Source organism: Galeopterus variegatus, unplaced genomic scaffold, assembly GCF_000696425.1.
Source record: "Galeopterus variegatus unplaced genomic scaffold, G_variegatus-3.0.2 Scaffold17, whole genome shotgun sequence".
Lineage (NCBI taxonomy): Eukaryota > Metazoa > Chordata > Mammalia > Dermoptera > Cynocephalidae > Galeopterus > Galeopterus variegatus.
In genome coordinates, this window is record NW_007726128.1 from 576,548 (window position 1) to 688,312 (window position 111,765).

At 35.5% G+C, this 111,765-nt stretch overlaps 2 protein-coding genes across 3 annotated transcripts; one reads left to right on the forward strand and one right to left on the reverse strand.

Moving 5' to 3' along the window:
- Positions 1-12,480: 12,480 nt before the first annotated feature.
- Positions 12,481-42,731, forward strand: SERINC1 (serine incorporator 1). Its single transcript, XM_008566905.1, has 10 exons — positions 12,481-12,650; positions 29,862-30,023; positions 32,170-32,339; positions 33,355-33,434; positions 33,677-33,814; positions 35,503-35,672; positions 35,782-35,872; positions 38,861-39,005; positions 39,114-39,344; positions 41,020-42,731. The coding sequence occupies exons 1-10, from the start codon at positions 12,612-12,614 to the stop codon at positions 41,153-41,155; spliced, it is 1,362 nt and encodes a 453-aa protein (XP_008565127.1). The 5' UTR covers positions 12,481-12,611; the 3' UTR covers positions 41,156-42,731.
- Positions 42,732-48,906: 6,175 nt separating this feature from the next.
- On the reverse strand, positions 48,907-78,060 carry HSF2 (heat shock transcription factor 2). 2 transcript variants are annotated; one of them, XM_008566916.1, is made up of 13 exons: positions 77,877-78,060; positions 68,936-69,044; positions 68,651-68,778; positions 67,715-67,839; positions 65,699-65,774; positions 62,940-63,001; positions 61,581-61,668; positions 59,834-59,982; positions 59,244-59,477; positions 58,512-58,617; positions 53,714-53,767; positions 50,652-50,736; positions 48,907-50,191 (listed from the first exon to the last, which is right to left on the reverse strand). In XM_008566916.1, the coding sequence occupies exons 1-13, from the start codon at positions 77,967-77,969 to the stop codon at positions 49,896-49,898; spliced, it is 1,605 nt and encodes a 534-aa protein (XP_008565138.1). In that variant the 5' UTR covers positions 77,970-78,060; the 3' UTR covers positions 48,907-49,895. The 2 variants fall into 2 exon arrangements, with proteins under 2 accessions (XP_008565138.1, XP_008565145.1); XM_008566923.1 differs by lacking the exon at positions 53,714-53,767.
- Positions 78,061-111,765: the final 33,705 nt, after the last annotated feature.

The window sequence follows — 111,765 nt, forward strand, 5'->3', positions numbered from 1 at the left end:
AAAAAAAAAAAAAAAAAAAAAAAAAAAAAAAAAAAAAAAAAAAAAAAAAAAAAAAAAAGAACTTATCATTTATAACTATTGTGCAATAAATATGCATTTAATTAGTTTTCTAATGTTTTATTTAATTAAACAATAAGATGTGCTCCTTTATATTTACTCTTGATAGTACACAGTCTAAATATTTAGTACTGTCTTCTCAAAACAAAGCCAAAAAAAATTATATGATGTTCTTTTACATGTGACTGACTTTGTTTTCAAAAGGTTTATTGATTAATTAAAACAACCAAGTCCAGTGCAGTTTTGCTCATGCACAACTGAGAAAAATACATGTCAGATTTATATTGCTCTGTGTCAGAGATATATTTCCCAAGGAGTTGAAAGTGAAACACCGTACACTTAACTTGACGTCTGATCTAGACTATATGAAAGTGATACTTACTTTTTAATTTTACTAAAAAGCTAACTTTTTCAGTTGTTTATTGCCAAAAGCATAAAAGAATGTTTCTCTTACACTGCAGAAAGAGAACTGTCAGCTAAGATACAATTTCAATAATTATTAATGATAAGGATGCAATAGACAGAAATAGCACCACTTGCTGACAGATCACAGGTGGAGTGTGGGCTACTGGAAGCAACAAAAATCACATTTTAACTTGCATACAGACAAACTTCCTAGGGGAACCTCTGAGAAATAAATAGACTCATTGTAATCTTATTCATACAGACCTATACTTCCTGAATTGAACTGCCATTTTTTTATAATTATATCTGTACAATCATTATCAAACTTTCCAAAAACCTTAAATTCTAAATGAATATATTCTTTTATGTTCAAGAATGAAATGCTACTGATTTATAATTAGTATACCAATATTTTAAGTGTTTTTTTTTTTTTAAATAAGGCATTTATTTATTTGTTCAACTAGCTTTATTAACTGCCTGGCAAAAGCCTAACATTTTTCTAGCCTGAGGATAAAAAAGTGCATAAGACACACTGTCACTGTCCTCAAGAAGCCTAGAATGATTTGGGAGATAGAAATGCAACAAGACTTCATGCAAAACTGCAAAGGTCACATAGAGAGTGGATAAGTGATGAAAATTAATGTTAGCTATTAGCCAAAGGAAAACTGTCAGGAAAATTTCTTAAAGGAGAAGCAACTAAGCTGAGTGTTAGTGGACAAATAGGTGTCAGTTACATAAAACCATTTTAGGGGTTGGGGAACAGTGTTAAGAATATTTCAAGTAGAAATACATATACAAGCAAAGACGGAAAGATAAGAAAATTCGTAACGTGTTGATTAAACTTCAAACAGTGTGGAGTGACTAAAGCATATGATGAATTGCAGGTCACCATACTGGACTTTCAGTTCCAAGATGAAAGCAGAAATTGACATTTCCCCCATTTTATTCCTGAAAATAATCCAAATAGAATGAGAAGAAAGAAAAGCAAAAGTATATAATCTCTTTTTCAGCAAAAGTAGGAGAGAGCTAAATCCTAGATAAATTGGAAAAAAGGCTGACAAAGATTATTGGAGATGAAATGAGTACATTTAGGAAAAAACAAAGAGAGAATGCTTTGGCTGTAAATCTCAGGAAGAAAAAGCAAAATCTACTTCTCAAGGGAAGAGGGCACGCCTTGAGGTGAAAACCTAAATTCCTTATTTGAAATTGTATAAAGGAATAGTAGGCAATGGTTATAATTCTTCTCTGAACCCAGTTTGGATATAAAAAGTAGAGGTAGGGTTAACTGAAGTATCATGAAAATAAGTCATATATAAAGGAAGGAAGCTACGATAATAGAAGAAAATAGAAAAGAAAAGAGAAGAAAAAGAAAAGAGAAATTTTGGTGGGGTGGTAGAGGATAAGGATGGTAACAATCTCCACCATCTAAGGAGAAATAAAATATGACAATCCCTCAACCCCCCCAAAAAAATCCTAGGTCAAAAGGAAATTGTCAGGTAGGGTGGAACATGGTCTTGGCCATTTCTCCACATGAATCACCTTTAATTAGCAAGTTCTGGGAAAAAGTTACCATTTAAAGATGAGAAATCAAAATATTATGAGCACAGAATCTATATAAAGATATTACAAGGAATAAGTGAGAAAAGAGATAAGAAAAACAAATGGGAGGTGATGACCATAGACTAGAAAAACAATTCAATAGAGCAGATAAAAATAGTTAACCATGATCTTAACAAATTAGCCTCTATGAAGCAACAGCAACAGTAAAGATATATATAAGAACTTAATGACAAGATGAGGAAATAATAGCAAGAGAGTAAATGTGAATTAGCAGGGGTCAAGCACTAACTTAAAGAAAATTGAGCAAAATAAAATGTAAATAAAGAGCTTAAAAGGATTAGAAAAAAGAGAATATGTATGAATGGTAATAGTCCATTTTTGTTGCTTACAACAAAATACTTGGAACTGGGTAATTTATAAAGAAGTAATATTTACTGCTTACAGTTTCTGAGGCTGGGAAGTCCAAAGTTCAGGGAACACTTCTGATGAAGGTCTTCTTTGGTGGTGGCTTTACAGCAATGCAGGAGTCTCACATAGCAGAAAAATGGTGGAGCAGAGAAACTAACCTCTTCATTCACTCTCTTTATACAGCCACCAGAACCACTCCCATTGTTCCAAGAATGGATCAATCCTATGAGGATGCAGTCCTCACAATCCAATCACCTCTCCAAGGCCCCACCTTTCAACTACCACAGAAGGATTTCCCACCCTCATAACACTGTTACAGTGGGGACCAACCCTCCAACACATTAAACTTTGGGGGGACACAATTCAATCCATAATATTCTGCCCCTGGCCTTTCAAAACTCATGTCTTTTTCACATGTAAATACATTCATTTTATCTCCAAAGTCTTAACTTGTTCCAACTTAAAAGTCCAAAGTTCGAAGTCCGATCTGTGAAGTCAAAACAAGTTATCTACCTCCAAGATACAATAGTGGGACAAGCATAGGGAACATATTCCCATCCAAAAGGGAGAAATAGGCCAAAAGAAAGGTGTAACAGGTCCTAATCAAGTTCAAAACCCAGCAGGGCAGGCATCAAATCTAAAAGCTGGCAAATCATGTACCTTGACTCCATGTTGATTGGATCCTCAAGTCCTCAGGCAGCTCTGCTTCTATGGCTTTCCTGGCCTGAGGCCAGGCTTCAGCTCTCACAAGCTGGCATGGTACACTGGTATCTCCACAATTCTGGTGTCTTCAGGGTGGTTCTGTTCCCATAGCTTCACTAAGCATGGCTTTAGTGAGGTTTTTCTGCTGTGATTCCAACCCCACATTTCCTCTTGGCATCAGTCTAGTGAAGACTCTATGCGGTGAATCCACCCCTATAACGGATCTCTTCCTGGGCCCCCAGGCTTTTGGATACATCCTTTAAAATTGACCCAGAGGCTTGGGAGCCTCTGGCATTCTGTGAGCCTGCAGACCTCATATCACGTGGATACCACCAAGGCTTCAGGCTTGTATTTCTCAAAGCTGCAGGTTCAGCCACACCTGGAGTCAGTTTAGCCACAGCTGGAGCAGACAAAGCAGCTGGGGTGTTGGTGTGGAGAGTAGTATTTGATGAGGCAGCCCTGGGCAGTGAGCCCGTGGAGGGAACCTCAGGCCTATTCCCCGAGACCATTCTGTCTCCCTAGGCTTCTGGACCTGTAATGGAAGGGTTAGCCCCAGAGGCTTCTGCAATGCCTTTGGGGACTTCATTCCCTTCTCTCGATAATCCATTTCTTCTGTACTAATCTTCTTAGCACCATTGCATTTTTCTCCTGAAAATCCTCTGTGCTTTCTACCACATGTCCAGGCTTCAAAGTTCCCAAATTCTTACATTCTGCTTCCCTTTTAATTATACATTCTGGTTTTATGTCATGCCTTTTCTGCCGTAACTCAGCATAGGCTTTTGCAAGTAGTCATATGGCTTCCTGAATGCTTTGCTGCCTAGAAATCTCTTCTGCCAAATACCCTGGTTCAGCATCTTTAAGTTCTACGTTCCATAAAACTTCTGGGCATGAGCGGAATACTGCCAAGTTCCTTGCCAGTTCCCAGCTTTGGGTGAGGGTGAGGTTTGCCCCAGTTTACAATAAGACCTTTCTCCTTTACGTCTGAGATCTTCTTAGAATGGCCTTTTCTATCCATATTTCTATCAGCATTCTACTCACCACCATTTAACCAGTCTTTAAGAAATTCCAAAATTTCCCTGGTTTCCTTGTCTTCTAAACTCCCATCAGCAGGTAGGCCTTTTCTAGTCTGCTCCTCCAAATTTATCTAGCCTCTCCTCAACAACCCAGTTCCAAAGCCCCTTCAACATTTTCAAGTATTGGTTATAAGCAGCATCCTACTTATCTGGTACCAATTTTCTGTATTAGAATTCTGTCGCTTATAACAAAATACCCAAAACTGGGTAATTTGGAAGAAAATGAAATTTATTGCTTACAGTTCCTGAGGCTGGGAAGTCCAAAGTACAGGGAACACATCTGGTGAGGGTCTTCTCTGGTAGTGGCTTTACAGCAATGTGGGGATATCACAGGGCAGAAAATGGCAGAGGAGAGAAAGAGACTCTCATATGCTCTCTTTTTAAAGCCCTCAGAACCATGCCCCTGACCACCATTATTAATCTATTCACTATAGCACAGTTCTACAATATAATCACCACTTCAAGGCCCCACCTTTCAATTACCATAATAGGATTTCCCACCCTCTTTACTGTCACAATAGGGACTACATTTTGGGCAGACATAAATCCACAGCAGACTGGTTACCCCAAACAGGGTCCGGTTACCCAAAATGCATATAAAAAGAGAGATCCACTTACTGTGTCCAATGATCCAGGATCAGGAAAGGGCAGGTGGACTCCTGACAGTACATGGTGATCCCCACAAAATGTGACTGCTTAGCCCAGCATGCTTCTGCAGACACTTGCTCCAGTCATTGGGATTCAGGGAGAAAACCCTGGCCAGAAGGGGTTGCCAGATGTTACCAGAGGAGAGGGTCCGGGGAGGTTTGATAGCCAGCCTCAACCCTGTCCTCTACCAGTTCTTGACTCTGCCACAGGAAAAAATTCAAGAGCAGAGTCAGAGCAGAAAGCAAAAACAGGTTTAATGCAAAGAATAAGGAATACACACTTCACAGGGAAAGTGCGGGCTGGCTCAAGAGTGAGAGCAGGATCACTTTGTCCTGTCTACCACCTTTTATATTTAGCTATCTATATATATTTATGCTATCTATGAATATTTAACTAAGAGGGTGGTTCCCAGTTATGAACTCTTATGTAACTACAGTCTTGCGCAAGCTCTATTTGTTCCTCTTGGAGCACACTCAGTGGTCAAATGCCAGCATACACACCAAGTATACTTAAAATATACTTGATGCTCTCTAGCACCTCCAGTGGAAGGTAATTCAAGGACAAACTCCTTTTTACTGAGCATGCTCAACCACTGAAATTGATCAAATTTGCCTCCTGTGGTCTTAGTCTTCCTGTGTTAGTGCTGAAAATAGGTGCAACATGCAACAGTAATTCAGGACCGAAAAGAGGGGCCTAGACCTAGGGTCATGGTTTGAAACTCAAAGGAGTGGCCTGAGACCCAGACTTAGGAAAACTGAGCACCTCTTATCTCAAGCCTATCATGGTATCCTGTTGCTTTGTGTTGCTTCACCTCCCATGGATTTGTCACCCCACTTCCCCTGGGTGACGGAGATGCAAAGGATTACTCAAAGCCCATCTCTTCTGAGCAGTGAGAGGCTCTGAAGTGGTTAGGTTCCCTTGGGAACACTCCAGCAAGAGGCATCCCTTCCTCAGGAAATTAACCCCGAATTGGGGTTCTCTTCCTGCATTTATTTTCCAGACCGGGAAGTTACAGTAAGAGAACATAGGTGATGTTATAGTTTAACAATATAGGCTGGTAACTTTCAGTGAAACAAGCCAGATGACATTCCATTAGACAATTAAGTGATCCACCAAAAAAGTTTTATTTTAGCAAACATTCCCTTCTTACAGCAATTTCTCAGTATCTTTACATCTCAGTAACTAGCCTGTCCTTGAGCCAGCAACCTTGCTGTGCCATAAATATTTATCTTACACCAGAGACTTTATAGCCTGAGGAAAATTTCCAGTCCTCCACAAGGTCAATATTTGAAACTGCAAGGCTTTGGAAAACCAGGCCCTGTGAAGTACATTTGCTTTAAGAATATTCCACAGTATCCCTTTCCTAGGCTGTTTTAAGTGAAGACATATAACACAATTCTGACAGTGAAGCTGAAGAAGAGTCTGATGGCTGGAGGGGAGAGAAGATTGCTTCTGGGAAAAGTGTTTTTCATTATGGAAAAGAAACTTTTGGGGAAAATAGTCCCTCTTCTTCCTCTCAAAATTATCATGCTTCAATTAACCATTACCATAAATGCCCTCCTCCTAGGATAGGTTTTATATACTTCCATCCTCATCTCCTCCTGAGATGGGTTATTTGGTAAGATTTTGACAAAATAAAGAAGTGACATTCTCTTCACAAAAATTCATGGGAGTTGTGCTTGGATACATTAATATGAACAAGAAAAGGATTTTTGTCTTGTATTTGTTTACGTAAAGGGCCATATCCTATTCTACCTTCAGTTTTATCCAAGAAAAAATAATGAAAACATTTTGCCTGAGAATTGGACATAGAGTTTAAGTGAAAATTTGAAGGGATTAAAGAATGAGGAGACCAAAGAGAAGAAGGTCCTTGATAATGTAGAAGTAGTAGCTAATATTTATTGAGTACTTACCGTGGGTCAGACCCTATTCTATGCACTTCGCTTGTTTTCATTTCATCTCCACAATATTATGAAACAGGTACTGTTATTCTTCCCATTTTAAAATTGAGAACTCTGAAGCACAGAATATGGAATTTGCTCAAGATTACAGAGCTAATTTGGAGTGGAGCTAGCATTTAAGCACTGGCAGCCTTCCTCCAGATTTAAGCATGTCTCTTAAATTCTTCCCTTTACTGGCACTTAATCCAAGGCTGTTTCTGAATAGAGAACCAATGGAAAAAGTTCATCTTCTGGACTTCACTTGTATGTGACCTATTTAAAGAGTAGTTCCCACATATTATTATGTTAACTGATTCTGATTATGCTCTTTCTCCCTTACTAAAGACTATCATTTGGACTGTTGAACTATGCGCAGTGTCCAGGCATGCCTGAATCAAAACATATGATAGAACTGAACCATGGAGAGCTCTTCCATAGCATGTAAACTGCCAGATGAGTATTGGTGGGAAGTGGAAATGTGCATAGCATTTATCTTAATGGTCCTGAGAATGCTCTTTCCATGGCAGAGAAACTAGGAGGAAAAGCTCTGCTCTTAGCCTTACAGCCCCTGAGAGGATTTCAACAAAATGGATAATTCCCACAAAGACTAAATTCTGCTACAAAATATAAGTAAATCAGGCCAACTGAGGCAGGAAATTCCCTCCAGCAGATATCAATGGAAGATGAGTTGTGGTTGGTTTATACATGAGCTTCAACTGACACTAAATCTTAAAAGAAGCTAGGACTGTTTCTAGAGAATGTGGTCAGATCCATCAGCAATAATGGTGAAACTAATGGAAATCAGCCCTAGCTACACCAGGACTCAAAATGACAGGTTGTGAAAAATAATAGAACAAATTACACAGCTGGAGCTACCAGGCAGCTAAGCCTAGGATTTTTACAGGTGATGCAGAATGGATTATGAGATACAAAGACCTTAATTCTAGGAAATACTAGGATGCTTTATGGAGAAATTAAAACCTTACTAGTTACTTATTGGATTGAGTAAAACCTGGAAGGGTGTCCACACTTCTGTTTTAATTGTTTTCAGAGTTAAAGCAAATCTTCAACAGGCTAAAAACTGTGAGGAAAGAGTACCCAAAGTTCTTGATCACTCAGCAGAAAGAGCTTTAGGTAAGAATTTGCAGAAGTGCTAAATGTAGTAATGGGTAATATTGGCAGTGGACTGAGGAATGGAGAACTGGGTGAGAATCAGCACCACTGTATGGAGTCACTTGAGATCAGCCTGCTTAAAATGTCAGGGCCTCTGGGGATCATCCTGTTGTTAGAATTAATTCTGGAAGGGAAAAAGCTAAGGACATAGAAACTCAAAATTAATAAAAAAGAGATCAGGATAAATTGGCTAAAACAGCATTATGTAATATTTGGATTACTTGAAAATAAATCAAATCTGGCAAATTTCATACATATAAAATAACACAATGATAGCCTAAATAATTATAAGAACACAACATTTATCCTTCTTGCAAATCTCTTAGATTTAATTTTTAACAAAATGTCAATTGAGATAAAATAGATTTAATACCTGAGGCCAATGAACAGGCTTAAAACCACTTTATCTGGAATATTGAAAAAAAAATGCAATTAAAACTATGTTGGCTTATTTGTTTAGCTTGTTTCATTTGGATAATTGCCTCAATATTCTCCCTCAGCATTTAGACCTGTGCTGTCCAAAATGGGGGTGGGGAGAACTTGCAATGTGCTGTTTTGAATTGAGATGTGCTGTTGAGTGTATAATACAAACTGGAATTCAAAGACAATCCAAAAAATAATGTAAAACATCTCATTAATAACTTTTATACTAACTTCATGTTGAAATGATAAAATTTTAGATATATTGGGTTAAATTAAATTTACTATTAATATTCATTTCACCTGTTTCTTTTTTCTCTTTTTAATGTGGCTACTAGAAAATTTCAAATTATAAATGTGGCTCACATTTAATCTATCAGAAAGTGCTGATTTAGACATTGCATTAATAGCATATTTACCATGAATTTTAAAATCTGATGAGTGCCAAAATAGAAATAGTTGGTTCCTTTCTGTAACATAATAAACAATATTTGGGGGATGCATATTTTATTTTAATAGAAATTCATCTGTATATAATTCCATTATATTTTATCAACTCCTACGTGAGGTCATGTGTTAAACAAATTTTAGTTAAATGTCCTAGAGATGCATAATGTTTTAGAAATGCCATTAGAATTTTTTTCAAGGACCTACGCCCTTCTCAATGATTATAAAAAAGTACAATAAACATTAGACACATATTTGAATTTTCTACCTATTTTATAATTTACATCGTGAATACATGTATATTTTGCCCAAAATAAATATATTTTTGTAGACATCTACTTCACTAGTTGTCATGAGAATTACTGGCTTAACCTTAGGCAAATGAAAAAAATCTGTTCAAAAAGAATGTTATTTGATTTTCTCAGTGCTTTTGATAATTTCAAAAGGTATTATGCACACAGAATTTTATTTCCCAACTTCTTTTGCTTATAACATTAATTTCACCTAAATATTATGTCAAGTTAATACTGATAAAATAAATTTGATAACATTTATTTTTCCAAAAAAAAGAGATCATTGTTCACCTACTATTTTAACATTAAGGTAATAACTGAGGAGAATTTTTGTATGTTTGACATTATATCTCAGTTTTTGAATTTTTTTTTTTTTCAAAAATATCAATCTGTCTTACTGATAGAAGCGTGTCTTTAAATCAGGATATGGTCTCTTCCAAGTCTAAGTTTATACTGACCCCTATGGGTTATTATGTCCTAATCTATTTCTGGCTTATTCTTATAGAACATCTGGTGAAATATTTAAACATGTTACATTTAGGATTTAATTATTTTAGAATGAAAGCCATAAAATACTTTTTACTTGTCCTTTCTCTCCTTGGATTATACAGTACAGCATGCATTATATTTATCCTTTGATAATTTATTTAAGGGGTTCAAGATGCTCTCACTACTGAGGACAAGGGAACTAAGCAGTATATTTTCTAATTTCCAGAAAAAAATTGACCTATTTTCTTCAAAACATGTTCCATTCTCACAATGTTTTATAGATATGGTCCATTAAGATATTTGTATAAAGGTAGGAAAAATTATGTGACCAGGGGTAAGTCTGATTTCAGTCAACCTTGGTGTAGGGACATTGAAACTGGGAACTTTTAATGTAATGTAGAAGATTCTAACCATTTCCTTATGAATTTGGATAAGAAATTACAGGACGGGGTGAAAGGTTATAAGCCTTTATTTTCCTTTGTGCTGAAGATATGGGTTTATTGTCATGCAGGTAAATTCTGAAACCAAAATTGTTATTTTTGGTAGATATTCTCCCAACACTTAAATGACTGATAGCCAACAAGTCAATATTTCAGAGTAACTTATTTTTTATTTTTTATTTTTTGTCTTTTTTCGTGTCCGGCAACAGATCGCAACCCTCAGTGTTGCGCCCGTACCGGACCAGGGTAACTTATTTTTTTACATAAACTTAAATTTGGTTCCTAAATCAACCTGAAGATTATATTGGTTAATAATGATTCTTATGGGGGTAGCTGGTTAGCTCAATTGGTTGGATGTGGCCTTGCAAAACCAAGGTAAAAGGTTCAGATCCCCATACTGGCCAGCTGCAAAAACAACCCAAAAAGACAATAATGATTTTTATGAATACATTATTGCAATCTTTATTATGACCAGGATAAGCCTGGTAACAACTCTACTTTACAGTCTTCTTAGACTAAAACGATCACACCTATGATCTATTTGGGAGCTTCAATCTTTTTTTATCTACGTGTGAGAATGAACCCAGGCTGTCTTCTGAGGAAAATCTTAAACCTGCCGATAGCACTCCAGAATTCACTCAGCCCATTTCTGTTCCTGTCTATTCTGAAGTGTATCTTGGTCTTACTCCTAAATTAACCTAAAAGACTATTAATTTTACATTCCATTTATTTGAATGTTAAAGTTTATATCTTGTCTTTAATTGGCAACATAGCACATCTGTGCTCAGATTCTTGTCAAAGAATATAACCTGGATCTCTCTGATGCTCTGATCAAAAGTTTAATTATGAAAAAGAATATTCTAGGAAGATTACCAGAAGGCTATGCAGTCCACCCGTCCCTCCATCATTATTTCTTAAACTATATTCCACAGAATATTAATTCTGATGTATATTAATACATATTTCATGGAAAAGAAAAGAGGTTTTTCAAGGTCAAATAAGTTTAGAAAACATTAGGAGAGGAGGTATTCTTAGATACTTCAAAGTGCTAAAGTGCAACGTCAATCACAAGAGAAGAATGTAATATGCAGAGCCACCCAAACTTTTTGGCACCTTTTTTGAGGTGACTCCCTACTAACTTCTCAAAAAAATTAATATCCTAATATTTCTGGAAATTGCCTACTAGAGATTTTCTAAAGTTGAATCAGGTCATACCATAACAGAACTAGTAGATAGCATTTTTTTTACTATGCTTTGGGTTGTGTTTGGGGTCAAATCTGAAAGAAGCTATCATTTTAATTTTCTTTAAGAGTTGGCAGGGAGAAAAACAAGACTGGCATCTAGGACTTTTGTAACTAATAAAATAGTCTCTATAATTTATATATTTTGTGTCCAATTAATGTTGTGTATGTACAACTTACATGAGCAAATTCTACTTCATATAGCAACCTATAGGTTAAATGAACATAAAATGTTTTATGTGCTTCGAGGCTGAGTGTTACATTCCAGAAAAATTAATAAAAACTTTTGTATTTGAGTGAATAATATTTCAGAAAAAAAACTCTCTATTGAACAAATGCAGGAAGAATTTATGAATATCTCAGGAACCTGTAGATTTTAAAAGAGTTTCCTATTAGTAGTTATGGCCACGGGTATTTCAAGTTTAAGTTATTTTTGTGTGCTAAACACTTTTCCCAGAATGTCTTCAAGAACCAATTACTATAAAAAAATAAGAACCAGAACTTTTATATGAAAACGTTCCCTGCAAATGTGCATTATCACCTAACAAGCAAGGGCTCCACATATCTCAACAGCTCGTGACATTCAATAAATTCAATATGTTTGCGTTTTTATAAGTAGTATGTCTTATCTAATTAAAAATCTTGGGATGTGCAAACCTTGTAACATCTTAACAGGACAAGAAATTCAAAAGTCAGTCAACAGCAAACAGATGTGATGCAGAGAAGTGAAAGCACCCAGATGATTATAAGTATCCCAATAAAACTTGTCCCAGGAAGGGAATTTCAAAATAAGCTACGAATGTAAATGGAAAGATAGATGCGAAAGTTGGGAAATGGAAAATAAATGGAGGTTGGACGGATAAACACCGAGAAAGAAGAAGCAAAGCCCCCAAAAGCAGCGAGAGGTTTCTCTGACGGAGGAGGGCAAAACATCAACCACCACCTCAGCTCTAGGCTCTACTAATGGCCAAATTCAACCAAATGGCAAGTAAACGTGGGTTCTCCTCACACCATTTTCTCAACTTGGCAAACTATGGTCAGCCGTGCCTTAGTCAAAAGCGTTCGGCCAGGAGTCTTGGGGAGATTTCCACCTGGAAAGCAGACGGTCTCACGGGGTGGGATTGCGCATGCGTAATCTCAGCGCAGCACCCTCCCAGTCACACCCTGCCCAGGCCTGGAAGGAAGTGACGCACAGATGAGGGGCGGGATGTATCCTGCGCCGGAAGTGTCTCTCAGATAGTAAATAATCCTGGAAAGGCAAGGAAGACGCTGTCTCCATTTTGTCTGTATCGGCGGATCTTGCGACTCTGTGGCAATGGGGAGCGTTCTGGGGCTGTGCTCTATGGCGAGCTGGGTAAGGTGGTTTTTTTGCGGCCTGCGGGGTGCTAGCGTGAGCGGCGGAAGAGAAGGCGACCCGAACGGGCTGGGTGAGGCCCGGCCGGAACGTGCCACCCCACCCAGCAGGGAGTGCCTTCTGTCCCCATCTTCTTCCCATTTCCTGTGGTCTGTCCGAGTCACTTTCGAGACCTTGGGTCTTGGGCAGAAGAGACCATGCTGGCGGTGAGATGCAGTGGAGATGGAAGAATGACCCAGATGGACGAGAAAGAGAGCTGATAGCCCCCCTCCCCCACCCTTCTTTTGTGAAAGCTGCCTCCCATTCTTTCAGGCCCCTTTTCGTGATTTTCTTTTGTCTGCCTAGGCCATCTCTTCAAAAGTCTTCAGCCCCTTCCTCAGTGGTGCCCTTCCCTCTCTTCTCGTCATCTCTTCCTCGGCGACCTTAGACTGCTGCACTGTCATCCTTAGAAACATGTCGTCGTCTTTGTTCTGTTGCGCAGACAGAAGTGCCCGTTATTTGGGATAGTCTGGCAGTAATATTGATGTAGTAATACCATTCTTGAGATAAATAGTCCTAGCTCTGCCACTAGGTTTTCGGCCTTAATGGTATCAGGGAATTATACTTCTCGAGTAATAATTTACGTACCTGGAAAAGCTGGTCAGTTCTGTGGTATGAAATATCATGTATCTCTTGACATAAAGCATTATGTGTAATGTGAAATTTGATGCTTAATTGAGTGTACGTTGCATTTTGATAATAGTCCGAGTTGTTCAAATGAAACCATTTTCATTATAGTGACAAGATTTCTTGATTCAGATGCCACAAATAAATTCCACTCTGCTTAATATAACCTCTCCCCCTCCAAAAAAGAGACAGAACATTGGCAGTACAGTTAATAAAGATATTTGTGATTTGGGGCGCAGCATTTGGGTTCAAATCAATATTTCTTTAATCTGTGATTTCCAAATTTCACTTCTTAAAATTGCTTGTCTGACTTCCCAAATAATTGTATTATATATACATTAACCAGCACTTTGATTATTTTAAATGCCTCACCTCTATTCGAAAAGGTTTTCATAAGGCTTGAACTATAAATGTTAAATTTTAATGAAATAATATGTGAAGGTTGTTACTCCAGTCAGGCCATTTTCTTGACTGTGTTGTATTTCTTCTTGTAGTTGGGCATGGAAATCTAGTGTATTTTATCTCAATAAGATATTAAAGTCTAGTTGAGTCTACTGACTTTTATACAAGAGAGGCATATTTAGTGTAATAAATAAAAAAGCATTAAAACTAAGAAATGATTATCATAAGATTTTTATTGTTTTTTTGAGATGTCCCGTGATTTAATTTTTAATGTCAGATTTTGTCCAGTTATCAAGTGGGCATGCTTTAGTTCTTTGTGTAAAAGGAGAGATATGTGTTTTCCATTTTATTCTCAAAAGGTCCAGTTCAGTGACAAGCAACCTTTTTTGTCTCAGGGACAATTATTAAAAAAAAAAAAAAAAAAAAAAAGTTTGAAAAAAATTTTTTGTGTGTGTTTTAAATCAGGAATAAAATAGCTTTAGCGAACACCATGAGAAAATTATTAATACTTTTTCAACTTAGATTGCTGCCTTTATTGACTAGAAGAATGTGATAAAATTGACATTGCGTTTTAGTTAGTCTCTGTTAATACCAGACTGGAAAAGTAGTAACAAGGAAGCTGTTTTTGGATCTTCCAGTAATTAGGTCTCTGGGGGATAGAGAAGTTAGGTGTCCATAGTTGCTCGTTACACTTTCTGGGTCATTATGGTGGGTCCAAGAATTTATTTTATAGTATGCAGTTTTAGTCATCTTTTTGCCTTTCCTTTCTTTGATTCTGTTTCTTTATTCTTGAATTGTTCAATTTTAGAGCAGGTCTATAGTAATTGAAGGGGAACTTGCCTTGTGTTATACAGATCCATCTCTTACATGTTCTTAATAGTTAATATGCTTATTTATTTACTTAGAGGTTTTGATGAAATTAAAATTTATTCAAATTTATCATTACATTAGGTAAACCAGAGTTAAAAACAAACCTCATTCTTTTTGCATGTGTCTATAGGTTTAATCAAATTTAGTAGAAGTTTTTTTTTATTATTTATAAAATAGTTGTAGAAAATTTCTGAAGTATGAAATACGTCTAAAAGAGAAAAATTACATGTAATCCCACTGTGCAAAGATTGGAGTTTTAAATTGTTGATTCCTTGGTTCATGGTAGTATCATCTTTAATTCATGCATGTTTTTTCTCTTTTTTTGATTGGTGTTTTCTTCAAATTCTTATAAACATCTCTGGACCTCTCACTTAATTCTGTAAGTACAATGTTACCAGCGACTAGTGACTTCTACCTACTTAGTTGCACTTCCCCATCCTAATATCAAATTGGAGTCAGTGAGTAGAATTGATTTTTTGAGTGACTGAACCTTGTATACAGTAACTATCATTTCTTTGCCCAAGATATTTAATGTAGCCGAGAAGAAAGAGCTAGTGATTACTGAGTGCCTGTTTTGTGCCAATCTCTGCTAGATTTTTAATTTTTAACGTTTTTTGTGGAAATGATTCATAGTTGCTATGAATAGTCAAGCAATGCAGAGTACAAAGAAAGTAAAAATGGTACCAAAAAATCCCACCAGCAATAACATTTCTTCTCTCTCATTTCATACATAAAAATGGGTGGATGAATAAACAAAAATACTTTCTTAGGAATGGTAACATGCTAAACACGTATTTTTAAGCAAAGTATTAAATAATTTATTTTAGATTTAATAAAAAGAAAAGTAAAGTAAAACTGAAGAATTGCTGAACTTTAAGTAAACCTTTATTCATCAGGAGAGTTTCCTAAAAAGATACCTCTAAGAGTCTAAGAAGAGGTGTTTCTTTAGGCCACCCCCCAACATTTTCACTGTCTGAAGATATTTTTTGTTGCCACAACTTGGGGTGAGGGGTGCCACTAGCATATACTGTTTAGAGTCTGGGGTGTTATTAAATATTCTACAGGACAGCCCAAAACAACAAAGAATTACTAGGCCCAAAATGTGCCTTGGTTGAGAAGTCCTGTTCTAAATTTAAAACAATGATTGTATAAAGATTAAAGTTAGAATAAATTTTTAAGGACATTTTTATTTTAGAATAAAAATTAATATTCATCTATTCTCATATATCCTGCCTTTTATTAATTGTATGATTTAAAAAATTTTTTCATTCAGACTGCACATATGGTTAGTCCCCCTTTATTTGCAGTTTCACTTTCTTTGGTTTCAATTACTTGCACTGAACCAAGTTCTGAAAAAATATTAAATGGAAAGTTGTAGAAATAAACAGTTCCTAAGTTTTAAATTGAGCATCATTCTGAGTAATATGATGAAATCTCATGTCACACTTCATCCCACCCAGGATGTAAATCATGCTCTTGTCCACCAGATCAACACTGTAGACTCTCACTGTCTCTTAGTCTCTGCATAGTCATCTGGTTATCAGATAGACTTGTCAAGGGATTGTCACGGGATTGTGCTCCAGTAACCTTACGTTCTAGTAACGTTTTTTTTTTTTAAATTTAAAAATGGCCCCAAAGCCCAAGAGTAATGATTCTGGCAATTCGGGTATGCCAAAGAAAAACCATAAAGTGCTTCCTTTAAGTGAAAAGGTGAAAGTTCTTGACTCTTTAATAAGGAAAGAAAAAAAATCATAGTGAGGTTTCTAAGGTCTGTGCTAAGAATGAATCTTGTATCTGTGAAATTGTGAAGAAAAAAGAAATTTGTTCTAGTTGCTGTTGCATGTCAAACTGCAAAAGTTATAGCCACAGTGCAGGGTAAGCGCTTAGTTAAGTGGAAAAGGTATCAAATTTGTGGTGAAAGACGTGAACAGAAATGTGTTCCAGTTGATGACAGTCGGCTCAGTACTGTCTGTGGTTTTAGGCATCTTGGAACATACCCCCGCCATCAGTGGGAGACTATTGCAGGTCCATGTGGCTTAAAGAAAACAGTATACCACTACCATTTCCACTCTTTGCAGTGTTTCTTTAGGTATTTATCTCCATATTTCTAAAGATGCATATAGCGTATTCTTGATTTTTTTTTTTGGGGGGGGGGGGTTTGTTTTAGACATTGTCTTTTAACTATAGAAGATGAAGAATTTAGCAACTGTCCCTTGATTTCAACTGGCCCTCATCCCCCACCCCCACCAAAATCACACACATACTTATTATTGTGACTATTTAAATAAGTTAGTATATGTAAAACTATAGTAAGCACTTAAATAAATATGTGAGCTCTTTATTATTTTTGTTACTATGTGAAGCTCTTCAGCCATAGTTTAGCCATGTAACAAATACACAGTAACTTTTCCTTTCACACTCACCTTTTTATGTTCACTGAAGTTATTGCTTGCTTTATTTTCTGTGCATTTAACTAATTTAACCTCATACTTTTACCCAGCTATAGACATCTCTTAGAAAGTTTAGATGTATGTGATGATTGATCTAACATTGGAGGTTATGTTTTCCAGAATCTTCTGACCTGCCCTAGTCTGTACTGGTAGTCACTGTTTTCATCCAGGGTCTCCGTTAATCCTCAGATAAAAGTACACATTACCTCTCTCTTGGACTGAAACCATTTTTTCCTTCATTGCTTGTCCTCTTTTTTTGTTTACGACCATGCTTTGGTGTAGTGCTCCTTGAGTAAAGAGCATGGAAAGTATACTTCAGTGGGCATAGAATGTTAGTTTGGAAGTCATTTTCCCTCAGAATTTCGAAGGCATTTTTCCTATGTAGTCTAACTTTTAGTGTTGTTTTTGGGGATTCTGAAGTCATTTTAGAAACCTTTTCTTTGTGACCTTTTCCTTCCCATTCCCACCAGTTAATTGAATTTCTTGAGTTCTTTGTTGTTTCACCTGTACTTTCTCTGTTCTCTTTCTGATTCAGTGTACCTATTTCCTTCAGAACTTTGTAATTTCCCCATTGTGTTCTGTCTTATATCGGCCTGGTATCCACCCACTCCCAACACACCTCTACATGTTTGCAGCTTACTTATTTCTTCTGCTTGAGTAGCTAAAGAGTTTTTATTTATCTTTGAAATTAAATAACCATATATGTCTGAGTCTAAATCTTTTGTCACTTTTTTTTCTTCTCAAAAATAGTGTATTCTTTTGATCTACATATTTATTTCTTCATCTAAGGAAGTTTTTCTTATATTAGATCTTTGAATGTCCTTTTCTTTGTTTTATTTAGAGGATTTTCTATTTTATGGACACCACAGTCACCTGCATGTTATATTGTCCTTGTTTTCCTTCCATATTATTTTTTCTATATTCATTTTTGTCATTTTTTAGTAAAGGTATAATTTATACACAGTAAAATATACTCTTTGTAGTATACAGTTCTGTGAGTTTAGACAAATGCATATAGACATGTAATCACTATGGAACAGTTATCACCCTAAAAAATTCCACTGTCCCTTCCTCGACAACACCTGTTGTCTGTCTTTAGAATTTTGCATTTCTAGACTGTCACATACATGGAATCTTATAGCTCATAGCCTTTTGATTTGCACTTCTTTTGCTTGGCATAATTCATTAGAGGTTTATTCATGTTACCGGAAGTTTTAGTAATTTGTTCATTTTTATTGTTGAGTAGCATTCCATTGTTTGGCTGTACCATTGCTTGTCTATCCATTCACCACTTGAGGGACAATTCCAGGTTTTGATAATTACAGGTAAAGTAGCTATAAGCATTTCCATAAGAGTTTTTTGTGTAACTGTATAAGTTCTTGTTTTGCTTGAATAAATATCTAGGAATGGAATTGCTGGATCATATGGATGTGTATGTTTGACTTATGAGAAACTACTTAGTTGATTTCCACAATCACTGTACCAGTTTTCATTCCTGCAAAGTAAGAGAGTTACTAGTTGCTCTGTATTTTTCTCAGTAGTTGATATTGTCACTTTATAATTGGGTTGTTTGTTTTCTTATTACTGAGTTTGCTCTGGCAACTCTGTTAAAAATTCCTTAACCATATTTCAGTGAGTCTATTTTTGAACTCTTTTCTGTTCGATATTTTTATGTGTCCACTCTTTTGCCTATACTACCGACTTGATTACTGTGACTTTAAAGTTAGTCTTGAAATCAGGTAGTGTGAGTCTTTATTTTTATTTTTTTATATTTTTAACATTACTCATTGTAAATGTATTTTGTGGCCCTTTACCAATTTCTCCCCCTCTCCCTTTCCTGTCTCTGGTGCCCTCAGTTCCTTTCTCTCCTTTGAATGTTCAAGGAATTATTGTGATTATTATATCTTTCCTTCTTTTTTGTTTATTTTTTATTTCTTTCAGCTCCCTCATAAGTTGAGAACATGCAGTTTTTCTCTTTCTGTACCTCGCTTATTTCACTTTTCTCTAAGTTCATCCATACTTTTCTCTAAGTTATTCATATTGCTACAAATTGCAAATTTCATTCCTTTTCATGGCAGAGCTATTCCTGTATATTTACCACATTTTCCTTATCCAGTCCTCCTGTCAATAAACATTTAAGATGGTTCCAACTCTTAACTATTGTAAATAGAGCTGTGATAAAAATGGGAGTGAAAGTATTCCTTCTCTGTGATGATTTCCATTCCTTTGTTTCAACGGGATTGCTGGATGATATGGCAGTTCTATCTGTAGTTTTTTTCATACTGTTTTCCTTAATGGCTGCACTAATTTACAGTCCCGCTAACAGTGTAGGAGGGTTCCCCTTTCGCCATATCCTTTCCAGTATTTGTTCTCTATTTTTTTGATACTGGCCAGTTTAACTGTCGTGAGATGATATCTCAGTGTGATTTTGATTTGCATTTCCCTGATGCTTAGTGATGTTAAGCTCATGTGTCTGTTGGCCCTTTATATATCTTCCTTTGAGAAATGTTTATTCAACTCCTTTGCTCATTTTTTTAATTGGGTTACTTGTTTTTTTACTGTTAAGTTGTTCGAGTTCCTTGTGTATTCTGGATATTAATTCCTTCCTGAATGCATAATTTGTGAATATTTTCTCCTATTCTGTATGTTGTCTTTTCACTCTTATAACTGTTTGTTTTGTTGTGCAAAGGTTTTTATTTTGATATAATCTTATTTGTTTATTTTTCCTTTTGTAGCCTGTGCTTTTGGGATCTTGTTCATGAGTCTGTGCCCATTCTTACTTCATTAAGTATTTACACTGTGTTTTCTTTTATGAGTTTTGTAGTTTCTGGTCTTATGTATATGTCTTTAATCCATTTTCAGTTGATTTTGTGATATGGCGAGAGGTACAGGTCTAGTTTCATTCTTCTACATATGGATGTCCAGTTTTCCCAGTACCACTTCTTGAAGAGGCAGTCTTTTCTTCAATGTATGTTCTTGATGCCTTTGTTGAAGATTGGTTGGCTGTAAGTATGTAGGTTGATTTCTGGGTTCTTTATTCTGTTCCATTGGTCCAAGTGTCTGTTTTTATGCCAGTACCATACTGTTTTATTTACTTATAGCTTAGTAGTATACTTTGAAGTCAGGGAGTATAATGTCTCCAGCTTTTTTTTTTTTGCTCAGGATTCTTTTGGCTAAGAATGTCATTGGTATTTTGATGGGGATTGTATTGAATCTGTAAATCATTTTTGGTAATATGGACATTTTCACAATATTAATTCTTCCCAATCTAAGAGCATAGAATGTTTTTCTATCTTTCTGTGTCCAATTTAATTTCTTTCAACAGTGATTTGTAGTTCTCATTATAGAGATCTTTCACCTCCTACATTAAATTGATTCCTACCTATTTTATTTGGTGAGTATTTTAAATGGGATCTCTTTTTTGATTTCTTTTTCTACTAGTTATTGGAATATAAAGAAGCTATGGATTTTTGCTTGTTGATTTTGTACCCTGCAACTTTACTGAAATTGTTTATCAGCTCCGAGAGTTTTTTGGTAGAGTCTTTAGGTTTTTCTGTATAGGATCATGTCCTCTGTAGATAGGGACAGCTTGACTTCATCTTTTTGAATTTGGATGCCATTTATTTCTCTCTCTTGCTTGATTGCTCTGGCTAGTACTTCCAACACCACGTTAAGTAGCAGTGGTGAGAGTGAGCATCCTTGTTTTTTTCCTGTTCTTAAGGGAAAAGCTTTCCTTATTCAGTATAATATTGGCAGTGGGTTTCTCATATGTGACTTTCATCATGTTGAGATACTTTCTTTGTCCTAATTTACCAAAATTCTTTATCATGAGGGGGTGTTGAATTTTGTCAAATACTTTTTCATTGTCTATTAAGATAATCATAGGGTTTTTGTCCTTGATTTTGTTGATGTGATGTATCATATTTATTGACTTGTGTGTGTTGAACCATCCTTGCATCCCTGGGATAAATCCCACTTGATCAAGGGTGTGATTTTCTTGATGTGTCGCTATATTCTGATTGCTCCTATTTTGTTGAGGATTTTTGTGTCAGTGTTCATTAGAGATATTGACTGTTAGTTTTCTTTTTTTGTTGTATGTTTATCTACTTTTGGTATTAGGATGATGCCGACCCATAGAATGAGTTTGGGAGAATGGCCTTTTTCAATTTTTTAGAATAGTTTGAGGAGAATTAGTATTAATTCTTCTTCACAGGTGCAGTAGAATTTAGCAGTAAACTCATCTGCTCCTGGGCTTATCTTTGTTGAGAGACTGATTACAGCTTCAATTTTTTGCTTGTTGTTGGACTCTTCATGTTTTCTATTTTTTCTTGGTTCAGTCTTGGTAGTTTTTATGTGTCCAAAAATTAATCCATTTCCTCCAGGTTTTCAAATTTGTTGGTGTATAGTTGTTTATAATAGTCTCTAATGATTCTCTCCAGGTTTTCAAATTTGTTGGTGTATAGTTGTTTATAATAGTCTCTAATGATTCTTTGGATTTATCAGGTATTGGTTGTAACATCTCTTTTTTCATTTCTGTTTGTTCTTATTTGGTTCTTCTGTCTTCTTTTTTTTTTGTCCTTTTTGTGACTGGTAAGGGCATTGCAACCCTTGGCTTGGTGTCGCCCGCACCGCACTCAGCCAGTGAGCACACCAGCCATCCCTATATAGGATCTGAACCCGCGGCGGGAGCGCCACTGCTGCTGCGCTCCCAGCGCCGCACTCTCCTGAGTGCGCCACGGGGTCGGCCCTTCTCTCTTCTTTTTTTTTTTTTCCCTTTTTGTCTTTTTTCGTGACCGGCAACGGATCGCAACCCTCAGTGTCGCGCCCGTACCGGACCGCGACCGGCAACGGGATCACAACCCTCGGTGTTGCGCCCGCACCTCGCTCAGCCAGTGAGCGGACGGTCTGTATGTGGGATCCGAACCCTCGGCGGGAGCCGGCGCACTGTAGCAGTGCGCCACCGGGCTGGCCCCCTTCTCTCTTCTTTTTTAAGTTAGCCTAGCTAATGGTTTGTCTATTTTGTTTATCTTCTCAAAAATTGAACTTTTTGTTTCATTGATCTTTTGTATCATTTGGGAAAGGGGTTCTGTTTCATTTCTGCTCTGATCTTAATTATTTCTTTCGATTTACTAAATTGGGGTTTGGATTATTCTTGTTTTCTAGTTTTTTGAGGTATAGTGTTAGGTTGATTATTTGATGTCTTTATGTTCTTTTGATGTGTTTACTGCAGTCAGCTTCCCTTTTAATAATGCTTTTTCAGTATCTCACAGGTTTTGGTATGATGTGTCTTTATTTTGATTGGCTTCAAGAAATTTTTTTGATTACTTGTTGAATTTCTTCTTGGACCCATAGGTCGTTCAGGAGCATGTTGTTTAGTTTCCATGTACTTGTATAGTTTCCAGAGTTTCACTTGTTATTGGTTTCTAGTTTTAATCCATTGTGGTCTAAATAAATACTCAAAATGATTTCGTTTTTTAAAAAAGTTTGTTGAGACTTGACTAGTGACCTAACGTGGTGAAGAATGTTCCACGTGCTGATGAATATACAGAATGTATATTCTGTAGTAGTTGGATGAAAGATTCTGTAGGTATCTTCCAGGTCTCTTAGGACTAAAGTGTAGTTTATTTTTTTATTTTTTATTTTTTTATTTTTTTATTTTTATTTTTGTCTTTTTCCGTGTCCAGCAACGGATCGCAACCCTCGGTGTTGCCCCCGTGCCTCGCTCAGCCAGTGAGTGGGAACCGGTCTGTATGTGGGATCTGAACCCTCGGGCGGGAGCACCGCCGCGCTTCCCAAGCAGCGCACTTATCCAGTGCGCCACTGGGCCGGCCCCTAAAGTGTAGTTTAAATCTTGTGTTTCTGTATTGATTTGTTGCCTAGATGACCTGTCCAGTGCTGAGAGAGTGGTGTTCAGGTCCCCAACTATTATTGCATTTGGGTCTATCTCTTTCTTTAGGTATAATGGTGTTTGCTTTATATATCTGTGTGATGTGGTGTTGGGTGTTTCTACATTTATGATTGTTATGTCATCATTCTGGATAGAGCACTTTGTTATTATATGGTGGCCTTCTTTATCTCTTTTTATGGTTTTTAAAGTCTATTTCATCTGATATAAGAATAGCTAGTCCTGCTTGTTTTTGGTTTCCATTTATGTGGCTTATCTTTTTCCATCCCTTCACTACTAGTCTGTGTTTGTCTTTATAGGTGAGATGAGTCTCTTGAAGACAGTATATAGTTGGGTCTGCCTTTTAATCCATTCAGTCAGTTTGTGTCTTTTGAGTGGGGAGTTTAATCCATTTAAATTTAGGGTTGTTATTTAAAGGTATTGTTTTCTGGCATTTTATTGATTTTTGTTTGGATGTTTTAAACATCTTTTGTTACTTTCTTTCCCTTTTATTGTCTTTGTTAGTAGTTAGTTTTTGAGGTGGTAAGATTTAGTTTCTTTTTCTTGTTTGCATTTTTGTTCTTTCAGTGGGTTTTGTTCTTGTGTATTCATGGTAATGATGATCATTTTCAGATTCTAGATGCATGACTCTTGAGGATTTCTTGCAGGTTGTTTGTGTGGTGGTGAACTCATGCAGCTTTTGTTTGTCTGGAAAATATGCTATTTCTCCCTCATTTCTGAAGGATAGCCTTGCTGGGTGTAATATTCTTTGCTAGCAGTTTTTTCTTTAAGTATTTTGACCATATCATCCTTTGTCTTCCAGCCTGTAGAGTTTCTGTTGCAAAATCTGCTGTTAGTCTGATAGGGGCTCCCTTATAAGTGACTTCATACTTTTCTCTTGCTGCTTTTAGGATTCTCTCTTTGTCTTTGAGTTTTATCAGTTAGACTAAAATGTGTCTCAGAGAGGATCTTCTTGGATTGAATCTGTTTGGGGATCATTGAGCCGCCTGGATCCTGAAGAACTGTGTCTCTCCCTATACCTGGGAAGTTTTCCATTATCATTTCATCAAATAGGTCTTCCATGGCTTTTCCTTTCTTCTCCCCTTTTGGAACACCCCTGATTCAAATGTTTGTGTGCTTAAGGTTGTCTGCTAGCTCTCTTAAATTTTCTTCATTTAAAAAAATTTTTTTTCTACATTTGCTTGTCAAAATCATTTGAGTTGTTTCAAAAAGACTGTCTTCGAGATTAGAATCTCTTCTGCTTGTTCTAGTCTATTGCTTAAGCTCTCAGTTGTATTTTTTATTTTGTTCAATGAATCTTTTAGTTTCATGAGTTCTGCTACATTCTTTTTAAAGGTATTAATCTCTTTGTAAATTTCCTCCTTCATATCCTGGATTTTTTTTTCTCATTTTTTATGTTGTTTAACTGAGTCTTCTCGTATTTCAGTGCATTTCCTTAAGTTTGTTGCTTGGAATTCCTTTTCAGTTATTTCAGGGGTTTCTTGCTGCATGGTGTCTAGCTTTTGAGACTTACTGTATTCTTTTGGTGGTGTCATATTTTCTTGGATTTTCATATTTTTAGTATGTCTTTGTTGATGTCTGGTCATCTGGTAGAGCAGTTGCTGCTTCTATTACTCTGGAGTAGGTTTTGAGAAGAGAAATGTCCTGTTCTTTTTCTGGTTTCTGCTGGTGAGTCTCCTTGTGTCAGTGTAGTTGAGTGACTGTTGGGCCACCTGCATGGTGACTGTGGCTGGTACTATGGTGGAAAGCCACTGTTGCAGAGGCCATGGCTGTGGCAGTGGCTATGGTGGACCATCTGTGCTGAATTGGTGTTTTGGATGTGCTCCTGCCTCCTGCCATGTGGGGGTACTGCCTATGGTTCCTGTCTAGGACTGCATGTGTGCTACTGCCCGCTGCTAGGCAGTGGGAGCTGCCTGCAGCTCCTGCCTAGGACCCCATGCATGTTCCTGCCTTTTGCTGGGTGATGGGGGCTGCCTGTGGCTCCTGCCTCATTGAGAGTCTTTGAACTTTACATTTTTTTTTAACTGAGCTATTCTAGTTCCTTTGTGTTTCCATGTAAGTTTCTAAAATATCTAGTTTATTTCCATAAAATTGCCACTGGGATTATGATTTGGTTTGGGTTGAATCTATAGATCAGTTTGGAAAGAACTGACATTTTAAAAATAGAGTCTTTCAGTTCTTGAACACGATAGATCTTGTCGTTTATTTAGGTCTCTGATTTCTTTTACCAATGTTTTGTACTTTTCATCCTTGGAGGTCTTGCTTGTATCTTGTTAGATTAATGCCTAAGTTTTGGGGTTTTTTTGTTTTTTTTTTTTTTTCAATTTCAATTTCCAGCTGTTAATAGTATGTAGAGATATGATTGATATGTGTATATTGACCTTGTAGCCTGTGATCTTCTTAAATTTGTTTATTCTAGTTGCATTTTTGTAGGTTCCTTGAGATTTTCTATGTAGAAAATTGTGTTATGTGTGAATAGGATAATTTTATGTTTGGCATTTGAATTTGTATATCTCATTTATTTTTCTTGCCGAATTGTATTGGCTAGGACTGTCATTGTGAAGTTGCATACTAATGGCAGGAAGCAGATATGCTTACCTTGTTTCAGATCTCAGAGGGAAAGCATTTTTACTTTCACCATTAAGTATGATGATTATGTGTGTGTGTGTGTGTGTGTGTGTGTATGTAATATATATACTGTCTGGATATATATTATGTAGAGAGAGAGAGGGAGAGGGGATGTTCTCATCTGTTCCTTGTGTAATGAGAGTTTTTATAACAAATGGGCATTTAATTTTGTCAGATGATTTTACTAAATCTATTGAGAGAGATGACCATTGTACATTTTCTTTAGTCTGTCACTGTGGTGAATTTCATTGGTTGATTTTCAAAAGTTGAGCCAGCCTTGTTTTCCCAGACTAAGCCCCACCTGGTCACAGTGTATTATCTTTTTTATATTGTTGTGTTTGACTCACTAAAGTTTTATTTTTTTTATGTCCATGAGAGGTAGTGATCTGTTGTTTTCTTATAATATCTTTGGATTTAGCATCCCTAATTTTGGCCCACTTTTTAAATAAGAAAAATATATATGTTTGCCATTTCCATTGTTCTCCATTCTTTTCTGTTTAGATCCAGATTTCTGTCTGGTATAATTTTTCTTTTGCTTGAAGGATTTCCTGCAACATTTCTGGTAGTTTAGCTCTCCTAGTTTTGGATTACTTTGTGTTTTCAAAGACTGAAAATGTCTTTTGTCTTAAATTTTGAAGGATATTTTCACCAAGTACAAAATTCTGTTTACAGTGTTATTTTCAATACTGACTTTTGGCTTGAAGTGTTTTTTACTAGAAGTGTAATTTTTTTCTTTGGTCCCTTGAGTATAACTTGCCTTTATTTATTTAAACTGCTTTTAAGGTTTTTCTTGTTATCATTCTTTTTAAGCAGTTTAATTGTGCTATGACTTGGTATAGTTTTCATCATGTTCATTTTCCTAGGGCTTCCTTGAGCTTCTTGGATCTATGAGTTTACAGTTTTCTTTTCTTTTTTTTTTTTGTGACCAGTAAGGTGATCGCAACCCTTGGCTTGGTGTCGCCCACACCACGCTCAGCCAGTGAGCGCACCGGCCATCCCTATATAGGAGCCGAACCCGAGGCGGGAGCACCGCTGCTGCGCTCCCAGCGCTGCACTCTCCCGAGTGAGCCACGGGATCGGCCCCAGTTTTCATTAAATTTGGGAAAATTTTGGCAATTATTTCCTCAAATAGATCTTCTTGTCTCCTCTGTCCTTCACGGACTCCAATTTCACTTCTGTTAAACTGCTTGAAGTTGTCTCACAATGATCTGATGATCCTTTGATTATTGTGAGCCTCTTTATTTTAGATCATTTCTAATGCTATGTCTCAGGTTCACTAATCTTTTCTACTGTGTCTTAGTGGTATTTTGGGGGTTGAGATATTTTATTTTTTATCCCTAGAAATTTGATATGGGTCTCTTAAATTATCTTCTGTGTTTCTCTTTATCATGCTTGAGGTTTCCTCTACCTTTTTGATCATAAGTATACCTATAATATTACAGTTTCCTATTTGTAGGTGAACTCAATCATCTCTCATTTCTAGGTTGTTTTGAATGGTTGATTTCATTATAGGTTGTATTTTCCTACTGCTTTACATGCCTGCCAATTTTTACTAAATATCAGAGGTAAATTTTACCTTGTTTGGTGCCAGATATAGTTGTATTTTTAAAAAAAATATCCTGGAGCTTTGTTCTTTTTTTTTTTTTTTCTTTTTTTTAATAAGATGACCGGTAAGGGGATCTGAACCCTTGGCTTGGTGGTGTCAGCACCATGCTCAGCCAAGGAGCCAACCGGCCATCCCTGTATAGGATCTGAACCCATGGCCTTGGTGTTATCAGCACCGCACTCTACTGAGTGAGCCACGGGCCAGCCCTGAGGCTTTGTTTTTGAACATAGGTGAGTTACTTGGTGAGAACTGGAACTTTTTGGTGTTTGTTTTTAAGCTTTGTTAACTGAACCTAGTGTATCCTTTAGACTTTCGGCTGATTTTATTTATTTATTTATTTATTTATTTATTTATTTATTTATTTATTTATTTATTTATTTATTTATTTATTTATTTATTTATTTATTTATTTATTTATTTATTTATTTATTTATTTATTTATTTATTTATTTATTTATTTATTTATTTATTTATTTATTTATTTATTTATTTATTTATTTATTTATTTATTTATTTATTTATTTATTTATTTATTTATTTATTTATTTATTTATTTATTTATTTATTTATTTATTTATTTATTTATTTATTTATTTATTTATTTATTTATTTATTTATTTATTTATTTATTTATTTATTTATTTATTTATTTATTTATTTATTTATTTATTTATTTATTTATTTATTTATTTATTTATTTATTTATTTATTTATTTATTTATTTATTTATTTATTTATTTATTTAATTTTTTTTCCCAGAAGTACTGAGTTATATAGCCTTCTGATTTCTCTATTTATTGCCTCACAAATTACTACGTTTTTTCACTCTTCGTGACCAGCTCCCCATCCCCCCAGCTCCTTGGGTAATTTATTCAAGTGTATGTACTAATCATTGCTCAGCTAATGCTTGCTCTCTCTGTATCTTTGTACCCTCTAGGAATCTGCCTTATGAACTATAGCTGCCTTCACTTCCCTAAACCCCCACCTGTCTCCTGCAGTCAGGAAGACTGTTGGGCTCTACCTGGATCCCCCTCCTTGCACTGTACATCCTCCCTAGGCAGAAAGATGGGCCAGTCATAGGGCTTCATTGTTTCCTCTCAGACATTACTGCCCTAGATTGCCTTCATTGTCAGAAAAACCATTATTTCATTTTTTTTTCCCATTGTTTAAGGCAGTAGGGTAAGTCTAGTTACTTTAGCCTGAATTTATTGTAATTATTCCAAGTATTTTTGTATCAGTAATTTTATTTTTAGCTATTGTCTGTTTTGTTCCTTGATAGTTAATTAGTTTTTTAAGTTTGTTTTCCCCCTTTTCATTTCTTTTCTTTTTTTTTTTTTTACTGACCGGTAACGGGATCGCAACCCTCGGTGTCGCGCCCGTACCGGGGACCGGCAACGGGATCACAACCCTCAGTGTTGCGCCCGCACCACGCTCAGCCAGTGAGCAGGAACCGGTCTCCACATGGGATCCGAACCCTCGGTGGGAGCGCGCGGCGCACTCTCCAGTGCGCCACCGGGCCAGCCCTCATTTCTTTTCTTAGCCCTGTAATTCCCTTTTCGATTTTGTTGATTTTTCCTCATTTTATTTTTGAAGTCATCATCGTTTTTTTGTTTGTTTTTTTCTTTTTTAAATTTTTCTGTAGCTCTAATGAACCATTGGCAGGAAGTTTCTTTTTCTTACTGAGTTGTGTTTATTTCATATTAGATTCTTGATATGTTTTCTTTTTTTTTTTTTATTTCTTTGTCTGAGAGAGCTATTTTTAATTTTTGTTAGAGTATGTTTGCATAGTTGCCATGACATTTGTTTCTATCTTGGTGAAACTTAATATCAAGCAGTTCTGTCCCTGCCTGATACTGGTTATTGTAGCATGTCTGGCTTCTACAATACTATTGTTGTATGGTATGTGAGATTCTTTTTCCCCCAGAGCTATAGTTCTAGAGCTGGAATATCTTTTGTCTGATGTCCTGAAATCTGAATGTGTGGTAGAGCTCACCCCACTTTATAGAATAAAAAGAATATAGAAGAAAAAACTTTGCCCTTTTGAGATATTGATTGTAAAATACCTGTACCAGTGTTCATCTCTCCTGGACAGGAGATTATCCTATTTCCTTAGTCTATACTAGTAGTTTAGTGTGGAGTTCAGTGGAGATAGTTAGCTGGCTTCAGTTGTTCACTTACCCATTTTTGCCTGACTCCAGTTGTAATTTTCATTGTTGTCATCACTACCAAGTCACAAGAGGGAAAAGATAAGGATACCAGTTCACTTTATTTTCTTCCCTGGCAGTATTTGAAAATTCTCAGAATTTTGTGGATTCACCATTATATCTGGAGGTTAAGGAGCAGGGGTTGGAGGTAGATTTAGCAGCTGTGCTACTGATGAATATTCCATTTCTTTTCTTAGTTAAACTTTGCTTGCTGCTGGCGATTATTTTCCCTTTGTTGTTTTATCTAATTTTATTCATTTTGCTTAATATAGAGGGCAAGGGCTTTTTTGTTTAACTTTGCTCCACCTTCTTCCAGAAGTTACTATGTTTTATAGTTTTTAGATAATGTATATGACCTAAGTACCTTTTATCTCTTGGAAATTTAGATCTCTTTTTTTTTTTTCTGTTTTGAAAAGGTAGCATATAAATTTTCATTGTATCATTTTAAACCATACTGATTTTCAATATTCTTTTTCCCAGATACCATGCTTGTGTGGTAGTGCCCCATGTTTACTGTGCCGATGCTGTCCTAGTGGAAACAACTCCACTGTAACTAGGTTGATCTATGCACTTTTTTTGCTTGTTGGAGTATGTGTAGCTTGTGTAATGTTGATACCAGGAATGGAAGAACAACTGAATAAGGTTCGTCTTTTTCTTTAAATTTATTGATTAACTGAAGCTGTAGTGTATACATATATATGCATAAAACTGATTTGGGGTATTGGAAAACGAGTAATGTAACATAAGATACTATGTAATCCCAATTTTAGTAACTCATAATCTTTCAGAAAAGACAAAGATAATATAAGTTAACTTGTTAAGTTCTGTGATGTTGGTACAGAAAATGTGCTGTGGTAACACAAAGGAAGTAATTCTCACCAGGTAAGTGTCAGAATTTCAGTGGATCTCAAAAAGGTGACATTTTAAGAATGAGTAGAACTTTTGTATGACAAGATTGAAAAGTAGGATAATGAATAAAAAGAGCTTTTTGAGCAGAGTATGCTTTAGGAAAATTAATGTGGTAATTAAGAAAGGATAGGATTCAATCAGTTAAATATGGAGGCTGTTGCAGTGGTGTGATCAGGAGTATATAGAGGGCCTGAAATAGATTTTATGGATGTAGACTTGACTGAGAGTGGTATTTAAATAATAGACAAGTTTATTCTAGGAAACTGGAAGAAAACTGTTGCTATTAACCCAGAAAGAAAAATTTAAAAAGGTGGTTTTTTTTGTTTTGTTTTAAGTTTTTTTCAAGGAATCAGGTTGTGAAAGGAGATGGAGTAATATAATGAATTTAGTTTCTAACATGTTGACTTGTAGGTACTGTATCACATATATCAGATATATATGGCTTAGTCAATTCAGGCTGATATAACAGGAATACCATAGACTGGGTGGCTCAAACAACAGAAATTTATTTCTCACAGTTCTGGAGGCTGGAAATCCAAGATCAGGGTGCCATTATGGTCAAGTTCTGGTAGGGTCTTCTTCCTGGTTGTCATGTGGCCATTTTCTTGTATCTTCACATGGCATAGAGAGAGAAGCAGCGAGCTCTCTCATGTTTCTTATAAGGCACTATTATGATGAAAACATGAACATATAAGTCAAAAGAGAAATCACAGCCAAAAACTGTGTGTTACAGATAGAGAAGAAAATTGAAACCCATGGCAGCATATGCCTAAAGAAGACCATTCAGAGTGAGCAAAGCTTACAACTTTGCCAGTATCTCTTACCTAAGAGAGTTGGTGGAGAAGGGAAACCTCTGAAGGAGCAATGAGGAAAGAGGAACCAAGAGAAAGTACAGTACAGGCTTTAGGGAGGAGAGTTTTAAGAGACAGGACAGTGTCTGTGCAAAAAAGAGATTAAGGACTGTGAGGATTAAGAAGTAGCCTTTGTATTTGACAACTAGTACATGACTAGTGTCCAGAAAAAGCAGTTTCTTTAGACTGCTGGGTATGGAAGGAGTGGGAGGAAATAATTTATTCTCATGTATGTGAATAGTGTATGTAGTTCTGAATAATACTCCCACTTACTTCACTTAATTCTTCTATGCATTCTGATTAGAATGTGGCTTTCTGAAATGGTCATCAGTCTTTTTCATGATTCTAAATTAAAACAAAAAACTACTGCCAGCTTGTATGCTGTTAAGCCAAATCCATTCATGATCAAAAGTAGTACTTATAGAATAAGGGAGCAAACGCAAAATGGATTTAAGTAGCATTGGCTTTGAAAAGCCATTATTTTTCTTTTTAGTTTTAGAAACAGACTTAGTTACTCTATGATTCTTTAAACTTTTATTGACTTCATTTTTCTCTTATACATGCAATTCAGTTTATAACAGTAGAATACATGTTTTAAAAATTTTGAATAAATTGGGCCAAGCCCGTGGCACACTTGGGAGAGTGCGGCGCTGGGAGCGCAGTAGCGCTCCCGCCGCGGATCCCATATAGGGATGGCCGGGATGCTCACTGGCTGAGCGCAGTGCGGCCGCTCTCAAAAAAAAGGACAAAAAAAAATTTTTTTAAAAAAATAATTTACAACTCAAACATATTAGGATTGGCCTTGGTAGTCTATCATTTGCTCGCATGAAAGTTTAACTCTCTCATTTTATCTGATTATAATGTCAAAAGAGAAATCACAGCCAAAAACTGTGTGTTACAGATAGAGAAGAAAATTGAAACCCTTATCTTGATTACATTATTATATTCATCATGAACTATAAAGCACACTTGTTTTTTTATTTTTACTTAATGAAAAAATGGTGGATTATGAACTCTTGTTTTTCTAGATTCCTGGATTTTGTGAGAATGAGAAAGGTGTTGTCCCTTGTAATATTCTGGTTGGCTATAAAGCTGTATACCGTTTGTGCTTTGGCTTGGCTATGTTCTATCTTCTCCTCTCTTTACTAATGATCAAAGTGAAGAGCAGCAGTGATCCTAGAGCTGCAGTGCACAATGGGTGAGTTTTTGAATAAATTTCAATATAAAAGTCTGGGAAGCCTTAATTTTCAGTAATTTTCAGTCTGTCTAAGGAAACTGTAAAGTAAAATAAACTTACACAGTTTGCAGAATTGTTTTGTCTGTTCATGAATGACAGAGAACTCTACTAGAGAATGTTAGACTTTAGATATTAAATGGTAGCCTTGTGTCACTTATTGGTATAACCTCTTGTAATGTTTTATATTTTCATCTTAAAAAGAGGATCTATCACATCTGTGACTATTAAATGAAGAACTATTATTTCTCTTAGCTTTTTGTGGACCTGTCCCAATGCATAAGACTCTCAGTTCCCTAGACCTAGAGTTGAGCCAAAATGGAAAACTTTATTTTTAAACAGAGGATTGATTTTCTAAATGGTTGTACTGGAAAACCCAGAAACTTCAAGGTTCTTGTTATCAGTCTGTTTTAATGTAGAGCACCACTTCTGGTACGCCAAATGTTTTGAATTTGATTTATTTTTATTTTTTTTCCTACAGATTAATTTTTTTTGACTATCTGTTATTGCATGTCTAGTAATACGTGATACCAAAGACAGGAAGAATAAACAAGTAGAATATAAATATTAATGGAAAAATGTGATGTGACAGGTTGATTTTATTTTATTTTGCCCCTTTAGTCAGTGGTTACTTTAAATTATCAGAGTTTTGGATGAAGGCATTTATCATGTATTTATTAAAACTATTCATTAGTACAGTACTTCCACATATTATCCCACTTAATACATAAAATATACCTGTGAAATGGAATATTTTCATTTTATCGTAATGAATTAGTAACAAATATATATTTCTTAAAACTGTCTTAAAAGCAGTTTATGTAATAGTCATCTTTTCTGATTTTCAGGATGTCCTCAGAAAGACTACAACAATTACATAAAGTGTAGCCATTTTTTAAGATGCTCTTAAAAGATTTAATATATGAAATTATTTGTTGAATGAATGTTTATTAATAAATTGTGTTTCTTTTTGTTTTAGATTTTGGTTCTTTAAATTTGCCGCAGCAATTGCAATTATTATTGGTGCATTCTTCATTCCAGAAGGAACTTTTACAACTGGTAGGAAATCTTTTTTTTTTTTAACTTGTATGATATTGATGTTTTATAAAGGAAACTGAAATAATTGTTGCCTGGAGCTATACTTGTTTGTTTTTTGGGTATTTTTTGTTTGTTCCCAGCTGGCAAAATCAAGGCAATTATATAAAATTTTATTTTCCCTTTTGTGTATTGTGATTGTGAAAAGGAAATAATAAAAACTAATCCAGCCCACTCACTTGTATGTATGCATTTTTTTCTTTCAGTGTGGTTTTATGTAGGCATGGCAGGTGCCTTTTGCTTCATCCTCATACAGCTAGTCTTACTTATTGATTTTGCCCATTCGTGGAATGAATCATGGGTAGAAAAAATGGAAGAAGGGAACTCGAGGTGTTGGTATGCAGGTAAGCTTTCATCTCACAGATCATCTTCAAGATAGTTGAACTGTTTAGGTGAGAACAGGTATGTAGACTAGAGGGAAATCACTTAAGATGATTATGGTGTAATTTCCTGTGAAGTTTTTAGTTTAAGTTTGTGAGAGTGTCATGATATTACATAGTATCAGCAACTTCTTCAGAGATCTTTTGACCAATTAACTAAGAACATACCCAAAAACCAGGAAAGAATCCAAAAGAACCCAAATAGCTAAAATAGATTTTCCAAAGCCTATTGCTGAAAGCATTTGTATTTTACAGTCTAATTTCCTAGCCTATAGCAAGTTAAAAGTAAAAACATTAAAGGGAGGAAGACTGTCAGAAATAAACATACAGTGGTACAATTCATACAGCAGTAAATGGAAAAAAATCTAAAAAAGCAACTCTGTGATATGTTATATAAGTGCAAAGGATGCTGTTATATGTGCATCAGTAATACGGAATTTCTGTAGTAGCATAATTAATGTTTGTTTATTTATAATGATGAGCTAAAACATGGTTCAAAATTCAGATACTGGGACCAAACAGGTAACAAAAATGAGGGAATTTTAAATGCATACTGAATCTGTGTGCAAATAGTAGAGCATGTGATCAATTGGAGAATGTGAATGCCCCACCTAAAGTGCACAGCTACTGCTCAGCTCCATCCATTGGTTGTATTGTGGGAACGTGAACTTGGTATTGCTTGATTTTTCTGATTTTCTTCAAAAGAAGCCATAAATCTGTATTTCAATGTAAAATGATCTGGGTTTCAGCTAAAACAAAAATTTAAACGAGAGTGCAGGCCAAATCCAGTTCATCTGCTAGTCTAATATTTCAATCACGTAAATAGTTTGTGTTGTTTGATCTTAGTGTTTAAAAAGAGTTTGGTGCGCAAAAGAAATAAGCTTGGTCTTTAGGAAACTTCACTTACATAGAATATCTTATTCTTTAATGTAGTCTAATGCAAGGGTTTTTGTCTGTTTTGTTCCCTGCCGTATTCCCAGGACCTGTTGTAGGCATTCAGTAAATATTTGTTGGATGGATCCCCTGTCAGTGATGCAGTTCTACATAAGTACTTATGTATTGAGCAAATATTAGCACAAAGACTCAAAACACTTTGTGTATGTTAAAATTTAAGTAGAACCAGCTTAGGTTGTCTTATTAAATAATAGTGACTTACCTTTACATAATATATATGTTTTTAAGATTTTGGTTGATGAGGAAAAGCATCTTGTTTTGAGGGCTTAATATTACCAATGAAAATAATTTTGTTTCTTAATGCTCTTGCTTACAACTGAATGATTATGGCTCTTCAAAACCCTTAAGTAATATTTCTCTTCTAGTTATTTTTATTTTGAAAATAATGGCTAATGTACATGAACATGGTTTGTAAACTCTAATATAGGTATTACTATTAATAAAAATCATACTAGTATGTTACTAACATTGTCTTTCAAAATACATAATAGTGACCTGTGTGTAGAATATAGAATTCTTTAGCAATAAAGTTCAGAGTTAATTTTCTTCCCTGCTTTTATAGCCTACATAATGCTAGTGGTGTTAGTTGCTTAAAATGTATTTTTTGATAGAATGACAGATTGTTTTTAAAACAAATCCCATGCCTAATTCCTAATATTTGTGATAAAGTCTGATTATCCAATTATTTTCTTTCACAGCCTTATTATCAGCTACAGCTCTGAATTATCTGCTGTCTTTAGTTGCCGTTGTCCTGTTCTTTGTCTACTACACTCATCCAGCCAGTTGTTCAGAAAATAAGGCATTCATCAGTGTCAACATGCTGCTCTGCATTGGTGCTTCTGTAATGTCTATACTCCCAAAAATCCAAGTATGCTCTTCATAGCATTAGTTTTTATGAAGCCTGTACCTTTCTAAATTTTTATAGATCTTGGATGATGTCAGGATATTTATTTGTGTTGCTCAATGGTTTTTTGTAGGAATCACAACCAAGATCTGGCTTGTTACAGTCTTCAGTAATTACAGTCTACACAATGTATTTGACATGGTCTGCTATGACCAATGAACCAGGTATGTTTTGTTTGTGTTTGTTTTTCATGAGTACTGCAGTTTTTTTTTTTTCAGAGGTGATCGTTTTGTGAGATTAAGTTACTTAAAAATTAAACTCTAGAATAATAAAGTATGGAGATAATACCATTTTTGAGATATTACTTCTTTTTTTCACTTAGTTTCTTCCTTTACTAACAAAATTATAAGAAGGTTATAAGACAATATAAAAATTATGAAAAAATACCTAATTTTGCACAGTACATAAAATAGTTATATATTAAGAAATAAAAGCCCTTCAAAGGCTTGTTGATTCTGTTTTAAACAGTATAATTTTTTCACATTATTAATTTTTTTTGTCTGTGATTTCCTTACAATTTAATGTGATACAGGCATACCTCAAAGATATTGCAGGTTCAGTTCTAGATGTAGCGAAGTGCTAATATCTCAATGTGAGTCTCACAAATTTTTTCATTTCCAGTGCGTATAAAAGTTATGTTTACACTATAGTGTAGTCTTTTTTTTTTTTTTTTCCTTTTTGTCTTTTTTCGTGTCCAGCAACGGGATCGCAACCCTCGGTGTCGCGCCCGCACCTCGCTCAGCCAGTGAGCGGGAACCGGTCTGTATGTGGGATCCGAGCCCTCGGCGGGAGGCGCCACCGCGCTCCCCAGCGGTGCACTGTAGCAGTGCGCCACGGGGCCGGCCCTATAGTGTAGTCTTTTTTTTTTTTTTTTTCTTTTTTTTTTTTTCCTTTTTGTCTTTTTTCGTGTCCAGCAACGGGATCGCAACCCTCGGTGTCGCGCCCGCACCTCGCTCAGCCAGTGAGCGGGAACCGGTCTGTATGTGGGATCCGAGCCCTCGGCGGGAGGCGCCACCGCGCTCCCCAGCGGTGCACTGTAGCAGTGCGCCACGGGGCCGGCCCTATAGTGTAGTCTTTTTTTTTTTTTTTTTCTTTTTTTTTTTTTCCTTTTTGTCTTTTTTCGTGTCCAGCAACGGGATCGCAACCCTCGGTGTCGCGCCCGCACCTCGCTCAGCCAGTGAGCGGGAACCGGTCTGTATGTGGGATCCGAACCCTCGGCGGGAGGCGCCACCGCGCTCCCAAGCGGTGCACTGTAGCAGTGCGCCACGGGGCCGGCCCTATAGTGTAGTCTTTTAAGTGTTCAGTAGCGTTATGTCTTAAAGACAATGCACATAACCTTAATTTTAAAAACTACTTTATTTCTAAGAAATGCTAATGATTAGCTGAGCTTTCAGCAAGTTGTAATCTTTTTGCTGGTGGAGTTTCTTGCCTAGATTTTGATGGCTGCTGATCGATCAGAGTGGTGGTTGTGCAACCTGACTAATCAGGTTGCTTAAAGTTGGGATGGCGATGGCAGTTTCTTAAAATAGGACAACATGAAGTTTGCTGCATCAATTGACTCTTCCTTTCATGAAGGATTTCTCTATAGCATGTGATGCTGTTTGGTAGCATTTTACACACAGCAGAACTTCTTTCAAAATTAGTCAATCTTCTCAAACCCTGCCACTGCTTAAGTTTATCTGATATTCTCAATCCTTTGTTGTCATTTCAACGATGTTCACAGCATCTTCACCAGTAGTAGATTTTATCCCAAGAAACCACTTTCTTTGCCCCTCAATATGAAGCAACTCTTATTCATTAAAGTTTTAGAATGAGACTGCTTGTTCTGTCACATCCTCAGGCTCCACTTCTAATTCTTGTGCTGTTTCCACCACATCTGCAGTTATAATATTTCCTCTGCTGAAGTCTTGAACCCCTCAAACTCAACCATGAGGGTTGGAATAAACTTTTTCCAAACTCCTGTTAATTTTGCTATTTTGACCTCTTCCCATGAATTGTAAATATTCTTACTGGCATCTAGAGTGATGAATCCTTTCTAGAAGGTTGTCAGTTTACTTTGCCTAGATCCAGAGGAATCACTGTATATGGCCACTATAGCTTTATGAAATCTATTTCTTAAATAATAAGACATGAAAATTGAAATTACTCTGTTCCGTGGGCTACAAAATGGATGTTGTGTTAGGCACGAAGACAACTTGAACCTCCTTGTACTTCTCTATCAAAGGTCTTGGGTAACCAGGTGTATTGTCGATGTGCAGTAATATTTTGAAAGGAATCTTTTTTTTGAGAAGTAGTTCTCAACGGTAGGCTTAAAATATTCAGTAAACCATGCTGTAAGTAGATGTGCTATAATCTAGGCTTTGTTGTTCCATGTATAGAGCATAGGCCGAGTAGATTTAGCATAATTCGTAAGGGCCTTAGGATTTTCAGAATGGTAAATGAGCATTAGCTTCAACTTAAAGTCACCAGCTGCGTTAGCCCCTGACAAGAGAGTCAGTCTGTCCTTTGATGTTTTGAAGCCTGCCATTGACTTCTCTCTAGCTATAAAAGTCCTAGATGGCATCTCCTTCCAATATAAGTCTGTTTTATCTAAGCATTAGGTTGTTATGTCTGTCTTGGTCATTTCCACAAAGCATTTGCTGTTGGCTTTTTGAGTAAGCTATCTTGCTTTTTATAACAATGTACTTTGGCAAATTGATAACCTTTATAAAATCAGTAATGTAATCTCACAATATATGGTAGGAAAACCAACCAGTGCATTGTGGTTTAAAACATCTGAATTTTATTTCCAGCTCTAGTACAATTTTACTAACTTGAGAGGGGTCATCTAAATTTTACCTATTTTCTGTTTGATAAAAAGATTATATCTCTTAGCTTTCGTGTGAGGCTGAAAAGAAAATGGCTTTAACTTTTCTAAGCACTTTTATAAAATTAGCAGTATAAAACTTAAAAGTAAAATAAGATTAAAAGTTCTCATTATTAATAAATATAAGTTGTCTTCAAGTATTTTGTTATACTTTTGCCTTCCCCAGCGAAACTTTTTGAATTTACAGAAGTTTATTTATAAAGAGTTAAAAAGAACTCCAGTTATGCCATAAAAAATAAATGTTTTTTATATTAACATTATAATTTGACCTTAATTTACATTACAGAGACAAATTGCAACCCAAGTCTACTAAGCATAATTGGCTACAATACAACAAGCACTATCCCAAAGGAGGGGCAGTCAGTCCAGTGGTGGCATGCTCAAGGAATTATAGGACTAATTCTCTTTTTATTGTGTGTGTTTTATTCAAGGTAAGAAAAACTGGAATTTTTAAACAAGATGTCCATCTATTCATATATAAATTGTTTCTTTAAAAAGTGTTCTATTTCTTCTCCCTTCCTAAATTCATTTTCGTGCAGCATCCGTACTTCGAACAATAGTCAGGTTAATAAACTGACTCTAACGAGTGATGAGTCAACATTAATAGAAGATGGTGGAGCCAGAAGTGATGGATCAATGGAGGATGGTGACGATGTTCACCGAGCTGTAGATAATGAAAGGGATGGTGTCACTTACAGTTACTCCTTCTTTCACTTCATGCTTTTCCTGGCTTCACTTTACATCATGATGACTCTTACCAACTGGTACAGGTATTTATATTTCAAAAAAACCTTGGTTGTGGGAACTCCATGGCTTTTTCATGATTCCAGAACATGATGTGATTTGAGGTATTTTTTATCCTTCAGTGTATTTCAAAATTTACAGCCAAATGAATAGTGAGAACAGCTTGAGAAATATAGACTTTGCTTCCTTGTGTTAGCAATAACGGAAATGTCAAAATAGTTCTAAATCTTGAAGAGTTTAAAATAGAAAGTTTTGTGAAACTAACACATTTTTTATAGAAAAACACGTTGGTAGTTGATCTAACACGTTCATTTCTGTTTATTTTTTTAATACTGTGAACCTGTTCCCAACATAGTTCAGTAAACAATACCTTCTTTTGTTTTGTTTGAACTTTGTTATTAACATCTCTGAAGTTTTAAAAATTGAGATATGATGGCCGGCCCAGTGGCGCACTGCTACAGTGCGCCGCTTGGGAGCGTGGCGGCGCTCCCGCCGAGGGTTCGGATCCCACATACAGACCGGTTCCCGCTCACTGGCTGAGCGAGGTGCGGGCGCATCACCGAGGTTTGCGATCCCGTTGCCGGTCCCGGTCCGGTATGGGTGCGACACTGAGGGTTGTGATCCATTGCCGGACACGAAAAAAAAAAAAGACAAAAAAAAAAAAAATTGAGATATGAGTACATTAGGTGGGTTCTTTAGAATTCTTTAAAATTATAATTTATGCTTTTTTATCACTTCAAAACTAATCCATAAGTCTTTTTCTGGCAAAAGGAAGATGGTGATTTGTATTGTTTTGTTTTTAAAAAAATATGATTTCCTCCAAACGATTACTGAAAGATTTGGTTTAAGATTCAAGTTGAACTATATATCGTTTGGACAGTTGTATTTTTCATAATTTTTAATGCATAATACCCATAAACAATTTGTAAGAAGATTTTCAGTATCAGCAAAAGATGGCGAAAACAAGTTTATTCTTTACTGCATTTCTTTAAGAGCAGCCTTTACTGATGTTTATTATTGAAAGGAATGAATTTTTTAAAATTTCTGTACTGCAGCATGTTAAAGTATAAGAGCCCAAATTGTTCTCAATAAGCGGAGCTTTGACTGTCAGGTAATAATAAATGTTAAGGCTTTAGATCAAAAAGAATTTTGGTGTGTTTCTTTAAACACAGATATCAACTAAACTTGGGATATATTTCCTTCCCAGTCTCTTAAACCTGAGACGGCGGGGATGGTGGAAGGAGGTCCCATATATACTTTTATGTATATATGTAATAGTAACATCTTTTATGTAATAGTAACATCTTATTTATCCAGAGGCCATATTCCATTTTTCTTCTATCTAATAATATGCCAGAAATATGAGGGTATTTCAAAAAGTTCAAGGAAAGATTTGTATTATCTTTCAGTTCTGTTTTTCCATAAACATTTTGCCTGCCCTTGTAAAGTACCTCAGAGCATTGTGCAAAAGAACTATTTCAGAAACCTGTATGTACTTTACTCCGTTGAAGGAATTAATGACTTTTACCTTCATAATAGCTATTAAAGCAGTGTGGAAAGCAAGGTAGCAGTTTAGATGCAGCAACTATATATCTGATATTACAAATTTTATACAAAGAACACTTCTGAATTAATGAAGTTTAGTAGCTTAATCGCTGATAATCCAACCTCTGCCTTTTTTTGTTTCTCCTTAAATTTTAGGTATGAGCCCTCTCGTGAGATGAAAAGTCAGTGGACAGCTGTCTGGGTGAAAATCTCCTCCAGTTGGATTGGCATTGTGCTATATGTTTGGACACTGGTTGCACCACTTGTTCTTACAAATCGTGACTTTGACTGAATGGGACTTCTGGCATGAAAGTCCCACTTTGGTCATTGCTTATTCGAAATTAACAGTATTCCCAACTTCTGTAAAGTTGTGTATGTGTGTGTTTCCCATGTAACTTCTCAAGTGTTCTGGCATGATTTAGATTGTACCGTTTGCCATTTTATTCATTATTTTCTTGCCAAGTACACTGAGGTGTGAATTAGAATGAATTGAAAAGGGAGAGTTTTATGAGTATGGTGTTGATTTAGGAAAAGTGGACATTGTTAGGTTAATCCTCTGCTCTGTACCTGTGAAATTGAGTAAAAACAAAACTGGCACTCTGATTTTAAAATTACTTTAGACCTTCTGCTGTTTTAGAAACCATAAAAAGCAAATGCATGGCTGCCTTTTGAAATATTTGTTGCACTGCTTATGGGAGACTGCAAAGATCATGGCTATTCTAAAACCATGTAAATAAGTCACTTAAATGCCAGCTGTCTGAAAAACCTTGTCAGGTTTTCTCCTTGATATGAAGCTAAAGAACTTACACAGGTTGAGATTGTTCGATGGCCAACAGTATGATATAGATGGAAGATGAGGCACAGATCCTTCAAAGAAAGTCAGATTGGTGGTGGTGGGCACTAATTAAATACCCAATGAAATTGTCGTCTTCCTTGAGTAGAGATGGCCTTCACCAACAAAATGAACTCTGTTTTGGTCATTATAAACCCATGCTAAAGTATGGGTTCAATGGAGATGTTAGGAACTCTGAGACAAGTTTTGAAAAGGATAATCATGGTTAGAAGGAAGTTGTTGAAAATCACTTTGAAAGTAAGTCCAAAGGTGGTAAACTTTTGGCAGGGTTGGAAGAAACTGCAAAATAGTAGGCTTCAGTAGGTACTTTGAAAAAATCTAGTCCAGTTCTGTCATTTTAAAAATGAAGAAACTGAAGCATAGGCTTAAATAGCACAAGTAGCTAATTAGTGATAAATCTGGGAAATTCCATGTCTGCCAAAAATAGCTAGCATTCTGACATTCAAAAATAATTTCTATTCAGAATACATGCCTAATTGATTTTATACTTCATTAGTGGTGGATAATTTATATTGATGTGGATTGCTGGTGTCCAGCATGCCTTTTGCCAGTAAACTAAGGCAAGGAGAATAATGGAATGTTGTAGAATAAACTCCTTCTTACACTACACTGCATAGTTCAAAGGATGTTTAAAATGCTTTTGTATTTACTGCCATGTAATTGAAATATATAGGTTTATAATCTTTCAACCTGAAAATCAAGCAGTTTGACATAAGAAACTCTTAGTTATTTGTGTCATTAGTGTCTAATGAAGCTATAAAGTCTACATTTGCTTCTTTAAAAATATTTATTAATGTAAATGAAGTGTAACAATTCAACTTAATTCCCCAACCTTATTTAGTGCGTTGATATTGTGTTCTACAGTTTTGAATGGCTTGTTCTCTCAATAAATGAATTCAGAGAAAATGTGTAGTGTATTAATTCTTTAGCAACTCAAATTTAGGTAGCTGTAATACTCAGACCTGCTTTCTTCCTGTGTAAAAAAGAATCTGGTACAATAAAGTAACTGCCCATTTTCTGTTCTCATAGTTGAATTTTTTGAAGGTGATTTTTACCCTTCTGGTTGTCTGTAAGTGACCCCTAAAGTTGGATCTTAAAGATAAAGTGATGTTCTCCCCCTAAAGAGTCTTCAGTTGACAGACCAGTTTAGTTTGGAGAATATTTTTAATTAATTCAGTAGATATTCTACACCTACTGTATACGCCAGCCATTTATTCTAAGCTGCCAATTGATACTTTTCTCTCACTATAACTTAGGTATAAAAAATTTCCTTGCTGACAACAGAGGAATGTAATTCTCCTGATAGAGTACTCTAATCCATATGACTTACCAAGCTTTAGTATACTTTGTTCAATAATTCTTTTGAGATGGTCTGAGTTTATCCAGTACTTATAGGTATGATAATGCCCATAAAACTTTTTGGCACTTATTCCAGTTAAATAAAATCTTATTTTCACACACAAAAACCTGTATATAAATGTTCATAGCATCTTTATTTGTAATAGCCCAAACTGGAAACAACCCAGATGTCCTTAAGTGGGTGAATGGTTAAACGCACTGTGGTACATCTTTACCATGGAGTACTTACTACCTAATAAAAGGGAATGAATTACATGCATCGACACAAATGCTGGGTGAAAAAGCCAATTCCAAAGGGTCACGTGCAGTATAATTCCATTTGTATAATATGATAAAATTACAGAAATAAGGAACAGATTAATGGTTGCTTGACATCAAGGATAAGCGAGGAGAGGTATTCTTGGATGGGTCACGTGGTAGTTTAGTTTTTTATTCTTAGACTTTTAGTAGTTTTAGGTTCAAAGCAAAATTAAGAGGGAAGGTACAGATTTCCCATATATGCCCTTTCCCCACACATTCATAACCTCCCCCAGTATTAACATCACCCACCAGAGTGGTAATTTGTTTTGTTACAATTCATGAACCTGGATTGATACATTATCAACCGAAGTCCACAGCTTACATTAGAGATCACTATTGGTGGTGTACATACCATGGATTTGAACAAAATTATACTGACGTGTATCCACCATTACAGTATCATACAGAATAGTTTCACTGCCGTAAACATCCTGTACTCTGTCTTTTCATCCTTCCTTCTACCCTAACCCCTGGTCTTCATACTGCTGACCTAGTTTTGCGTTGTTTCAGAATGTCATATAGTTGGAATCGTGCAGTATTTACCCTTTTCAAATTGGCTTCTTTCATTGGTAATATGTCTTTAAATTTCCTCCATGTCTTTTCATGGCTTAGTAGCTCATTTCATTTTAGGACTAAGTAGTATTTCATCGTCTGGGTGCACCACAGTGTGTTTATCCATTCATTTACTCAAAGACATCTTGGTAGCTTCCACGTTTTGGCAATTATGAATAAAGTTTCCGTAAACACGTGAGCAAGTTTTTGTGTGGATGTGTTTTCAGCTCTTTTGAGTAAAATACCACGTGGCAAAATTGCTGGATCATAAGGTAAAAAAAAGTATGCTTAGTTTCGTAAGAAACTGTCAAACTCTTACAAATTTACATTTACACCAGAAATGAATGAGAACTCATGTTTTTCCACATCCTTGTCAGCATTTAGTAGTGTTCTGGATTTTGGCCATTCTAATAGATGTGTACAAATGCTCCTCAACTTACAATAGGGTTATGTCCCAATAAACCTGTCTTAATTTGAAAATATTAAGTCAAAAATGCATTTAGTACACTTCATCTACTGAACATTGTAGCCTAGTCTAGCCTACCTTAAACATGCTCAAAATTAGCCTACATTATATTAGTCTACAGTTGGGCAAAATCATCTAACATAAGTCCATTTTATAATAAAGTGTTGACTATCTCATATAATTTATTGAATATAGTAAACTGTACAGTATTGGTTGTTTACCCTATTAATAAGCCAGCCAGCAGCTGTGGCTTGCTACTGCTGCTTAGCTTCATGAGAGAGTATTGTACCACATATTGCTAGCCTGGGAAAGATCAAAATTCAAAATTTGAAGTACATTTTGTACTGAATGTGTATCACTTTCACACCATCATAAAGTCAAAAAATTCTAAGTTGAACCACTTTAAGTTGATGACCATCTCTAACTGGAATTGTTTTCATTTGTATTTTCCTGATCACATGATATGGAGCATCTTTTTATATGCTTGTTTGCTGTATGTATATCTTTGTTGAGGTGTCAAAGTCACACATTTTTAAACTGGATTTTCTTATTGTTGAGTTTTAAGAGTATTTTGTCTATTTTAGGTAACGTTCCTTTATCAAACATGTCTTTTGCAAATATTTTCTCCTAGTCTGTGGCTTGTCTTTTCATTCCCTTGATTGTGTCTTGTACAGAGCAGAAATATTTAATTTTAATGAAGCCTAGTTTATTATTTTTTCATGGGTAGTGCCTTTAGGGTGATGTATCTGAAAAGTCATCACCAAACCCAAGATCATCTAGATTTACTTCTATTTTATCTTCTAAAGAAGTTTTATAATTTTGTGTTTTACATTTAGACCTATGATCTATTTTGAGTTAATTTTGTGAAGGGTATAAGATCTGTGTCTAGACACATTTCTCGCTTGTGGATGTCCAGTTGTTCCAGCACCATTTGTCAAAAAGACTACCTTTGCTCCATTGTATTGCCTTTGCCCTTTTCTCAGAGATCAGTTGACTATATTTATGTGGGTCTATTTCTGGGTTTTCTATTCTGTTCCATTGATCTATTTGTCTATTTCATGAGTGCCACACTATTTTGATTATTATAGCTTTATAGTATATCTTGAGGATGTGTAGTGTCAGTCCTCCAGTGTTCATTTTCTTCAATATTGTGTTGGTTATTCTTGGTCTTTTGCCTCTCCATATAAACTTTAAAAGCAGTTTATCAATATTTACAAAATATTGCTGGATTTTGATTAGGATTGCATTGAGTCTAGAGATCAAGTTAGGCAGAACTGACATCTTGACAATATTGAGTCTTCCTATCTATGAACATGGAATATTGCACCATTTATTTAGTTCTTTGATTTCTTTCATCCGAATTTTGTAGTTTTCCTTACACAGATCTCATACATACTTTGTTAGATTTATACTTACGTATTGTAATTTTGGGTGCTGGTATAAATGGTACTGTTTTTAATTTCAAATTCCACTTGATCTTTGCTGGTATGTGAGAAAGTATTGTAACTTTCAACCGTGCTATTATAATTGCTTCCAAATTCCAGTTGGTTTTTTTTGTTGTTGTTTTGACTCTTCTTTTGGATGTTTTACATAAATGACCATGCCATCTACTAACACATAATTTTATTTCTTCCTTCCCATTCAGTGTATGTTTAATTTCCTTTTCTTGTCTTATTTTATTAGCTAGGACTTCCATTGTGATGTTGAAAAGGAATGATGATAAGGAACACCTTTACTTCCTGATCTTAGTGAGAAGGCTTCTAATTTCTCACTATTAAGTATCATGTAAAGGTTTTTGTAAATATTCTTTATCAAGTTGAGAGAGTTCCCCTCCACTCCTAGTTTATTGAGTTTTGTCATTAGTGGGTTTTTTATTTTGTCAAATAGTTTTTGTGTATGTACTGATATTATCATGTGATTTTTCTTTAGCTAGCCTATTGTGATGGATTATATTTTTTGATTTTCAAATGTCGAACCAACCTTTTGTACCTTGTATAAATCCCACTTGGTTCTGGGGTATAATTCCTTTTATATATTGTTGGATTTGATTTCCTAATTTCTTGAGGATTTTTACATCTGTGTTCATGAGAGATACTACTGTTATGTAGTTTTCTCTTCTTGTAATGTTTTTGTCTGGTTTTGATATCAGGGTGATGCTGGCCTTGTGGAATGAGTTAGAAGGTATGCTCTCTGACTCTACAGTCTGAAAGATTGTAGAGAACTGGTATAGTTTCTCCCTTAAATGTTTTTGTGGTAGAATTCACCAGTGAACCCATCTGGGCCTGATGTTTTGTTTTGAAAGGTTATTAATTGAGTTTTTAGAATAGATATAGGCCTATTAAATGTCTGTTTCTTCTGGTGTTTATTTTGGCAGATTGTCTTTCAGGGACTTGGTATATTTCATCTAGGTTATCAAATTTATGAGCATTCTCATATGAGTTCATGGTATTTCTTTATAATCCTTTTACTGTCCATGGGACCTATAGTGATGTCCCCCTTACATCTCTGGTATTAGTAATTTGTGCCCTCTCATTTTTTATTATGGTCAGAGGCCTGTCAATTTTATTTATCTTTTCAAAGACCAGCTTTTGATTTTATTGATTTTCTCTTGAATTCCTGTTTTCAATTTCACTAAATTTCTGCATTAATTTTTATTTCTTTTCTTTTCTTTGGATTTAATTTCCTCTTCTTTTTCTAGTTTTCCATGATAGCAGCTTAGGTATCTGATTTCAAATTTTGGTAAGTTGTGTTTTTATTTCCACTTAGTTCAAAATACTTTTAAGTTTTTCTGGATATCTTCTTTGACCCATGTGTTACTTATAAGTGTGTTGTTTAAGTATGCATTTTGAAGTTTTCCAGTTCTCTCATTGATTTCTAGTTTAATTCTTTCATTGTGATCAGAGAACAGACACTGTATCATTTCTTTTAAATTTGTTAAGGTGTGTTTTGTGACCCAGAATGTCATCTGTGTTGGGTAAAAGATCCATATGAGCTTGAGAAAAATGTGTACTCTGTTGTTGGATGAAATAGTCTATAGCTATATATGTCAATTATATCTAGTTGATTAATGTTGTTGAACTCAACTATGTCCTTTACTGATTTTCTGCCTGCTGCATCTGTCCTTCTCTGATAGAGGGGTAATGACATCTTCAGCTATAATAGTGGATTCATCTATTCTCCCTGCAATTCTATTAGTTTCTGCCTCATGTATTTTTTTTTTTTTTTTTTTTTGGCAGCTGACTGGTACGGGCACTGGAAACCTTTGACCTTGGTGTTACATGCTCTCCCAAGTGAGCTGACCACTTAGCCTACCTCATGTATTATGCTGTTTTCTTTGGTGCATACATGTTAAGGATTATTGTGTCTTCTTGGAAACTGGACCCTTTTATTATTATGTAATACTTCTCTTTATAGTCTCTGTATCTGAAATTAATAGTTACTCCTGTCTTTACATTTAAAGTGGGTTTCTTGTAAACATATAGTTGTGTCTTGTTTTATGATCCACTCTGGCAATCTTTATCTGTTTTTATCTTTTAATTGGTGCATTTAGACCATTGACATTCAAAGTAACTGTTGATATATTTGGATTAATACCTATCATATTGTTAAACTGTTTTCTATTTGTTGCTCTTGTTCTTTGTTCCTGTTTTGGTTTTCCACTTTTTCTGCCTTTTGTGGTTTTAAATGGGCATTTTTAGTGGTAGAGAAGTGTGACACAATCATAAATATATCACTTTCACACAATAAGAGCAGAATAAAATTCGGGGAAGTGGGATGGATGACAATGGACATCACTGTAGTATTCCTTTAAATACATTTAAAAGAGACATATAAAATTGTATTAACAATATGCTAAATCCCTTCCAACTATTTAAACTTAAGATGAAAAATCTTAAGTGTCAAAAAGTATCAAGGTGATATAAAGTTTTTCAAAATTCTTTTTAGAGTGCTTCTAGAACTCCAAAATGCCCCCAAGAAGAAACTTGATTATATCCCACAATTAGAAAGGGAAGGGGAAAAGTTTTCTTTCAATTTCTAAACTCCTCAACCACCTTTGAAAAGGTGAACCTCTTCAGCTCATGCGGAAAACTATTCCAAGGTCTTGCATTAATTCACCAGGATCCCATTGTTAGAGCCAAGTATTTTAGGATCTAACTAAGGAAGGATTTACTATTCCTCTGTGCTGGGCCTTAATTTAAATATTTATATCACAAAAGAGAAATTCCAAGACACTGAGAGACAAAATATGGCCAAAAGGAAGGCCTTCCTTGAAATTACCAAGTAGCCCTATATAATATTCAGATATTAAGTGCACTGCTTCCAGCTCTCTGTTTGAAAGCAGAATTCAAGTGATAAAGTGTCCTAGCCTTGATGTCTCTACAATTCTAGTAAGCAACTATTCCAAAGGGAGATGATTTGACTATTCCCCTTATCTTTTGTAGGGCAAAAACTGTAAGCCATTGGTGACATCGAGTGAACATTCTTACCTCATCTGGGATAATAAGAGACATACTTCTTTCAGTTCTTTATTAGAAACATAGAAAGCAAGCCAGTATAATTTTCAAAGAACTTCAAAATACATTAAATTTAGAGACATTCTTCTCTTCTTGCAATATATAGTCTATTTTTTTGAGAAGAGGCACAGATCTTGGTGTGACTCATTAAAAATGATGGACCACACAGACACAGTATAAAGCCAACTTCATATGAGAAGGAAAAATTGTTTCATGTGTGTACCATCTCCAAAGAAGACACATAACAGACACTAGTACTCAACATTCATTATTTTTATTTTACTAAATAGTATGGTTCAAAAAACACAAACAAACCAGAAAACTTTTACTTAAAACTAGTCCAACTAAGTGGATGGAGTTGACACCATCCCGTCTGCTCCCTTCTTTCTATGTATATGGGGCTGGAACCATATCAGACATTAAGCACTCATGTACACTTTGCCTTTCCTACTGAACATGAACTTTTCTGAACATAAAAGAAATTCTTCGAACAAAGACAAATGAAGTTTTACAAGATACAGGCACTTTATGTTCCCAGTTTTAAAAATAAGCTAAGTGAAAAATATTTAATAAAAGTAACTGGAGCAGAGAAAGCTTTAGGGCTTCTACAATTAGTTCTAGTGACTTACACTCAATGAAAACAGACAGCATCAAACAAGTTAAACAGAAAAGGTTTAACTGGGGTTAATGGTCATATTTATAAAAAAGAAATCCAATTTACTGCAATTGGAGAAAAATGGCCATTTGAATTCAACTTAAAGATATGCCAATAATGTGCATTAAATCTTGTGTACCTATGTAGCTGAGTAACATTTTGAAAGCTTTGCAAGAGTGTGGTTAGTGAGAAAAGCAAAAGGTGTTTTTATTCCACAGTATCTGATTAAACAAAACAAAGCAATTTACAAAAAAAAAGTACCAAATGATACTTTAAAATAAATAGTTCATCATTTTGATGAATATATACATGTCGAGTCCACTTCTTGGGGATTTAGCTATCTAAAAGTGGCATATCACTATCCAGAGGTGCAGGAGCAAGTTCACATAAATAAAACAATGTAGCTTCACTAGCTTCAGCTTCAGTCAATGGCTCCAGGCGAACAAGCTTACTTTGGGTTGGTTCTGGGTCCAGGCTGCTATCCAGAAGCTCATCAACTTCTATGGGTTTATCTACAGAAGACATAACTTCTGATGATGCTGTTGTACTCCCCTGTTCAACAGTGGAAGCAGGGTTCCCATCAAGGAATGCAAGAAGAGGAAAGGCAGTGTACTGGATAAGCTGCTTATCTATAAAGATCAGAAAAACACTCTTTTACCACCAGTTTATATCAAAGCCAAAGGGAGAAAAATGAAAATAGAGATGTTCATATATGCAATCACTACCGTTTCATACCCAAATAAGAAATGACATGATACTTCTGTTGTCAGTAAGTTTAAAAACGCTCAGGTCAGAAAAGTTAAGTCTTTTACTCAACAATTAAGAAATAAGGGTTCTTTCAGTTCTCCTAAAATTAAATAGAACAAACAAAAAAACTCCACAAAAAACACAACTTAAACTTTTTAACTGTTGTTTTTACCTCACCCATTCAATTTTCTCTATGTACGAAACCTTGACACACTATGCACAGAATTGAAGCCAGTATGTTCTGTGTTCAGTTGTTAAGACAAGACTTTCTTTGCCTTGCATTACTTTCTACATATAGGACTTTTAAAAAAAACCTATAGAAACTACTATATCTATACATACCAGGTTTGGATTTAGATTTTCTTCCCTCTTCTGAAACTGGCTGAACAACATTGTTCTTGGTAGTTTCTAATCCTTTATTCTCAGACTAGAAGAAAAAACAATACAAAAATACTTGTTTCATATTTTATATGTTCCTGGAAAATATACAAAAAATAAAAATTGATACAATATGTAAATTTGGTATATTATGTAAAATATATGAGAAGGGAAAAATAGGAAAGATGAACTAGAGAGAAAGAGAGTTGAGTAAAGGTAACAAGACTGGTTAAGAGAACTCTTATTGTCATCAACGGGATGAAACAAAGAACTTGAACTAGGATGATAACTGTGAAAAGAAAGTAATACATCAATAGTAGAAAAGACAGAAAATTTGTCTAGGGTAAAATATGGGAATGAGTCAAAGATGACAAGTCTCAAAATGCTAACTGAGATATAATTAGCTCTTTAAATAATTAAATTTGTTTTCAACAGTTTTGATTAAAAAAGGTATTACACATTTCTCTTCACTCACAATTAGCAAAAGAATATTTAGCATAAGTGAACATATTATGAGTAGCTCAGGATGATATGGTGACATCCTTAAAACTATCCCTGTACTTGGAAGCCTCAAAGTTGAGGTGGTGTTTCTTCTTGTCCTTTTTTGTGACTCTCTCAGTTCTTTTCAGCCATTTAAATCACTTCTTTCAACCACTGTCTTCTCTCCTTACGTATTATTGTGGTAGGGAAATTAAGTCTCTAATGTTGTTAAGTTCTTCAATGCTCTTTTTTTTAATGATGTTCAAACTCTGTTTTTCCTGAATAGCTATAAGTCCCAGATATCTGCATGCTAGTTAAGTATATATGGTGTAACAAACATCTGTATACTAATTCCTGTAATTACCCTGTTATCATAAAATGTAGCAGTACAAGTTTCCAGGATTCAGAATGGCCCGAAGATATAATGAATATTACTAAACCTTTCCAAAAATTTAATAACAATATTTCATTTAGCATTCACAATAAATACATAAACATTAATGCAATAATGCCATCTGTATTTTTACACTTCCTAAATAGGTATTTCCCAAGAATGCCACTGTTGTCATTCTAAAACATGAGAGCTAGGATGACAAATGGGTTTCATTTCCCATGCAAATTATTACTCATTAGTAGTGGCCACTAAGATTGCTGTAATGAGGAGTATAAGGCATCCTGATTTATTAGGAAAGTATTGTAATCCATGTCATGTAATATCTGTCATGAGCAAGGTGAAGATGTGCCAAATATCTGAAAATGTTAATCTGGATTCAAGACTATAATACAGTCATTCTCACATTTAATTTTTCCATAGTATTGTAGAGCAATCTGGAATTTGCTGTTTTAACTGCTATTTCTAAAAACTGTATTCAAGTTATTGTTTTTTGGAATAAGAAGGATGATCCAAGAATAAAGAATGACTCAATGTCTAGCAATAAATAAACAGTAAAGCACTTTCACTAAATGAACATATGATATGGGTCTGATCAACTTAAAGTCTATGACTTAACAGCATTCAATAGCATCATATTTAGTAAAACACAGAGCTGAGGTGGTCCAGAATAAACCTAGGCAAACTATGTTCACATGCCAAATTCAATATGCTGCCTGTCTATAAATAAAGTTTTACTGGAACATAGCCACACATTCTTTTATGTATTGTCTATATCTGCTTCTGACTACAACTACATAATTGAGTAGTTGTAACAGAGAACATATGGCCTATAAGACCAAAAATATTTACTAGATGGCCCTTCACAGAAAATGTATGCTAACCCCTGATATAAATCATCCAAACACTGAATGTATAATCAATTTCCTCGTTCAATAAGTTCTAAGTTACCTTGGCTAACTTTCAAAACATAGAAAGTCTGGTCAGACTATCCTGACACATGGTTAATAGTCAGAAAAATTCCACTCCCTTACCCTAATCGCTCATATTTATTTGAGATGTGCTCATTTTTAGACTACAAAGAACAAGAATCAAAATAAAATTCTGGGGCCGGCCCGGTGGCGCACTGGATAGTGCGCCGCTTGGGAAGCACGGCGGCACTCCCGCCCGAGGGTTCGGATCCCACATACAGACCGGTTCCCGCTCACTGGCTGAGCGAGGCGCGGGAGCAACACCGAGGTTTGTGATCCCGTTGCCGGTCCCCGGTCCGGTACGGGGGCAACACTGAGGGTTGCGATCCGTTGCCGGACACGGAAAAAGACAAAAGACAAAAAATAAAATAAAATAAAATAAAATAAAATTCTGACTTCACTGATCTGGAATTTGGACTTAATATTTTTGTATTCAATGAAAAATAAGGGTTACTAAACAATTTGTTATAAATACAGGATAAAAGGAATATACACCTGTCTAAGACAATAAGCTCTATAAAATAACAGAATGACTTATAAACATCTGCTCTGACAACTTCAAATTGTTCTTACTACTCACTACAAACCCGTTCTAAATAATCTGTTGTCAACGCTTACTAAGCCTAACTGGAATTCCCTGTGTTTAAAAAAAATATCAAAATCATTATTTGAAAAAGAAAAAAAAAGTCCAAAGTCCATATGACACCGTTTCAATTTGCCTTTTCTCCAACCAGTACAAAATCCTGAGTTTTTACCATATGCTAATAAAATTAAGAAATTTATAGAAGAATATGGGTACCAGTAAATTTTCAACAAAAAATAACTGAGAAGTTGTTTACAGGAGTAAGAATGTAAAATGTAGCACATAAGACATAAAGAAATCATATTTTAATGATATATTTCAATGATATACTAGGACAAGCCAAACTTAGGTAATCTCCCAGCATCAAAAGAGGCTGATTTCATAACAGTGGTTAATTCCACAAGTGCCAGTAGAATTGGGCAATAATTCACTCCATAACCAAAAGCTAATTTTTCATTCAGAATATTATTATCTTCATCACACTTATTAAATAAGAATATAAAATGCTTTTTGTAACTGGGAATGATACTGCTCTACTTACTATGACTTTTTTTCAGATTTTTACAGCTATGGGTCCTGAGCGACATGAATTAAAACTTACTTTTGTATTATTGATGTAATCTGTGGGATTCATCTGCACAGAACTAGTGAAAAGCTGAAAGACCAAACAAGAAAGATGATAAGTTTAAAAAATATTTTAAAAGAATTGTGTGTTCAAAATTTTTATACATCCATGTTGGATGAGGAAATGTAGCTGCTGCCCTAGGAAGTTTCCATACAGTAAAATAAGTTTGGAAGAGAAAAGCAGGAAAGCAGAAAGAAAAACAAACAAAAGCAGAGCAAACTAGTCCATGCATTGGATGGAATTTCATATTTTAAGATTTCTCCATAAAACACTAGTGTAAATCACTTGAGACAAATGGTGGTTTTCCCTATCTCCGCTCTCCTTCATTACTCCCTATTCAATTTCCCTTCCTTTTTTTTCTCCGTAAATGCCTCTGGCCTTAAGTGGCACCTATGGCTGAGAGTATGGAGCCCCAGCACTAAGCCTGTGCTGAATACCTGCACTTAAGTGACAAATTTAGAGAATCTGCTCTATAACAGTGGCTCCTAAAGTCCATCTCAAGCTGAGCCCTCTGACAAAATGCCATAACAACTTGTGGATTCTTTTCTCCTCACCTATCAAGGAAAGTTTTAAGTACTAAGACCACTTGCTTACTGTACTCCTCAGTCCAGCCAGTTTATAGATAGAGGCTGAGTATTCCTATCTAAAATGCTTAGAACCAGAAGTGGTTCAGATTTTGAATTTTTTCATATTTTGGAATATTTGTATTATACTTACTGGATAAGCATCCCAAATCTGAAGATATTAAATCTGAAATGCTCCAATGAGCACTTCCTTTGAGTGTCATGTCATCACTGAAAAAAGTTTTGGATTTTGGAGCATTTCAGAGTTTTGGATTTGGGATGCTCAACCTGTATAACTTTTGTTTAAGACATAAGCTTAGAAATCATTCATTCCACAGGGATTTACTGAGCATCTAAGAAATAACTGACATCATGAACAATACAAGATGAAGACATTATTTCTGCTCTCCATGAGCTTACAATCTAAAAAAACAAGATCAACATCAAGTAGCAATATATGTCAGATACAATCCAGTATTATAACAAAGGATGGTGGGGCTCAATAGTACTAAGGAGTTCAGAGAACAGAAGGGAGGAAAGCACACACAGACACACACACACACACACACACACACACAAAATGAAACAGAAAGGCCTTGGTAAAGATTTGTGATATGCCTCAGTTCCTGGAAAAAGGCTAGGATCTGAAAAGGAGAGGATGTAGGGAAGAGTACACTGGTACAGCATTAGCAACAACAAAGTAGTGTATATTCTAGAAATACATAGATAAGAGCAGTCCAAATAACACAGAAGTTTTGAGTTGAATAGTAAGCTATATACATAGGTTCAGAAAGTGGAGCAAGGCCAATTAGTGGATGAGGCCACATCCTGTCAGCAATAAGCATCTTAGGAATGGCCTGAGCGATGAAATACAGTCATTAAGTAAGCATTTTATGAGAATGAGCACACCAAATTGTTCAGTGTAGAATGAAATGCAGAGAGATCACAGGTAGATTCTTCCTCCACTCTCTTTAGACATTGATTCTTCTCCTTAAAGTTCCATATTCATGGTAGTCCTAAAAACATCCTCAGCTCTTCCCTTCTTTTTTTTCCCTTCTTCTTTTTTCATACCACCTACTGACCCCTGAAGAGGAAGAGAACTCAGATCCTTGAGAGTAAATAGCTACACATGATTACCAATCTCTGCCAATTCAGCTTATCACTGCCTCAAAACCCTGACCAGATTTTGTCCCTACTGAGGGTGGCACCTGAGGAGGGCCAGTAGTGTAAGCTCCTCTCTCTTTCCCTCTTTGCCCCACACCCTCTACCCAATGATTGAGGGTTACCTTACATGTACTTCTAGCAGACACATGGTGTAAAGTAGAAAAAAGGAGATCATAAATGAGAAACCGACATAGCTGGTTAAATGCTAAGGCCAGAACCCTCCTTCTGACTCCCCTCTGGGTCAGCCAGTACTGAATTCTGCAGAGAGAAGCCATGAACTCTTCAGTACACTTATTCAATTCTTTACCATCTTTGCCTTCTCAGAGACCAAGGCAACCCCATATGTGGATTTTTTATTTATGACAATACAGCATAATCGAGGATAAAATTATGAGGGTCTTGGATGAGAAATAACAATGGAAACAAAAAGTGGCTGGTAAATGCTATTTTGGAAAATTGATAGCATTCAGTGAGTGGTGAGATAAAGAAAAGGAAACCAAGGTGTTTCTGTTTACTGGGTGAGTAAACAGAAGTCTGATACCACTACAGAAAGTAAGAAAGCTACAAAGGGTAGCTAGTTTAGGGAATAAAGAAAAGTTAGCATTAAACACATAATAACCTGAGGCAAGATTTAATGATCCCAAGGCACAGCATTAGAATTTAAGCCACACTTACTTTAAAACATGTTAAGAGCTGGAGATAGACATTTGAAAGCAATTCTACAAGACAAAATTTCTTCACAGAGAAAGAGTAGAAAGGGGTAGAAAAAATTTAAAAAAGCATGAAACACTGGGTGCTCTGAGGAATGCCCATAAGTAGAAAACAGCAGGAAAAAAGAAAAGCTATCAGAGGAAACAACAGTTAGGAAGACAGGAAGAAACAAAGAGGCCCAGTGCCTCTAAAATCAACAAAAAAGTTCTGTTGTAGAATACTCAATATTGTTAGTAATAATAGTGACAATTATTGATAATTCTTTTAATAGCCTTTATGTCGGGCATTAGCCACATTTAACAGATACGGAAACTGGACAAGAGAGGTTAACTTTTCCAAAGTTAATAACATAGCTAGTAACATTAGCCAATAACAGAACCGAGACCTGTCTGATTCAAAACAAACCTTCTTCCACTAGCCCAATGGACTGATCTGGCAAAAAAAAAAAAAAAAAAAAAAATCACACACAGCCTACTTACTTGAGAAAACCAAGTCAACACAGACAGCACAGGGTTAGAGTAAATAAGCAAGACAATACACGGTTTCAAAATAAATACAGTAAAAATGAGGTAACATTATAGCTACTCATTTCTAAGGTTTTATAGTAAAGAAGTTAAAGAAGCAGAATGGTAAATGAGCAGAGCAAGATGTCAAAATGCTTGTTTTTTAAGATGGGAAAGATCTGTATCTACTGAAAGTAGATGGGAAAGATCAGAGAGAGAGAAAAAAAAAAAAGGTTGAGGACAGGAGTACAAATTGGCTTTAAAAAAGAAGAAAAGAATACAACATTAAAACCAGAGTCACAGCTTTAGAGAGGACCAGCACAGTGAATTATCCTCTATGAATAGAGAGGAGTTGGCTGTATAAGGTCCTGAGGACAAATAAACGTGGTATATATTCCAAAGTTAAAATGACCTAGCTGAAGACTGCAAAGACTTGTAGATGGTCAAATTATAGAATTCTATTTGCATTTTTGGTGATCTAATGGACAGATATTCTGAAAGGTCCCTGGGATTCAGAGTAGGGACAAGGGCTGAAAGAAACAAGAAGGGCTGTCAGGTTACTGTTAACAAGTCCAAGTAGGCCATTAATATGGATGCTTAATTCACTTAAGATAGTAACATAGATTGGCTTGGAAAGGAAATCTTCCAAGAAAGTGAAATCCATCCTATGAGGTGCTGATGATTTGGAAAGGGTGGTAAAGTCATGTGATACTGACAAAGACTGATGAGAAGTAGAGGTACAAGATGGAAACTTAATGGACTAGAAATAAGACGGAAGAGTATGAAAGGGCTAATTCCTTTTAGCCTCACTGAGCGGCTCCTAAAAGGGTAAAAACTACAGAATCTTTTTTTTTTTTTCCTTTTTGTCTTTTTTACTGACCGGTAACAGGATCGCAACCCTCGGTGTCACGCCCGTACCGGGGACCGGCAACAGGATCGCAATCCTTGGTGTTGCGCCCGCACAGCGCTCAGCCAGTGAGCGGGAACCGGTCTCCACATGGGATCCGAACCCTCGGCAGGAGCGCCACCACGCTCCCAAGTGGCGCACTCTCCAGTGCGCCACCGGGCCAGCCCCTACAGAATCTTTTTATATGAGAGAAGAAGCACTATAAGGCAAGAAACAGAAAAAGAGGCAACAAAACTTTTCAGTATAAAGTAACGAAAAATGGAAATAGGAGAGAGACCAAGATTCATTTGAGCAGGACCACGCCATGTAGGAAGCTTCAGGTGAGGGAGGGAGGAGTAGCAGGAATAAGAGAAAAGAGAGTGAGAAAGGTGGTTAGTGCCAGAAATGATAGATAAGGGATTCACAGCCTAAACAATACTGGATGGTGCTGGAGATTGCAGCAGGGGAACTGTGGGACTGAGGATATAAAAATATAAAAAATACAGCAAATACAATAAAATACATTTGATGGAAAATGTTAATTTTCAAAGTATTAAGGAGTGTCTCCATGCTGTTTCCTGCTAAATACCTCTATTACTAATTTCCACAGATTTCTGTTCAGTGACAATTTAATCTAGGGCAAAACATAACACAGCGACAAGTCTAGACAAGAGCTGGGTTTAACAATACTGTTGAACAGAGCTGATAATGTTGTTATAGGGGGATTATTAACTGAACTGTTACTCAGAGGCAGGTAGTGAACACCCTCTTTCAACTTTCTAAACCCTTTTGTTCTTTTTTTCTGATACACAAAACCATTTATTTAACAAAAAGAAAATGTAAAAACAACAGTGTAGAATGCAAAAAAAAAAAAAAGTATTGATTTTTAAATAAGATACATAAATACACAAATTGCCAGTACAGCAAAGAATATCCAAAGTACCTACATCAACCAGGAGATCTGGGTCTATGCTAAACTGTCTTCCTGACAGCATGGCTTGGAAGTCCTCTAAACTGCAGTCAATACTGTCAAGGTAATCCAACAGCTCAACCCTATGGAAGAAAAAATTTTTTACATCAAATGTTAGGTGTCTTTATTTCTATGTTTAAAATCACCATTGCAAACTGCTTAGGTAAAATATTCCTTACAACTGCTGAATCCTTATCAGTTCTTAATCTTAAAAGATCTTATTCAAGATTTGGGATTCCTAAAAATGTGGTTAACTGAGAACTCAGCCTTCACACAAAACTTCAGTATTTATAGAAAAAAGGTTCTTCAACAACAGTCTGATTTACCTTTTTCTTCTATTCTGTTATAAAATATTTAATCTCATTAATGGTTATTATTACTAATTACTAGTTTTTTAATGCTATAAAATAAGTCCCTTAAAATAAATTATTTCATAGACCTGATACAAACACAAATACACACAACCACAAAAAACTGATGGACACTCAAAACAAGTATTTCATTAAAGAAATCTGAGGAACTTCCAGGAAAATCCCAAGACTTCTCTTGAGACAATTAAATCCCTTTCATTACAGAGCTCAACCCTGATCAAAACAGAGAAGGTGGACTACATGGGTTCATCATCTGAAAGGAAGATCACTCAAAAAGAAATAGAATATGTGAGTAGAGAAAGCAAATCATTTTAGACAATATCTAGATAAGCACTCACTTTCCCAAAAGATTAATGTTATCATTCAAAATGGAATCCATCATGGTCACAGGATCTTCTGTGGTCAGACTGGATGAGCCATTTAGCTGGACGGCACTAGACATCAGAGGGCTGTTGCCATCACTGACTGAACTCAGGGATTCTCTGGCTGGTTCACTCTGATCTCCACTCTGAATAACAGGTGCATACTCATCTTCATTGTCATCTTCAACAATGACAATATCAGGGTACTGGCTACAGGAAAATGAGAAAGAAGAACCAATCACATTTTCAGACAAATTCAAAAAACTCATTATATGCATTCATTCTCCATGGAAATTCTCTCTCCAAATCACATATCAAAAGGCTTAAATTTCTTGGGTGAGTAGCTTACTCACACATATTGATACTTCATAGGATACACAACCACAAAAGGATCAATGAGAAGTGTTTAACTCCAAAATTTTTTTTAAAAAATCAGTTAATTCTCATTACTTCTTCAGTTTAATAATTGATATTAGCTCATCAAAGAACAAAGTCGTTTAGAATTTAACTCTTCATTAAAAAATGTAACCAGTATTTTCATAAATTTTATCTCACAAACTCCTTACTTCGAGGGATCAGATATAACATCCTCATTACTTTCCGGAATAACTGGGATATTTTCTTCATCTGCATTATCATCAGTAACATCATAAATAATAATGTCATCTGAGATCCGCTCCCTCGGCTTTAAACCTTCAGTCCTACTGTGTGGAACCTTAAAAAATAATCGAGAAAAATATATCAAAAAATCAAAATCACATTGACTGCCAAACAAGATATCACTTAAACAACTGGGCACCCACTATTTATTAAATGTTGGGGATACAATGACAGGCAAAACAGATACGTCCTCTGCCTCTTTGGGACTTACATACTAATCAGTATCAGTAACACCAATTCACAGAAGTATGAGATATTATCTGCCTTCTACTTAATTACTTCCTTTACTGTAAGAGACCCTGAAGATGAAATGCCTAAGAACGTTTCTATGAAAAGACCTTCAAATTCTAAAGTCATTTTTATACCTAAAGAGTAAAAAAGTCTTAGGACTTCACCACCAGAAATTTCAAGCATAATCAGATGACTATGCTGATGAGGATTATTTCATCTCAAGCTACTCTGTTTTGACATGTTTTATCCTTACTTATTAAATAGCTTCATTAAGAGGAGGGAAAAACAAACAAAAAAAAACTCTTCAACTATTCCACAGTTAAATGTCAGCCTAGCTTTTTAGCAATAATTTTTTTTTATTAAGCTATAGATATATTTAGGCCAGAGTTACATTAGTAAAAAAAGTTCAATTTTCTAAAGCAAATTGAAGTCATTATTATGCAAAAATCTATAAATTTCAACATTAGATATTATAGAGGTAAAAGATGTAAAGTACCTTAAAATATATAAATTCAGTTAAACTTAAAAATCTTCATCAACTTAGTTGAACCTTCAATTCTAAAAAAATAGGTATACTTGGTTATATAGAAACAGAGGTGGGAAGAGGAATCAGATAGGAGGTTAACTCTGATTTGTTCCAGAACAAAAATTTTGATACTTTAATAATACACCTGAAACAATACTTGGAATTCTAAGATTTGAAAATAACAATGATCAGAAGATTAAAAAAAAAAAAGGTCTGAATTGGATTAATTTGCCATTGGATATAAGTTTGACAAATTATCCAGAGAGCCTGTGACAAAATGGAGGTTAAAAAAATTTTTTTTGAAATTGCTAGAGTAAAAAGCAGTCTAGTCAGTGCACACTTATAATAAACATCGAAAACTAACCAACAGAAAAATGCATAAGCATATTACTTTATCATAATTATATTTTTATAACATTCAATTAATATTATGTAGCATTCAAATGAACTAAATCTCTATGTTTAATTATTTCAAAAGCAACACAAAGTAAAAAAAGAGCCACACTGTAAAATATGTACCAAATGATATCACTTATATGAAGTTTAGATATATACAACATAATAGCAAACATTGTTCCTGGATTCACACATATAATGAATAAATACTAGTTCAAGATAGTTCAAGATACTATCTCTAGGTGAGAGGGGAGAGGAAAAGGAGGAGAGAGAAGAGAAAAAAACTTGGAAAGAGGTAACTGAAAAACTGAAACAACTATACTTGTAAAGATTTATTTCTTAAGATAATCTAAAGCAAATAATAAAAAATGTCATGATTTAGTTAGGCTGGGGGATGAGCACTTAGATTCTTATTCACTAAACGTCTTTGAATGCATGAAATACTGCCATAATTAAATTTAGTTGAGATGATAAATACAAAATAGACTCTAAAAAATTACTTTATGATGGTGATTATCAGCTGGTTCTTTAACTATGTGCTGAAACAGGTTCTTCTTTTGGGCTCCATTAGTATTTAGAAGTAGAGGCCTGAAAATCAGAAGATTATTCATGCAGTTCAATGAAGCAAACATACAAGGTATTTAAACTGTTTTAATAACTTACCCACATACAAACACACTCACTTTAATAATGAATAAAAAATTTCAGTATGAGTACACAAGGAATCCTTAAAAAAGATTACATATTAGGAATAGAAATTGGGGGATGAGAATATCTAGGACTTTTAGTTTTTCATTCTTCTAAACTATTTAAATTATAATAAATATAACAATCTACTCTCTCCAGTATTTCTTCACTGCCTACTGAATATACAACTCTACGTACTGTACTTACATAGTAAAAAATAAAAGATAAATTAAGAAATAGTTAATGGAAATAGAGTTAAGGCCACGAAGCTCTGGTCAAAATCAAGCTTTGCCAAATTTTAGCTTTATAATCTTTTCCTTCTTCCAACTATTCCTTTTCTCCATTATTCTTATGTTTTAGCTGTGACAATGGCAGCTGCTGACATTCATGAGTTTCAAAACCCATTGTTCTGATACAGGTTTAAAAAAACTCTATGAGCAAATTAAACATAAGTGAGGCCAAAACACACTGTATACAGGTATTGATATTAAACTCTGTATTCCACAAATATGTACAATCAATTATATTTCAATAAAAAAATATTAGGTAAAATGACAATATAATAAAATATAGTTATTTAGGCTAAAAAATAAAAATAAATAAAAATTGTTTTAAAATATTAAAAAAATAGAAGAGATCAAATAAAATAAATTTTGATGTTTTTTCCAATATATGTACTCTTTTTTAGAATTTCCCTCACTCAGGAGTACCAACATAGCAGTCTTAATGCTACTTTAAATTGCTAATGTCAATATAAAATGGATTCTTTAGTAACTGTATGTATGTCTGTAAAGTGACCATTTAGGCTATTCCCTATCTCTCAAAAACATCAGCAGGATGACAGCAGTAGGATATAACACCACTTTTGAGATGTTAAGAGTACAAACTTAAGGGCCCAGCCCCTGGTGCACTCGGGAGAGTGCGGCGCTGGGAATGCAGCGGCACTCCCGCCGTGGGTTTGGATCCTATATAGGGATGGCCGGTGTGCTCGCTGGCTGAGCGCGGTGCGGCCAGTCTCAAAAAGGACAAAAAAAAAAAAAAAGAGTACAAACTTAACAAGGGAGGACTGTTCTGGGACAACAGGCATACACTCAGCAAATACACCACTCATGGTTAAACACTAAAATGTCTGAGTGTCTACCTACAGGTCAAAATGTTTTATAAAAACTTACCTCTTCCGTTTTAAACTCACTAGTTGGTTGTTCTGAACCAATGTAACAATAAACTGGACAATCTGAAAGGAAAATATAAATAAAATTCTTCCACCATAGATTCTTAATTCTTTGGTCCACATTTAAGTCTTATAAAACTAATTCAGATGATATACATCCTCTATTATATGTCACATAATTTCTTACATGTTAACATTTGAAATGTGGATGCATCTTAAAACTGATGTCTAAAGAAACATCAGCTTCTAGGCAGTTACTTGTTTCGGTGAAAAGTATCAGACTTATACCTAGAGGTAGATCTCAACTTTTTACTTAACTTTCAAGAAGATTACATTATGATGCAAAAGAGAAAACTGGTGTTTGATAGGCAACATTTTTTCTTACCAGGTAATGATGAGTACAATTAGAGGCAAAAGATATTGCCAATTCTCTTAGAATAGATCATACAATTTTCAAGTTAAAAAAAGTTTATTGGCTAACTCTATAAAGATTATTGTTAAGGTACATCTTTCAAAGTTTCCTGCTGACAATCAAGAGAAGCTGATTTAATCTTCAACATCTAATTTAAAGGAAAACCTACTGAACAGATCAAGACATGGAAACAAGCTTTCCTATTTTATAGTAGTGTTTCTTAAAGTGTGGTCCACGGACCAGAAGCACTGACCTAGGAATTTGCTAGACGTGTAAATTCTCGCCCCACTACAGAATTGCTAAATCTGAAATTCTGAGGATGGGGCCCAGCAATGTGTGTTTAGCAAGGTAATACAGATGTGAGTATGAGAACCATTGGCTTAGGATACGCCATGAAATTATACTGTCAACTTCCTATTTAAAGGTGCTAAAATGGTAAGAATCATATGGTAAACTACAAAAAGGAGTGTATCTCAGAGAGGCTATGAATAAAGGACTAAGCATGTAGCTTTAACATTGCGCATTCCCCTCATCCCCCAGAAGAAACTACTAAGTGGTATGCCTTACAATCAATATCAACTTTTCAACAGACAAAAATACAAACATTTTAATTGAAGAGTTAGACAACATTAGAGTCTGTAAAAAGGAGCTTAGCCACTAAATTGCTTATTCAAAAGGAAATGCTGACAGCTGATGAAAAGACAACATCTAAGCTTAAAGATATATATGGAACAATTCAACTTCAACTTTTTTATTTATAAATGTTATAAAAATGCTAAAAACATTAGTGATTGAATTTATAAGAACATGAATCACTGGCTAAATTCCTCCTGAAATTTATTCTATATCTCGGTTCTTTTGACACTTATGTTGTACAGGGTTTTTCTTCAGAGAAAATGAAGCATATAACATTTACAGCATCTAACTTCTATACCTGACAAGTCCTGTAACTGGTATCTGACACAAAGTATTCACAATTAATCCAAGGTCAAACGATAAATGGCAGAGTTGAGAACCAATTCCAGGAGCAGAGTAAAAATGTATTGGTTGTCACCATGCATTATGTAAACTTCACTCCCAACACGATAGATTCAAACTCAAATTTGAGCAGAGTGTTAACATTCATGAAAAATTGAAATTTAATAACTATTTAATCAACTATCCTTGCTTTTAGAAAGAAAAAAATCTACAAATTATGGAGTACTGTAAATTAATATTAAACCAAAACATTGTTTCCTGAAAAATATTAACAGATTTCTTCCCATAACATATAGGTTAAGGTACATCTATCATTTAAAAATCAGACACTCTTAACAGGGTTGGACATTAGAGTCAACTACCGAAGTTTTAAAAATATTATAGGTATTTGGACTAAACACTTAGAATTGTGTTCCACTGCATTCAACCTTCACTAGCATACTGATTTTTTTTAAAAAAACTGTGTATCTATTTTGATTACAGGCCAAAGGCTGTAACTTCTATTCATCTCTGCTCTAAGCCTGCTCCACTAGACTCAGATCCTGTCAGTCACAACTATATTTTTAGCTACTGAGACTTCCCAGCAGGAACAAGCTGAAGCTCCCCCTCCCCCCTCAAAAGAAACCTGTTGCTTAAACTTAGAGTCCAGTTTACTCATGAGCAAAAAATAGCTGCCTTTTTTACTTTTATGTTTCACACTTCTTATTAACAAATGAAAGCTGATATGCAAAGATTAAATCACAAGGACACAATGCAAGAGAGGGATTCCGATTCTCCCACAGATTTTCAGCTCAGCTACCTAAAATCTAGTATTCATTTTACAATGCTATTATTAACTGCTTTTCTACACAGACTAATAATGGCATACATGATTAATAATTTTTTGAACTCATCATTTGGTCAAATGATTTGAAAATATTTGTCATGTATCTTCTGAGACCTTAACTATGCCTTTTATGGTTAAAAAAAAAAATGCAAAAAAACCCCCCAAAACACATACACGACAACCAAAAAAACCCCAAATACACAGTAAGTCTATGTTTCATAATTTTAAAAAATGTTAAGAAATTAGTAGTATATTAATTAAACTCCTAAGAATAAAGCGTCTTAAAGTTTTATCAGGCAAAAGGTTATTTATTAAAAGCTTCTGAGACATTATGTAGGAGTATGAAATGACCACCTTTAGCTAATGAGAAATGTTTATTTTTAGGCTACTTGGCTTAATTTATTTGATTTCAAAATTTTACTTCTGTCTACACAAAATATAAAAAACTAAGATCAATCACTGACTACCCAACAGTCTTTTCGGGGTCAAAATGGTACTCATTAAACAAATGCAGACTATGTTCATGTGGAAAACAGCTTCTTACCTTTCGAATAACTTGTTGCTGTTGTGCATGCTTGGCTCTTAATTCTGACACTTCCTTCCAAAGAGACTCATTCTCACTATATAATTTATTAAAATACCAAACAAATTCAGTCAGAAAAACAGGCATCAATATCTTAAATTAAGAACACCAGAGAACTTAACCATACTTGTTTTTACTATATATTTTATTAAACCAGGAAACTTTTGGTTTAATTATATAGAAATGGCAACTATCTTAACACAACTCCAGAATCATTCCTTCTTAATTGTATTATCTGCAATACATACACAAAAACTTAAGACACACACCAACATTTATATAGTAGTAAGCAATTTACTCCTTTTAACAATCCTGTTCATTACTTTTTGTTTAAAAAATAAGCTAACCTTTCAACTGTGGCTGCCAGGTAAATTCAGGCTTTGTGAATTATCTTAGGAAACAAAAAGTGACATTTACCTAGCTATGCTCCAGGCACTATGCTAAGTATTTATGTGTACTACTTATTTAAACTTCTCTAAAAATTTCTAAGAAATCATTATCTCTTTTATATATGAGGACCCTGAGGTACAGAAAATAGAAGAACTTGCCCAAGACCATAAAGATAATTTGGTAAGTGGTAAAGTCAATGTAAAATCTATCAGACTCTAAAACTATCTTAAGATTTGTCTCAAACACAAGCATATACAAACCACTAAAATATATTTAATTTTTACAAAAGCATATCCAATAATATGACAAACCAATAACTTCCCCTATAGTAATACTTTTCTTTCATTCATCTTCTTTTTATTGAAACTGCATTGTTATTAAATGCTAATAATGCTAAAAAGGCATAAAAGATAATCCACTTATTAAAATGCTTTAATTTCTGATCTTTTGTTAATCTCTACAAAAACCACCTTCCTCAATACAATTATTACAAAAGGACGTGTGGATTTACATATAGAAGTATTGAAAAGGAGACTTTCTTTAATACTTACTAAATAACTACTGTATTTTTTCTGACTCATATTTAAAGATGCTATTATCTGCCTACTAAAGATAAGGAGGAGATGGTTACTCTAAGACTTAAAGGATGATCTGGGAATCCTTTCCCTTAAGGGCTAAACCTGAGATCCAAAGAACTGGTCAAAGGGCAGCTAGTAGACACAAGACAAATACAGTAAACAGCATAAGTGGTTAAATATGCAAAATGGGAAAGCTTAAGCTTATTCAAAAAGAATCAAAGTCCAGGATTATTCTTTTAATGAAGATATGTGAGAATAATTAATGTCCCACATTTGAAATGGGAGAAAGAATACATTAAACAACTAGTCTTAAGCCCTTGGCACCTATTAAAGCAAGAAAAAATCCCAGCTACATACTAAGAGGAGTAATACATGTCTAGTATATATATACATTACTGTGGCAAGTTAAGATAATGGCATCAGGAAATATAGTAAAACAAAACAAAGCATCTTTCTGTATATAAAAGGTTTTAATAACACTTTCCCAAGTCTACACAAAATTAGTATCAAGTAGGACAACTCTCTGTGTCTTTTTTTTCATATTTTTGGGATCCTAATTTTTCCTATTTTTTGAGGTAGGCCACCTAGAGGAATCTTAAGAAAGAAAGAGCCATTTAAAAAAGGATGGATAACATGAAGGATTTTTTATGCTTGTGTATCCTCATTGTGTGTAAACACCACATGAAAGCTAACCTAAGTAGAATCATATTTCCTACACCAACTTAAAGATCTACTGTTTCATCAGTAAGACCTATGTATCAAATTATTTTGATGTGTCTAGGTTTATATACTCTTTTGATCACAATAATTAAAACATAATATTAGGGTAAAGACTATGGCCATGAATCAAAAGTAAAGGGAACCACCACTTACAGAAAAATTACATTTAATCTTGGCTTCAACAAAGTGACCTAGGTACTTAGAACACCAGACAACCTCTAACCCGAACAAACACTCACACACACTCCTAACACCCATATCAGGATTATATTTGGAAATAATACTTTACCTTTTTAATTCAGAAAGCCTGGACTCAATAGTTTCTTGTTTTATTTGAACCTTCTGAGCACTACTCATAATTTTTGTTAAATCTTCCTGACGAATTTTATTTTCTTCTGGTTTTGAAGATGAAACCTTTCAAAAAGCAAATTTAGAAAAACAATCAAATATTGAGCACCCATGATTGTAATTTTATTATATGAGTTTTTTGTAGTCTGTTGAGGAAGTAAGATCTGGTTCTAAAGAGTCCAGGATGGAATTCTAGGGAAAAAATAAACTTCATAGCTCAATGGCAGGAAGAAAGAATCAGTTTACTTTTTTTTTTTTAATGTGCAAAGTTTTCACGAACAGGGACATCTTAGGGTCTTCTGCCAAATTCTCTGTGACTCCCCAAGCCTCTTTATCACCACAGTCCACATTTAATTAAATGTATACAGTAATAGCTGCATGCTAGGCCATTTTCTTCCATGGTCTACCCCCCTTTTATAGATTTAGTAAAAATATCTTATTTCAGCAAAAGGTATCACTCATTTTAAAATGTATTACTGAATGCCTAACCTGTGTAAGAGACATTCTGGGCACTGGATATACAACCGTGAACTACAGAAGAAGCCTTCCAGGGAGCATATATTCTAGCAGGAGCTTACTTTTTTTTAGATAAGAAGGAGTGAACTATCCCACTATAACAATAACTCCTCACCCTCAGTTAGAATGTAACACTTCCCTTTAGAAAGTGTGTAAAGACTGAGCCCTCAAGAGTACAGATGACACAGGAAAAAAAAAAGCAGAGGGAAATAATTAATAAAAGCTTTCTTAGTCTAATTCATACCAATAAGGAACACCTGTGTATTTCTGTAGTTCTTAATTTCAAAAGCTAAAATAAAAATCTTGGCCAACCATATTACAATGTTAATATCCTAATTAACTCATGTTAAAAATAGCTTACCTTCCTTTTAATGTTCTCCAACAAATCATCTTGGCCTTGTTTGAAGTAAGGATGCTGAAATTCAACAGGACCATCTCTTTCCTGCTTTACAATTCCAGAGTCGATATGTACTACTTTACGGAAACCATCTAAAAAAGATTAAAAATTCACATGACTAAAATAGACAAAAGTGAAAAATTAATAGTGTTTAAATGGAATATATTTTCCTTTATCATCCTAATGGGAAAAAAATGGTTTGATCAGTGGTTATTAGCAACATCTAAATCAACTGCTGTCCATACTCACACATATTCAGTTGCCTCACAAAGCTTGCCATGTTATTGTGCTTGAAGTACTTGGGAAGAATTTCTTTTGCAAATCTTTGTTCATCTAAGACCAGAAAACTTTGGCCATTCTAAAAACACAAAACAAAAAAAAAAAGAGAGAGAAGGTCAATTAGGTAAGTCCTCTAACACATCGTGATATATATAAACATCAAAACTGTTTTGAGTATTCTTCTACCATACCCTCAGACCAAAATTCTACTCCTGATAATGGCAACAAAAAACAAACTGCAATTAAGTACCAAACTGCAATTAAGCTTTCTGCTTAAAAGTTTAAGAATAAGTCTCAAACCAAAAGCTGCATCATATGCAATGGTGAAATATGAATACACTTTACAAAGTTCATGGAAAGATTTGTATCATCTTTTAATGCTATTTTTCCATGAACTTTTTGAAGTACACTTGTGTTAGAAGAATTTTCATTAAACCGGAAATGAGAAAAATAAATACAGCATATAGTCTGTGTAATTATTTAACATGGTTTTAAAACTAACACCATTAGATAAAAATAAATAAATTTTAAGGGGAAACAGCATTTTATCATTAATTGCAGTAGACATAATTCTATCCTTGTACAATCAACTGAAAAAATGTAAGAGAATTCAGTAAGACATCTGATTTGTAAATTAATATTAAAAGTCACCAGTGTTTTTCCATATCAAAAATAAACAATTGGAAACTTACTGCAAAAATAGAGTAATCAAAACAGCATGGTATTGGCATAAAAACAGACATATAGATCAATAGAATAAAACAGCCCAGAAATAAATCTTTTCAAAGGATTTTTGAGAAGAGTGTCAAGACCATTTAATGGGGAAAGGACAATCTTTTCAACAAATGGTGCTGGGAGGACTAGATATCCACATGCAAATGAAGGAAGTTGAATCCTTACCTGATTACCATGTACAAAAATTAACTCAAAAATGGATCAAATACCTAAATGTAAGAGCTAAAGATATAAAAAGTCTTAGAGAAAAAAACTTCATGATGTTGATTTTGACATAATTTCTTGGATATGACACCAAAAGCAAAGGCAACAAAAGCAAAAATAGGCAAATGGAACATCAAATTTAAAAACTTTTGTGCAAAGAACACTATCACTAGAGTACAAGGGCAACCTACAGAAAGGGAGATCTGCAAATCATAATAAGTTAATAACCAGAATATATAAAAAACTCCTACAATTCAAAAACAAAAACAAATGAACCCAATTAAAACACAAGCAAAAGACTTGAGCAGACATTTCACCAAAGACATACATATGACCAATAAGTGCATGAAAAGATGCTCAATATCATTAACCATTAGGGAAATGAAAATCAAAACCACAAAGAGATCCTAGTTCATATCCATTAGGATGACTATTATAAAAAAAAAAAAAAAGATGTGGAGAAATTGGAACCCTTGCACAGTGCTCATGGGGATATAAAATTGTGCAACTGCTATGGAAAACACTATGGTGGTTCCTCAAAAAAATTAAACAGAGTTACCATATGATCCAGCAATTCCAGTTCTAGATATAAACTCAAAAAAAATTGAAAGCAGGGACTTGAATATATATTTGGACCTCATGTTCATAGTAGCATTATTCACAATAGCCAAAAGGAGGAAGGAACCTAAGTGTCCATTGACGGATGAATGAACAAACTGTGGTATATACATACAATGAAAAATTATCCAGCCTTATAAAGGAAGGAAATTCTCACACAAGCTACAACATGAATATACCCTGAAGACATTACACTAAGTGAAATAAGCCAGCCACAAAAGAACAAATACTGTATCATTCCTTTTATATGAGGGTCTTCAAAAGTTCATGGAAAGAATCATATACTATCTTTTAATTCTATTTTTCCACAAACTTTCTGAAGTACCCTAGTACAAGTTATTTAGAATAGCCAATTTCATAGAGACAGAAAGTAGAATGGTGGTTGTCAGGGGCTGGGGAGAGAAGGGAGTTGGAAGTTATTGCCTAATGGGTATAAAGTTTCAGTTTAAAAAGAGTGGAGTAGCATTGAGCTTTTGCTTTTTCCTCCCAAATGGAAAGTTTATTAAATAATACTTTTTTCTTATTTTCCCCCCATTTTGAATACCATCTTTACATATTACCAGTTAAATTCTCAAACAGATATGCTGCTGCTTCTGTCCTCTCCAGTCTGTCCATTCATGTATTTAATTATCCTTCTTTATTACCAAAATCTTGTAAACACTGTAATTTTATCATCTGTATAGGGGAGGGTTAACACCCTCCTCCCCATTGTTTTCAATATTTTCTTGCCTAGTATGTAATGATTTTTACAAATGAACTTAAGTACCTAATATTTGGTTGTGATAGTATCTCCATCTCTATTCCAACAATCTTTTTCTTTTTTTTAACTAAGAAAGAATTTAATTTACTGGTCAACTTAGGGAAAACTGACAGCTTTATAGTACGTCATTTGTTTTCCTTTTATCTCTGTAGTTTTAATATTTTCTTTAAGATCCTGTTGGTTTTTAAAATTTATTTTTAGATAACATTTTCCTGTTATTGGGCTCTTTTACTCCATTTTAGTTCGGTTTTTTAAATTGTGACAAAATATTTGTAACATAAAATCATTTTAGCCATTTTTAAGTGTACAGTTTAGTGGCATTAAGCACTTTCACACTGTTATGCAACTATCACTGCACCTCCTTACCCCTTTTGAAATTAGGAATGGTCAGATGGCTAAGTATGGCCAATCAAATATAAGCAAAATGAAACAATTTCAAATAATACTAATGATCCATTTTTAACCTCAAAGTTAATATGGCCAAGCAGAATGCCCAATCTGCATTTCTCCTAATCTCCCTCCATCTCAGCAAATGGATTCATCCTGTTGCTCAGGCCAAATTTATGAGTCATTCTTAATTCTTCCCTATCCCTCCTCCAACTACAGTCAATTTATCATCAAGTACTGCAGCTTTGCCTTCAAAGTAGATATCAGAATCTGATGAATACTCAACATCACTACTGCAGCTACCCTAGTCTCAGCCACCACCATTTTCAATACCACACTGGAAAACTGTGATAATCTTCAGACTGGTATCCTCATTTTCAATCTCCTTAACACAACCCTAAGGCCCTATATCATCTGCTCCCACCTACTTCCCTGACCCTACTTTCCCATTCTCTAAAGACATACCAATCACATGGGCTTTCCTGCTTCCTTGAACATGCCATATTTGAGGCCGTTACATTTGCCATTCCACTTTGGCCCATCCCTGCTAATCATTCAGGTCTCTGCTCAAATGTCACCTCCTCACAGAGGCCTTCCTCATCACCCTACCTAAAATATCCACATATCCCAGTTTATGTGCCAGTTATCAATTTATTGCTACAAATTCACTCTTCATTGTCTGTTCTGCAAACATGGAGTTGGGTCACTTAATATCTTTCTTTTTCTAGCTGCCATGATGTTAATTAAGCTTTGTCAGTAAGGGATACTAGAGAGATATTACAAGAGGTAGGGGTTCTCATTGCTAGTTCCATTGTGTCCTTGGCAGGCTCCTGCAGTACAGGCAGGTGGTTCTCTAGTGCCTAGCTCTTGCAATGCATGGTAGTCAGCAGCACCCAAAGGCCAGACACTTTCCCTAGCACTTCCTCTCCCCTGGGAGGTCTCAGAACAGAATATCTCTAGCAAGACATCTCCCCATACACAGCTTTCTAGAGTACTTTACAGCAGGGATCAACAAACCAAACGTTTTCTTAAAGGGCCAGATTGTAAATATTTTAGGCTTGCAGATCATAAGATCTAAACTTTACCTCTGTAGCAAGAAAGTGGCTATAAACCACATGTAGATTGGGTATAGGTATCTTCCAATTAAACTTAATTTACAAAACAGATGTCTGTCTCATGGGCTACAGATTTTGCCAACACCTGCCCTAGAAGACACATTTCCCAGCAATTTCTGAAGGATGGATTTTCAGTAAGTTCCACCAGTGCAACATCAATGACTTCTCTGCCATGCAGTGAAACATGGCAGTACTCTCTCCAATAAGGTTAGGATCTCAGCCTTGGAGGTAAGGGTTCTTACCTGGGTACCCTATCTCATCTGTATCACTAGTGGCTGCTACTTATGATTATTTCTATATTCTTTAGTGTTCTTTACTCCAATTCCCCTGATGCAGTTAGTAATTCTATTAAACTTTCCCTGCTGAAATATTGTATGGCTTCTTTCTTCTATGTGGACCCTAAATGATACACTATTTAACCTGCTTTATTTTCTCTGTGGTACTTATCACTAACTGAAATTATATTACTTGTGTTTGCTTACTTTTTTATTTATCAGTATCCTCTACGAGAATGTAAGTAAGCTCGATGAAGGCAGGCACTTTGGTTCACTACTGAATGAATTCCTAGTACCTAGCACACTGGTCATAACAGATTCACAACTGATATTTGTAACTACCTTACTAAATGCATCTTTGGCCAGAAGGACTAAATTATATTTTTAGAATCCCAACTTCTGGATTATATCAAATAGAGAGATAAATGTCTCTTGCTTATATTTGCTGTCTCTCTTACATACACCCCTCATTTACTCATATCATTCTGTGTCTGTGCTTATGGTATCCCTCCAGTCTCCACTCTAAAATTGGTAAATAACCTCTCTGAGTGCAAAAATTCCACCTTACTGCCATTTTAACCTGTGAGGCTCAAACAATACAATGCAAACTTCTTGTAAGGGGCAGAAAGCCACTACAAGGTAGAAAAGATTGATTGGTTCCTTCTCCCTAAACCTTACCTACAAATGTTGGCAAGCTTCCAAAGAGTAGTAACAGTTGTCACTGCCCAATTTAACCTTCTGGCTCTCTTAGTTTAGAATACTCTTACTAATAATCTAATACTTCAGGCCCATGACTTTAACACACTTTCCAGAATAGAAATTTGTAACTTTAACAACCAATCCATAACTTAATATTCACCAATCACTCCTTGAGTCTTTAGCTCATTTTCTCTCATGTGTCCAATAAAAATACCTGTAAATGAATCTTTCAGCTTTTCTGAAGGCCCACCTAAGTTGAATTTTAGGGATAAAATATGGATTCTGCCACACTTGTGGCCTTTCTTGTTTTCACTTTGGAATGCTGAAATAATGTAATGGCTGCTGGGATGTTCAAAACAATACTAGTACATTGGAAAGTCTACGGGCCTACTGCTCAAATTCATCCCAAACAACTAGAAAATACTAGAAAAATTCTATTTTTGCTCCCTCTCCCTCCTACCTATTTATTGATTCATTTATGCTGATGTGAAAGGGAAAGAGAAGTAGAGAATATCAATGGGCACAAAAAGATGGAACACATGGGTATGACATCTTTAGTGTAAATCACTTGGTCTTCACAAGCAATCTGAAGAACAAAGACAAAGGTAAGAACAATGACAAAACAATGACCTTCCAGTTCTTTCCTTTTTTATACTGTTTCACTTCAACATACACTGTTTATAAAATTTCATTAACAGTAAAGGCTGTTCTTCACTATCAGTGGCAAGAACTTCCATTTAACCTCTACAACCTCTTGTCTTTAAGTATCAAGTTCCCCCAGTTGCTTCCAAACTAAACATGTGCCCTCTCTTTAGGACCCTGTTACACTGAAAACAGCTTTAGATTGTCTGAAACTAATATCTCTGTCCTTGATTCTGGCAATAACTGCGTACCACAGCCATGGATAGCTATATAAAATTCTGAAGTTATAGGAAATGTTTAAAAAAAAAAAGGAAAAGAAATTCACTGTCTTGTTTTGGGGAGAATAAGGGAAAAACTGAAATATGTAAAATATGTTTTCGTAAACACACTATGGATCTAAAGACTTTTCTTTTATAGGTCATCAGCACATTTAGTCTAATTTTGATTACTCAGAATATTGTATTTCTATATTTAATGATAAGAATGAGAGTATTATTTCATTTTTCAATTTTGTCATATTACAAGTTCCAAGGAAAACTAAAATTATATAAGTCTTCAGGAATCTCAAGCCAAACGTTCCAAAATACAGTTGGTAAAAGCCTGGCCTAGCACTCAAACTAGAGAAGCAAATCATTTTCCATCAGTGAAAAACAAATTGCTCAAAAGACTGCCTGGTTCCCAAAACATCTGCTTCTTCTAAAAGTCCTTAATATGTTTTTCACTCAGATAATATAAATGCTTAAATACCTCAACAGAAGTTCAATACAACAAGTTTGAAGGAAACCAGAAACAACCATAAATAGCAACTTTTAAAAGATGGGGGGGTAACACTGTTTTTCCATCCGAAAGTTTTACCTTTCAGTGTTAGCACAGCTTTTAGAAAAATCTGTGGGAGAACAAGACTGAAAGACAGCTGCCCTAAGCAACTAGGATTAGTCCCAGACAACATTTATCTGGAATTGTCCACTAACTTGTGGAGGGTAACTAACATTTTGGTATAAAACTAAATACTGTGCCAAGTTTAGTGCTGTTGGTGGAAGACTAATCTGAGAGCTCAGAAACTTGTGTTAGAGTTTCATCTCCAACCTTGGCTAGCTGTATGATAATGGATAAGTAATCTAACCTGTCCAAGTTTAGAATCTCATCTACACAAGGTTGAAGCTGAACTAGATGATCTATAAGATTCTTTTCAAACATAATTCTACGTTTATCATTCCTACCACTCCTATTACATTTTCCAGAGATTTCATTGATTCATCAGACATTTATTAATCAACTACTGTGTCTGTGGCACAGACACTCTGGCCTCACTGAGTTTACATTTTGATCATACCATGGGCATATTAGAAAATTAGTTTAAAAAAAAAAAAAAAAAGCTTAGACTTAATGCAATATTTAATGGGATAAATAAGAATGACTAAGTGGCTTACTTATTTGGCTTATAATTCATAAAATGATACATTTATAAATTAATATGGAAGGCTCCACATTTGATATGGCCTAGAAAGTTAGAAGGTTATTAAAATATTTTGGCTAATGAGAATTTATTAGAACTGCCACTGATATAACATCCTTTAATTAAAACCAATTACCCACTGTACATATTTTTTTTATTCACAAATTTGTGTTCCTCCTCTTCCAGCCTATCCCTTGGGATTGGAACTTATTTGTCTGGCTTCTCAGAGATACATTTGTTCTTAGGTGGTCTTTCTTGTGGATGTTTTTCAGAAAATGGTTATTTTATATTATCTGTCATGGAATTTGTTCTAATCATTCTTCTATCACGAGGCGCAAAAATAAATAAAATAAAAGCAATTACCAATACATTTAGGTACCATTTCTGGGCAGTAAAAACAAGGAGGCCCGTCCAAGCCAATAAGGTATGATAAATTCAGCTTGGGTGGGGAGAGAATCTCAGTCCAATCTCTAACATGAATACATGGCTGAGTAACAGTCTGTACTGATCCACCCTTGTCAAAGTTTAATCCCTCTGACTGATGAAAAGCGTGAGACATCTGTTTATTTTAAGTACATGATGGCGGCTGGCTTCCTTATTTTCACCTTTGTACAACTGTTCAGAATTATCAAAAGCTCAGTGTGTGTGTGCCTGGGCGCGTACGTGTGCTTGCGCCCGATGGGGGTGTGGGGGGTCAAGAAAGACAGCCTAGTTGACAACACTGACCACATGAAAATTAAATCCTAAGAGGAAATTTTAAAAAATGAACAAAGGACATTAATACAAGGCAAAATATGGTGTTACAGTGGTCAAAACTTCATGTACTTATAATGGTGCTCCCTGTTAACATAAAAGTAAAATAAAACTGAGAGTTCCTATAACAGAAAAGGAACAGAAAAGGGAGAAGGAGGGGAGATAACATTTACTCAGCACTTAATGGGTGCCAGGCACTGTGCAGATACTTTTCACTTATTCTCCTCAACAACTCTACACATGAAAATATGCCCAATTAGCTGACCATCTATAATAAAAGAAAGCCACTCTCCTTCATAAAATGATTCCAACAGTCTAGGAGTGTATTTTAAGGCAAACGTACTGTTGATCGTTCTGCTCAGAATCTTTGTATTTGGAACTAGAAGGGATCTTGGGTCACCTAGGCAACCCATCCATCTTATGGACGATGCAACTTAGGCTAGACAAGAGGCTTGACTAAGGTCATCCTTGTTTAGAAGCAGAGTTGGGATCAAACCAATAACCAAGGCATCCATTCTGCTGGCAACTGTTTAGTGAAATTTAATGAATCATTTTAGCACCTAAGTTACCGAACACCCGAATAATTAGCACTTTTATTAAAATAATCATAAAAATCCATTTATGCAAACGGCCCAGAATCTTCAAAGAATAATTTGCCATTTTTTACATAGCATTTAAAAAACCTATTGATAAGCAGTAATCTGCGTTTGAACATTTGCCTATTTCCCTGACTGACTGCTCTCCTCATAAAGACTTCAGATGCAAAGCGGGGGTGCGTGCGTGTGTATGTGTGTGTATAAAATCAGGTCGCTGAGATAAAGATTTCCTCAGCATCGACGATCCCGGCCCGGCCCGGGGCTCCTGGTGGCCTCCGCGATTCGTAACCCGCCAGCTGGGCGGGAGGACGCAGGATGAGTGTGCAGTAACGTGGCTCCCGCGCCCTAGGCTCGTCCACTGCCCGCACTCCGCTGGGCCGGTTCCGAGCGCAGAACCGGCCGACCCGTTACGGGGCTTCCCGGGCAGCGACGCCCCGCGCGGGCGCCCCTCCCCCACCACGGTCTGAGGAGAGAGGCGCCCGCCGGGTCCCCGCGGCTCCCGCGTGAACAATACAAGGGTCCCCCGCGAGGCCGAACCCCGAGGCCCCGCACCGCGGGCCTCGCAAACAACGTCCAGCAGCAGGCCGCGAGAGACAACCCCGCGCGAGAGAGCGAGAAGACAGGAGGCGGTTAGTCAGGGGCTTCGGAGGCCGCCGTTGGCCTGACTGTACCTGGCTCCAGGTGATGAACTCGTTGGTGTGGGTTTCCTCTACAAGCGTCCACAGCTTGCTGAGGAAAGCCGGCACGTTTGAACTCTGCTTCATTGTTAAGGAGACGCAGGGATTCCAAATTCTACACCCGAACTGCTTGTGACGGCGGCGGTGTTGGCGGCGGCAGCTGCTCCCCGAGAACGCCCACAACGCAGGCGCAGCAGCTCTCGGGCCCCGCCCCCCTAGCCCCTCCAGGCAGCGCGGTGAGGCTGGGAGGCCCGGCGGCCGCACGTGACGGACAAGTCTCCGCGCTCCGCCCGCACTGGTCCCGCGCTGGCTCCGTTCTTGGCCAATCTCAGACGCCGACCTCACGACAGAGAAAAGCGATTGGACGCTACCGACGTGAAGGAGTTGGGAGAAGAAGAGGGCACCGCCTTCTTATTTGCGTTTTATACGGGAGTCTTCACAGTAGCGGACCTTAGGCTTGAGAGTGTTTGGTCGTTTCACGTGGGAACAGCTTAGGGTTCCTCGGCTGCTACTGAGAGGCTGCAAAAAGTCCTCAGGGCCCTTTGTCGTAAGTTTGGCAGACAGAGTGTGGTTTGCGTCAGTCAAGAGGAAGGAATAATTCACATGGGGGAAAAAGGCAGCTTTCAAGCATGATGTGGTAGGCCCCAAAATGAAACTGTCTTGAAAATAATGAATCTTGTCTTTAAATTTTCACTGGGAGAAAATGGCCCCTTTAAAATACGTTTGTGAAAGAGAGGAGTTTAAGTAATAACTCACTCTCTACTAAGCATGTACTACTGTAAACCGCGAGCTGTAATAGACACGTTACATGCTATTTTTAATTCAGCAGACATCAAGTGCCTACTATATATGCCTAGCATTAAAAAAAAAAAAAGAAAATCTCATTTATACTATTTTAGTCGATTAAAATAATTGTTCCTGCCTGTATTTTACAGATATATCCTTGTTTGCTTGAGAGTTTGGTATAGTGGGGGAAAAAATTGGACAAGGAGTCAGTAGATCTGAGTTTCAACTCAGCTTCATGAACAATTTTACTGTCTATTAAATTACACTAGTGTTGTGTCATTTAGAGCAATTTCTTATTCTATTGGTGCCAATTTTTCCTATTTGTTCATTGGGTATAGGAATATCTTTTCACCCATTAAAAGTGGCTTTAATAGCTGTGGAAATGCTTTGAAAACTTCAAGAATCCTACAGAATTAAATGTATTTTTTACAAAAGTCAGCACATGAAGTTAAAAGTTTACAAACAAGTAAGAAATAATAACTATACAAAATTCAACATGGAATTGGTTTGCTTCCTGGGTATATGTAAATAGTACGTTAAAAAAATAAAATATACACAACTTCCAATGAGCAAATATTGAATACCGCCTTTGTGTTCAACAGTGGTCTATTTGCTGATGCAAAATCAGATATATGGAGGGATACATTTGATAAAGGAACTAATATTTGATGAGCCCTTATGTGTGCCAACAGGTTTACATATCTTATTTAATAAAACAACCCATTAAAGTAGGTCTTATTATCCCTTTTTTCCAATGAAGTGTCTGAGTTTCAAAGGTTGATTAATTTGCCTATAGTCACAGCTAGTAAATGGGAGAAGGTATTTACACTCAGGCTATACTGAGTTCAAAAGGTTGTGCTCTGTCCATTGTACAATAATAGGACCATTTCAAAGCTCAAGATGCTTATATTCTAACTCAAAAAACAAGATGTAGAAAATCAGCAATTATTGCTACTTTTAAAAATAAGAGTTAAATGTATGGTATAAAATGAATATCAGAAAAGTTTAGGAAGACAGAGTTAAGGGGATAACGGAAGAATTCACGAAGGATGGGGACCTTAGGTCTTGAAATATGAATGCACTTGAATAACTAAAAGGAAGACAGAGTGAGCAAAGACTGGGAAGCTAATGAGCACGTCTGTCTGCAGAGGGTGACAGCTCAGGAGGTAAGATTGGTAGTGTCTAAGGGGGAAATGTGGCCTACTGTTGAGAAAATGGAACAAATTGGTCCCTTCCCCTCAGGCTGGATAGGGGTGGTTCCATAAACGAGTGAGTGGGTGGAGTGAGTGCCCCTCCGAACGGTGCCCCTTTGGCTGGTGTTTACTGCCTCTGGTGCACACCCTGCATGGCCATGTTGTTCTAGACCTGCAGCTTCCAAGGACCGTGCCGGTGGTTGCCTAGTTCATAGGCCTGCGTGAAGGGGTCTGGTGACCCATCCTGGTGTGGAGGGGTCTGGGGACCCAGCCTGACATGTGAAGGGTTTGTGACCTAGTCTGTGAATGGGCTTGAGCGATCTGTGAACTCCAGACCCAGCCCTAGCTCAACCATTGGCCCAGTCGGTGCAGGATTACTGGCAGGTAAAAGAGCTGCGACAAGTAGTGTGGTCGCCTAGCAATACAATTGGCGTCACAAACAGGATTAAGAGCTAGACAATTGGCACTGTGAGCAGGATATGTGACATCAGCATTTGCATCACAGTAGCCTTTGTAGTAGCCAGACACCTACTTTCATGGCATTGTATTATTTCCATCAAAAAAAAAAAAAAAAATGTGTGGTTAGATAAAAGCAGAAACTCCCCTTTGGGCATTCAATCTGTACAGTTGCAGAGCTGAGCTTAGTAGGGTCCCATACTTGGTTTAATTCTCCGCTATCACCATCTTGAAATTCTTAACTTTTGAACAAGGAACCTGCATGTTCATTTTGCACTGGGTCCTGCAAATTATGTAGCTGGTTCTGTTTCCAATGTATGGCATCTTATAGAACAGTGGTTCTCAAACTTAAGCATGCATCTGAATTCTTTGGAGAGGGGAGCCTGCCAAAAAACAAATGAAGTATCACTTCTAAGGTAGTATTTGTAATACTTGTAACACCAACTAAGGGTATAAGTTATTATTCCAATAAGGAAAACAAGGCACTGGGAAATTAGCTGATGTATCTAAAATCAACCAGCTGGGGTTGGAATTGAAACCATGTCTATCATAGTCTGAAACTTATGTTTTTTTCCTATACGTGAGTGTGCCTCACACTTTAGCCGTCAAAATCATCTAGACGGCTTCTTTAAAAAATCAATTATGCAAAACTAATTGGAATCAAAAGTGCAACCACAATTAGTTTTTAAAGTTTATTTTCAAGGGTAAGATGACTGAAGCCGAAGGTGAACCATACAGAGGTTTCACCTACGTTTCTATCTGGACAAAGTGTTGATTTTCTTTAATTTTAGAATGACTTGAGGGGACCTTAGGCAAATGGCTCAATATTTCTCAGGTCTAGTTTCACATACATAAAATGTGAGTGAAAATACCTGCTATACTCACTTCACAGGGTGGTTCTAAAGAGCAAATAAATTGCTTATTCCTCCAGTCTACTTTCACAGTCTTTACAGATATATTTCTAAAACCCAAGTCAGAAAAGGTCACTTTCATGACTTAAAACCATTCAGTGTCTACCCATAATTTCCAGAAGAAAATCAAACCCCTTATGATTGCATAAAAGGCCTTCTGTGATTTCATGCCACCTACTATTTCAGTCATTGTCTACCACTCACAATCACCTTACCTTTAGCCACACCAATTTGCTTGTAGATATCTTACTGTAGTGTTCTTCTGCAACTCTATGTATTTCCACAAGCTGTTGCCTCTGCCTGGCAAGGCATTCCTCATGCCCGTTATCCGCCACGTTCCTCCTTAACATTCAGAGTCAAGTATAATTCCATACAGAAGTCACCTCATCTGTAAAACCTTTGGCAAACTTTATTACAGTACTTATTACATCATATTGTAATTATTTATTTACATGTATTTTTAAAATAATAGACTATGAAACCTCCAACTTAAAGTCTATGTCTTATTTATGGTCATTCATCTACAATGATTTTCACGATGCCTGGTATACGTTAAACTCTCAATAAATATTTGTTGTATTAATCAGTGAATACATGAACAGAGATAAGTGCTAACCATCCATTTAGTCTTCCATGACCCCAAATCTAGATTAGTGTTCCTCCTACATACTCCCATAGTTTGTGGAGCTTGACCTTCATATTCTGAGGGCACTTCAAAAAGTTCATGGAAAAACAATTAAAAGATAATATGAATCTTTACATGAATTTTTTGAGGTACTCTCGTATTTGCCACACTGCTGGTACTGATTTACTTCTCAGCAACCCTCACTAGAGTGGCAGATTGCACATGCACTGTTCACTCCTGTCTTTTTAGCACTAAACAGAGTAAATAACATCGGAACTGCTTGATAAATAATTGTTGAATGAATAATTTCAGTTTCTTGAAATCTTTTCGGTAAACTGTACTCTATCTGATAATAAGGCAACTCCTTAAAATTTATTATCTCAGTCAGTATAAACCTTTTTGTTTACAAGAGAAGAAAATGCAGAGAAGATCTTAAAGATAGCTCAACTGAGAGGTATATGAATGAGGAGCTATTAGTACTGAGCAAATATGAGAATCCTGGAAATGCCAGACGTTAATGGAATGACATAGAGGCCCAAGGTGGAGGTCATTTATGTTTTTGAAACAAATGACAGTGGCAAAATGCTTAAGGACTCTTGGGTAGGCTTTTGACTAAATGGAGAGCTAGAAGGCTGTGAAAGTTAGAATTTTTCAAGATCAAACCTTCCTTTTTCTAAGGCTACAACTTGTGTGCAAAAGGCACCAACTATAGGAGCTTTATACTTGGGAAATATGTTAGTACCACTTGTATCAGGCTTGGGCTGGACCTGCTCTACATTAAACCATCATTATATGCCAAATTTGCTAGAATCCAACCAGTCTTCCAACTAGAGTGACAAACTAGTCCAGGTTTGCATAGGACTTTTCTGGTTTTACTACTGCAAGTCCTATGCTCCAGGTAGTCTCTTATCTCTTGGCAAGCCAGAATGGTTGATCAGCCTAAGTCCAGCCACTTCCAGTTATTTATGTTGGACAGGAAGCAGAGGCTCATTAAGCTAAGCAAGGTATTGTATAGCAGCTGGTGTACATGAGGGATCTGAAAACTTTAAGGCAATTTTTAGCCTTTCTGGAAGCAGTATGGAGGTACTATTTCACAGGTACTCCAACAGCTAGCTGATAAGTAGAAGGAAACTATGTATCCCACAAATCAAGGTCCTGGTGAAGGCCCAGACACATGCAGAAGGGTGTAGAAAAAAAAGAAAACACAAGGCTAGAATACTTAAAGAATTGGAATCATTAGAAAAATATAATGGATTAACGAAATGACCAGTAATATAAATCTTCCTTTATCTCCACTAAAATAGAATCATATTAGGGCTCCAGTCTGCATTCCTCTGGGACTAGTCTTGTTGGAGTTCATCTTTCTAAATAATGTTTAAGTGATTGTTTTATTTAAATCATTTAATAATGAAGATCTTTGCACCCACTCAAAGATTAAATGAACTAAGTTCTGCCTTGAGTACAGAAGTCTAGTCTACCTTGAAAATTAGTTAAACTGGAGAAATTGGCTTCCATGAGGAGGTAGCCACTGTTACAGCTGTGTGACATGATCTGAAAGGTGTGTAGGGAGAGAGCAACGACTGGAACATTTCCAACTTCTTTAAAGTTCAGCCAAGTAATATGAGTAGCATGCAGGTACCAACCATAAAGAGAGATGTCTTTTGTAGTCTATATCACAGTGTGGTATGGTATAGTAGAGATCAAATAGAGGCTCAAGCTGCCACTTTCTTGAGAAGGCATCTTAGGATAGAACTTAAAGAATTCTGAACTTTCAGAGAAAAGTCTGACATTGTCTGAATCAAGGACTTGCTAGAACACATTAAAGAATTGCTAATTAATGGCAGAACTCTTGATTTATAAAGCCCTTATATATGGTGATTGTTACATTTACTTTAATTTACTTTAAAATACTAGTATTTAAATAGTAGTATATGGTGTGTTAATTAATTGTAATCTGCACCCTACAGGTAGTTAGTTAACAGTTGAAATACCCTAATTAGGAATGCATACTCCAGAAGTGGTTAGTTAGCATTTCAAAGACTAATCAACAACCCACTCTCTGAAGGCTTTATCTTTATTTTTCTTTTTTTAATCAACAACAAAACCTTGTTAATTAGGACAATGGATATGGAAATGATTTTTCCCTTGGGGAAATGAATGAAGTTGAGAATATGTGTATTGACTAAGAACTGTGTATTGGCTCTCCCCACTGTTGAGTAAACTGGGAATCAAGATGTCTTGAGCTAGTAGTCTATGCTCTTCTGAAGATGCCCTAACCTTAGGTTTCTCATAGGTCCAGTATTCAGAGGATTTGGGTGGCGTAGAGCAAAAGTAATAATGGAGGCCCACTTACCATATTTCGGAACACTAAAAGATCACAAATCCAGTTAACAAATTGTTAAGTAAAATATGTTCTATTCTTCTATCTTGACAAATATATCTTCATAATAACAGAATCAAAATAAATGTATAAAGCCATGCATGGTTTTAATAAGACACTAGGTTGGCAAAATATCCAAGAAGTTCCAATTTAATAATTATTGTCTGGTATTCTGTTGATGGAGCAGAGATGTTTTAGATCGTTAGTAAAGACATATAATTCGTAAATCATTATGTGTTTATGCCATAAAAATTTTTTTCTTCCCTTTATTTCAGCAGTCATTGGTTACTTTATCATCATCAAGATTGTCACTTAGTCTGTGTTCTGTTGATGGTAATGATCAAAATAGGAAAAATGTAATTGTATTTAAAGTACAATTATATTTAAAAATCAAATTTGAGTATATTTTATAAAATCTTATTTAAAATAAATGTTAAAAATTGAAAAAATTAAAGTTTTGTTCATATGTTTTAAAAGTTATAAAATATTTATAATTATGTCATAAAATTAAATATAAATTATAATTAATAAATTTCAAATTTAAAATCAAAATTATATACATAAATTTGATATTTTAAATTGAATATTTTGAAAATATAATCAGATTGTATTAAATGTTTAAAAAATAAACTTTTCTTTTACTCCGAAACAGCTTTCATCTCTGACATGGGCAGTAAGTAGCACTACCTATAAACCTTGGATTTCAAGGGCACAAGAGAAGCATTTTCCTGGAGCCCTCAGTCCCTGGAATGGTATTTAGGATTACACTATGCCAACACCAAGTGCTGGATCCCAAGTAATAGAGGTGCTCATTTGTTCCTTATAAATTTATTTTTATTTTTTTGTATGTGTTTATGATATTTAGGGCTCTCTAAGGTGCTGGGCTGAACATAGAGACCGCTCTTTCTAGAGTATAAAGGTAATATTGCTACTTACAGTAGATTTTGTCAGTTTACTCTATCTTGAAAGTTAGCTGAAGCCTGCTATTAGAATACTATAACAACTTCCATGCAAAGTATTTCATCAAATTAAAGGGCAGGGTGAATAACTTTTTGTGTTTTCTTGCTAATACATCTTTGTATGTGTGGTAGAATTTCAACCGACACAGCGTTCATTGTAACATCCTACTTGGAGGTAAGGTTGTGGAGGGAGTCAACTCTACTTTCACCTAGCTCTAACTCTTCGAAACTACCAAAATAACTTAATTATTGTGAATAATCAAACTGGCTTAAATTAGTTCTCAAGAGTGTGAATCTAGCAAAATTCTCTAAATTGATGCAACGAAATAGACCCGTACATTGAAATATGAGTTGAAGTAGCTGGGAAGCTAATTTTCAGTTCTGGGTTGAACTTTTTTGTTTGTTTGTTTCTTTGTTTTTAATGTGATCTTACAGGCATTAGTGTCTAAGGATATATTCCAAGGTATATTACCAACCACAGTGGCTGCTAAAAACCTTCCAGTATCACTCTGTGAAGAACTTCCACTGCCTCTATGTAGGGACTGTACTGTTTATTTTCTTGGTCTACTTCAACCACTTACTGCCTCCCTACTGTACATTCACACAAGGTAACTCATTTGACAACCTGGTGGCATCCTTCCAAATTTTCACCACCCACACTGGATTATATATGTATTTACATACATATAGAGGGATTATTGGCATTGTTTTTACACATAAATTTTTTCCAATTTTTAAAATTTAGTTTTAACTGTAGTAAAATGTACATAACATAAATTTTACTATCTTAACCATTTTTAAGTGTACAGTTGAGTACTGTTAAGTATATTCACATTGTTGTGTAACCAATCTCCAGAACTCTTTTCATCTTGCAAATCTGAACTCTATACTCATTAAACAACTACCACCCTTTCCCCTCTTCCCCCAGCCCCTGGCAACCATCATTTTACTTTCTATCTATGAATTTGACTATTCTAGGTACTTCATACATGTGGGATTGTACAATATTTGTCTTTTTTGTTACTGGCTTATTTCACTTAGCATAATCTCTTCAAGGTTCATCCATGTTGTAGAATGTGTCATAATTTCCTTTCTTTTTAAGGCTGAATAATATTCCTTTATATGTATATATACTACATTTTGTTTTTCTGTTCATCCATAAATGGACATTTGAGTTGCTTCCACCTTTTGAATATTGTGAATAATGCTTCTATAAACATTCATGCATATACATAATTTTAAGCATTTTGCTTTTCTCACTTAACAGTGCAGAGTGAAATTCTTTTAAGTCAACTGGCATAGCTATAATTTATTCCTTTTAATGATGCTATGGTATTCCATGATGTTTATGCAGCACAATTTATTCAGCCATTCTGTTACTGGTGGGCATTTTGTTTGTTTCAAGGCTTTTATTTATTTTATTTTCATTCTGAAAGATGCTGCAAAAGAAAAAAATCCTTAAACATAAATCCTTAAATACTGGTGTTTTTATTTCTCTGGATTAGTGAATTCAAATTTTCATGTATAATTTGCATGGTAAATCTATACTTATTGTACTAGCACATAAAAAAGAGTACTGCTGATTAAAAAGCCCCACATCTGAGCTAACAGAATGCTATTGTATATGTATCTAACACTATGACGCTCCTAGCAACCAGAAATCTCAACATTATGCTTCTATGGCAATAGTAAATGTTTAAGCTTGACAGAGAAGAATCTAATATTTGGTGCTCAGGGGAGATTACATCATTGGATAGAAATGAAAAAAGATACCTTTATTCTTTGGTATTTTCATAATACATTAGTGAAAAGTCAGGAAACAATTTTGTTACATGTGACTTTTTGGGCATTGGTGACTGAAGATATGTTCTGTGTTGCTTTTGGACCCATTTAGTTCTGCTTTACTTTTTACTTGATTAATTTATCTCCTTTGGTTCTACTCAGCTATGAAAAAAGAGTAAAGAAAAGGAGCTAGTGTTTACAAAGATGTTTATTGAAATTGAGACCCAGAGAGGTTTGATCATATTCACATAGGTTCACAATCAGTATATAACGTGTGTGTGTGTGTGTGTTTGTGTGTATACAAAGTGTTTTGATTCAGAATTTTTCCACTTTGAAGCCTAGGTCTTTCCACCACTTTAAGTTTTATCCTATGGGACCTTAAAGGAATTTGAATCAAACCAGTATTCCAAGCCTTGTATCTCATGTGCCTGTACTGAGTGATTGGCACCCTCAGTCCTAAGTGGCAACCTTCCCTTTTGACTCTCTTTTCTTCTCTCAAACCTGTAACTGGGCTGCAGCCATAGTTTTCTGATTTGCATTCCAATGTCTGTGCTAGGTACAGAGCCCTGCCTCCAATACCCACCCACTTGGCTGGGCTACTCTTTTAGCCCTTACCCAGGGTCTGCCACAGGCAGGCTAAGACCTTTAGAGGCCAGTTTACAACAGCTTATTATCATAAGCATTAGAAACTGCAGTAAAGTTCTGTGTTTTCAATACGACTTTTTTAATGTTTTAAAAATATCAAAATTTTCAATAAACACACAAATGAACAAAAATATGCTTTGGTTCTCCTCCTTTGCCTAGTGCTTAGTTAGGTATTTGGGTGCTGTGGTCCTGAGCCTTGTTTCAACCAGATCGATTTGGATGTTGAAGGTATGTGTTATGGGCTGAAGTGTGTCCCTTCAAATTTCATGTGTTGAAATGCTAATTCAACAAACTAATAAACTAACTAATATACTAATATACTCTATAATATACTCTAACAAACTAATATACTAGGTGAACAATGCAGCAGCCCAATTATTCTTTGGCTTTCCTTTTGATATCCTTGGATATCAGTGCTGGCCCTGGCAGGGAAGTTCACCACACCCAGTAATCGGATTTGCTTGCTATCCACTCCCATCTGGCCTTCAGCTGGGCTCTTTCTCCTAGCCCTGGTCTTACCTATTCACTTTTTCTCCCTTGCACACTGGTGTTACCAGAAGCCCTGCAGCTAACATTGCTAATCTACTCTCAGGAGATCCATGAACCTCAACTGTATCAAAACCTTGGGTCAACCAAAAAGTCCAAGTACTATGGATATTAAAACAATTTTAATCAAAATATTTTACTAACGTTGTTGATTTATAACTAGATAAACCAATAAATACATTTTAATGGCTATTAATATTTTTTACCTCAATAACCAAAAGTTAATGATGAAACATTAAGGCATTATTCTAAACCTGGGTGAATAAAGAATTATTTCTCTATATTGAAATTGTAACTGTGATATTTGTCATCAACTATAAAAGCTTTAATGAATATTCAATACTTAATACCAAAGAAGAAAAAAATGACCATTGATATTTTGGATGTTATTGAATGATTGTTTTCCTTTTGCTAGACTCCTCCTTTTTAAATTATCCTTTAAGAAGAAATTACATGGATTTATACTATTTATTTAAGGTCTCTTTATATATTTAATTTTCCAGAAATGCAACTGCTAGACAAGGGAAGATTGAATTTTTCTTTGTTCAGAAACTTACCAAGAGTTGTTCACATCACCAATATATGCTGTTTATTTTTAACTACAAATATACGTCAGACATGTCACTCTAATGCTCAAAACTTTGCAAAGGCTTTCCAACTCCCTCCAGATAAAAGCTAGAGTCCTTTCAATGCCTACATGTAACTACATGATTAATCTCCCCCCAACTCCTGCACCTGCTGGACTCCTTATTAATCCTCAAACATTTCAGGAATACTTTGCCTTAGGGCCTTTGCATGGATAACTTCCTCTGCCTGGAATGCTCTTTCCCTAGATATCCTCAGAGCTAATTCTCTTCCTCTCTTCTAAGATTTTGGTCAAATGCCCTCTTTTCTATGAGGCCTATCCTGACCAGAGTACTTAAAACTACAGCTATCATGACCAGTGTACTTAAAACTGCAGCTATCCCCCCAGGCCACGTGCCCTCCAATCCCTTCTTATTTTTTCTGCAAGGACAGGGATCATTGTTTTTTCTTCAATGTATCCCAATATCCTAGAAGTGTGCCTGGCACATTACAGTGCTCAATAAATATTTGTTAAAAAATGAATGAATAAATTAATAAGAGGAGCAGATTTTTGTGTAACACTCTACTAAGTTAATAACCAGAGCTGGCTAAAGTACTTGGCATAGAGATAGGCGCTATTTAATAATGCTTTAGCTCTTCTCCAAGTTAGCAAAGAAGTGGCCCACTCATGGAGGTTAAAAAAGGATGTAGGCTGATCTTTAAAAACCTGAAATAAAAATCAAAGTACTATTTTGCTATTAAGAACTTTAATTACCTCAAAAATACACATTTGTCTGAGATTTACCACACCACCTGTAAAAAAAAGTAACACTTTTGGAAAATTTGAACATTAATACTTTTGGGGATTTTTCAATAAATTTGCAGAATTCTGACCTTTTAAATCACTTAGTTTTTGACATTTTATAGCTCCTGCTAGATTTCCTTGGCTGATTATGGAAATATGTCTTTGATTATTGTTATTCTCACTTTGTGTCTCTATAATTGTTCTGCCTATATGATACACCTGTTTAGTCCAAAAAATGAAAATTATTTCTCCAATTTACCTATGCACTTGAAGTTTGGAAGACATGGATTTGAATCCTGGCTCTGTCATTATTAGTAATAGTGTGCCTGTGGACCTCTCTAAGCCTCACTCATTTACAAATCCTCATAAGGTTGTTGTGACAATTTGAATTATGAATTCATTGTGGGAAAATAGATATGTAATAGTAGATGTCCAGTAAGTGTTCCCTGACACTGTTAAATAACACTGAAACAGTTCTTCTGAGATTATTTATAATTTTCACTTTCCATAAACAAATGTTCAGGCTTAAAATTCGTGCTATTCACTTCTTCACTTCTAAGGTATGGAATATATTGATTAGTTTAACTAATGTTCCTTTGAGTAATGATTAGGTGTCCTCAATCATATTAATTTTACAAATAAATCAAACAAGTATACAATACATTGTGATCCCTGCCAAAATGAACTTATCTATCTAATGAAGGCACAAAATTAAAATATACACAATAATTAGAGAATAATATTAACCAGGTAACACTGACTAGGAGTACAGCAAAATAAAAGATCAAAGTGGGTTGGAGAGGATTAGAAAAATCTTTATGGAAAGAACAGAGTATTTGAATTGGCCCTAGTTAACCCTTAGTATAACAACACAATAAGAAACACCTTTACAGCACTTAATATGTTCCAAGAACAGTTACAATTACTTTACACTTACTCTTTTTTCTTTTTTTTTTTTTTCCTTTTTGTCTTTTTTCGTGTCCGGCAACGGATCGCAACCCTCAGTGTTGCGCCTGTACCAGACCGGGACCGGCAACGGGATCGCAACCCTCGGTGTTGCTCCCACCCCTCGCTCAGCCAGTGAGCGGGAACCGGTCTGTATGTGGGATCCGAACCCTCTGCGGGAGTGCCACTGCACTCCCAAGCGGCGCACTGTAGCAGTGCGCCACCGGGCTGGCCCTACACTTACTCTTTTAATTCTCACCAAACCCCTATGAATTAGGTGCTATTTTTATACCACTTTTCAAAAGAGGAAAGAAGCAAAGAAAGGGTGAGGAATAGTAATTGTGATTTTCAATCTTTCCCACCAAATCAACAGAAGGGTGGAAGAAGTTTACCAAAAGTCAGAATCTATTATGAATATTGCAGAGGAACCATCCTTATTGTCTAACAAATAATGTACAAAATTCCCAGCTATTCTTCCACATGTATCCCTTGCTTCAACATGATTAAACTATTCCTTTCTGCCTCAGTGTTATTATTCATCTTGTTCTTTTTATCAAAACATTGATATCTTATCCATCCCTGAAGATTCCTCCCAGAGGCTGCCACCTTATAAACAATTTCCATGTTAATGCCATATCCATTGTATTTTTCTTATGCTACTAATATATTTTCTCTATAGTTATTTATGCTTATTTCTTATTGTATGATGAGCAACAAAAGAAAGAGATCATGTCTTTTATTATCTTTATCTTCTCCATTCATTCTTTACTGCTACTCCCCAACCACGGTGCCTGGTATGTGTCTTATATATTGTAGGCATTTGTTACATATTTATAAAATAAGTGAATTAATAAATACAGTCAAAGATATTGCTGTTTCCCATTTCACAAAAGTGGGAGACAAGTAGCTTTTTCAATAAATATGAAAAGAAAAAGACATTTTTAAAGATGATAGATTATAGAAGAAGGGAAACTTATGGATAAAAAAAAGAAATGAATGAGACAAAAAGAAGAAATTATTAAAAGGAAATAAAGAAACAATAAAAAATGGGTTGAAGTAATAAGTGATTGGAACAAATGATAAAGATAGGAAGGAACAAATAGGAAACTTGGGAGAAAAGGAGTTGTGGAAATGAAAGAAAAATGCCAAGTGAGCAAGATACAAGAGAAAGTCAATATTTGGAGAAAGGAAGTGTGAAAACATAAGAAGAGAGCAGCGAATGGGAATGAAGAGAATGTCCATCTTTGGCAAAAGGTTTGTAACCAGGCCACCTTAACAAGCCCTTCTTAGCAGAAATATTAAGAGTGAGGTTTGTTTTGGCTTAACGTCCTCCCTCTCTTTGTATTTATTGATGATACTCATAACAGGAATCATGGAGATGCTGAAATATTTGAAAATGGTATTTCAAAAATACCTTAAAAATAAACGAATAGAAAGATATTTTCCTAATCATATTTGTTCAAAAAAATATTTGGCAAGAATAGGCCTCATTAAAGATAGTACGAAATTTTCATAGAACTTTTGAGAATAAAGAAATCTCAATTATTTCGATCAGGTGCCGAGTTTTGCATATGCTTGTCGGTAAGTGCAAGCGTGAATAGACTGCAGTGAAATACTCGTCTTACTTTCACCGGCTGGCCTGCGCCTCTCCCTCCCTCTGCTGTTCATGCTCTGTTACTGCTGCGAGCTGTAAATGCATGCAGAAAAAGACCACATGTAAGAGAAATGCCCACTGAAGAAACCTGAATCTCATTTTCAGAGGCCCCCAGATGATGTTTAATAAGAATAATTTCCTAAATTCCACTCTCCCAGCGCTAAATGTACTTCTGAGAGTTGCATTCCCTAGGATCAGATTTTCTCCTCTTAATTAATATCAGTTTTCTTTTAAGTAATGATAAAACCCAAATGCACAGTAAGTGCTTCTTTGGGCAGATATTTTAAAAATGTATCTAGATGATGTGAAAGGCACATAGTTTCTCTGTGTTATTTCAATGATTTAGTAGGACAATAGAATTTTGGAATATTCTTAAAGTATGTTTCACATTTATTTAAATATTTTTATTAAAGTTATTTTTTAAATTTAAAAAGTGTGGTCATCTTTGAGAGAACTTAGGAAACAAGTCAGAATTATAGTATATTTATAATATTTAATAAATTGTATTTATTTACAATAGTGACCAATATAGAGATAAATAAACTAATATCTGAAGTTCTATTTCATAGTTACAAATCCACTGTATTAAATTTTCACAACAGGTAATAAAAGACTGAAAGACAGGCCACTAACATACTAAAGCATAGGCAGAGCAACCAGTATAGAGGGAGAAAAGAGAATGAATGAAAGAGAAAAAGGGATGGGGAAGAATAACAGAAAGTAAAGGAGAAAAAGAAACATAGCAAAGAGGAGTACGGCACTCCACTTCAAACACGTTTGCTTGTAAGATCATAAAAGGACCAGAATGTGGCTTAGTAGTACACACATTTAATACTCTATTTCAATTTGACATTATATAGACTTTTATTAGTTTTATAGCAAAGCTTAAAAAATCATTGTATAAATTTAAATTTGGCATCTCTAGGCTTTGGATTATCTGATTTGTAAAGTTATTTTAAATAAGTAATTTTGTTATCAAAGCAATACTTATCCCTTATTTAAAAAAGTAAAATAATAAGTAAAAAAAAAAAGTAAAATAATAAGAAGGGTAAATAATAAAAATAAAGAGCACTGTTTCCTTCCCCATCTCTGCCAGTATCACTCACCAAGAGGCATCAATATATATTTATGTACTTGTATGTGACACAATGTACCAGGCACTATTATAAGTGATTTACATGTAATGACTCATTTAATACAACAAACACCATGAGACATATATTATTATTATTATTGTCATTTTACAGATGAGGAAACCGAAGCACAGTGGGGTCCATTTGGGGTCACACAGCTAGTACACCTCCAAGATATCTCCAAAATGTGCTTATATATCTATTCCAAGATTTTCAATTTTAGATATTTTTTGACAGTTTTTTTATTTAAAGATAATTGATTATGTATATTTGTGGGGTACAGAATCGAATATCAATACATGTATGCAATATGTGGTGATCAAATCAGAATAATTAGTCCACTCATATTTACAAAACATAATCAATCTTTGTGACCCTTAACTTAGTTTCTCGTCTTCCCCTTTCCTACCTCTAATATAACCACAGTTATGTTCTCTTTTTTTATTTGAAAGTTTAATGTATTATTGTGATTGTTTTTTTCCCTTCCTTCCTTCCTTCCTTCCTTCCTTCCTTCCTTCCTTCCTTCCTTCCTCTTTCTTTTAGCTCTACAGGGAGAAATTTTAGCTATTCTTTATTGACTTCTTTCCGTAATAGAAGATTTAGCTCATTTTTACTAAGCTTTCTTACATTCCCCGGCCTCCCGATGTATTTTAATCAAAAATTTCATTTTCTATGCTAAATCTTTAGTTCCTATAATTTTAAGTTTTACACTACCACCATTTCTTCTTTCTCCAGTGATGAAGAGTTTATTTTGTGTTCACTCTGCACAACAGTGCCTCTGCTCATCCCTTCGGTTTTCCTACTCTCCAGTCCATCTACCACCTTTTGTCACTGTACTTTTACTTTAACAAAGTTCAAACCACTTACATTGTACTCTGTAACCACAACACTTTTCTACTTTGTTCATAAGTTGATTCTAAAATGCGAAACTCAGTAGACAGTGTTAACGTTGTTATAATCACATAAATATTGTTTGCTGGAGAGGCAAATAATGCATTATATTTATATTTCCTTTCTTTTACAGTTGTTCCTTTCTTGTAGAGTTTCTAATTGATTTCTTTTTTTCCCTTGTATTAGTTACCTTTACTGCATTTTAAATTTTGTTCAAACTTCCTGTTATATATTTACGGTATTGTGGACCTTTTCCCCACACAGTTCTCTGACTGGGAGTCCCCCATCTTCCTGGTCCCCTCCATACCACTTGCTATTCTGGTACTGCGCTGTCATCCTTGGACTCATCCTGACTTCTCTTCTGAGGAGGACCCATTGTTGCTGACATTTTCCTCTTTCTTGGTTTGTTCCTTCTTCCTTTTGTTGGAATATATCCTAAAGAAATTGTAGCAGAAAGCAACATGATCGCTAAACTTCCTGATTGCTTACATGTCTGAAAATATTCTTTTTTCTGCCTTTACATTTGATGGATGGTTTTGCTATATATAGATTTCTAGGTGGAAAATCATTTTCCCTCAGAATTTTGAAAGCATGCTCCTACTGTTTTCTATCATCTAGTACTGCTGATAATGCTAATGACGATCTGTGTTTTGCTCCTTTTTAGGGAATTTGTTTTTGTCTCCAACCTGGAAAATTTAAATATATTCTCTACATTTATTGTTTTGAGGTTTTATAATGATATGGCTCAGCATATATCTTTCTTTATTCATTAGGCCAGACACACCGTGGGCTCTTTCAGTCTGCAGACTTGCACCAAAGAAGTACTTCCGCTGCAAATTTTTTCTATTATTATTTATTGCCTCTCCTTTATCACCTCTGTTTTCTCTTTTGAATGTTGGTCATCTTGCAGTAATCATCTGTGTCTCATTTTCTCTTATATTTTCTATTGCTTGTCTTTTAGTTTATTATTCTGGAAGATTTTTAGTATTCATATTTTAATTTCCAAGAACACATTTGCTGTCTTATTTCTACTTTTTAATAGCATCCTCTCCTTGTTTTTCGTTTGATGTAATACCTTTATATCTTTATACATTATAATAGATATAATACCTTTTGAATATCTCTGAGAATGCAATAAGAGGTCTTTTTTTAAAAAGATTCTTTTGTTGATGAATTACCTTTGTTCTCCCTGTAATCATTTTTGCATATTTTGAGCTTTCTCATTCATGTTGCAGGTTTTTTCTTTCCCCTTAGATTTTTGGTTGTTCTTGCTTGTCCTTTTGTATTTAAGAAAGATGTAATCAAAAAGCTGGGTGAGTTTCTGTCAGGTGCAGTTATGGCACTGGCAAGCTTTGTTTTAAGGTGTGTGGGTGGGGCACTTAAACATTATAATTTGGAACACCTAAATGTCAGAGTTCCAACTCCCACACAAGCTGCCCTACTTCTAAAGAAATGCACTCAATGTTACAGAAAAGAATGGCTGCTTTTATTCCTTCCTTCCTCCCTCCCTCCCTTCCACCCCCTTCCTTTCTTTCTCCCTTCCTCCCTGCCTTCTTTCTTTCCTTCCTTCCTTTTCCTGAGGTTGAAATGGGGGGTAAATGCCAGGCAGTTGGACCTTCCGAGAAGAGGGAGGGAGGTTGTGTGAGGGAGGTAGATGTGAGAGGAGGTGACATGTTTTGTCTGAAATCTTTCAGGTCATCTCTCCATTTTTAGCCTGTGCCTCACTTCTCCTCTACTGTAGTTGGCACTTCAAAGTCCCCAGTCCTCTGGACTCTACTGGGCAGATTAACTTTCTACTTCTGTACTTTCTGTGTGTATACAGTATCTTCCTTTGCTTTACTTTGTCAGTCACTAGTTCATCATTTGCTTTCAGTCTTCTCAAAATTTGTTGAAATCATTTGTTGAGTGTCCTGCTTTCTGTTCTCTTTCTCATTGTTGGTTTACAGTATTTTTGTGTATGCCTTAATTATCATTTTTATTAGGTTGTGGGAAAGAGAGGAGATTCAATTAAGTAGTCTTTCATCTTGATTTTTTTTTTCTTGGAATGAAGATAAAAATGTCCATTTTCATTTATGTATTTATTTGTTTGTTCATTCAAGAAATATTTAAGTTCTTATTAACTCTATGTCATACATTGACAATTTAGTGGTAAGCAAAACTGGAGAGTGTTTCTATGTCCAGGGGGACATATGTGCCCCAAGGGGACACATAAGAGAGCAGGTCCTGACCTAATTTCAGGGGTGGGTTCCTGAGAAAATGAATTTGAACTGACATCTAAAGCATAACTGCAAATAAGGTAATTAGTTGAAAATGGAATGGAAGGGAGAGTGTTCCAGTAAAAAGTAATAACATTTACCGAGTCATAGTCTTGGAAAAAAAGAATGGTGCTTAGAGGAACTTAAAGAATTCCGATGGCTACAGCATGGAGGACAAAGAGAAGAGCAATGTGACATGAGACCAGTGAAGAGGCACTGGGCAGGTGGGAGAGGACCCTCTTAGCCAGGTTCAGGACTGGGATCTTGGTCCCTAGGAACAATGGGAAGACTCTGAAGGATTATAAGAGGGTTTGGAGGTCAGGAGAAGTGTGAAGAAAACAGTCTGGTTGCTCTGTGGGGACCTGGGCATGGGCAATAGTAACAAAAGAAGATGAGTTTGGAAGTTATGAGAATTGCCTGTGTGAAGAGTGTTGGTTCGAACTAGAGTTGCAGAAGTAAAGGAGAATAGGAGTGAACAGATTTGAGAATTACTTAAAGTTAAATTAGTGGTCTGGATGATGGATTAGATATGGAAAGACAGGAAGAAGGAATTTTCCAAGGATGACTTCCAAGTTTTATGGTGCCATAGACTGAAAAAAAGGGACCTGCAAGAAAAGCAAGTTTTGAGGGAAAGAACATAATGGCTCTGAACATGTTGAGATGAAATGTTTTTGAGACATACAAGTAGAGAGGCTGAATTTTCTTTTGAATGTACAGAGGTGAGATCTGTATTACAGATAATAATTTGTAGTAATTGGCATATAACTATTAACTGAGACTTTATTTTTGGATGAGATTAATTAGGAAGAGAGAGCATACATTAAGAAGAGATGAAGGCTCAGAATTATAGTCCTGGTTAAGTGCTTTCAATATAGCATAATAAACAGTAAGGAGCCTCATCTCATTTTTTAAAATTGTGTTTGTAAGTAATAGTAACAATTTTTGTTAGAAAATAAGTTGAATGTCTGCAATAAACATAGAGTTGCATAATGACAGAAATCTTTATTCATAGAAGATAGTGTAACCATTAATAACTCACTTCGCTATATAGATGCTATGAGGGACAGAAAGATATTTGTTAAAAAGGTTTGATGAAGAAGTTCAATTATCGCCCCCTCCCCCCTTTTTGGTAATAGAACATTTAGGTTTGGAAGTTTTACTAATCTTTATTTCGGTTTCCTTGTCAGTAATGTGGAGTTTATATTTTTGTATGGAAAAACAAAGGAGAGAGAGGTTTTTCTTTGCTGTTTAAACTGTTGATAACATAGTGTTATATTTAATATTAAATAAATAGATGTTGGTTTAATGTGAGGAAAAGACCTAGCTGTAGGCTCTTCAATTTATTAAAGAAAATGAGAGTTTAAATTATATGCAAGTAAAAATTTTAAGTAATTGCAACTACCAGTGTTTATGCTAGATTCCAATTCATATCTGAATCCATCTATATAAGAATGAAAATCATATTCCAGAAGGACTACCTGAAAATTATCTCGGGCAGATGAAATAGTTTCTATTTTATAACTCTTATGATGAGATTGCTCAATTTGTCTCTGAAATCAATGCAAGTGTTTATGGTCAATATAAATTTTACATCTTTCCTCTAGGTGGTGTACAATGCATAGTTATGTTGTAAAACCAATAGAAAATCCCTAAAGCCTTATCTATATTTTATTCTGAATCTGAATAAAACCTAATCTTCTTCTATCCATCTATTATAACTTAATAACTGAGATAATATTATGTCATATCTTTGAGATACTGGGATGTATACAATAATTGCTTGGAGTATAGTGAAATACAGATGTAATTTTTCTTGATATATTATAAAATTAATTCTCAGCCCCCAATGAAGAAAATTTTGATATATATCAGATCAATTTCTTTCACTTATTCCAAGTGAATGATAAATATCCAAATACCAAGGCCATCATCAGCTATCAGTGTAGAATGAGAAATAGATCTACAGTCAAATACTTCAGATTAGCTCTTGAAAGTATGTACTGCTATTGTGTCTTCATACACATTAAACAATCTCTAGCTTTTCCTAAACGTCAGTGAGAGATATAGGAAGCCTGAATCCCAGTGGCATATATGTTTTAGATTATTTTTTCTCTAGTGCAAGTACTGTTGAGGATGTTTGTTGCATAGGACAGAAGCTACCACAAGAGTGCAGGGCAGCTTTTTGCAGAAAATGATTAAACTGTGGATTAATGACCACTGGACTCATTAATCTAGTCTAGTATATTAGTTTTGTCTAGTATGGCTAGACAAAATCACTTTCTTTGTGTTAATATGAGAATTTGAATAATTTTTAAACTTAGCTTGCTTTTCTTTAAGAAGTAGCTATGTTCAAATAATCCCAAACTCTTTATTTGCTAAATCTGAATAATTCTTTAAGGTTGCATCTATTTTTTTCCTTCTGATTGACTAATTGACTCAGCTGTTTAAGACTATGGTACATAATTAAGGTCAATGTTTCTCAAATTAGCATCGTCTTTATTCTTCTCTTTGTATTCGTAGATGATATGATGCAGACACTTTGTAAACAACCCATCTTTTAGCAAATACTGTATAAAGCATTAGTTTTATCACGATATATATTTCATCAGAACCTACTATTTCAAAGTCTAATTCCAAGGAAGATTTTCCTAAATCCCAAATGCATAGTGTTAGACAATAAGAAAAATGTCTTTGGAGTTCAGGGTTCTCTTGAGATCTCATGTAGAAAAAAAATTCTGAAAATGAACCTTGAAGAAATAAGATGGGGCAAAGGTTCAGAGGAAGATGTTCCTTCTCCTTTCCTTTCTCTCCCCCTTCGGTTTCTTCCTCCTCACTATTCTCCTGATCAATTTTAAATTATAAAAGAAATAAATGCCAATACAAAAGAAAGTGAATCAATACCAAAATGTGTAATGTAAAAAATAAAATTTCCCTCTCCTTGTCCCCAGCTCTCCCTATCACATTTCCTAGAAGTGGTCATTATTAACAGGTAGGTGTGGCATTCCTTGGTATTTTAATCCATAACTATTTACATATTTTACATAAATGAGATGTAACCATGCATCTATTCTGCAACTTGTTCTTTTCATTGTTGGCTGTTTATAATAAGATTTAAGAGATTATAGATTATGACAACATGTTTTTAACAAGTCTAACACTCTGCATAGCACCTACACTCCTCTCAAAGTATTAACAATATTCAGCCTTTTATTCTAGTAAGAACTTCACAATCTTACACTCACTATTATATTATATTTTCTATGAACACAGAGAGAATGCCCTATGTATTTTTAAAAACCTTTTTATTTTGAATAATTATATATTCATAGGGAGTGGCAAAGATATGTACAGTGAGATTCCATGCACCCTTCACCTAACCTCTCCCAGTGCTAACATCTATAGTAAAGTACCAAACCCAGGAGATTGACATTCATACAATTCACAGAGTTTATTCAGATTTCAGAGGTTATATATGTACCTATCTGTGTGTGTGCACATATACTTCAGTGCGATTTTACCATATGTGAAAATTGTAATTACTACCACAATCAATATACAGAACTGTACCATCACTACAAGGCTCTCTCCTGCTATGTCTTTACAGCTATCCCCTAATCCCTAATTCTGGGCAGGCAGTCACTAACCTGTTATTCATTTCTATAGTATGTAACCTTTTAAGGCTGCCTTTTTTTCTTCACTCAGTATTATTTCCTTGAGATTCATTGAGATCATTGCAGCAACTTGTTCTTTGCACTTAACAGTATGTCATAAATGTATTTCCATGTTAGTACATACAGATCAACCATATATATATATATTTATAAATGTGGAGTATGCCATTGTATAGATACACCATAATTTACTGGTTACTTCTTTCTTATCTTGCATCTGAGTTGTTTCTTAGGTAATGTTTTTAATAGCACAATGTTTAATAAATAAATTTGTATATATATTTTTGCCCACTTGTTTTAAAATATCTATAGAACAAATTTTTAGAATTATAGGTCTGTTATTTAAATTTTTGATAGATAGTCCTCCAAACACTAATGTAATTTTGTTGTCAATGAATGACGGTGCCTATTTTCCTATATCTTTATTGACACTGAGTGTTACTACTCTTTTAATTTCAATTTTACGTTTATATATTTACTGGATTAAACATTGTATTTCATTGTTTTAATTAATGTATCTTTAATTGTGAGTGAGAATAAGCCCATTTTAATATATTATTGGTTGTTCGTGTTTCACAAGGTGATGAAATATAAACATATGTGAGGGTACTTTAAAAAGTTCATGGAAAGATTCAAATTATCTTGCAGTTCTATTTTTTTCCACAAACGTTTTGACGTACTCTCATACTACTTGTGGAATATGAGGTAAAGCAGTTTGTCTGGAGCTCAGTCTTCAGTTAGGGAGTTAGTAGGATATTATATTAGAGATATGGGGGTCAGATTGTGACCAAAAATGCAGACTTTAGTCTAAAAACAATTGGGTGCCATTGAAGGGTTTGTGTAAATGTAGTATGTAGTGTGTCAAATCTATTGTAGTTGAGGAACTAGATTTGGGAATCCACTTAAAAAATTGTTGTGGTACTTCAAGGTCTAAAATGATGAGACTTAGGCTAGATGTGGTGGTAGTCATGCAATGAAAAGTTTCATGTGAGGAACATTTGAAAAAGAGTCAACAGGAGATGCTGATTGAACAGATTATGTACAAGAGGACTGAATTCTGGACTTACGTGATTCAAGGGATGTGGGTGGAATATGCCTTATTCAAACAAGAAAATTGGGGAGAAAACTGATTTGGAGGATAAGGACTGGGGAGAAGAATATGATTCTGTGTTAGACCTTACAAATCAAATGAGTGAATATTACTTGAGTGCTAACAATGTGCTGGCAACAAAAACACCATGTATATGCTTTTATATACCATCATGCTCTAAGTGCTTTAAGATTCCTGATCTTTTTCCTAGAAAAGGTTGAAAAAAAATGTGATTTTGTTCGGATGGTGATAGGAAGAAATGGGCAAGACATGGTTGTGGTGGACTAAACAAGATGTGAGAAGATTAAGAGTTCCCAAGTCAGTTTCCAGTTCTGGCTTCATGTCTTTCTAGCTTTGTGACCTTGGGTAATGTTGAACCCCTAAATTTTAGTTCTCTTCTTTCTACAACAGGCATAATAACAGTAATTATCTCAAAGAAATGGTGCAACAAATGAAATAGTCCATGTAAGACTCCTCAGCAAAGGTCCTAACATGTAATAAACATTCAATATTTTAATTATCATTCTTATTATTATAATTATGATTGGACAAAATTGTGTATGTTCTCAGTCCTTCCCTCTGGTTTCTCCTGAAGAGAACTCTCTCTGTGCCCACTTAGCCTGATCCCTCCACCACCTTCCAATGGGCCTCTGACATTTCCAGAAATGATTTTTGATTGTTTGTGATGCCAAGTTAGCAGAACATGTGCAGCTATGGAAAGGATACAGTCAGTGGTCTGATTCTTAGTGGAAAAAGTTAGGGAGGTTAAAGGTGATGTCCCTTAGGAAGTCAAAGAATGTGGGGAAGGTTCAGGAGCAGCAGGTGCAGAAGGAAATGAAGAGAGAAGAAGAACCAGGATGAAGAGGAGGCAGCAAAAAAAAAAAAATCTCCAAGTTAAGAAATTAGGAGTTTGGGGGTTTTCATGTTCTCTGATGAATGTAAGTAGAGGATTTGGCTCATAGAGCTAATATTCCACTCTATGCTGTGGGCTACTGATGTTGCTGCTGGTCCTGCCTGGCAGGAGACAATGGGGGTAATTGGCAAAGAGCTTCCTCCATGCCCTTTTGCCTGGCATATAGTAGGTACTAAGTAAATGTTTGTAAAATGCAAAGAGTAGTGATATCAAGCTGAACTCTGCTTTCCCTTTTTCTCTTAATAGCAGCACCATCATTTTTCAGGTTCCTTTCCATCCCCCAAAATAAAACATTTGGTGTCATCTATGATGTTTCCTTCTGTTTGTCCATACATACCGATCTATCACCAAATCCCACCCATGCTTATTCAGTAACTTTTCTTCACTCTCTCTACGATTACTGTGGTCCAGGGCTCACATTCAAATTTTTACTTGGGTTAGGCAGGTAACAGAGCTGTTTGGCACAAGGGTGCGGTTGGACTTTAAAACTGGAGAGATTTGGGGTTTGGAGAGAAGCAATACTTCACATCCTTCTGAACTCTTTCTCTTAGTTCTGATTCAACTGAGATAGACAAGGAAGTCTAGCTGAGGAAGGTATGAATGTTAGTTTTGTTACTGCCAGACCTGTTGGGACACCTGTCTTGGGTGTATGGCAGACACTGAACCCAATAAATACTGAATCCCATAAACAGGCAAATTTTCCCACTCACAGACCTGTCTGGACTGTGGCAGGCCTCCTCTCAAAAGGCAGAGTTGTAAAATTTCAGTTGTGTTAAAGCTGGAGAATAATGCATACTCTTTACAGGTAGATTCTTCCCCAAAAGGAGGGGAGGGGCAGAAGCTTAGCTCTGCTTGTGCAGTTCCTGTTTCCAAATTTGTCACTCAAATAATATACTGAGTTTCCTCTACCTCTACCCTGTGGTCTAAATATTTAGTTCTTCTCAAATTGATATGTCATAATCCTCAGCTCATATGTCATAATGAAGGTGATGGTATTAAAAGGTGCAGTCCTTGGAAAGTGATTGTGTCATGGGGGTGGAGGCCTCATGAATGCAATTAGTGCCCTCATAAAAGAGACCTCAGAGAGACCTCTCACCCTTCCTCCAGGTGAGGTTAAGGAGAAGATGGCTATCTATGAGCAATAGAGCCCTCCCCAGATACCACTCCTGCCAGGCACCTTGATCTTGGACTTCCCAGCCTCCAGAACTGTTGTTTACAAGCTACCCAGTTTAAGGTATTTTGATATAACAGCCTGAAGGGACCAAGACACTCTGTCATGATCATAGTCCATGGATTGTTACTGTTGTTTTTGTTGCCTTTAACCCATTGGGCTTACTCATTAAGCCTATACTCAATCAGGAGTATGACTTTCCCTTTTGGGGGAGTAGATGAACTCCTTGAGAGCCTCCCTCTTCATGAGACCACTTGCCTCTTACCAATTATTGAGCCTTCCTGGACCATTAGGTATCAGTGTAGATTTAGCAACCAGAGCTCTGAAATAAGTCAGAAAAATTTACCAGTTAAATTAGCATTTTGCAACCAAGGCTAACCGTAATGTCCAAAATTGCTTGACAGAGTTTTGTAATGAGATTGAATGAAACATTATGATATTCTGGTAATAAACTGCCATTGACACAGATGTCCCAAATTTGAATACAAATGCCTTCTAATTATAAAATTTCCAGGGAGATTCCACAGATTTCAAGTCTCAAACCAATTTATATTGCTTAAGTAAAATTAAAATCAAAAGACTTCAAGTCTTCCCCAATTTCTAATTCTTTCTCTGGTGCCTGCATAAAGTCAGGTTTTCTTTAGTATCCGTGGGCAGGGTTTTCCGTTTTGTTTTTTTTTTAAATAAAATATATGTGTGTGTATGTGTGTGTGTGTGTTATGTGTGTGTGTGTATATATATATATATGATTTTTTCAGTTGTTTCATTTAAATCTTTCATAGTCTTGCTTTAAAAAAAAAGTGTCCAAAGAGTTAATAGAACAAAAAAATTATTCAAACACTAATCCACATCCACACATACAATAGTCCCATTTCTGTTGCTTGTAACAGAATACATGAAACTGGGTAATTTGTAAGAAAATAAAATTTGTTGCTTATAATTTCAGAGGCTTGGAAGTCCAAAGTCCAGGGAACACAGCTGGTGGAGACTTTGGTGGTGGTGACCGTGACCCAGGGGTCTCACATGGCAAAAAATGGTGGAGCAGAGGGAGAGAGATAGCTCCTCATTCATTCTCTTTTAAGAGCCCTCAGAACCATGTCCTAGCCACCATTATTAGTCCATTCACCATGGCATGGTCCTACAATCTAATCACCTCTTCAAGGCCCCACCTTTCAATTACCATAATAGGACTTCCCATCCTCAATAGTTACAGTGGGAATTATGCTTCTAATATATGGACTTTGGGGGACACAATTCAATCAGTCCACAGCATTCAGCCCCAGTGCCCAAAGTTCAAGTCTTTCTCAAAAGTAAATACATTCATTCCATCCCCAACAGCTTAACTTATTTCCACTCAAAAGGTCCAAAGTCCTATCCATGAAATCAAAACAAGTTATCTACTGCCAAGATACGATGGTGGGAAAAACATAGGGTACATATTCCCATTCAAAAAGGAAAAAATAGGCCAAAAGTAAGGAGTAACAGATCCTGGACAAGTCCAAAATCCAGAAGGGCAGGCATTAAATCTCAAAGCTAGCAAATCATGTACCTTGACTCCATGTTCCACATCCTTTGCATGCTGGTGTGAGGGTTGGGCCCCAAAGTCTTCGGACTGCTCTGCTCCTGTGGTTTTCCTGGTCTCAGGCTGCACTTCAGCTCTCCCAGGCTGGTGTTCCACTCTGGTAACTCAACAGATCTGGATTCTCTATGGTGATCCTACTCTCATAGCCTTTCTAGGCATGGCACTGTTGGGGTTTTTCTGCTGCAACTCTGACCCCACGTTTCTGCTCAGCTTTTCTCTAGTGAAGGCTATTTGTAGTGAATCCACCCCTGTGACAGATTTCTTCCTGGGCCCACAGGCTTTTCCTTACATCCTTTGAAATCAGGGTGCAGGCTCCCAAGCCTTCACAACTCTGGCATTCTGTGAGCCTGCAAACTTAACACCACGTGGACACCACCAAGGCTTCTGTCTTGCGTCTTTCAAAGCTGCATGTCCAGGCCACATCTGGGACCAATTTAGCCACAGCTGGAGTAACCAAAGCAGCTGGGGCCCTGGTGTGGGGAGCAGCATCCTGACGAGGTAGCTCTGGGCAGTGAGCCCAAGGAGGGTGCCTCTGGGCCTGTAATGGAAGATGCAGAAAATCTCTGAAATGCCTTCAAAGTCTTTTTTCTTTTTTCTTCTTAATCCCTTTTTTCTTCTGTACTTATCTCCTTAGCAAATTATTGCTGGGCTGTGCCATTGCATTTTTCTCCTGAAAATGCTCTCTCATTCTCTACCACATGGCCAGGCTGCAAATTTTCCAAATCTTTGTGCTCTGTTCTCCTTTTAAATTTTGGCTTTACATCATGCCTTTGCCACCATAACTCAGGCTGTTACAAGTAGCCATGCAGCTTCCTTAATGCTTCGATACTTAGAAACTTCTTCCAGCAAATACCCTGGGTCAGCACCTTGAGGTTCTGCATTCCATAAAGCTTTTGTGCAGGAACAGAAAGCAGCCAAGTTCCTTGCCAGTTCATAGTGAGGGTGATCTTTTCCCATTTCCAATAAAATTTTCTTATTTCTGAGACCTCCTTAGAATGGTCTTTACAGTCCATATTTCCATGAGCATTCTGGTCACCACCATTCAACCAGTCTCTAAAACATTCCAAACTTTTCCTGGCTTTCTTGTCTTCTAAACTTTCACCAGCATCTGTGCATTTTTTAGCCTGTTCCTACAAATTCTTCCAGCCTCTCCTCAACACCCAATTCCAAAGCCACTTCAACATTTTCAAGGATTTGTTATAAGCTACACTCCACTTCTTTGGTACCAATTTTCTGTATTAGTCTGTTTCTGTTGCTTATAACAGAATACACGGAACTGAGTACTTTGTAAGAAAAGAATATTTATTGCTTACAGTTTCTGAGGCTGGGAAGTCCAAAGTCCAGGGAACACATTTGGTGAAAGCTTTCTTTGGTGATAACTTCTGTGATGCAGGGTAACACATTGCAAAAAAGGCAGAGCAGGGAGAGGGAGATAGCTCCTCATGCACTCTCCTTTTAAAGCCCTCAGAACCACACCCCTGACCACCATTATTAATTGATTTACTACATCTTGGTCCTACAATCTAATCACCTCTTCAAGGCTGCTCCACCTTTCAATTATCAAAGTAGGTCTTCTGCCCGTAACAGTTACAGTGGGATTATGCTTCTAATAAATGGACTTTAGGGGACACAATTCAATCAATCCATACCAATACAACTTGGAAAATGGGCCAATTCCCATCTCCTAGAGCAGTGATCCCAAGCAGAAGTGCATTCCCAGACCCTGCACTTATTGTTGCCAAAGTTTCAATAGTGTTTAAGAGAAAGAAGTTAGATGAAGATAGTTTTCTCAGTTCAGATTTGCCACGGTTCTTGTCCATATTTCAATTCTTTCAAATCCATAACCACTGAACTTGACAGCCTGAGATTTCTCTTAGCAAGAGTTAATTTTGGCACTATCTCATGACCAGAGCTGGGGAGGAGAATATATCAATCTACTGTGTACTTTTTCCCAAACTTTGAAATTATGATGTTGATGACTTTTGTCCATGGATCACATTTCAGGTGATTTTCTTTTCCTTCTGCATATTCAACCCTTTTTGTTTCTATTTTTCCCCTTCAAGTCTTGTGCTTCTGTCACCTCAGAGCTTAATGAATGTGGACTTTACCTAAAGATATAGTGTTCCACTATCTTATGAGCAGGGATTTCCCACCCTGAACCTGTTCTTCTGTTTTCATATGAGTTTCCGAAGCCGAGAAGCCTGATACTAGGAAAGTTTTCCCCCCAGTACCTACATGAGAATCACTCTTAATAGATTTCTGAACTGAAGTTCTTTTTTGATTATTCTGAGACCTGTGTCCCTTAGGGGTCTGCTCTTGAATACTTTGTACTCAGTTTTTAAATGTTTCAGATCTCGATAACATTTTCTCCTACATTTTTTTTCTGTAGCTGTAGGATATTTGTCTCTAGTTTCGTTTCTCTCTACTGTTCTGTTACACTCTCAGAGACGCTCAGTTGAATTTTTAAGTTTAAACTGCTTCATAAGTTGTTTCCTTTCCTTCTCTAGCACTGTATGCTTGATCTAACTGACGTTTTTCCCTTTGATTATTCTTTGTATTTCTTCCTTATCCCTCCAAAATCTGTGTAGATGCTGATAATGATATATTCTGGAACTACCAAAGCATCCACTTGTCAAATATATGTTTTCCAAGTAATATTCCTTGAGTTGGATAATTCCACTCAGGAGATATTCCTCCATCAGACTGACATCTAATTCAGACTCCATCTGCTTTTATCCTTCCTGGCTCCACTTTGTATGCCCCATCTTTGCTCTGACATCCTTAGGGTCCTGATCCCACCCATATTTCTGGCATGCGCTTTCAAAGCACTGGGTCACTCTGAAACTCACCTAATTCTTGGAACACTTTACTACGATAATCCTGACTTACTTCCCTCAAATCCTGAGGATTTTTATATTCTATAACAGCTTAGTATTGCTGTCTTAACCTTAAGGAGTTATTTCCCAACTACTTTTACAATAAACTCTTTTTTTTTGCGACTTAAGAGTTTAATAGTTTCCAGAATCCTGGCCTCTTTGGGGGGCTCATTTCTTTCTATTTTCTGAGATTGTACTTTCTTCCTCTTTCAGATATCATTGGGCCCTTGTAGACAATAGATATCTCTTCTTTTTCTAATGCCTTTTTTTTTTTTTTACAGCAAACAGTTATAGATGCATCTCTTTTTCCATTCTACATCTTTCTACCTTGGCCTTCATAATCTCATTTTCTCCATTGTATCTATCTATCTTGTCTTCTATATATTAATTTTCTCTAGTGAAAATGTTTCTCTTCCTCTAGTTTAGTCTCTTTCTTTACTTGTTTTCATTTTTTCCACCTAGAAAATGAGTTTATTTATTTATTTTAAAATTTTATTGAAACGCAGTTGATTGTACATATTTGTAAGGTACAGAGTTGAATGTCAATACCTGTGTACAATGTGTGATGATCCAATCAGGGAAATTAGTGCATACATCATTACAAAACGTAATCATTCTCTGCGTGCGTTAACCAATTTCTCCCTAACCTCTCTCCCCCTCCCCCTTTCCAGCAACTAGTAACTACAGTTCTGTACTCTCTTTCTGAAAGTTCAGCATGTAATTGTGATTTTTATTTCTTTCTTTCATTTGTTTATTACACCTTTTAATTGAGATAAAATTTCCATAAAATAAAATTCGACATATTAACCATTTTATGGTTACAATTTAATGCTTTTTTGTGCTGGGCAACCATTATCAATATCTAACACCGGAATAGTTTTATTACCCCCAAAACCATCCACTTTCTATTTCTTCACCCTCAAACCCTAGAAAACACGAATTCACTTTTTATCTCTATAGATTTGTGTATTCTGGGCATTTCATACAAACAAAATTATACAGGGCCTTTTGTATCTGGTTTTTATATTTATTGAGCACAATGCTTTCAATGTCCATCCATGTTGTAGCACATATTACTACTTCATTATTTTTTAATGCTGAGTAATATTCCATTATATAAATATACCACAGTTTGTTTATCTAGTCATCCACTGATAAATGTTTGTGTTGTTTCCCCTTTTTGGCTATTACAAGTAATGTTTCTATGAACATTAGTATACAAGTTTTTGTGTGGACATGTTTTTATTTCTGTTGGGTGTATACTCAGGAGTGGAATTGCGGGGTCATATGGCAACTCTATGCTAAACATTTTATAAGTAAATTGACTTGAAAAAAATACACTATCAGAGAGCACTTCAATTATTAGTGAGGACAACACATCAGAGTATGGGAATAAATAATACAAATGACAAGCACATGAAAAGATGCTTAACACCCTTACTCATTAGGGAAATGCAAATCACAATGACGTATTACTCGATAACTACTAGGATGGGTATATTCAAGAAGACATAGGTGTGGATGAAAACGTGGAGTAATTAGAACCCTCACCACAGTGCTGGTGGGATTGTAAAATGATGCAGCCACTTTGGAAAATGTCTTGGTAGATCTTTCTTTCTTTCTCTTATCTGCTCACATCTCTGGAGAATTAGCATGGCATAGAGAAAAGTACTTTCAGCTTTGGAATTGGTCAGACCATCAAGAATTATTTATCAAACATTTACTGCATGCCTACCACTATTTATGAGCTAATTATTAAAATAAATTCTGTGTTCATGCTGATAATATTTAAGTGAAAAAAAGATTACTTGACCTCTGAACTCTTGTTTCTTCATCTCTAAAATGAGATTGTCCTAAAACAGACTTAACGAGGTAATGAATGCCAACTTCCTGTCACATAATATGTACTCATGAAGTGGTGCTTATCATTATTATCACCAAATTATTTTCAGAATATAACTAAGATCTTTATTTTTTCCTTGAAATTTACTAAATTCCAGGTAGGTTGGACAGAAGTGTGAGGTTCCTTGACCATATGTACAGTTGTATGCTGCTCATTAGTAACTCTTCTAAGCTACCCAAGCAGATAACTCAACATTACCTGTTGAAAATTGATGATTAGCTTTCTCTGATCTTTTTAATCTAAACTTTTCCAATTTCTTGAGGTGGACACTTTTCTTTCTTTCTTTAAATTTAAATTTTATTTTTTTCATTGTATGTGTTTATGGATTACAATTTGTTGTTTCAATACATGCATATATTATATAATGATCTAATCATAATAGTTAGCATACCTATCACCTAAGCATCTATCATTTCTTTGTGATTATAACATTCAAGATCCTCTTTTCTGGCTATCTTGAAGTATACAATATAGTATTGTTAGCTATTGTCACTCTAGGGAACCAGAACTTATCCTTCTTATCTAATTGTGAGATGGATACTTTTGTTCTGAATGTACAAAAAATACCTTTCCATTTCTTCACCTAACTGTACACATTATCTTTTTGTTTCACCTGTCACTTGGATGACTTTGACAATGTTCCTGATGTCCACAGATAATTTACTTGGTAAAATAGCCAGCAACCAGGTATAAACTGGATTCCTTTTTAAGATAGAAAGTTTTATATGGTTTTATATGGCTTCTATCCCATGTTACATCTCAAACCAAAAGCTGTTGTGAATATGAGAAGACACAGGAAGAGTTCAGCCCACAGCAGATTTTTCTTTATTCGTCTATATTAGTTCCATTTTATAATAGCAATAGGAAAGCCAAGAAAAATGATTTCTAGTTGATTTATGCAGTTCTTGTGAATCACTTTGCTTTTGGCCTGGGGCCTTACAATAGCCACCTGAGGTATAGTCTATGATAATCACTCAGAAAAGTGTTGCTTAGCAGGCTGCCATGCTTAAATAATCTAGTTTTGTTATTTCACTCAGCAGTAATGTGGCTTTGAGAGAGGTGAACTTAATGCCAAACAATCCTTTCTGAAATAAAGCAAACTTCAGTGTTTTAAAGGGGTGGATAACTCTTTTTAAGAAGCCTCTGATCATTAAATGTTATGTGGATTACTACTAAGTATGATAAAGGAGCCACCAATATTTTCATTCTCTTACTACAAATCAGAAAGTGATTCTGAATTGAAAGTAGATTTGAAAACTTTAAAAAAAAATAAAACAAAACAAAACATTTTTATGTGTGTTGACTTAGGTTTTTGGTAACTGAATATATGACTACATTTGGGACTAATACATATAGCAAACGCTTGGGGTTTTGGAGGGGCCATCAAGGGTTCACAGATTATTTGAGCCAGTCAGTTCCCTTGATGACAGATTGATTTCAGTGAGGCCAACGTGACTTTGCTCTCTCTGTGTGCTAGTAGTTAGTGTCACACAGAAACACACACTGTTCCTTAGCCACAGGTTGCATTCAAGTCTCTAGTTAGCCATTCCTTATAAACTTTTTCAAAATTGAAGCTTGGAGCAAACACATCTGTTAATAGAAATCAAGTCAAAGTTGCATCTTGTGACAGTTCTGCGGAACTTCATCTTTGAAATCATCTAGCCACAAATTCTCCCTTCTAGTAGGGAAATATGGGGAAAATGAGAAAAATTAAATACATATTCAGAAATATGGGGTCTGGAATAGTTTAGGGTTTTTTTTCTAAGTTACTTAGAAAAATTTATTAGTTGTATATGTTTCAGTGATATTTTAATAAAAAAATAATTATGGTGCTTTCATAGGACAGACTGTTAAAATAATTATACAAGTATTTTCTCTCTAGATATCAGTAAATGTAATTAAATGAGCTTATATATTTTTTGTTTGTTTTTGTTTTTTAGTAAATGCAATAAATCATTGTCTAATTTACGTATTTAATTGATCACCTTTAGTTACTAGAAGCAGTACAGTGCTGTGGAGAGTAAATGGGTTTTGGAATAAGAAAAATTTAGATTTGAATTTTTATTCCACCATTTGCCCACTACCCGAGCCATGGTAGTTTCTTTTTTTTTTTTTTTTTTTCTTTTTTTTTTTTTTTTTTTTTTTTT

What these genes read in the sequence shown, in the direction of transcription:
- HSF2 (XM_008566916.1), bottom strand. Translation starts at nt 77,969, where the DNA reads ATGAAGCAGAGTTCAAACGTGCCGGCTTTCCTCAGCAAGCTGTGGACG. An exon ending in TGGAGAACATTAAAAGGAAG is followed by an intron (nt 67,840 to 68,650) that starts GTAAGCTATTTT and finishes GCTTTTTGAAAG; the next exon opens with GTTTCATCTTCAAAACCAGA. An exon ending in AGCAACAAGTTATTCGAAAG is followed by an intron (nt 63,002 to 65,698) that starts GTAAGAAGCTGT and finishes TTTTCCTTTCAG; the next exon opens with ATTGTCCAGTTTATTGTTAC.
- SERINC1 (XM_008566905.1), top strand. Translation starts at nt 12,612, where the DNA reads ATGGGGAGCGTTCTGGGGCTGTGCTCTATGGCGAGCTGG. An exon ending in TGTGCTCTATGGCGAGCTGG is followed by an intron (nt 12,651 to 29,861) that starts GTAAGGTGGTTT and finishes TCTTTTTCCCAG; the next exon opens with ATACCATGCTTGTGTGGTAG. An exon ending in CTCGAGGTGTTGGTATGCAG is followed by an intron (nt 33,815 to 35,502) that starts GTAAGCTTTCAT and finishes TTTCTTTCACAG; the next exon opens with CCTTATTATCAGCTACAGCT.